The sequence below is a fragment of the Papaver somniferum genome, chromosome 7, assembly GCF_003573695.1.
Source record: "Papaver somniferum cultivar HN1 chromosome 7, ASM357369v1, whole genome shotgun sequence".
Classification (NCBI taxonomy): domain Eukaryota; kingdom Viridiplantae; phylum Streptophyta; class Magnoliopsida; order Ranunculales; family Papaveraceae; genus Papaver; species Papaver somniferum.
In genome coordinates this window covers 2520738-2664916 of record NC_039364.1, presented here as the reverse complement: position 1 = coordinate 2664916, position 144179 = coordinate 2520738, and the positions used below count along the sequence as shown (strand labels likewise).

At 37.5% G+C, this 144179-nt stretch overlaps 6 protein-coding genes and 1 long non-coding RNA gene across 16 annotated transcripts; 2 read left to right on the top strand and 5 right to left on the bottom strand.

Annotated features, from left to right (window-relative positions):
• The first annotated feature begins 57400 nt into the window (after positions 1-57400).
• On the top strand, positions 57401-64448 carry LOC113294485 (polyadenylate-binding protein-interacting protein 4-like). Of its 4 annotated transcripts, XM_026542880.1 has the most exons (16): positions 57401-57638; positions 59776-59959; positions 60063-60224; positions 60301-60462; positions 60556-60692; positions 61060-61250; positions 61847-62027; positions 62131-62361; positions 62550-62644; positions 62714-62786; positions 62898-62928; positions 63042-63229; positions 63330-63476; positions 63696-63794; positions 63874-63936; positions 64066-64448. In XM_026542880.1, exons 3-16 carry the CDS (start codon positions 60086-60088, stop codon positions 64093-64095), a joined length of 1767 nt encoding a protein of 588 aa, XP_026398665.1. In that variant the 5' UTR covers positions 57401-57638; positions 59776-59959; positions 60063-60085; the 3' UTR covers positions 64096-64448. The 4 variants fall into 4 exon arrangements, with proteins under 4 accessions (XP_026398665.1, XP_026398666.1, XP_026398662.1 ...); XM_026542881.1 differs by lacking the exon at positions 59776-59959 and having other exon boundaries at positions 61850-62027; XM_026542877.1 differs by lacking the exon at positions 59776-59959 and having other exon boundaries at positions 57402-57638.
• A 1867-nt stretch (positions 64449-66315) lies between these two features.
• Positions 66316-68002, bottom strand: LOC113293211. The gene is made up of 3 exons (XR_003332123.1): positions 67844-68002; positions 67279-67566; positions 66316-66837 (listed from the first exon to the last, which is right to left on the bottom strand). It is a non-coding gene; the product is annotated as an uncharacterized LOC113293211 (long non-coding RNA).
• A 17547-nt stretch (positions 68003-85549) lies between these two features.
• LOC113292850 (nuclear transcription factor Y subunit A-7-like) lies at positions 85550-88935 on the top strand. Of its 3 annotated transcripts, none has more exons than XM_026541686.1 (6): positions 85550-85866; positions 87045-87355; positions 87444-87556; positions 87636-87707; positions 87820-87984; positions 88245-88935. In XM_026541686.1, exons 2-6 carry the CDS (start codon positions 87091-87093, stop codon positions 88617-88619), a joined length of 990 nt encoding a protein of 329 aa, XP_026397471.1. In that variant the 5' UTR covers positions 85550-85866; positions 87045-87090; the 3' UTR covers positions 88620-88935. The 3 variants fall into 3 exon arrangements, with proteins under 3 accessions (XP_026397471.1, XP_026397469.1, XP_026397470.1); XM_026541684.1 differs by having other exon boundaries at positions 87441-87556; XM_026541685.1 differs by lacking the exon at positions 85550-85866 and adding an exon at positions 86879-86940 and having other exon boundaries at positions 87441-87556.
• A 6549-nt stretch (positions 88936-95484) lies between these two features.
• LOC113294472 (adenylate isopentenyltransferase-like) lies at positions 95485-96651 on the bottom strand. The gene is made up of 2 exons (XM_026542865.1): positions 95894-96651; positions 95485-95758 (listed from the first exon to the last, which is right to left on the bottom strand). The coding sequence occupies exons 1-2, from the start codon at positions 96619-96621 to the stop codon at positions 95485-95487; spliced, it is 1002 nt and encodes a 333-aa protein (XP_026398650.1). The 5' UTR covers positions 96622-96651.
• A 705-nt stretch (positions 96652-97356) lies between these two features.
• On the bottom strand, positions 97357-102700 carry LOC113294471 (putative disease resistance protein RGA4). 4 transcript variants are annotated; one of them, XM_026542861.1, is made up of 4 exons: positions 102417-102700; positions 102203-102305; positions 98009-101744; positions 97357-97772 (listed from the first exon to the last, which is right to left on the bottom strand). In XM_026542861.1, exon 3 carries the CDS (start codon positions 100940-100942, stop codon positions 99389-99391), a length of 1554 nt encoding a protein of 517 aa, XP_026398646.1. In that variant the 5' UTR covers positions 100943-101744; positions 102203-102305; positions 102417-102700; the 3' UTR covers positions 97357-97772; positions 98009-99388. The 4 variants fall into 3 exon arrangements, with proteins under 4 accessions (XP_026398646.1, XP_026398649.1, XP_026398647.1 ...); XM_026542862.1 differs by having other exon boundaries at positions 98009-101673; XM_026542863.1 differs by having other exon boundaries at positions 102421-102700.
• A 5400-nt stretch (positions 102701-108100) lies between these two features.
• LOC113294473 (putative disease resistance protein RGA3) lies at positions 108101-109945 on the bottom strand. Its single transcript, XM_026542866.1, has 2 exons — positions 109621-109945; positions 108101-109519 (listed from the first exon to the last, which is right to left on the bottom strand). Exon 2 carries the CDS (start codon positions 108870-108872, stop codon positions 108297-108299), a length of 576 nt encoding a protein of 191 aa, XP_026398651.1. The 5' UTR covers positions 108873-109519; positions 109621-109945; the 3' UTR covers positions 108101-108296.
• A 22656-nt stretch (positions 109946-132601) lies between these two features.
• Positions 132602-138062, bottom strand: LOC113294468 (putative disease resistance protein RGA3). Of its 2 annotated transcripts, XM_026542857.1 has the most exons (6): positions 137799-138062; positions 137624-137693; positions 136670-136894; positions 133287-134955; positions 133062-133164; positions 132602-132945 (listed from the first exon to the last, which is right to left on the bottom strand). In XM_026542857.1, exons 3-4 carry the CDS (start codon positions 136703-136705, stop codon positions 133891-133893), a joined length of 1101 nt encoding a protein of 366 aa, XP_026398642.1. In that variant the 5' UTR covers positions 136706-136894; positions 137624-137693; positions 137799-138062; the 3' UTR covers positions 132602-132945; positions 133062-133164; positions 133287-133890. The 2 variants fall into 2 exon arrangements, with proteins under 2 accessions (XP_026398642.1, XP_026398641.1); XM_026542856.1 differs by having other exon boundaries at positions 133287-136894.
• Between the last annotated feature and the right edge of the window lie 6117 nt (positions 138063-144179).

Sequence of the window (144179 nt, the reverse complement as noted above, 5' to 3'; positions counted from 1 at the left end):
TTCGAAAACTGACTACATCTTCGTTATGAAGCCTCCAAAAAAGATGCATAACACCATATGCATACACCACAAAAGATACATGACACGTTATGCAACTATATTTTTGTTCATGCATCTATTATTTTGGTTATAAAGCCACTAAAATGCTGCATATTAGAGCTGGCAAACGGGCGGACCGGGACGGCTTGTTACGGGTTACATGGGTTCGGGTTAACACATCCCAAAACCTGCGGGTTGATATTCTTCACGGGTGGTCATTTCTTAAACCTTCACCCGTAACGGGTAAAGCTTGCGAGTTCACGGGTTAGCCCGGCTTGTTTAATTAATTTTAAAATTAAAACTTAATTAAGTTGATTTGTGCTTGATTATTAAAAATAAATGTTAATTTGTGGTCTTGTTGAAGCTTTGACCATCATCTTCCAACCAATAACACCAATCCATGATAATAACCTGCAACACCACCATCTCTGCTTCTCAAATTCAACCACAAAATCACCAGAACCCCTTGGTAATCTCGGCTTCACACACCACCAGAATTCATAGCCATCTGAAGCTTCACCAATCATCCAAATCTCGACAGCATCTTTCATTCAAAACCCTTACAAGAACTCATCCACTTTATTCCCAAATCCCAATCTTAACCTTCATTTCCTCCATTTTTCGCTAGTAACACTGACATAAACCCATTCAAATCAAACCCCCATATCTGCTTATCTGAACTAATCTCTCTTCTATCTTCTTCAATTAAATCAAATCCTGAATTCATCACCTGAGTTCCAACACCAACAGGCAACAACATAACCGTCAACCATCATTGCAAACCACCACCAATAACTGAGTTCATATCATGTACATAGGCATCAATTTTCACTCATTCATGATGTAATTACAATTCATATCATTTTTATATCATTCAATTTCACTAAATCAAAATCTTAAATTTCAATTATAAACCCTAATTAATATAAAAATCAGAAAAACCCCTAATTCTTATGAACCCTAGAAATAAAATTGCATTTCGATATCAAAATTAACAAAATTAAACATGTAATTTAAGTTAAAAGAAGGTGTGGGTTTGATTTTACTTACTTGTTTCGAGTATAAATAGATCTGATTCTTCTAATCATTCTTCATTGGCTGCCTCCGCATCTTCATCGAACTGTGCTTTCAAAATCAAATTCAAAATCATATTGTTCAGCACATTCGGTTCAAGTCTCGGATCGTGAAAACAATAATAATAATAAAAACTCAGCTACTTCTGTTGCGGCTAGTATAATCATTGACTGTGACATCCGAGTTGCTCCTGAACCTTCATCTTCTGTGGCGATTCTTTAAGTGACCAGGTGAATCTTTCTTTAAGTGATTCTAAGGCTACTTCACATACTCTGTTATTGTCTGTTGTTTTAGATGAGCTTGAAAATCATCAACTTAAATTTGTTCGTTCAACTGCTTCTCTTCTTAAGACTCTTTCTTCTTTCTACTTTCATTAACTGGTGCTACACAGAAAGAAAAGAAGAGACGAAGATACAAGTGGGGGTATGGGGGGACACGTGTGAAGGGTTTACGGGTTTACAGGTTGAACCCGCGGGTTTACAGGCCGGACCGGATTAACCCGTTTTTCCACAAGCCAATATTTCTCCAATCCTAACCCGACTTGTTTACACAAACAGCCAAGCCGTGCGCGGGTTTTTACGGTACGGACCGGGCCAACCCGCGGATTTTCATCTTGTTTGCCAGCTCTACTGCATGTGCTTTATTCCAACAACAAAACAGACGCATAACGAATTATGCAACCATTTTCTCGACTGCATAACAAATTGTGCATCTGCATAACAAAGTCATGCATCTATAACAAGTTATTGTAGCCATTGTTTTAGTTGATTTTAGTGCATACAGAAAAATTGATGCATAATGCATTATGTAACCATATTTATGGATGCTATCAGGTTATGCATCCATTTTCTCGATTGCATAACAGGTTATGCAGACATTTTATTGACTGCATGACATGTAATGAAGTCATAACAACATCATCATCATCTTCTTATTCTTATTATTTGTTTTATTCTCCTTGAACTCCTCTTTGCCATAACAACATCCATTTTCCTAAATTTAGGGCACCACATAAACATCCATACACCTACTAGTACCATTACCTTTCTCTAATTTCTCATTTATTTCATAATCCTTTTCACAATCAGAGACCCCAAATTTGTATCATTCATTCTCAAATCATCATTACAACATCACCAAACTCGATTTGTTCATCATCCCATCTCAAATGAGCTTCATTATTATTCCCTGTATTTTCTAAATCTCATACCAACTCTTTTTCCCGTTCTACTTGATTAAAACAGCTTCAAACCGTATCTTCATCTTAGAACACATCTTAGATCCATCTTCTCAATCATAATACCTAATTCAAACAAAACCCATTCATACGTCTCTCGCAAATAACAACAACAAGATCCCGATTCATCTCAGAACACATCACCTCAAACCCTAATTTTCAATTTCATTAATCTGGTATTTCCAATCTTCCTGTGATTATACTATCTATCAATATTATTCATCGGAAGTCACAGTTAGGAGGAAGAAGAAAAATAATTTGAAGAAGAAGTTCAGCGCGTGAAAAAGAAGATGAAAAAAAATAAGGAAGACACCTAACTTTATAAACTATGGGTTTGGGAGAAATTTTCTTACATGAATTGGGGGCGCACGTGAAATTTTACACCCGCGGGGTTTATGGTGAAGAAAATCTGAAGAATGGGTTTAGTAGTAGTTTTCACATTTGCAGTATGTTGGTTGATAAGTTGTGCGTTGGAGTGGATACAAAACTTGGATGCAAATCCTATGACACAATGGTCATTCAAATTAAATTCAATTGGCCACATGGACGATTTATTGGTATGCTAGTTAATAACTTGTGCGTGAAAACGAAAACTAGCGAGTCTTGCATGCTGATCTCTGGTACCACCTACAAAAGTTAGTATACATATGCCAATTTTTTGAATTGAATCATTGTTGATAAATCACACAATAGTAAATACATATGCATTGCAAAATGATTCTCAAGGTTTACACGAAATATAATTTATTGACGGAAATGATGGAGGAAACTAAGATGTCGACAACTAGGGTCATCCACCTCATTTTTAATAAAATCGAAATAAGAGATTATGGGAATTATGGTAAGAGATTTAGTGAGTAAAGGCTAGGAGGTTTACATGAGTGATGGGAACATTAGTATTTCTATTGAATTATTATTTCAAGTAACACCGATCAGTCAATACTGATTTATTACTTTAGGTAAGACAGATTAGTCAATACTCTTCATCATAAGTGGGAAGAAAAATTTATCAATCGTTATAAATATACTTATACTTAGTATTAATTAGGTTATGTTGTACAATATATTTTTTTTTGGAACCAAGCTTAAATTTATCAAAAATTTGTCTAGACATCGGCTTGTTTGCACCCAATAACGATGACGAACCAAAATCCAGTATCTAAACCCGTTAAAAAATGCACTATAAACTAATAGAGAACTAATAATGAGATTAATTGAATAGAGAACCCAAAAAAACATAGAACTTGATTCACATTTGCGTTATCTCCACCTTTAAATATTGCCTAACAAGGGTTAATCCAGGCTATAACTCGTCCCTATTTTGACACAATAAATTTTTACTTTAGAAATTTTGATAAAAAATTTATCCCACCTGTGCTTATGATTAATGAATTTCTTAAAGCCCAAATAATTTGAACTACTGATTTTACTTAAAACATAAATTCTTCTTCGGCTCATCCATTAATTTTTTTTTATTTTTCTTTCATAAAAATCATAAATAATTTTTTAATAAAAGTTAGTGGATTTTAATCTCTATTTGTGGACAAATCCCTATTAACCACTAATTATACAACTCATTCCCAAATTTTTTTTTGCCACAATCTTCGGCGGGATTGACAACTAGTGATACTCTAGTCTACCCTAGAAAGACTTACGGGTCCGTCGCTAACACAGGTGAAGGTCGGTTTTCGGATTCTGCCTTCTTATCGACGGATCAGTACTTAGTTTGTGACACCTGCCGACATCCAGTTGTGTCGGGGTTTCTGCACATGGGGTAAACTGTGGCTCGGAAAAGGCAAACTTAGAATTAGTGGGATTGCACAGCACCGGGGTCCTCTAATGGGGTCTCCTGGTGTTGGATCATTTAGTAACTTTTAGATACCCAAACGAAAATTTCATGACACAACATCATTCAAAGTTTGTTTTGATGCAGATGTCCGTAATTTGTATGCTACTAATCAATAAATTGTGTGCCAGAGCGAATAACTAACAAGTCTTGCATTCTGATCTCTACTTACATATCAATCATAATACACATATTCTTAGAAAACGAATCTGTATGAAAGTTAATTTGACAATTGGAATGATGGAGGAAACCAGAAAGTAACATAAAATATATTTCTTGCACGAGACAAACATTGGATCACCGAGGTGTTTGGAAAAACAAATTCACGGGATATGCAGATTAATGGATTGGTGTCTGAATTGTTGAAACAATAAATGCAATTAAAGTATAATGATCTATTTTGTATGTTAAGTTATATTTAAAAGTCCAAAAGGAAATCATTTGAGAAAGAAAACTATGTTAAATTTTCTCTGCTAGCGTTGACTGCACCTAAACACCACCCTAATAAGGAACGGGGCTATCATCAACTCGAATTACAAGGTAAAATTAAACTTGGGGGGACAGCAGCCAGAGGCAATTTCCCTCTCTTGCGGTCACCTCATTATAAGCTGATGTTGGACCCTTTACTAAATTTTAGATCCCATTACATATTTTGGAATAATGGGTTCAAAGTGGCTAATTGTGGTCACATAGTAGGTTTTATCAATTTGTATGCCGGTAAGTAAAGTGTGCGAGGAAGCATGCCCCAGAGCAAAATCACTCTTGTACGTAAATCCCACCACAATTTGTCATTTAAAATTCATTTTGTTGCATGTATTTGCAATTTGTATGTGAGAGCGAAAAATTAAACAGGTGTTGCATGATGATTTACCTACAAATTGAAAAAGGGTTTTGCATAGAAGAGTTAGGTATTTGTTAAAGATTAAAAGGTGGTACATATTTATGCTCATGTTTAGGATTATAACATTAGTGATGAAAATAAGTCTCAATGTCATCATGAATGATCCGTTTCTAGACTCTAATATGATAGATAGAGAATAGCCACACAAATAGAATTAAAGTACTAGTAATTTACAATAGAACACGTTAATTATATTTTTTTTTTAGAGTAAGAACTTTACAACGTTTACCTTTTAGGTTTGTTTCTGACCTAGGTGTTGCTTCTTCTCTTGGTTTGTTTTCTGCTAGTATTTTTCTAATCTTTTGCATGTGTCCTCTACAAGAACTCTAGGTCCTTATTTATAGATGATATCTATGCTAAAACTAGTAATACACAGATTAGGTAATTCTATATATTTTTGTAACCTTTTCTGAATATAACTCCTACTTTTCCTTCTATGAATAGAAATTTTTTCTAGAATTTCTTGAAGAGTAATTCAGTTATAATTTGGACATAGGTTTAGAGTATTCTAATGGGCCTATACCTAAAAAAATGGATCAGACCTCCCCCATTTGGAGGCTTTTGGTCCCTCAAAAGTATTGAGTTAAGATGCGGGGAAGTTTAACTTGAAGCTGCACTCTTGAGTACCACTTCACATGCTTTAAACTTTTTCCGTTAAGACATTCTCGAAACAATTATTGTTCTCCAACTGTAGTTAATTGTGTCTTCTTGCTAAGATCCATGAAAAACAACAAATAAAAGATTGGAATACCTTCTTATCCTCATTTTAGTATTTGGAGTTTCAAATGGTTGAATTCAATTTCTGGTTCAATTATAGTTTTTACACCTTCATCTTCAATTGGTTCTTCTTCTTTAATTCATGGATTGGAAGAGGATTTAAAACACCTGACGTTTGCTTTTTTCTTTGTACGATCCGTTATATAGTTCAATTTAACTGATGATCGAATTTTTACGAATCGATAATTAATTACGACGGTGATAAAAAAAATCCGAGAGAAAAGGAAGGTGGTTTGGCTGGAGGAAGACGAAGAGATGTTTAGGATAGTTTATTTTTTGATTTTAGATTCAAGGGTATATTGGTAGTTGAACCACCCAATAGACACCCCTTATAAGGTCACTTAGGATGGGAAAACTATTTTGTATGCCTTGAAAGTTTTTGGTAACCCTAAAAACAGCCTTCATTTTCTATGCTAATATTTTTTACCACGAAATCAGGGACAGGCTATAATCTCTTTTAACCCCTTGCTAGACCCGTCCCTGCTTCGTATGGCTTTTCAGCTATCCCGTTAACGAGTTCTAATTAAATGACTAGATCCAAGTTGCAGCAATCTTTGGGTGAACTTGGTCTGGTTATTAATGGACGGAAAGACCAATGCAATGACAACAATCCCGACATTACTTGTCAACTATCCCTAGATCCAAGTTGCATCAGCCTTCATGGTGATGTGCCTGTACAAGTTGTACCGCTCTCCTTGGAAGTGGGTCAGCCTGGTTCATAAGATTCTAATTGGTTTGGAGCTAGGTTTAGCGTGACTAGTAGATGCGCCATGTCCATTTATTTCTATTGAGGTACATATAAGATTTGTATGGTGAGTCAAATGAGTGGTATGAACTTTATTTTATCTACACTGTCGTATTTCTGATTACCTCATCTTTTGTACTATTTGTGACGTAAAGTTAAGATGATATGGATGACATTTGAGTGGTGTTGTTCAGCCTCGTAGCGTTATTAATCAAATCCGCAAATAATATTATAGGATCACTTATTTGCACCCCTTGATAGTAGAAACGTGTATGGTCATGTTACGTGTAGGGATGTTCATGGTCGGTTTTGGTTCGGTTTCTAGCCAAACCAAAACCGAAACCAATACTATTGGTTTCTAAAAATCTAAACCAAACCAATCCATTAACCATTGGTTCGGTTTCCAAATGGTTCCAGTTGGTTTCGGTTTGTCCCAGTGGTTTTTGGTTAACCAATAATTATGTCAAACCAAAAAAAAAATACACAAATTTACAGATAAAAAATTCGTAGTTGCCGATAGTATTGGTTTACACAAATATACAGACAAAAAAAGAAAAATCAAGAATAGTTAAAGCTTACTCTAATTCTAGAGATCAAAAGAACATATATAATATATCTTAATTTAGTTATTGACAAATAAAAAAGAAGGAAGACGGGAAGAAAAAAGTCGAGTAGAAGCAGCCGTAGTTGGGGGTGGAGAAGGGAGGCGGCTGAGAGAAAGAGAAAGAGGGAGAGTATCATAATGAAATATTAGATTTAGGGTTTCTATTTATCCTCTAAATCAATGGGTAGAATCTAATACTTTTAAATCGACGGTAGAAACTAAGTTTAAAAATTAATTGGTTCCCCAATGGTTTTTGGTTCGGTTTTCAGGTCAAACCAAAACCAAACCAATAATGTCGGTTTTTCAACTTTTTTTACCAAACCAATCCAAAACTAAATGGTTTGGTTCGGTTTCTTTCTTATTGGTCTGGTTCGGTCGGTTTCCAACGATTAACCGACACCATGTTCATCCCTAGTTACGTGAGCCTAACATTGGTATTGTCAGATCTGGTGTCTTCGGCTGCGTATGTTAGTTTTTTTTTCCAGCTTTGCTACATACACCGGGTGTTTCACCGTAAAACACACCGCGTGAGAGAAAGCCCCGGTGACCCACAAGAGGATCATAGGGACTTGTTTTCTATTTACTGTAGCACCCACCCCAATAGTATCACGCGGTGTGATTCATAGGATTTCAATCCCGGTGAATATATACTTTTTTTTTTTCAAGTTGTTATTGGCAATTTAAGTTTTTTTGACGAATGATCGATTGATTTTCGGGAAACACATTAATAAGAACCCTTCATTTATCCACTACGGAATATGTTTTCAAACTGGACAATAGATGAAAATTCAATCTATTTTAATATTTGAAAAAGTTGGAGTAGATGATTATGCCATGCGTTAAGCCTATGAATAGTATTTCAAATCTAAGTCATTCTCCATATTCGTTCATGATTTTTTTTTTTTTTCAAACTCAATAAAGCTAAATTATTTTCAGCAAGCTATCCACGCCTTCATTCAATAAGGATAAAAAGGATCTCAACAATATCCGTAGATGGACCACCTCGCACATTAATTGGATAAGATCAACACTGATGGAGCGGACAGGGATGATTCGGGTTTCGCGGGTGCAGGTTTTATTTGTAGGGACTCCGACGCACGAACAGTAATAGCTCTAACTCAACCTTTGGGAATTATGACTGCCCTAACTGCAGAAACTTGGGCTCTGCTCTTGGCATCGAGAACAACAGCAGAAAGGCAGTGGCCAAAAGTTCTCTTCGAGACAGACTCATAGAACCTTTTGCGCTTCATCACATGCCCTACTCCCCCACCTTGGCGTATCGCAGGGATGATTAAAGAAATAAAGAATAAGATACGACAGATTCCACAGGCAGCTATACAACACAACTAAAAAGAAGGAAATCAAACAACGGATGGTTTGGCCAACCATGCAACAGATGGAAATCAAACGGAGAATTTGTCAACTAAAATTTGGGACCAGGCAATCCATGTTTTTATTAATCAAATTGTTTACCATGACTCCATGGATACCACGTACCCCGTCAAATTGTAACCTAATCTTATTTTCATAAATGCATGCTTCAAATAAATAAATAAAAATAATAATAATAGCTACGCAGCCTTACTTCATCTTCTTGACTACACTGGTGATGTCTCATTTACCCTTTACCACACCCACCTGAATTATAAGATAGTGCTTGTACCCAGAAATATATCCAGGTACTAAACACGATGATTTTGGTGATGATGATTAGATCTAGGGTTTTACACAAAACAAGCATAAATATGATAAACACGAATTTGTCGTGGTTAGACAAGTTTTGCCTACATCCACAGACAAATCCCAATAGAGAGAGATATTTTATTGATGTATGGGTTATAATTATTTTTTATCCCTTTTATGGTTTGTTGGTGTATTTTTCTATCAAAGCGTGTCCCTTTATGGTTGAGATTCCCCTCTATTTATATAATTGAATACATGGATTATATCTTATTCCCGGTTCCTTTTCGTCTACTTGATTTGAGGCCCGCAAAAAATAACTTCCTCCGTAAGTAACTTGGCTAGGAAGACATATGGAATGTCCCAGAACTTCCTCTGCATCTTGGTCATCAAGTCATCCAGAATCTTCTCCCAGGGTTTTTTTGCAATGGATCGGTGGAAACGGGAAAAATCTACATGTACTTGCGAGCTTGACCAACAACCTTGACTTTGACTGGCATGGTTTACTATCGCTATTGACTGCGACAATCGATCTTTGACTGGAAGACTTCCTTGACTTAAGACATGGCTGCAGACTGGAAGAAAGCTAGATAGCAGCCGGCTGAGTACTTTCCTGGAAACTGGTTGACAGTGTCGCTGACAACTTGGCCAGATGCTAGTTGGCAGCACTTCTGGAAACATGACTGGAAACTGGTTGGCAGCACCACTGACAACTTTTCTTCGACTGTTGACCAAAGGTTGATTGGCCGTTGACTTTGACCATTGACCGGTCATTGAACTTATGTAATATTGGGCAGGCTGGTGTGCTGCGTCGGTTAACTGGTTAGCAGGATTGGATGACATCTAAATAGTGTCTCGGGCAACATTCTGGCCCAATATGTGACAATTTTACTCATGATACAAACATTGTCCCCTCTTAAACTCCAACTTCTTGCGGGGTTTCGAAGTTCGTTTTACCTTTTGTATTGACAGTTAATGATAAAATTTGCCCCTAAGAGTGGATTATTGTTGGTGAGGAGAATAAGCAATTTACTTTGTTGTTTGTAGAAATCATAATCAAGACGCTCCCAGGTGAGGTTATTGTGATTGAAAGGTTAAATGCCAGCAGGTGAGCACGAACTATTCTTGTAGAAAAAAACTGGATTTGAAGGATAAACTGGTCTGCAACGGAAGCGTGTAATAGAACAACTGTAGGAAACTAGAGTGGAACGGTTACGGGCAAAAGATGACCCGAACAATCACTGGTGAAACTGGTTACAGTGATTGATGTGAAACAATTGTATTCTTGAAAGTGAGCTGCAGATGTTGATGCAAAACTGAGTTGTCGCTGTTGAATCAAAATTGGGCGGCAATGGTTGTTGCAAAACTGAACTGCAGCAGTGGTGTAGAACTTAGACCGGTAACAGTTGTTAGAAAAGACGAGCTATCTTTGCAATCACTGAGCTAGAACCTGTGTCGGCTGTTATGACAAGCAAAACTTGAATATGCATACTGACCGTAATTTCTGATCAAACTGGATAGCAGTAGCTGTCGGTATTAAAATGCTATCGAGTACGGAGTAAGCTGAGGTAATTGTGAACGAAAAGGTGAGACTTACATTGCGATGTACACGACAAATAAAGAAAGAAAAAATTGCACTCCACTGCTCTGCTTCTAAGTGGATGAGCATTATTCCAAAAATTCTAACTGGTTTGGAGCATAATGTCCATTTATCTGTGTCGCCATGAGATAAGTCTTGTGTGGTGAGTCAATGCCCGATATGGACTTGAATTTACTTAATTGTATTTTTATGCTTGCCTCTTTGTTGTATTATATTTATTAGAGCCCAAAGTTTAGATTTTCTTTGTTTTTATTTTCCTGAAGCGCGTGAAGTTTGGATATTTGCTGTGAATATGGATGAGATTTGAGTGGCATTGTTTAGAGAGTTGAATTTATCAAATTTGTGATTTCATTAAAAACCGACTAGATGGGAGAGAAAATCCCCACTTAGCATTACAAACTGATATAGGATCACTGACAGGAAGATTTAGGGGGATGGGAAAAAATTGAGGCCTGGGCTAGTACACTTGGTAAGCCCAATATTTAACTACAAAACATTAGGCCTGTTTGACGGGGTCCGTCGCTGAATCCTTGATAGGCGAAATTTGTCCAGTCTTGTTATATCAGGCCAACACATTATGTGCTGCTGTTATGTTGTATCACTGGCTGTGAATTTGAGTCTTTCATTCATGTTCTCGGCAAATAAATTTGTTGATGAACATGAACGCATCAATAATCAGAACCCTTGCATTGCATACTTTGATGGGAAATACCGAAATAGGGTAGTAATATCGGATTCAACATTGTAATCTTAGGGCGTACACAACAAAGAAAAAAGTATTGAAAAGAATGTAATGTCTTTGTAACCTAGTGACAGACTCAATGTAAAGGCCAGAGTAGGAATAGACTGAAACGAAGATTCTGATAAAGCTGTACGTTGTGAATTGTGTGGTACTCTTTCATCAACTATAGGATATAATTCCAATTTGAAGTGCTCAATTATCTAGTCTAGTGAATGGATGAAAATTAAATCGATTTTTAATAATTGATGAATGAGTTGGAGTTGTTAGGTGCAATGCTAGTGTTTTAAGCTTATAAATAGTAGTTGATTATAAGCCATTCTGCATATTCTCATCCATCTACACATTTGAAACTCGATAAAGTTAAATCATTTTCAGCTAGCTATCCACGCCTTCATTCAATAAGAATACCCAAGCCGCGTAATTTCATCTCCATTTTGAAACAAAACTTTAAGAAACTACAAGATAGATTAAACTCAAAGAGAAAGGAAATGGATTCCATTAATGATGTTACAGGGAGAGCTGATATTGATCCGCAACAAACAGAAGTTCCGCAACAAAGTACAAAATCAAAAGATGAGTGGCAGAAGGAGAGAATGAATACGATAATGGTCGTAGCAACAGTAATAGCCGCCATCGCTTTTCAAGCTGTTATCAATCCACCTGGGGGTGTTTTCCAGGAAGACTCAAAGATTAATGCTGTGGAGGAGCCTGTTAGGTTTATCTATTATCTAAGACGTGTTATCAGCAACCCTGCTATGACCGAAGGTTTCCGATCATATAATTATAATATCATCCCTCAGACGGCAGCTTACAGAATTAACTTTGTTAGGAGTCTATTAGCAGCTGCAAACCAAAGTGCATCATTCACTCTGGGCCAAAAGTACTTAGCACCTGGTATTGTTTTGTACGATGATTCGTTGAGGGATGTTATTTCCAACTACAACCAAACTGGAGCCCTTTCAAGTTTTTCCCCATATCTACTACGTTACGCTGGAACCGCTATTTTTGCGTATACATCACCAAAAGCTTACGAGGCATACATAATCCTCAATTCACTCTCACTTGCAGTATGTGGATTGACAATTCTTGCCTGTACATTTGATGTTGTTGAACAACGTCCATCCGCTACTTCAATAGTTGGATATCTTGAGGCATTGGTGGCTACTGCAGTGGCGTGTATCTTCGTAAGTTACACTATAGTAATCAAAACCATCGTTCCACCATTTTACGATGTTGGTACAATAAATAATGCGATTATAGTTGTGCTGATAGCGGCCATCGTTATGCTACTTTTCATTTTTGTATTCCATGACGATTTGTCTTCGGATCCGGAATCTGGTCTTCGTCGGTTTCTGCGTAAACCGCTTTGTCGGACAAAGCAGTTTCCTTGGCCTCCAATTAAAGTGATTCTATTTATTTTGGTTTTATTGAGTCTTTGGAGTTATTTCATCGGATGGGAAACTGTTATTAATTCATACTAGGGCAGTTAAGTTGTTTGGGTCTTTATTTCGCTAGTGTCTGTTTGTTCCGGTCTGAGTTTTATACCTTTGCTTGCTTATGTACTCTTTATGCGTATGATGAATAATTAAAAAGTTACTTGGGATTATCATTTTCTTTGCCATAACTAAATTAAAAGTTTGAGGGGCGTGATGGTAAAGTTATTGAGTGATATTATCAGTAACCTGAACTCGAAACTCGTCGGTATTATTTATTTACCGATCAAAAAAATTAAAAGTCTTGCCTATATGTTATGAATTAAGTGAAGGTTATCTTATTAATTTGTGGATATCACAAAATTCTCTAAAATGTTTTTTTTTTGTTTTCTTAAAAAAAAACAACTTAATTTATTAATCAAACGAGGAAATATTATAAGAAATAGATGAGTACAACAAGCTGAACCCCAATCCTATGAAAAAAACCCCATTATGACATTCACATCATGAGTAGCCATATAATTGCACAGTCTTTCCATAAACTCTATAACTCACCTGAGGTGGTAAACGCAAGCACCCCAAAACCAAAGCCATGAGTTGTACACTTTTCTAAATATTTGGTTCTTTTTCGATCAACAGCTTGACCAATTGCCTGGCTAGGAACAAAAGCACGCACTCCAACGCCGGTGAAAGAAGAAACACACGTGATATCCACACACACATCACGCCCATTATCCCAATCGTTTTTTAAAGATATCTGCAGGTCTCCAAGCCAGTCCGGTGTTTGAGAGAAACTCTAAATCCACTTCCTTCCTAGATGGGACTCCCGCACGATAACAAATATATGCAAAGGTATCTCGAACTAGATCATGTTTATACTTGAAAACCACCCCATGCGAGCAATGCAAGGCATGATCCCAAAAATATCCATCTCCCTACCACAACTGGAACAAGTGTCCCTTCTTCGGAAAGAGGGCTTCCAAACCTATAACACAAAACATCTCTGAAATGTCGAGGACCAATTTATTTGTTAAGCCCATCAATTGGAACGGCCAACAGATAGTCTTGTGCATGTTTTATCATATTACTCTGCCATAAGGCTGAATCACGCTCCATCACAACAAACTGCTCATAGAATATGGGAAAATATCGTCAACGCATAATGAAGAAATTTCAATACCACATACATGTCTATGTAGGGAAAGTGCATGCCTAAAACTGGGACTCAAACAAAAAAACTCCGGATTCTCTCAAATATTCTGCCGCAAATCTTTTGTCTTAAAACAAGATGCCAAATAATAATATTGCATGGTATCCCATATGGTATACCCACCAAGTCCACCATATTTGATGAGGCGTGTTGCAGGCCTCTGTCGTACGGGATCAAAGCCCGACTAAACCCGAGTAATTAATAAGATTCTGAGAAACTGTTTGAGATAATTATCGAAATCCATGTATTGTCCATTGGATGGGATGGCGAAGCTACTACATTCAAATATTGGTTGTTAGAGGGGAAGTTAAGGTGTGTTTCTTATTCATTCACGTATGACATATCATTTTATGATTTACATTATGAGGTTACAACTTTTGCACCATCACTCAAATCATGACAAAAGAAACTAAATTATCCCCTTAACGATCTATTTATGTGCTTACTGAATAGTGAGTTGCAGCACAAAAGGGGTTGGCTGCAACAACGAAGATCAATTAGCGTTTCATGCACTTGATGATGGTTTCCACTTTAGAAGTCGAAGGAGAAACGAGACCGACCGGAACGGTACCAAATTTTCATTTTACGCATTTTCTTGCATGAAACATAACAATCAGCACTTGCTATTGTATCTAGCAGTGTAAGTATGTTTTTCAGACCCTAAACACGATACTTATAAAACTCTTTAATTCAAAATAATTTTGATTATTTACAAATATTTTTATAGTGATTCTAGGGAAAATTTTAGGAAAAAAGAACAGGTAATTTAAAAAAAAAATCAATAATTATATATTACAATAGCATTTCTTATTAATTCAGGAACTTAGAACATCTCCAATGAAACGTCTTCAATTTCCTATTTAATACGCCACATAGGATCTATTAAGTTTTAGTAAAAATCCTTCTCCAACGGAAGTGTGAAGGTTGAATGTGAGTTGATCAGGTGTCTAACAACTATTTTAGACATCCTTTAAGTGATCCTCCTCATCAATATATGCGATTATTAAGATAAAGATTGAATATTCTGCTTTAAATCAATGGTCTTGAAAATTTCCAACCAATAAAAAATTTTAGATGGTTGGATATGTTTTAGTTTTACCTAAATAATTTAAGGAGAATTTATTTTCACATCTGTCAAAAAAGACTAACACATAGGACACCCATTGGAGATGATCTTAACATTGTACAGAAAGTTAAATGTGAGTAAACACGATGTCGTATTTTCGATATAACATGTCGTTTCTTACAATCTACTAAAGCATATTTTTACGGAATTATGAAATGTGATTTTCTAAATTCAAAGTATTTTTATAATATCCTATCACCAGGTAGTTTATTTTGAATTTTGTTGAAAAAGATATTAAGTCACATCAAATCTAAAAAAACCATGCTTTGATGTGAAGCTACATCATTGTATGTTTATTTCCCAATTATTAGCTTGCTTGATCCTACGGTTCATGGCATATTAACTTCATATATTTTCTTCTTAGTGCAATGTGTCTACCTCGGCCCAAGTCCTTCGGTTCTTGATTTATTTACTAGCGATAGTTTAATATGAACGATTTTTTGGGCACCACTGTTTTTGGGGACCATTGTTTTATATTGGGTAAGATATTAGAAGTAAATCTAGGTCACCACTTATCTACATATTTATCCTAATACCTAAACTACCCTCTTTATTAATTTTGTGTTATGATTAGTGAAATCATTAGTGAAATGATTAAGTTAAAAAAAATAATCAGTGAGATTAAATTTAAAGATGAGTTTTTTTTTTTAAATGAAGTAGAATTATTGATAAAGTAAAGTTGGAGAAGATGAAGGAAAAAACATGGAAAATAAAAAAAAATCCAATTCACTAAGTTTGGGTATTCAAGTGTTGAAAACTCATTTGATTCTTCATCTCCGTCCTCTCCTAGAGTATTTGTTAATCTTCACAATGATCTTGATATGAGTTATTTCTTAGATGGTGATGTTATTCTTCCCCAAACTCAATCTCAAGATGAAAATGAAGGATTTTATCAACCACAACTGGAGGAAGAGTATTTGGGTGTCCAGGTATGCTCCAAACTTAGATAATGTATGTTGAATTGGTCAAAACTTTCCTAAAAACGTAAATTATTCAACTGGATTTGGGTTGTTCGGTTATCATACGCGAAGAACAGGTAACCGAACTCCTCTGGAAGTTTAGTTCGATAAGTTTAGCTAAACACGCAGGTAACCGAACTAATCTGAAAGTGTTGTTCAGTTACTTTGTCCAAACACGCAGGTTACCGAACTCGCCTTTAATGGAAGTTTCTAGGATTAATGTGTATTGTTCGGTTGGTCTGCAGATGATAACTAACTGAACTTTACGAAAAATAAGATTTAACTAACTGTACCAATTTTCGTTGGTTTGCAACCAATAACTAACCGAACTCTACGTAAAATTAGATTTAACTTAGTATACTTAGTTCGGTTGGTTCACAAACTGCATATAAACAAACTATCTAACCGAATTATACATAATATAAGAGTAAACTAAGTTTATCAAGTTCGGTTGTTTCGCAAACTTGAACCCAATAAGTTTATAAACCGAACTTGTAGTTCGGTTATTGCGATGAAATTATTGGATTACCGAACTTTATTATAATTGCAATGGATGTTGTTCCATTTCTTTAGATTGAATGCCAACCTACACCAATGGATGATCAACCTTCTCCGATTGATATATTGTTCGAAGATATATCTCATCACTATGTCAATGATTTGGTATTTACACAACCTATTGATGCGAAGAATTGGGCTAGAGAGCATGTCAAGAAAGCCATGTGTGTATTAGTTTTGAATGGTAAAGAAAGCAAAAATCGTTTTGAAATGGTTTGTGAGAGAAGTAGAGATCCGTATATAAGTCACAAGAGGAAGGGTTATGTGTATAAAGGAAAGACGACAAGGAAGAACACAACGTGCTCAAAGAAAATTAAATGTCCGTTCAAGCTAGTATTTAGTAAGTGCAAAAAAATGAATGGATGGGTTCTATATATGAATAAAGTGCTAGTTCGTCATAACCACCCTCGTCCGGAAGATCTTGAAGGACATGCTTTGGCCGCAAGGCTCACTCCTCAAGAAATGGAAAAAATTGCTAAGTATAGGAAAATGAGTATTGCACCTTCCGTTATGCTTCGCTTATTAAAGGATGATAACTCGGATAATGTATCATCTTTGTCAACCATTTACAATGAAATTGAGACCATTAAAAGGAATGAATGGAAGGATAGACAAGTCATGCAACAATTGTTTCTTTTGGCTCAAGAGAAAGGCTACGCGGTTCAAAAGAAGGAGGTCTGGAAGAAGAAATAACTCATATCTTCATTGCTCATTCGAAGAGTGTTCAATTGGATCAATGCTTCCATGAAGTTCTTATAATGGATTGCACTTACAAGACAAACAAATACGAGATGCCATTGTTGAACATTGTTGGTCGTATATCGACGAAGTCACCATTTACCGTTTCTTTTTGTTTTCTAAAGGACGAGCGAGAACCAATTTACACTTGGGCGCTACAACAAGTGAAGACGATCTAGCGATATGATGATATCCCCGGGGTTATAGTGACGGATAATGATGTAGCATTGACGAACGCAATAAAGAAAGTCTTCCCATTGGCACATAATATGCTTTGTACATTTCATATATGGTGCAATGTGATGATAGGTGCAAGCCTCAACTTTTTCCACATAAGAGGAAAGCATTAGAATAGATTACTAAGCTACCGGAATATGAACACGCGGATGCAAAAGAGGCATTCGATAGATAATACACCATAAATCATGCTAAATCGGTTGCTTTTTCCGGGGAATGGGAGGCATTGACTTGGTCTCTCACCGAAGAAGAGTATTATATAAATCTTAACGAATTTTCCAACACTGTGTTTCCTCATCATGTCTGCAAACTTCAAAAGGCTCTTTATGGACTCAAACAAGCTCATAGAGATTGGTTTGAAAGGGTAAGCAAATTCTTGCTTCAGAGTGGTTTTCAATCCCAAAAACTGATACTTCATTATTTTACAGAGTTACTGCTTCAACCACAATATATATTCATATCTATGTGGATGATATCTTGATCACTGAGAATTGTTCTTCTACTATCAATTCTTTGATTACTGCAATGAACAATGAATTTTCCATCAAGGATTTAGGGAAGCTTCACTTTTTCTTGGGCATTCAAGATACTCATACTTCAGGAGGTATTCATCTTAGTTAAACCAAGTATATATCTAATTTACTCTCTAAAACTAATATGAGTATCTGCAAGCCTAGTGACACACCTTATTCAAAACCTCAGCCAGCTGAGCACTCTCCCTTATTTGAAGATGTTGTTTTGTATAGAAGCACTGTTGGAGCTCTTCAATATGCTACCATTACAAGACCTGACATAGCCTTTGCAGTTAACAAAGATTTTCAGTATATACATGGTGTGACAGGCAAAGACACACAGAAACTTGCAAGTATACAAGGCCAAGTTTATAGAATAGAAGGAAAGCAGGGGAAAGTCCACAGGGAGTGGGAGCACTATAAGAGAAACCTAAGCTAACAATGAAGACAGTGAGCAAGACAAAGCAATATGGCATACAAAGTGGCAGAAGTAAAGAACCAAAGCAGCAAGGTAAAGCAGCTAAGAACCAAGGCTTTGAAGCCAAGGGCAGAGGTGAGTTTGTGCACTGACTTCAGTGCACAATAGGCTTCAAAATGCAAGAAAAACAGGCAAGGAAATAAACTGAACTGAAAGCACACAGAACTGAATTTGAGTGACTAAAAAAAAGGAATTGTGGCTAAGCTAAGGCTTAGATTCCACCTGGTGTCCTAATCAAATAGCATATTCCTAGGTTGAGTTGAGTCCTATGCATACAATAGAAAGGAAAGAAAAACAGCTTGCTAACAGAAATACCCCTAGTATTGACTGTCTTTTGACAGCACAATCAATCACAAGCAATCATAGCACTGCTTTCTTCCCAATGCACAAGAAAAACAAGCATATGGCATCCTATCCTAGCAATTTACCATTTGACAGTGCACCAAGGCTTCATCAAAGCCTCAGCTTGTTGCTAATTAGCTCATACTACACATGTTAACAGCATCAACATTCATAATGTATGATAAATTAAACACAATAATCAACATTCAAGATAAAAATCAAAACATCACAACTTTCACTGTTAACTGCATAGATGAACTGAAATTTGGAATTGTGACATAAAACAGAACAAAGTATTTTTCTGGCTAGTCCAGAGATCATCCCCCTCTAACATCACTAGAAACATCAATTTATACCCAATTACACATTTAGGGTTTTCCCCCAATTTTCCAAATTACAGACAAAATTAGGGTCTGTGAAAAGTTAACCCTTACCCTGAAATTGTCTCCTCTGTCGAACCCATCTCCCCTCTGCTTCTGTCTCTTCGAGCAACCCCTTCTTTTGGTCTCCTCTGTCGACTGTGGTGAAACCCTAGTTTTATCTCTCTCTTGATTATAGCACCTAGTGTGTGGGGGTGCTAAGAACGAGAAAGAGAGGCAACTAGGGAATGGGTTTATGGTGTCTGTGGTGAGGGTGGCGCAGGCGGCGGTGGCAAAGACTGGTAGTGATGGTGGTGGCAGGGAGAGGTGGTTGCAGAGCTCTCTGCACACGGTCGGGGGACAAGGAAGAAAAAGAAAGAGAAGAAGAGAAATGTAATGCGTAGTTCTCGATGGTTTTTAGGGTATGGGATGTTCTGGTGTGAGGCGGGTGCATCAAGAGATGATGTTTCGCGAGCTGGGCCGTGGGATGTGTAGTTAATGGATGATCTAACGGCGAGATGGGGATAAATCTTGAGCGACCGTTAGATTACGAGATACAACGAAACTGACGGCTCCGGATGGAGTTAGGTGCTGTAGTGTTTGGCAGGAGCTTCAGACTTCGATGCACGATGATGGAGCGACCGTTGGATGGTGAGATGAATCCGATCTAACGGCTGAGAATGGAGGCGGGTATGGATATAGAAAATGGGTTTGGGTAAGGATTTTGGGCCTTGGGTATGCCAAGCCCATATCTTCTTTAAGAACAATTCTTCCTTCTTGAGCCCATTCCTAGCTTTTTGGACGTGCGCTCCATTCTTTGCGGCTTCCTTGTGTAATTCCTCCCGGCTTTTCACTACTTTTCTGCTCTTTTCGTTCCGCAATTCATCCAAACTTTATTTACAACCTAAAAATGCAAAATTAAGTAAGAAAAATATTTATTCTTGAAAACAATGAAAATACAGAATATGGGATAAAATGTAGAATTACTGCACAAAAGATGAGTTAAATGCCAAGAAAAAGGGATAAATATATACATTATTTGGCACTCATCAATACATGCTCCTACAGAAGCTCATTGGTGTGTTGTGAAATAACCTTTCACTATATACACGCACTTTGAAATAACCTTTCACTATGTCAAAGAACTAGTTGCAGCCAAGTCTTTGGAGGTCATATTATTATCCACCAGATAACAAATTGCAGATATTCTCACCAAGGGTCTCCCTACAAAGCGTTTTCTTCTTCTCAGGTTTAAGCTTAGAGTCTCTGCACCTTCATATACTCTGGTCTTGCACGGGGGGGGGGGGGGGGGGGGGAAATATAGTTCTTTGAAGATCATCCTCACTGAATTCTGTGAATAGTATGTTCACAGAGTGTTATAAGTCTTGAGTTGTGTAACCGTGTGAAGCACACACTCTATTGTAACTGATAGTAGCAGGTAATATGTACGTTGTAACTAACGGTAGCAGGTCGAGTTTAAATGTCTATAAGCACACATAAAATGTGTGTTGAGTCTGTAATGAAAATCAACAATTCAAAGAATAATGAAAAAAGTTTGAGAGAGTTTCAAACGACATGATCTATTAACCGCTGTTAGGCTATGTCAGTCCTAGGCTAAGTTAATGATCCACTGCTCAAACCTGAAGTTACGGATCTATTAACTGCTGTTACAAGCAGTGGATCATTAACTTCAGGTTTACCATACAATCCTAGAAATTAGCACCTGGTATTGTTTTCGAAGAGGATGGTTGGATGTTTATTATATCCAAATATAAAACAACTTATGGAGGTGATGGTTCTGGTTTTTCTCCAAATCTTATACATTATGCCGGGACAGCTATCCTGACGTATAGATCACCAAAAGCGTACGATTCATACATACTTCTTAATTACCTCTTAGTTGTAGTATGTGAATTGACGATTCTTTTAGTTACATTTGATACTATTCAACATCGTTCATCCGGATCCACGGCTTCAATAGTTGGATGTCTCGAGGTTTTGCTGGCTATTGCAGTTGCTTGTATCGGCTTAAGTTACACGATAGTTGTGAAAACCATCAGTTCACCTTTTTACGTGTACCTTTTACTATCTACTAAACTTTTGATTATGTCGATCGGGGTAACCATATTTCCAATTTCCAGTTTCACGCTCATTTTATTATCCCACATACTTCTTAGGAGAAGGCGTTTTAGTAGGCTTCTGAAGTATGTTGTTGATCAACCGTTCTTTAAACAGTATATCTTAAGCACTCTAAACGGAAAATATATTTCGCCAAGTGTTAAATTATTTATATTCTATGGGGAGGATTTTATCGTCCTATGTGCTTATTTTTTGGTATAAAAGTCGGAACCGGATTTTCAACACACCCTGATAATAAACTTCTGCTTCCGTTGATGGAGAACTATTGAATTCAGTTGGGTATTGGCATTATTTTCTTGGTTTTGATTATATATTTTCTATGTGTGCACATTCTTCATGCATATGAATCAAATTCATATTCACCCTACTTAATGATTTTTCATCTCAAACTGATGAATACGTCTTAGACTCAATATTCGCACATTACAAGACCTAGTTTGTATCATTGTTTAGTTGGTCATTGGCGTGTAAATATCCTCAATCTCGTAAAACGCAATTAGACTAGTCAAGAGACGATTTAGTCGATAATAATTAGATTAGTTTAACACGAACGTTACTTATTAGAAATTAATCCAACAAGGATTTAGATATGAAACTAGTAACACCGGTTAGATATTAAAAATTTATGCGAAATGGACTACTCGAACGTCTGAATCGGATATCGGACGAAGAAGAAAATAACAAGACAATATGAAGGGTAAAATCGTCATTTCCAGAAAAATGTTCTTGATGCAAGACAATGACACGTTGTGGCTGCCCATATCACTCGGGAGAGTGCCTATATCATTTTTGGTTGGTCTTATCCCTAACCGATCGAGAAGATAAGTCTTCTTATCTTTTCTTTTTTCTTCTTCTCGTTTCTTCATTTTTCTTCTACTTATGTTTCTTCTCCTTATGTAAAATTCGAGTGATAAAATTGAGAGCACGTTTGAGAGTTCATGGTTGATGAATCTATTCTGATGGTGTAGGAGGTATTGTTGATGTGATTTAAGAATGAAAAGAAGAAGAAAGAGTAGATGCCGCTGTAAGATTTAAATTTTGGTATTGAGATTATTTGGGAATCAATAAGTTAAACGAGGTGTTAACATATAAAGAAAGATTGGGTTGATATCTAATTGAAGTTCAGAAGTCGTTTTAGAGATGAATCAAAGAATTAGGGTTTTATGTCCTTCCCCAAATTGAAAATAGGGTTTCTGTAAATTGATTTAGAATTCGATTCAAGTAAGAATTAAGATGAGTTGGATGGATTTACAAGATGGGTTTGTTTAATTGGAGATTTTGATTGTTGAATTGGTTTCGGATTAGAGAAGTGTTGATTTGAGGATTACTTAGTGTTTTGCTGAAATCAGTGTTGAGGTTTATTAAGGATGGGTGTTTGAAGATCGGTTAATTTAAGGTTATAACAGCAGGAGCTGATGAAGCAACGGTTCAGGGGAGGCTAATATTTGAGTAAGTATTTATATTACATAATTACAATAATTGAAGTTGAATTGTGTTTAATATGATATAGTTGAAGAATAGGATGAGTAAGGAATGTGTTAATGCCATTGTTGTTATAATTTGGATGAGTGGTGATTTCAAGACATATGATTGAGTAACTTTGGTTATAGTTTAGTCTGTGTTGGTAATGTTATGTGTTTTTCCCTGTGATGATGTACTTGGTGGTGGTGAATATGAGAGTTTCAGATGGTAATGAGAGTTACTGAGATGTGGATGAAGATGTTGTTGAACTAGTAGAGAATTTGGTACTTGCTGTGAGAATGAATATTGCAGGTATAAGATGAAAGTATTGGTGAAGTGAAATGTTGGACTGAGTTGCAGGAGGCTTGAATGTGTTTTTTTGTTGGTGTTGAAATGTTGTTGTTGGTGGATGTATGAGTTGATAATTTGAATATAGGTGGGGTTGTGGTTATAGGTTATGCTAGATTGTTTGCATTTTATAGTTTGTGTAATTAAGGTCTGAACTGAAGTTAATGTGGGTATGGATTTGAAAGTAAACTAATGGTGATTCAGTTTTGGTGGTTATGTAGAATTGCAATTATAGGTAACGGTAGTTAAGTGGTGTAAACTGAATCTAGTGGATTGAATGGATGGTTTGATTGAAGCAAGAAGCATTGAGTGTTATGTGACTGAAGTTTTGGAAAGAGAGTTAAGTGAATGTCTTGAGATGATCTGAGTTGGCTTAAATCTACGATTGTAGGTAATTAAACTGTAATTGTGTTTTGTAATTCGAATATGAAGTTTGCTTACCTGAGTTATTTGAGATTGTAGGTAAATATGAGTTGAAGTTGTATTTGAGTTAGTATTTGTGCTTGAATCTTAACCTTAGTTATTTGAGATTGGCTGAATCGCCTGGTGCTTCTGAATCAGTCTATCAGTTTTATTGACTTAAATCAGTCTTAGTGACTGAGTTGATCCGGATCGATTCCTGTTTACTCAGCTGATCACTTTACCAGGGCATTGACCGTTTATTGGATGTTGACTATTAGTTGACCATTTCACTGTTAGTTGACCATTTGACTGTTATTGACCGTTAGTTGACTCAGGTAGACTGGGTCTTAAGTTAATGGACTTGTTTATTGGACTTGGACTTAGGTTCAGTTTTTCCTATTTTGGTATATTGGACCCTTATGGTCTGATTTATCCTTTGATTATTTCTATAAGTTGTAGATATTCATAAGACTTATTTAATGGATTATACAACCAACTTAATTGAATTAGTAAACCTTAGTTATGCTTAAGATAGAGAATGAAAATATATAAAACATAATTGGGCTTAGAACCATTAGATAGACTTGTATGATTTTTGTGTGAGCCATTTTGGCTAGATTCTTAGAATTCTTGTGTGATTAAAAGTTAGTTATTAACAATGATCGATTCAAAGGATGAACCAGTGGATTGTGGATCTCGAGGTAGGCAAGGCTTGTCATGAAAAGAAGTGGGAACACATTTAACTCTTTTGTAACCATTGTTGTTTCTTTTGGAAAAGTTTATGCTTAAAAAACCCATGCATTGTCTGTCTGTGCATTCTAAGCTTTGTTTAAATTGCATTATGATAATTCTGTTGATTCTGTGGATCTTTCCATGATTTGGAAAGGACTTGTAATGTTTTGTTTGTCATTATGAATTGTTATGACCAAGGATCCTAAAAAGAACTCTCCCTTCTACTCGAACCATCTATCCTTTATATAGGATATTACATAGTGGATGACAGCTAAGATATCCTTATTTTCAAAATTTATGTGTGTTGTTATCGCACATGTACATTAGTTATATTCGCAGACTCCCTAATCTTCCCGCAGATCTTCATACTTTACTTGTGACTAAGCTGACATCATTCAATTCATCACTCTATCTTGATTCATGCGATGTCTTTCGCACTCACCTGGCTGTCCTCTGCTCGCATATGATAATGTGCGATATTCTATCCCTACAAAAAATGTTCCTGCAAATTCATACAAACACCAAATTTCTGGATCAAATCTAGCTTCTTGCTTGGTCGGGGTCAACCCATTGATGTTTGCTTTTGGGGAAGAGTTTGCATTTCTGAATGTGAAATAACTCTCTCAGCTGGCTTTTTACAGTATTGTTTGTACCCGAAATTACTTTTGGGAACGAAACACGATTATTATTTGGTATGTATTTTGGGTTAGGAGGCGAATTGAAGAACAAATAATGAGACACAGGCTTAATGTGGTTCAGCATGGTTTGCCTACATCCACGGATGAATCCCCTTGGGGAGTGATATTTTTATTGACTATGGAATTACAATGCATTTTTTTTCTCTCCATTGGCTCTCCCAAAATGATTTATGCTCCTCCATATTTATTCAGTTCAATATCTAATTCCAATATACTCCCTCCGTCCTAGTTTACTTGCCAAAATAGGATTTTGCAAAAACTTGAAACAAATTCAAATTACTTCCACATACGCCATCAATCTTTTAAATCACTTGTTTAATATACAAGTTTTTGTATCCTAGTTTTTATTTCTTTGTTGATAATTAGATAATTTTAGTGAAAAATATAGTAATTTTTTGGTACACTTCTGTTAAAAAAAATCAATTTTGGCAAGCAAACTAGGACGGAGGGAGTATAACTTAAATGCATTTAACTTCTCATTCATGCCTCCATCTTCAATTCTGTATGAAACTGCTGGAATTAATGCCTCCATGATAAATTCTGCATGAAACTGCTGGAATTAATTCTACATGTTCAATTCTGCATGAAACTGCTTTTACATGCCTCTTGAATTAATTCACATGAAACTGCCTTTGCATGCTTCCTGAATTAATTCTGCATGCTGGCAGACTTGGATTGATGGTTGACAGTCATAATGGCTGGCAGCATGGATGGACGCTGGCTGACAGACTGGATTGACTGGCTTATATGCATAATGGCTGGCAGCATGGATGGAAGCTGGCTGGCAGACTGGATTGAGTGGCTGATATGCATAATGGCTGGCAGCATGGATGAATGCTGCGTGGCAGCACCATCAACATCACGGCCTTGACATTGACTGATGGTTGACTTTGGCCGTTGACCGACATTGACTTTTACCATTGACCTTGACCATTTTCCGGGCGTTGACTTTGAACACTGACTGGTCATTGAATTTATGTAATACCTTGGAGGCTGTTGGGCCGCTTTGGTTGACTGGTTAGCGGGGTTGGATGAGAGCCAAAATATGATTCAAGCACCAATTTGACTCATTATGTAGCATTTTTACTCATGGTACAAACAAATACAATTGATTCATTTATAAGATCCACGAAATTAAACAGTTCATCCTTAGAGGAGATCTCTTCATTCATTGTGGAAGAACATTACCCATCTTGACATCATGGAGTTTAATGTTGTCATGAATATTCTAACGTACAAGTTGTTAATTAGGAGGAGATGTGCGTGAAGTTTTTGGTACAATTAATAATTAATCAGAAAAATGTATTAGCATTCCGAAATCTAAACACACCAAATGAAACACAAAAACAGAAGGAAACACATCCGAAGAAATTAATAGAACTACAGATATCTAGATCATATATATATCTTGCATCTTTTTTATTTGGAATCAACTCAGCAACGCTGCAGCCACACTACGAGAACTGCTCCATTGGCGAAACGGCTGGTTGTGGTATCTTTAGCAAATTTCTATATGCTAATTACCTTTGAGATGTTCAAAGCTTTGATGTCAATTTAGATATTTTCTTCTCCCGATCCAATTGCTCTTGTAGATAAGATACTACAGCGGTCAACTTCTTTTCCTTATCTTTATAAATTGAAAGCATAGTTTCTGATTCCGAAACTATTTTCTCAAGAGCTTGTTTTTCAGCCATCAGTCGATCTTGTTCGACCACCCACGCAGGTAGAAAAGTATGCAAACTATAGAAAGGCTTGTCTAAATCTTCACGAGCCATGTAAAAGTTTCCTTCACCATCTGGGGTGGCCACAAGACCTTGAGAGTTTATCATCTCCATAGGTCTTTCCCATAGATCCAGAAAGAAAGACTCGTAATCACTTTCTTCGTTATAGCCCAAAGAGAGATGTTCTGAAAAACTGTAGCAATTCGAATTCGAGTCACTGAAATCATGTAATGTAAAAGTGGTACCAATAGGTACTATATCTTTAATCCTGAAAACAAGACAAAATATGCCTTTCTGGTATATAAACAAATGAGGATCTGTATACCACGACATGGTTAAGCTCTTTACTTCGACAAAGAGATGTTAACAGAAAACCTGTGAATGAATTGAAAGAAAAGAGTAACTGAGGATATGATGAATATGTTTTCTTATCTCCTCAACAATGATCGAACACAGCATGTGATGTATGTATGTATTTAGACAGATCGATTGATTTAGATTGATTAATCAAACAAGGCCACCAGCTCAATAATGAATCAATATAATGTACCATTACTATACAAATAATAATATGAAGTCAACTACATTAAACTGAGACATGATGTCTGTAAGACTGTAACGTGCTGATGAGTAAGCTACCTGCCAACCGGAAACCAAATTCTCATTTATCTAATACCAGTCGAAGTCTCAAGCGCTTAATATGATTCAAGATACAGATCTATAAACGTAGAAGACGGCAAGAGAACAAACATACTGTTAGAATATGGGCATCCAATTTAAAATTAATTGGCAATGAATGAAGAGGACCTAAGAGATTATACGTCGCGGGATCTTAAATTTCCCAACAATGTGGGACTAATAATCTCAACACGCCCCTCACGTGTAGCGTCGTTGGATCTAACACGTGAACAATAAATCGGATGACGCGGAATAAAGATGCGGTCAACTGAATCGACACAAATAGCATGCTCTGATACCATATTACTCCATCTCCTTAGACAAGTAATCTAGTTTTTGACTGATCTCACTGAACTGCGGATGTGTTTTGTCATTGGATGAAAAACTGTGTGTTGTTTGTTTAATGTCAACCCAACTCTTAGCTGGTACTTTTTTAACCCACCGATCTTTCATTGCCTTCTTCGCTTTGGCTACTTCCTCCCAGCTACCAGCTTCTCCGTACAAATTTGATAGAACAACATAAGCACCTCCATCTGTGACGTCCATTTTGAAAAGCCGGTTCGCGATTTTTATTCCCAGTTCTTTGTTTTTATGGATGTTAACATGATCTCGTCAGGCTCATATGGCATTTCTGCCATCATTTTTTCTACTTCTTCGAACAATCCATTTCGAGCCAAGATATCAACAATACACGTGTAGTGTTTCCTAAGGGGATCAAGTTTGTAGATTCTACTCATACAATCGAAGTACTGTAATCCTTCTGTCACAAGGCCACGGTGGCTGCAGGCGGATAAGATACTGAAGGTTACCTGGTCAGGTTGAAGACCTGATTCCTCCAATGCCTTGAAAGACTTAAATGTGGCTTCACCATCACCATTACGAGCATAACATCAAGTTTTATGGTGGAATCCAAACTATTCCAATTGTGAAAAATCATGGAATGTCAAGTTTAGTGGCTTTCAAGTTGGGGTCTTCCACAGAAAATCCAAGCAAGGTTCCACGGTTTCGTGGAATCCATCTGAACGCCAATAAGAATAACGTTAAACGCAATTAAGAATGGAGCTAAAAAAACGCAATTAAGAATTGCGTTTTTTTTTTTATCCGTAGATTTAAAATGAGTTGTTAAAATCTAATGACTGAAAAAAAGCTCCATTCTTAATTGCGTTTTTTTTTTATCCGTAGATTTAAAATGAGTTGTTGAAATCTAACGGCCGAAAAAAAAGCTCCATTCTTAATTACGTGTTTTTAGCTCCATTCTTAATTGCGTTTTTTTAGCTTCATTAAGAATAGCGTTTCTACTATTTCACCATTACACTTGCGCTTCCATCCACAGTTCCAAATACTGAGGTGGCGTGGAAGATGGAAGATGAATGGATTCCACCATAAGACTTACTCTAAGCTGCAATCATGGCATTCCAAGTGATTATATTCCGTTCTGTCATCTCATTGAAGGTTTAAGTAGCATCATTTGTTAGAATATGGGCATCCAACTCAAAACCAATTGGCAACGAGTGGAGAGGCCCTAAAAAATTATAAATCGCAGGATCTTAGATTGCTCAACAATGTGGGACTAATAATCTCAACACATACATTAAAATGAACCAAGCAAACCCAACCACAAATTTAAAGAAAATTAACCCAACTAGTTGACGTAACTAATTAATCAAGGCTTCCACCCGCTGATTTGAAGACATTGCTCGAAAAATATCATCTCCGACTCAGATGGCTTGCCGGCTGCATAAGAAGCTGTATGTTTTACCTGCACTTAACTTAAATCCATGTTCAATAAGGATCTTAATGCACGCATCAACATGTTCACCAAGTATGAACTACCTTGTAAGGTGTAGAGATTGTGGCGATGGAGCTAGACAATGAAATACCATCCGTCCAGGGCTGGGTTGGTGCAGAAGAACCTAACAACTCGCCGCATGTAATAGAAAATATTCGTTCCAATTTTTAATTTCTTATTTTTTTAGTTGTGATCTCAGATAACTCATTTGCATCTCAAGACTTTGCTTATCCATCTGCTTCCGCTCCAACCGCGTATTTGTTTTCTTCTCTTGATCTAATTGCTCTTGTGGATATGATACTCGTATGGAATTCAAAGTTTGTAATTCTGAAACTCTTTTCTCAAGAGCTTGTTTTTCAGCAATCAATCGATCTTGTTCGGCAACCCACGCAGGTAGAAAAGTAGGCAAGCTATAGAAAGGCTTGTTTAGATCCTCACGAGCCATGTAAAAGGATCCATCAGCAACGAGACAATCCGGGGAGACCAAGAAACCTTGAGAGTTTATCATGGTATCATCAGGCCTATTCATTAAATCGGAAAAGAAAACCTCATAATCACTTTCTTTGTTATTGCCTAAAGAGAGATGTTCGGAAAAATTGTAACCTTTCCAGTTACTGAAATTGCTTATTGTAAAAGAGGAACCAATTGGTAACATTTCATTCATCCTGCAAACAAGAAAATACGAGTCGGACCGGTATATAAACAAATGAGGATCTCTATACCACGACATGGTTACGCTCTTACGTACTTTGATCACAAAGGTGCTAACAGAAAAGTTGTGAATGAATTGAAAGAAAAGAGTAGGACATGAATGCTTTCTTATCTACTATTTAATAAGGATCAAACACTATGAGAATACATGTATAGAGATAGATTTAGAACAAATCAGCAAGGCCAGCTCAATAATGAATGGAAGGAATGTATGTCCAATAACGTGACTAAGCTTGCTCACCATGTAAACCAAATTCTCTACAAAGTCAAGAGTCTCACACGCTTATCTCCTCCTTAGAAATGATCGGACTATGAGAGAGATCTGCTTCCCCAGACATGGAAGTAAGCCCCAATTTTTATAAGCAAATGCAATTGGCTTCACGGTGTTGGACCATGAGACCTACTTAGATATTTTCTTTGATGCTAATTAATTACCTTTGAAATGTTCAAATCTTTGATGTCTAACTTAGATATTTTCTTCTCCCGATCCAGTTGCTCTTGTAGATAAGATACTACTGCGGTCAACTTCTTTTCCTTGTTTTTATTATAAGTGGAAATCATAGTTCTGATTCCGAAACTATTTTCTCAAGAGCTTGTTTTTCAGCAATCAGTCAATAAACAAAGACTGATAATCACTTTCTTCGTTACAGCCCAAAGAGATGTTCGGGAAACGGAAAATGGGTCATTTGTACAAATATTTTTAAAACATGATTTAAATGGACGACTAAAAATTATTATGGGTAAAATGGATACAAAAAAAGTAGCAAGGGTGAAACTGGATTCATCCTGACTTAAACTTAAAAAATAGTAAGGATGAAACTGGATGCATCCTGATGTAAATTAAAAATAAGAAAGAGTATTTAAAAATGGGTAGGATGAAACTGTTTACATCCTGGCTATTTTTACATTTTTGTCCATTTAAACAGTATCAAAATCTAATTGTTCTTTTAACCCAAGAATTATTGATTTCGATCTTCTTAACCAATTTTGTGTTCTCGAAAACTGTAGGAATTCGAATTCGAATCACCGAAATCACGTAATGTAAATCCTGAAAACACAATAAAATATGCTTTTCCGGTATATAAAGAAGTGAGGATCTGTATACCACGATATAGTTACGCTCTTACTTCGACAAAGAGATGAGATGTTAATCGAAAAGTGGTGATTGAATTGAAAGAAGAGTAGTAGAGGTTATTGTTGGTATGCATAAGATGTTATGCAGTATGTATAAGATGTTATGCAGTTAATATTGGGTCTGCATAAGATGTTATGCAGTAAACTAAAACAGATTAAAGAAGAAACACAGTTTAACGTGGTTCGGCTATAGCCTAGTCCACGGGAGAAGAATGATTAGGGTTTCTTATTATCAATGGAGGTTTTACAAGACGTGTATATATATATCCTATACATGCCACATATTCGTATAGATAGCAACATATCTAGAGAATATTTTCTTGCAGTGTAGGCCAATCATAAATAGAGAAACCAAATATTCTCCTTAGTTCCAACACTCCCCCTCAAGTTGGTGCGAAGATATCAATGGAGCCCAACTTGGATAGAATTCCATTGAATTGCTTGACAGGTAAACCCTTAGTAAAAAAATCTGCCAGTTGTTGATGACTACGAACGAAGGGAGTGCATATTACTTTGGCCAATACCTTCTCTCTAACAAAATGACAATCCACTTCTATGTGCTTTGTACGCTCATGAAATGTGGGATTTGACGCGATTTGTATCGCTGCTTGATTGTCACAAAACATCTTAGCTGGCTGAGGTGACAGAAAACCCAAATCTTTAAGTAATGCTCGCAGCCAAACAATCTCACAAGTTGTTGAAGCCATGGCTCTGTATTTTGCTTCAGCACTTGATCGAGAAACAACATTTTGTTTCTTGCTTCTCCATGTAACCAGATTACCACCAAAGAATATGCAGTACCCTGTTGTTGATTTACGATCAACCGGACATCTAGCATAATCAGCATCTGAATATGTTGTTATACAGTAGCTAGAAATTGAATAGGCTTCATTCTTTGTCATCAAAACTCCTCTTCCTGGTGATCCTTTTAAATACTGTAGAATCCTAGTTACTGCATTTAGATGTTTAACACGAGGTGTATGCATATAACGACTGACTAAGCTTACTTCATGTGCTATGTCAGGTCTGGTAACAGTGAGATAAATTAACTTGCCTACTAACCTTTGATATGACCCAATATCACTTAACACATCACCATCATTATCAAGTTTGTTGCCAATTTCTGTAGGAGTATCACAAGGCTTTACTCCCATTTTTCCTGTAGCCTTCAGCAGGTCCAACACATATTTTCTTTGATTCAGAAAAATACCCTTCTTTGAGTAAGCAACTTCTAATCCCAGGAAATACTTCAGTATTCCTAAATCCTTGATGTCAAATCTGGAATGAAGCATTTCTTTAAGATTTCTAATTTCTTGTTGATTGTCTCCTGTAATCACAAGGTCATCAACATACACTAGAACTATAGTTGTACCAAGATTACTTCTTTTAATAAACAAGGAAGAATCGGCAGAGCTCCTTTTGAACTTATTATGGATGAGCACTGAACTTAGCTTTGCATACCATGCACGTGGTGATTGCTTTAAACCATATATTGCCTTCTTAAGCTTGCAAACCATATTGCTCTCTCCTTCTCGAGGGTGTCCAGGTGGTATACTCATATACACTTCTTCTTCTAGATCACCTTGTAAGAATGCATTCTTCACATCCATTTGAAACAATTTCCAATCTTTATTAACTGCAAGAGACATAAGAACACGAAAAGTATTCATCTTTGCAACTGGTGCAAAAGTTTTTGTGTAGTCTTCTCCATATCTCTGAGTAAAACCTCTTGCCACTAATCTTGCCTTATAACGCTCAACAGTTCCATCACTTCTGTATTTAATTTTGTACACCCATCTACATCCAACAGTCTTCTTCCCGGGAGGCAACTTGACAATACTGTATGTATTATTTACATCTAAGGCACGTAACTCATTCTCCATTGGTGCCCTCCATTTTGGATTAGACTTTGCTTCATTATAGTTTTTAGGTTCTTGATGACTGGATATAGCACTTAGAAATGCAGAGTGTGAAGAACCTACATGATCATAAGTTAAATGTGCTTGTATAGGATACGCAGCGGAATGATATGTAAAAATCTTTGTATTTCTCTGGAGCCTTCTTCTCACGACTTGAGGTTCTGACAATTGGTACCACTGGTTGTGGAACCATAACCTCAGTTTCTGGAACTTGATGCGGCACATCTTGTAGTCCTGTATTATCATCAGTAACATTAACATTATTGTCTGAAGCTTCTTCATGAACTGCTTCATTATGCACATCCAACACTGCAGTAGGTAAGTCCACCAACTCTACCCCATCACCATTATCTCTGTGGGAATCTGTTGCAGTAGGTATCTCATTAATAACTGGAAGTGGGCCAAATCTGTATAACACTCCCCCTGAGACCGACTGCCAGAATCACACTGAAAATAAGCCACTGTTTCATCAAACACAACATCACGAGAAATCTGTAGCTTTCTAGTGGGTGGATGATAACAAATATTCCTTTCTTTGTAGAAGAGTAACCAAAGAACACACACTTAGTTGCCCGTGAATCCAGTTTATCACGATGCTTTGCCTGTAAATGTACATAACACACACAACCGAAAACTCTAAGATGAGAAATGTCAGGCTGATGATGTTTTAAAACCTCTAATGGAGATTTGAACTCAAGCACACGACTAGGCAGACGATTGATCAAGTAAGTGGCCGTCAGAGAACCATGAGACCAAATTTCTTTGGAACATGCATCTGAATCATAAGAGCACGGGTTTTCCAGAATATGACGAGAGTTTCCTTTCAGCAACACCATTTTGCTGTGAAGTACCAACACAGCTAGTTTTATGGATAATACCATGACTACGCAAATAACCTGGAAGAGGGCCTTTGACAAACTCAGTGCCATTATCGGATCTAAAATTTTTAACCTGTGCATCAAATTGGTTGCGGATCATACAATGAAAATCCACAAATACAGATGAAATTTCAGTTTTGGATTTGAGTAAATAGATCCATGTAGCATGTGACCAATCATCTATAAAGATAACGAAATATTTATACCCATCATAAGCATCAATTGGAGCAGGACCCCATAAATCAGAATGAATTAATTCAAAAGGCATTGTAGCTCGAGTCACAGAGTTAGGAAATGGAAAACGAGATTGTATAGGAAACTGGCAAACATCACAGACTTGAGACTGAAAAGAAAAAGTGGGAAAAATCCTAGACAATACACGACTAGAAGGATGTCCAATTTGTTGATGATAAAGAAACTGCGGAGTTGATCTGTGAGTGAGACATGCCATGTCACTAGAGCGTAACAGGTACAATCCATGAGAAAAATGCCTCTACCAATCGTCTTCTTCGTCTTTCGATCCTGAAAGATGACCGAGGTAGGGGTAAATGTAACATCACAATTCAAAGAATTAGTGATTTGACCAACAGATAACAATTGAGTAGGAAACGAGGGAACAACAAGTGCATTAGATGGCGGACAATCTGGAAAAAAATGCACTTTCCCACTGCCCAGCACAGGAGCAGTAGAGCCATTAGCAACAAACACATTTTTATGAGAGCTGCGAATAAATGCATGAACTGACGAAGGATCATTTGCCATATGATCTGTAGCTCCTGAATCAATAATCCAAATGTGACGGTTGGAAACAGGCGTAGTAAGAAAGGCTAGCAGGTTACCTGAAGTATGGTTGGCCTTGCGCTCATTCTTATTACTCAACTGGTGAAAGAAATCCTTCAACTGGTCTATGGTAAAGGATGAATTGTCAGCTACAGCATCTCGAGCAAGCTTATTTTTGTCAAAATTAGCTTTAAGATGAGGATAAATATCCCAACAACGATCCTTGGTGTGACCAGTTTTATTACAATAATCACAATGAAAAACTTCTCTCTTACCCTTAACACGAGAAGTCTTGTCCTTATCAAATGACATGGCTCTTCGTTTATCATCTCTGGAGCTCAGAAGAGCACTGGATTCAGCAACATCCAGGTCTACAATGCTTTTAGAAACAGGATTCATAACTTTCTTGCATGTCTCTTCACGTTGCACAGTCGCACAGACACTAGACAAACTTGGCAATTCAGCACGCATGAGAATAGTGCTTCTAAGAGATTCATACTCTGATGTGAGGCTACTGAGCACATCAAAAAATTTATCCTCCTCAACCCTCTTTAAGAGAATTTTGGCATCAGTTGTATGAGGACGATATGTATCCAGTTCATCCCACTTCCTTTTTAAATAACCAAAATGCTCAGTAAAACTTTTCGTACCTTGTGCAGCCTCAGCAATCTCACGCTTCAGCTCAAACACCCGAGCAACATTATTCCGTAAGCCATACAGACTAGCAACAGACTTCCACAAATCCTTTGCAGATTCTGAAAACGAGAAAATTTCCGAAATATGTGGTTCCATCGACTGGAGAAGCCACGTGCGAACCAGTTGATCATCAGCAATCCAATCTTCATACTTTGGATCTTTAGCATCTGAACAAGTACTATTCTCACCAATATACCCAGACTTTCTTTTACCCCCAAGAGCAAGAGCAGCAGCCCTAGACCAGCTGACATAATTGACATCATTCAGCAAGACAGAGGTTAAACGCAAACTAGTATTATGATCTGATTGTGCCATAGTAAACACACAGAGAAACGAAACTTGATTACAGAGAAACGGCCAGGATCGTTAACGATGCTCTGATACCATGTTGGTATGCATAAGATGTTATGCAGTCAATATTGGATCTGCATAAGATGTTATGCAGTAAACTAAAACAGATTAAAGAAGAAACACAGTTTAACGTGGTTCGGCTATAGCCTACGTCCACGGGAGAAGAATGATTAGGGTTTCTTATTATCAATGAAGGTTTTACAAGACGTGTATATATATATCCTATACATGCCACATATTCGTATAGATAGCAACATATCTAGAGAATATTTTATTGCAGTGTAGGCCAATCATAAATAGAGAAACCAAATATTCTCCTTAGTTCCAACAGTTATGAAAGACATGTTAATATGTATATAGAAAGACAGATTTCTTTTCATTTTTTTATTTGACCGAAAGGAAAAATTAGAATAAAAAATATATACGGATAGATTTAATGTATCAAAATATCATTTTTAAATAAATAATAGTATGAAGTCAACTACCAGTCAAAGTCTGTAAATAATATTTTTACAGACATGATGTCTGTAACGCGTTGATGTGTAAGTTAACTGCAGCTGCCAACCGGACACCTACCAGTCAAAGTCTCAAGAGCTTAATATGATTCAAGATACAGATCTATAAACTTAGAACAAGAAGAAGACGGCAAGCAAACAAACATGCAACAAGATGAACCAAGCCAAACCAACCACAAGCCCGGGGACGGAGGCATGTGAGCACAAATGGGTGCGCTTGCACCCACTGAAATTTCAAATTTAATAAGATTAGGCTTGGTTTTTCTGTAATAATAGAGTCTTGTGGATGCAAATATAAATCGCATAATTGAAGTCTTACCATTTCTAAGAGGTCAAAGTTAAACTGATAATTTTTATTATTAGCTTAGTTTTCTTTATCTTCCCGAGTTACCGACATTATCTCTTTGCAGACTACAACAAAAGAAAAAAGAGAACCTTCTCTTCTCTGTAACTCTGTGTATCTCTTCCGCATGAGATTATTAGCTGATGATACTGATCACAAATCAGTTAAAGGTGACGCTTAAGGTACATTCATCACCATGATTTATTTTTTATTCTAATTTTAATTCAGAAATATATACGATCGTTTAGTTCGATTTGGATAATTTCAAGCTAGGGTTTTTATTTTTTTCTTAATCAAAAGCAAAATTCGTCTTCTCTATAACTATAATAACAGTTCACATAACTAGAGTGAGATTCGTTAAAATACTCATTAATCCATAAGTAATCAGACCCTTGTCTTTTATTTGAATTTTTAGGGTTTTCTCAGTATTTTTTTTTTTAATTCATATTGTTTTTAATTGAAGCATCAATCTTTTGTTTTGTTTGCTTTTGAAGATTTTGTTTATTTACAATGTTCTAATTGAAGCATCAATGTAGGTTTATGCAACCAATTCCGTGATCTATGAAAACTCAATTGTCGATGGAGAGGTATTACAAAAGGAAGGCGACAGTTGATTTATCATGGCCTTCAAAACGAGGTGGTGGCAGTACAAATGAACTTGGTGAACTTGCTTCTTCTTTACAAACTGAAGTACAAGAAATGGGGGAGGCTGTAGGTTGGTACTTGCGTATACAATGTCAAATGGGGAAGATGATATAACATAGATTAATTAGCATCAGGTTGGGTTTACATGAATGATTTATTTTCTCCATCTTTTGGGCAGACTTATGGTTATGGATCTTTTGATTTTTGCAGTTGATGTAATTACAGATGTATATTGTCTATCAGACAAATCAACTACAAGATCCTTTTTTTGTTAATATATATAATACTTTTTGGAAAAGAGATGTTACGTCTAATTTACATTTTGCCTATTAGATTCATGTTGTGGTTGGTGGGATGAGTTCATCTATTTTGGCGAAAATGGTAAGCTTTACATTTCTGTATATAAGTATATTAGTTGGAATAAGTTTGCTTGCTAGCTCGTTGACAGTCATGCTTTTGAACTCCTTTTGTCTTTGTTGCAGGTATCTCAACCCTGGATCCAAAGGATAAAGTTCGCATATGCAAAGCATAGTCCAGTCCTGTAATTTGCTTTCTTAAGGAGGAAGCTGTGCTAAAAATGTTTTTGGAACTTCATATATATCTTGATGGTTGTGTCCAAATACTAAATTGCAGTGGAACTTGTACGAAGGTAAAAAAATTTAAACAGACGATTTTGATTCAGTTAAAAAAAAATTGTGAATATTAGAAATTTTTTTTCGACCCCACAACCTTCGAGTCCTGGCTCCGTCCCTGCACAAGCCTAAAGAAAATTAACCCAAGTAGTTGACGAGAGGCTTCCACCCGCTGATTTCAAGACATGACTCAAACGGCTTGCCGGCTGCATAAGAAGCTCCGTCAAATTACTAGGAACGTTAACCGCATAGCTTCAATAGATCCATCTTCAGCACGACGGCTTCAAGCTTTAATGTCAACTCAAAAACTTGTTTCTTCAGAGCTTCCTTATCGTATTTCTCCATATGCAATTGCTCTTGTAGGTCTGATACTTGTGCGGTCAACTTCTTTTCTGTGTTTTTAACGGCGTTTTCCAAATCTGAAACTCTTTTCTCATGATCTTGAACTTTTTCATCAGCTTTCTGTTGATTTTGTTCGTCGACTCGTACAGGTTGAATACCAGGCAAACTATAGAAGAGAGACTCTGGATTCCAACGAAACACGATATAGCCTGTCGAAAGAGTCCCTGAGGCCACCAAACCTTCAGAGTTTACCAACGTATATTTAGGCCTTCTCGATAAGTCAGATAAAAAATCGGCATAATCACTTTCTTTATTATTGCCCAAAGAGAGATGTTCTGAAAATTTATAATAGTGGTTATCATCACTGATATCACTTGCTAGAAAAGCGGTACCGATCAATAATTTTTTGTTAACCCTGCAAATACGATAGCCCGAGCCAATGGAATATATGAACAACTGAGGATCTCTGTACCATGACATAATTAAGCACGCTAGTTTCTACTTTGACGAAGATGATGGGGAGGTGGTAGGAAAGAAAGAAAGAAAGAAAGAGATCTTGATGGAAGTTGTGAATGAAATGAAAGAAGAAGAAAAAAAAAGTGATCGATCGAGGAGATAAATGCGTACGTATCTCCTTGACAAAGACCAAACACTATGATGAGATGTCAGTAACGTGGTGACAACTAAGCTTGTGGGTGTGGGCATTGCATCTGAACTTGCTACCATCTACGGGTTTTTTACACCATCGTTATACACCCCTATGTGTCATGGATGTGAGCCATAGATGGGAAATGGTGGGTCTGGGGGAGCTTTCCAGGAACCAATAGGGGAGTGCCACATAGGCGGGTGTTTTTTTTGTGTAGGAATCCGAAAGATAGAAAGCATTTTCCGCATTGCATCTCTTGGGTAGACAGTTTCCACCTACCAGTCTATTAGTCTCTGCCACGGCCTTAGAGCAACTGCAGTCGTACGATTATACCCAAAGATCAAAGATCAAAAAACGGGACCAAATTTGAGTTTATTCTGAACTGTGACGCTACGGGATGAAGACCAAATTTGATCGAGCGGATAATTTAGTTACGTTTGAAGACGGGCGGATAATTCAGTTACGTTTGATTTGTGGGCGGAGATTTAAATTACGTTTGAGACAGGCGTAGGTTAAATTAACGCCTGACGACGGGTGTAAATATAAATTACGTTTCACGTGGGACGGGTTTTTAAATTACGCCCGTTTGTCAGGCGGATGATCATCTCACCGTGCCAATGCACGTAAAATAAAATTATGCCCGGTGATAACACGTTTCTTTAGCACGTATACATACACACGGGCGGAAGCATTCTAGTACGCCTGAATGGGGCGGAAGCATTCTAGTACGCCTGCTAATGAGGCGTAAAATTTTTTTACGCCTATGTGGGACGTAAACGTAATTTAGATACGTATGATAAAACTAAAGATCAAATAGGCGTGATTTTAATGTCCGTTTCCATGATCATCTCAGCTGGGTGAAATATTTCCTCTCTAATGCGTCAATATGGTTGTGGCTAACTCTTTCCTATAATGTGTTCCACCCATTTTCCTCCATGTATAACTAAACGTTTGCATAGAACATTTGGTTCTTTCCCTGATACTATTTTTTTCTTGCCGAATACAAACGAATGATATGAAAATGTGAAAGGAATTCATCTGGTATATATAGGTATAAAATAAACCCGTTATTAACATTCAATTTCAAACGTTCGAAAGATATAAATATCTTACCAATGGTCAAAAATCTGCTACGCAATCTCCAACGCCAACGTTCGAAAAATTTATCATTCTAACGTTCGAAAATTTTCATTTCATGTTTCATAATTTTGCTGATAAGGCGTAAAAAAAAAGTCCGTTTGAGAGGGGCGGAATTTTGGTGTCCGCCCCAGAGAGGCGGAATTTTGGTGTCCGCCCCAGAGAGGCGGAATTTTGGTGTCCGCCTGGCAACGCGCGGAATTCTTTTGTCCGTCTCATCAGGCGTAAATTTATGTTACGCCCGCAACAAACGTAAATTTAAATTCCGCCCCACCAACATACGTAAATTTGGTTTACGCCCGTTAACAAGCATACTTTAAATTTACGCCCAGCATCAAGCGTACTTTAAATTTACGCCCGACTATATTAGAATTTGGGATTTGGTCGCGACCATATTTGGTCTGGAATTTGATCTTTGGTCCAAATTTGATCTTTACTCCGTCCCACTGTGTTAGGATCTCATCCCATAAATTTGGTTATACTCGCCCACTGTGGATGCTCTTAGAGATTAAAAGGAAAAACTGAAAAGCTGGGACAAACTTTATGTTACAGATGTGGGACAATGAATTCAGACCTTTAATCATTTCCCTCTACTTCTCGTTACAAATCCCAATATTAAAAGCATCCTTCTTCACTATTTAGATTGTGCCACTTGTTGTCCCAAAATTGGACCAGTCCTTGTAGTTCCAGCGGTCGAGATTAAAGTGCACATATAATGTCATTCAGACCTACTTAATTAGTAAGCGAAATGCCCGCTGAATCTAGAATCTCAGCATGTATCACTGTATTACAGTGATAAAAATTATAAGGTAATGATACCATTCACTTGAATTCGAAACTCACCGGCACCCAAATTCTCTTTACTGATTAAAAAGAAAAAAGTTCTTAGCTATCAATCAAAATGCTTATCCACTTTGCCCCAGCACATTGGCTTTTTCCTGCGCCACCAATCAGTTTCATGGTAAATGTTATTAGAAGAAAGTTGTTATAAGGGCCATGAAATCCATTAGAGGGGCTCCTATAATAGGAAAAAATTGGTCATTATATGGTAATTTTAAAAGCCTCTTATCTAGATATTTTTCATGATGGCTAAACTGTCCTCATTTAGTTCATTTAGTTAATATTGATTGAAATTAGCTAATGATGAAAAACTATATTTATGAAAAACTAAATCGGATTTCAGATTAATTGGTTTCTTTTAGAGGAAAAAAATAGAGAGGGAAAAGAGAAAAAGACTTTGGATTTCTTTGTAACCCTAGGTTTTGATTCACTCGATCAAAATGGGTGATTCCAGTGATAAATTTGAGACGGGTTCATCTTTATATGACCAGGCATACCTCTAATTTAGCTCCAATAGACTTTTTGTTGCTCTAAATTACCTATTATACGTAGAAAGATCAAAAAAATTAGATTTCCAGAGGGACTTATGATTGGAGTTTTTCACATAACCACCAACCGTAACCGGTTAAATTTGAGTTAAACTTAATCGTAAGATTAGTTATGGTTGGTATTAGTCTTCATGAGATGAACCATAATTTAGTTACGATTGATGGTGTTGTCTTCTTCACCACCAACACAAATCGTAACATCTGTACAATTCATAAAAATTTACAAAAACAAAAACCGTAATAAGATTACGATTGGTATATAGTAACCTGAATTATGAAGCGTATAAAGCATTTTGAGAGGGACTGTAAATTTTATGGATAATTACAGTTAATAATGGTGGTGATGGGACAAACCGTAACTTATACGGTCAATTTTCCCAACAATCATATTCGTGGGTTCCACTTATTTTTCTTTTCTAAAACTATTTTCTCAAAAGCATGTTTTTTACTCCGATTTGGATCTTAACATTTTCTCAAATGATACACTCCTGAACAGTATATTCTCAAGAGCTTCATTTTCAGCAATCAGTCGATCTTGTTCTTCAACCCATGCAGGTAGAAACGTTGGCAAACTATAGAGAGTCTTGTTTACATCCTCACGAGCCATGTTAAAAACTCCTTGATCACAATATGCCAAGGCTAGGAAGCCTCGAGAGTTTCCAAGGAGAATTAAAATTTGATTATTGGATCACAACTTTTATATTATTTATACTGTTATAATGCTGCGAATGCGCTACATTAAAAATGAACCACGATATGTATGATAGTAGCCCTTAATCCGTGCCGTAACGGCACGGAATATGATGTTGGTTCATTTTTAATATATCGTATAATTTGTGTTGCGAATACTTATCAACTCCTTATGATTTAATATGGGTTTGTCATAAAAATAGTTGGGATTTTCCTCTCTTTTTTTTTGTATTTTTCCTTTAATATTTTACTGCCGGAGATTTTCTCAAACGAAAGAAACATAATCTTATCTTCCAGACACTTTTTTATTTAGGGTCATTGCTATAATGAGATAATGCTCTACATGAACATGGAAGTTTAAATATTTTTTGGAAATATGTCGTCAGGAACGCTCATCTCAGTGAAATCAACTAATCAATATCGTTCATAAAAGTCTCCTCATGCTCCTATTTCGCTCCAGCTGACTCATCTATCATGGTCATGTTGTCGATTCTCCTAATAGGCAGAGAATAATATCTTTTTTTCATCGAACGGATGATACAAGCTCTCCAATGTGACATGATTTTCCTGTAATTTCTTAACACCCAATAGATGACAATGTTTAAAATGTTTACCCGTTACATTTCCGAAGGGATTGTATATATGCGAACCTCTTCCATTAAATCTTCAACAAAGTATTTTTCCCAGCAGTTCGTCTTAACGAAGGCTTTGGTAACTTCAAAAGTCTTGGACATTGTGTCACTTTTATATCTTCCTACCTTCACTTGGAATACAATCTGGCGACACATTACCTCATAAAGAACCTTGAACACATATTGTACTCCCTGATCCTATTTCAAATTAATAGGTTCTTAATAGATCTACCAAAAGTTGACATCTTCTATGTTGAATATTTATAAATAAAAAATTATGGTATTGTGGATCGTTGCTTTCTAAGATTGTAGTTTTCAATATTGGCCTCTTCAAGTCCCACGTCTTTCTAAGTTTATATATCCTGTTTGTTTTTAACATTTTAGTTAGCCATGTTATGTTTGTTAATAACTTTAAACTTGATGTCATCTTCTATTGTGAACTTTATGTGTTTTCATAACGAAATAGTTATACCTCTTTGATTCGTATCAATTAATCCGTCGTATATCCCAACAATTCTTATACAGCAATTCCTTTTATTTGCCGTTTCCGGACCATCGGTAGCCATTATTATCAAACAAAATCTGTCTAATTTTTGCTGATGTTATGTATTTGCAATGTTCATTTTTCTTAAATAAATAGATTGTGGAAAAACTAAAGAAAAAAAGAACATAATTATTACATCGGGTTTAAGTTACTATATTCAAAATACTCCGAACACTGCTTCTGGTCCCTTTTTTCTCAAATTCATCGTTGCATTCTAGACAGTACATGCAACACCAATCATTTGCGAAGTGAGCTATATGCGCAAGTGTGGTCAATGTGTCCCTTACCTGTAATAATAATAATAACACGTCAATTTTTTTCAAGGCGTCCAGTTGTAAATGGTATAAACCTAATATATTTGAATTGTACCTCAATCTTAGATATCACCTTCTTCTCACATAACATAGCAATTGAGAAAGAACAAATCTTGACCACTCTTTACATAGGCAGAGTTAGCCAAACTATGTTTTGAAATTGTCGTACGTGGAGTTAATCTTAAATTTTTGACCTTATTTCTTGACCAAATTATTGAAGTATTCTCAGTCATGTTCTGCTTTGTGTGATCTACCCATCTGTATCTACTCTACCTTCTAACCCAGTGAATGAAACCTATACATATTGATCCATAATATGATATTGTTGATTTGTAATCAAGAGGTCGCATGATTTGAGAATGTAAAATATAAAAAAGTATTCTATAAACATTGGAGGCGAAATTTAGATTTATAATTTAGAGTTTTTTATGATGATTTTGATGAACAAACATTATTTTCAAATAAATACTTTAGAATGAAAATACATTTTCCCGGTCAATAATGTTTTATATCGGGAACTGAGTGAAAGTTGTTGTCATTCTGGGTAGTTGTCGCAAAACAACTCGACATTGATTGTCTTTCAGGAAAAAAAATGTAATAGTACTTGGGAGAGCGATATTGTTCTCTTACGCGGGTACACAAATTGCCTTTATATAATACGGATACCGTTTCGGTGATCCAACAGTAATGATCATATTGTCTTATACGTTCCGGTATCATCCTCGAAATATTTGATCTTTGTCCTTATCAATGGTGCTAAAAACAACCAATTACATTTTTCACAATACAATGTTGCATGTTTTGTGAAGATTTTTTTTACTCGGTCAATAAAATTCACTAAAAAGCAAAAACTATTATTATTCACTACTATTACCAACACCCACCACCATAAAAACCATCCATCGCCACTATTTCTTCCACCAATAGTAATGTTACCGCCTCCACCATTCACAAACACCCGCCACCGTTTATACTAACCCTACTTCCACTACCACCATTAGAATTAATATAGCTTTTAGTACAATTATTTATTAATAAAATTATGCATTTATGTTAGACTATTAAAATGACATTTATAATAGAAATTTAATTAATCATTATGAACAATCAATGAGACACTAATTAATAAAATATTTAAAAATGGTTGGGTTAAACAAACCCCAGCGATAAATTTATTTTTGCCAAGGATAAATCCTGACCACTCTTTACATAAACAAATCGATAATAAATAACTTCATATGTTCTGATCTTGATTCGTGTCATTCATTTAGTTATTACATAACATGGCAATTTATTGCACCAATTTTTTAAAATGGACATGTGTTTTATCGAGTTTATTTTAACATTAGAATGATCAACCACGTTTTAAAATGGGCATGTGTTCTTGATAATATAACGTTACATATTTTGTGGCGTTACGAAATTAGCATAATATGTTTTTGTTCACCAATACCCGCCACCACCATAAAACCATATGAATCCATTTTTTTTATCCACCACCACCTAGTGGCAGAGCCAAGGGTTGACTAACCTGACTCTAACCCCTTAAAATTTTAATAACTACATAAATTTTTTAGTTTATTTTATAAATAGTACTTTGTCCATATATATTTATGATTTAGCCCACCAAAGTTTACATGTTTTTTTTTTTAAATTAGGCCTCCTCAATGTCAATTTTTGACTCCACCACTGTCACCATCACTGCCGCCCACCTCATGTAGGTTGTTAGACGCAATTCTAATTCTCAATCACAAATGCCATGTATGAGGTTTACGTTGAACAAAATGTCGTCGATTGATTAGTTTCATTTTTTTTCCGTGTATATATTCTTTTTTGTATTGCAATCAATTTTATTTTAACATTAAAAAATCATGATTTATACGATATAGTACCAAAGATAACAGGGGTACCATTTGGGTGATCCAACTACGATCATGAAAATATTATCTTGTATGATATCATCCCTGAAATATATGTTACCTTCCTTTATCAAAAGTGTTAAAAACAACCCACCACATCTTCCACACTACGATATTATCGATGTTGTAACGACAACCTAAAATTAATATTGTCCATCACTACTCACCAGCACTCACCGTCACTACTTCTTCCACCACAAACTAGGGGAGGATCCAGGATTTTGAGGAAAGAGGGAGAAAAAACTCTTGGCAAGTTGGATACATGTGAAAAATGGAATTTGTATCATATTTTATGATAAAAGAACAAAAATAAATATAATTGTGCTTGGCGCTGCCCTTAACCACCACTAATCTTTCGGCCTCCACCTCTTCTACTACTCATTGTCGTCAAAAATGTCTATTGATATTATTTATCAAAATTACTTATTAATAGAAATAAATATTATAATTAATTAAGAAAACATTTATAATTAAAAAATGATTAGTCATTTATTATGATCAATTAGTGAAACAATAATTAATAAAACACTTTATAATGAATAGATTATTTATTATGTGCAATTAGTGAAACACTAATTAATAAAAAAAATTATGATATTTAAGTTGAACAAACCACCACCGTTGATTTATCTTTTCTATTAATTACAACCAAGGTGAAACACTGGTTAGAGGCCACTCTTATGACACAATAAGTCATGAGTTCAAACCTTCCCTTGATTTATGTTTGTCTGAACAAATCCTGACCACCACTAACACAGACTAATTTAACCTAGCTTTGTTTTGTACTAATGACAAGTCCTAATAAACTTCGGACTGCATCAGAAAATGCAACATAAGCAAAGACACACCAAACGAAATATAGAAACAGAATCAAACACAAGTCTAAACAAGATTAACAGATCGTTGACATTAGTAAGCACGAGAGGCTTTCATAATATGTACGCAAATTTACTAAAAAAATTTGGATCAAATTCTTGGTTGTTCAGGGTCAACTCAACGACCTTTGCAGACACTACGGAGTACATTCCTCGATAGAAATTGTTTGGGTTAACGTTGATAGTATTACATTGACCAATATTTGACACCCACCACATTACCTTAGTTGTACAATGCGTATCATCCTTCACGACTGAACATGGTTACTAGGAACTGTACGACCAGTAATCAACCTTGGTTCTTTACTGGGCGATCTACGATGTGACGTGGTGGATCTTAACATTTGCTTCTGTAGAAGATTTTGCGTCCATATGTGTATGATTCATATTAAAAATAAATTGTTTGTAACTAAACACGATGATTTTGGTGATGATGAGAAAAACAGGGTTAAAAACATGAAACAAGCATAAAGATGAGAGACACGAATTTTATGTGGTTCGGCAAGTTTTGCCTACATCCACGGACGAATCTCCTTAAGGAGTGATGTTTTATTGATCTCAGAATTACAATGAATTTTTTTTGTATTAGCTAGCCTCCCCTTTACAGGATTACATTTCCCTCTATTTATACAATTGCGAATTAGGGTCTCCCCTTAATTGCCAGGTAGGAATAAATTGTATTAAGTTTCCCTGCATGCCTCCTGGCATTTAACTGTATTAACCTTCCTTGCATGCCCCCTGGCCATGCCCTGCATGCCTCCTGGCATTAAACTGTATTAACCTTCCCTGCATGCCTACTGTATTAACCTTCCCTGCATGCGTAAGCGAGCAAACTGTCCATGGTCGCGAGTTTTGGCGGGATGGATCAAAAGGTGGCCATGACTACGAAGATTGGCTGGCTGCGATCATGATCTTTGACATGGGGAGTGTGGTGGAACGACCCTTTGCAGGAAGGAGTGGTGTTGAAGCGGCTTCAGCTCTTGGAGAGGACGTTGAAACTTAAGGATACAAATGCTGCTTCGGATCCTGGAGCAGCTTATGGAGATAACGCTGAAGCGGAGCGGCTGCTGGAGCGAACGTTGAAGCGGAGCGGCTGCTGAAGCGAACGTTGAAGCGGAGCCGCTGCTGGAGAACGTTGAAGCGGAGCCACTTCTGGAGAGAACGTCGAAACGGCACCTTGAAACTCTCAGAGCCTTGACGGTTACAATGTTGAAGTCGGAGACTGCATCACTCAGCGTTCTGTCAAACTCGACATCCCTCAAGTGAACAGTGGTTAGGAGTCCCCAGTTTCATCTATCGATCGTGCTTTCCAGGAGAAGTTGGGGTTTGGGAACGGCTTCCCTGGCTGGAAACAACTGCTTTTCTGATGCAGTGCGGTTGAAGGATGCAAATATGTCTTGACGCTACGCCTTGGAGAAATATAGAATCTCACATAACTGTTTCATCATAGACTGCACGATTTTGTGGGCGAAGTCCCCAGAAATCATGCATCTCCTAACGGGAAGAGGATCTCTATGAATTCAGGAGGGTTGCTGATTTCCTTTGCCTCGATTTTGGAGAAGTCGTTCCTGATCTTTACGTGTGATGAAATTGGATTGCTGATTCCCTTTTACTGGCGTTCAATAGAAACGCAATCCCCTTCATCTATAAACACACGTCTTGCTGAAGTGCCTGCGCCGGATGTTAAAAGTATTCCTTGTCAGCTCCCTCTTGGGTTGACGTGACTCTTATGGTGGCCGCTTCGTCAGTGTCTTGAGGAAATAGGTATCTCTTTCCGAGATATAAACACGTCTGTCTGAGCCTTACGAGTACCTTTTGTCTTTCCATCAAATCAACAGTGGTAAAAGGAGGTCGGCTTATTCCGGCTCGTCCAGTATCTTTCCCTGATGATGGAGTAGCAGCGTCTCTGGTGACGGTTGGAGCTGTCATACTTGAAGAAACGTTGGGGTGGCGGAAGCGGCTCTGGTTCTGGTGATCGTAGGTGTATCATGCAGATATGGCGCGGTTTTGATCACGGAGTGCTGGAGCCATGGCGTTGTTTTGAAGGGTGAGGATGGCGCTGCTTTGGCTGGTTGTGGAGCGGAAAAGTGTTGTAGTATTAATTTTGCGGTAAATAAGAATTCGTTGCTCGGACTTGAAAAGATTTTTAAAACAAAAATATATACAAAATTTGTCACAGGAGCAAGAGACACTGGGACTCAGGATTCCACCATTAATCATTCACATGATTCATATATTTATTCCAAATAGTTATAGCTCAAATAATAAGGACTCTCATTATTGCCAAGGTAGATTTTTAGAAGATTAACTGTAAATCGAAAGCATGGCATATCAAAAGCACTATGACCAAGCATAAACCATCAAATGAAATGACAATCAATTAAGAAAAATCATAAAACGATTAATAAAAAGTGCAAGTAGTCAAAAAGAATTAAATGTAATTATCATATGCGTGAAATATGGCTTCCTCCATCATCCCAGTATTGGGGTTTAGCTACTCATATTAATCATGTTCTCAAAATACATTTTTATAGCTCAAAAAGTTGATTAAAAGATGAGAAAATGCTAAAACAAAGATTCGCAACAGTTATAAGCGTTACAATTGTGATGTATAAAACAAAACTGAAGTGTAGTAAAGAACGATACAACCTTAGTGCTGTAAACAGCGACACAACTGAACTGCTGCGGGTACTGTTGAAGAACGACGCTTCTGGAGCGTCAGTTCTTCATCTTCTTCCTCTTCGAGCGCAGCAGCAGCAGCAGGAGAGATTTCTCCCCTTCGCTTCTCTCGGCTCCAAAACTTCCCCAAACTCTTCATCCCCTTTCTAGGACACCCAGGGAACCTATTTATACCCAACAGCGACAAGAAATCACGCTCATTAACTCTCCATGATCCTCCATTACTCGGTGTTAAAAGAAAATATTTTCCGAATATTTTCTTCCCTGAAATGATTCTCCACGCGTAAACAACTTCTCATACTCCCTTATTTAGCTTCTACACGCATCTTCAATGACTAAGTGTCATTCAAACACGAGCAGCACACATCAAACTTGCTGAAAATCCGTGAATATCATTTTCAAACCCGTGTTTCCCTGATTTATTCCACGTGATTATCCAGCCAAATTCAGTCGAAACAATCACCCATACCAGCTCTGTTATGATATATTACATGTTTCCACAAAGTTTCAGCGATTGAATCGCACAAAATCACATCCAAATGCAATCGAGAAAATCTGCTAGTGAAGAGCAAATATTTTCCCGCCAAAATATTTTTTTGAATTTGTGAAGAAGGTCACCCCTTATCCAGTGGTCGCCCCCTTATCCGTTGCTGGAGTCCGAATAACACATGTCCCTTGGGGTGCCTTTAGTAATTTTTCTGGGTTCCTCCGGTGCATTTCTGGAGTGTCTTTAGTACTCTATCCTAGGGTGTAAAACACCACTTTTCGAGCCAATTTCGCCGCAAGAGCTTATTTTTCCAAAAACATCTACAAAAACATAAAATAACACAATAAGTATTTAATCGAGTCTAACAATACAGAACATTGAGAACAAGATAGACACATAAATGCGTCTATCAAATACCCCAAACTTATTATTTGCTAGTCCTCGAGCAAAACTAATAAAAAATAAATAAAACCGAGTTAATCTCGGGAGGGTTTACCAGAGGTGTGCCCACAAAAACATTACTACAGACCCTAGCTATCTATGCAGAACCTTGGAAGGCACTACAGAATCTCCTTGGTTGGCATACTTATTGACTACAGGAGGAATTACCCTGATGCGAAATTCCAATTGTTGTACACGAGTTTGCACTCAAGCATACTAAAATTCATATAAAGTGACAGAGCTCTACTCAGATAGTTTCTGGACATCATAAACCGGAGTCAACCAGTCACATGGATAGATTAAGAAGATGGATGTAGAGAAAAATGTGGATGATGTTGACTAAGGGAACCTATCCTAATGGACTGAGATACTGGTCTGGACTAATATCAACACACTGGAAAATACAAGGGAACCAGTGGTCGATAATCCTAACTCTAGGTCAACTCAGCTGGCATATACAAGGGTACCAGTGGTCGACTTTATTGTATTATTCCGGTTGGTCTCGTGGTCTGGTCTCAATTTTTTTTTTTCATCTCAGTCACTCTATTTCACCCTAGTAATGGTAAAAAGAAAAAAAAGAAGTGATCAGGATTCTTTCGATGTTTCCATCACGAGGATATGGTGAAACTACCATGTTTTCTTTTTCTAACACCTGAGCTCTGTGCTTTTATGAATAGACTCTTTAAATGTTTCCATCTAATCAGATTGGTTCCTCAAATCCTACAACCAAAATGCTTCCATCCACTTAGATTAGTTAGTTCCAACCTTAATAATCATAAATTTCTAGTCTCTAGAGATTATTTATTGCAACTAAGAACTTTCTCCCATACCCCCAAACTTAAATCTAACATTGTCCTCAATGTTCTAAAGATGAAATTAAAAGCATGAACAAGGATAAACTGTTACCAATGAAGCAAAAGAGATAAGGAAAGATATTACCGTGTCACATGAATATTGGGTTACCTCCCAAGAAGTGCTAAGTTTAAAGTCTTCAGCCAGACTAAGCAAGGATTAGTCACCACGTAGAATCATAAAGTAGTATCCGGAATAACTGTGGGTCGTCTGGATCAAAAAGTGTTACCCACAAGAAGAGGAAAGTGCAACAGACCCAGAAGATACCGAACATACCCTTGCTTAAGACAACTACATCTAGTTGTGGTTCAGGTTCAGGCTCTATAAAAGGGTCTAAATAAGAAGTTTTCCTGGAATGGATTTCCTCAAAGGATTTCTTAAGATCAGACTGAAGAGTCTGGAAGTACTCAAGTAAGAACTTAGAAGCGCATAATAAAAGCCTGAATAATTGGGGATCCTCTAAGTCAATCAGATTTGACTCACACAGCTGGCCACAATGAAAGAGATGGTCTTCCTTAAGAAAATGTGTCGACCCTAATATCCTAAAGTAATTAGGTTTAGTCTCAAAACTTAATAACCGACACATCTGAAAATCATATGTTCCCACAATTGGTTGAAAAGTTTTTGGTGGGAAAACAAAGTCAATCTTGGTATCATAGCCTGGGTTAACCACATCAACCATAGGATGGGTTTCTAACAACTGAGCTTCTCTATGGATATCATTAGGTTCGGAAAAATGTGTATGAAGATAATCTTGTAAGATGGTTCAGGCACAAATGTCAAGTCCTACAGGAGGGAACTTCCTAACAGTTAAAGCACACGAAGAATGATAATCACCTCCAAACTTAGAGTTTTCTGTGTCTCTAGAAAGACTAGTCACAACTTCCCTAATTTCTAGGTCATCAAATTCCTGGAAATGGTCAATTGATTCTTCTAAGTCAGGTTCATCCTCACTCATCTCTACGATTTCATCTTCTTCGTCTAAGACTATTGTTTCTAAATCGCTAGACTTTAAAAAATTATTCTCTGAATAAACTCGTTCCTCTAAATCATTATCGGCTTTGTAAACAGGAAATACGACATCGTCTAAAACGAGGGTATCTCTTGTCAAATCCTCGTCCTTTTGAATAGGTGAATAATTATTAAAATTATTTGGATTTGAACTAGAAATAATATTATCATTGTAAAGCTCAATTGGAGTAACCATTTCCTGATCACTATTCCTACATAAGTATGATTCTCCATCAACACTATCCTCATCATAATAACATGAAAAAGATCGAACCTCATCAAAACAAGTAGTGCTACCAATTCTAACCTTGTTATCTTGATTATGTAAATAACTATCTTCATTCTCAAGGGTATTATTGGATACACTATATTGGCAATTCAAGTAATTTCGAGCAATTCTTTCGTTCGTCTCAGCTATCCGCTTGAGGTTTTTTGGATCTCCTAACGGAACTGGATCTCCCGGGTGCAATTCCGAGTTTTGTGGGAAGCGTCGCCGTGATCGCGAGAAGTCCACAGTCACTCCTTGTCGTGTGATAGCTGATAATTGAGCCATTGATTCGCGAGGGGATTTTTTTTTTGCTTCTACCATCTTGAGATCGGCGTTTGAAAGATGAAATCAGGAATTGAAAGTTGATATTGTAACCGAGAGATTAATCTCCCACTATGGTCGCCAATTGTTTGAGGGTGAAAACAGTTTCTGCTGATTTTGGTAATTTCGAGTGTGTGGGTGAGAAACGAGTCTATACCCTAAACAATATACTGCAAGGGAGTACTTTGATTCGAGAGATCAATCTGTATAAATCCGGCCTAAACCAAGAAATGGTCGTTCCAGACTTGCTTCGGTCACAAAGTGAAGGAGAAGGGTTGGTCTAGGGAGGGAAGAGAAGAGAGTGTTGAGACCAGAATAGTTGATTCAGGAAGAGTAGTTGTTTGACGACTTGTATCAAAAAGTGGAAAGCTAACAGATGGGAAAGCTAACAAGTGATTTCTGAGTATTGTATTCTCCTGACCAAAACTTGTTGTTTGGTGGAAATAGGTGAGACCTATTTATACAAGTCGCAACGAAACCTACCCTGGTCTCGTAAGAATTTGGAACGGTTTGAGTAAATGGAAGGAAACGGTAACGGGTAACGCCTGGAATTGATGTTTCCATAATGAAGGAAACGTTTCACCATTACTCCTTGTATTTACTAACCGCCTCATTCTTATGACACTGTCTCGTAACGGGCGTAGTGTACGCCGCACGCTGTAAACCGCCAAACCAATACCCTAATGAGCATCTCCCAGTTTGTGACATGTGTTGATGTCTCGAGTGTTTTCGTGGAAAACATGTAGCATGTTAATGTTGTTTGGCAAGTTGAGCTAGGGAGACTTGCCGGCTCGGTGGTGACCCTCGACGGTCGAGATTTTGCATCTTGAGAGGAAGGGTAGACGTTGATTATTGCAACCCTTCGTTTGGCATCCAGCGGAATGAAAGCATGGACGACATGGCTTTGGCATAGTTTAGGCGTGGCCAAGCTAGGATTTTGGCATAGTTTAGGCGCGACCAAAAACTTGGGTTTGGCGTTGGGCAAAGGTTGCCGCGCGTTAGCTGGCAACCTTGGACGGCTAAGACCTGCACTTCAGATGGAAGGGTGGTCGTTGATAATTGCAACACTTCGTTTTGGCAGCCAGCGGCATGAAGGAATGGCCGGCATGGCTTTGGCACGGTTTAGGCATGGCCAAACCTGGATTTTGGCATAGTTTAGGCGCGGCCAAGCTAGGATTTTGGCGTAGTTTAGGCGCAGCCAAAAACTAGGGTTTGGCGTTGGGCCAGAGGTTGCCGCGCGTTAGATGGCGACCTTGGACGGCTAAGATCTGCATCTTATATGGAAGGGTGGCCGTTGATTGTTGCAACCCTTCGTTTTGGCAGCCAACGACATGAAGGAATGGCCGGCATGGCTTTGGCACGGTTTAGGCGTGGCCAAACCTGGATTTTGGCATAGTTTAGGCGCGGCCAAAAACTAGGGTTTTGGCATAGTTTGGGCGCGACCAAAATTAGGGCTTGGCGTTGAGCCAAAGGTTGCCGCGCATTAGCTGGCGACCTTGGACGGCCAAGATCTGCATCTCAGATGGAAGGGTGGCCGTTGATTGTTGCAATCCTTCGTTTTGGCAGCCAGCAACATGAAGGAATGGCCGGCATGGCTTTGGAACGGTTAAGGCGTGGCCAAACCTGGATTTTCGCATAGTTTAGGCGTGGCCAAAAACTAGGGTTTTGGCATAGTTTAGGCGCGGCCAAAATTAGGGCTTGGCGTTGGGCCAAAGGTTTCCGCGCGTTAGCTTGCGACCTTGGATGGCTAAGATCTGCATATCCGATGGAAGGGTGGCCGTTGATTGCGGAAACCCTTCGTTTTGGCAGCTAGCGTCATGAAGGAATGGCCGTCATGGCTTTGGCACGGTTTAGGCATGGCCAAACCTGGATTTTGACATAGTTTAGGCGCGACCAAAAGCTAGGTTTTGACATAGTTTGCACGCGACCAAAATTAGGGCTTGGTGTCGGGCCTAAGGTTGCCGCATGTTAGCTGGCGACCTTGTACGACCAAGATCTGCATCTCAGATGGAAGGGTGGCCGTTGATTGTTGCAATCCTTCGTTTTGGAAGCCAGCAACATGAAGGAATGGCCGGCATGGCTTTGGAACGGTTAAGGCGTGGCCAAACCTGGATTTTCGCATAGTTTAGGCGTGGCCAAAAACTAGGGTTTTGGCATAGTTTAGGCGCGGCCAAAATTAGGGCTTGGCGTTGGGCCAAAGGTTGCCGCGCGTTAGCTTGCGACCTTGGATGGCTAAGATCTGCATATCCGATGGAAGGGTGGCCGTTGATTGCGGAAACCCTTCGTTTTGGCAGCTAGCGTCATGAAGGAATGGCCGTCATGGCTTTGGCACGGTTTAGGCATGGCCAAACCTGGATTTTGACATAGTTTAGGCGCGGCCAAAAGCTAGGTTTCGACATAGTTTGCGCGCGACCAAAATTAGGGCTTGGTGTCGGGCCTAAGGTTGCCGCATGTTAGCTGGCGACCTTGGACGGCTAAGATCTGCATCTCAGATGGAAGGGTAGTCGTTGATTGTCGCAACCCTTCGTTTGGAAGCCAACGACATGTGGTAGGGCCGACATGGTTTTGGCACAGTGGTGCGGCTGACATGGTTAACGTGCCTTGGCGCGGAGATGTGGCTGGCGCGGCATGCCATTGGCACATGTGGCATGGTTGGCATGCGTTGGCGTGGAGATATGGCTAGCACAGCATGTCATTGGCACATGTGGTGCGGTTGGCATGGTTGGCATGCCGTGGCGCGGATATGTGGTTGGCACGACATGCCATTGGCACATGTGGTGCGCCTGGCATGCCTTGGCACGGGAGATGTGGCTGGCACGGCATGCCATTGGCACATGTGGTGAGGCTGGCACAGTTGGCATGCCTTGGCGCGGAGATGTGGCTGGCATGACTTTCCATTGGGACATGTGGTGCGGCTGACATGGTTGGCATGCCTTGGCGCGGAGATGTGGCTGGCACGGCATGCCATTGGCACATGTGGTGCGGCTGGCATGGTTGGCATGCCTTGGCGCGGAGATGTGGCTGGCATGACTTTCCATTGAGACATGTGGTGCGGCTGGCATGGTTGGCATGCCTTGGCGCGGAGATGTGGAATTAGAGTTTAGCGTGTTGAAACCCTATTTAAATATGCGGTATGTGTGATTGGCACGCTTGGCTAGCATGCGCGGCTGACATGTGCGGAGATGATGCCAGCCAGTACTAAGTGTTCTGTCGTGGAGTATAGCACACACATATATATATATATAAAGGTACCCCGGTAATTTTACGTAGGCGTGTTTGAATGGTTCAATAAATGTGTTAGTGGTGGTAGTGGCGTCATGTCAGATGCAAGGTTTTACGATTTTAACCCTAGACTAAAAACCACCATCAACAACGACATTGATCCATTTTGGAAGCATCTAAGTTTTATCCCCCCTCCAAAGGGAGAAGAATCCGGAGAAGAGTTGGGTGACAACGAAATGGGAAGAACCGTAATAGAGATTTATCGGGGATTTTCCGAAATTACATGACTTGACGAACTATTACAGGACTTTCCGAAATAATATTACATAACATTTAATATCCGAAACGCGTCATGAAAAAGTCTTTAAGGATGCGGAAATGATCTTCATATTTGAAATCCTTTCTATTCCATCTTCACCATTCAATTTTTGATGTTAAAATGATTTCGTCGCCGGTTTCACTCCTAAGTCGATACCGCCTTACAATACGAAATAAGTCCATAAATTTCATATGGGTCATTGCTTAACTATAATGTGGTGGTATGTCTTAGCTGGGCTTACAAGGGGAATAGATATGTTCTCCTCCAAAGAGGAATGTCTAACGGTCATCATAATATATTTTTCGTGTGACTTCCTTTTGCCGATATAGAGTTTCTCTATGATTCCCTTTTTAACTATTTTATTTATGATAATATATTTTTTCATGTTGTATCTCCAATTTTTTCTTTTACATATTCTTTTATCTTTAACAATATTTATTAAGAGGGAGGATCCCCTCACATTCTTATTTTCACAGTATCTCACATGTTGGGAGACATTTTATTAATCAAAATCAAATGGTAATGTATTTGAAGATAATATTTTAGCGATATGTTTGTCTTACAAAACTCCACATACCCATAAAAATGAGCCCATTCCAAAATACCAAACTTCACTCTCCACCAATCTTAATTTTAACGGTTTAAAATTAGTCGATTTTCAACTGTTAATTTTCAAAATAGTTGATGGTGGATTTATACGTTCCGGAATGAGCTCATTTTTTATATGTATGTAGATCATTTTAAGATTAACATATCCCAAAATATTAGCTCCAGTCTAACCAAATAAAGTTTGGATGAACAACAAAACTAGGTTTCCGCCTAGTAAACTAAGAAATACTATCCTCCCGTAGGGAAGATCTTTTTATTAGCTATTGGCTCAGGCCTTATCCAAGCCAAGTGGTCGACCACCAAATTCCATTTAGCTTGGTCAAATGTATGTTACTTAGCCAACCATCTAAATTCCATTTAGCTTGATCAAATGTATATTGCTTGGTCAAAGCAACATATATCTAAGATTGTGCTTGTTTTTTGCTGACTCGATTCTTGACTTGGTTCGACTCAAATGTCAGATTTTTTGTTTTCTATTCTGAATCAAATCTGACTCGCGATCTGACTTGGACTTAATCTCCTGACATGAATTCATTTGAGTCAGGCGATAAAATATCCCCGACTCATGGAACCAAGCCATTATTCACATATTGAGTCGGATCTAGATTAGTCAAGTGAATCAGTCGGATCCAGATGTAAATTCCATTTGAGTTGAACCCAAAACGGCCAAAGTTCATCAACTCAGTACCCAAAACGATCTGAGCAGGAACACAAGAAAGAATCGTCTAGTCAACTCGCTAGCTAGCTGGTTAGCCTGGTAGTACAGTAAACTTAGCTGTCAACTAAATAGGATACCGAAAAACTCCCCGTCACTTGGATAAATCTATCCATATTTCCAATATTACCCTTATCTTTAGCAAGAATCCAATTTGAATCCTTATATTGGTTTCTGTCACCGGAAACAGCCGGTAATAATAATAATCAAAGAAAACTTACTTCTTAAGGACTCCCCAGTCCCGATTTTCTTCCCTCTTTTCAAAACCCTAATATCATCTCTCCGAATCTCGATCAGTTTCGTTTCGCGCTTCCAAAACCCTGAAATCGATTCTGACTTCTGATCCTTCAGTTTCTTCATCACCAAATCCTAACCCTAGAAAAACAACTCGTAGGAGGAGCAGAAGAAGGAAGAGGAAGAGGAGGAAATTTGCTCCGAATTAGTTCGAGCTTGATAAGGTAGGTACGGATCGCTTTACTTTTGATTGTTTTTTTTTTGTTTAATTTTTGGTTTGATTTGAGTAATTTCTTGTTTTTGGCGTTATGATCGAGGTTTGGTTTGGTTTGATCTGCATTGGTTTTGAGTTAAGTTTTTGTATTAGGTTTTCATTATGATGGAATGATCTTTTGTTTAATTGGAGTTAGTGATTTGTGCAGGATATTACTTGATTATTAGGAAATTTACTTAATAGAGGTATGGAATGTTAGGGTTTTGTGTAATTTAGCTGGGGATGGGGATGAGATAGTTAGGGTTATGATTAGTTAGTGTGAAAATGAAGGATTGATTGCCTAATTGGGTTCAAAACAGATATGGTAATGTTTTTGATTAGGAATTCTGATCAGGAATTGGAGTTAGGAGATTATTAAAATCATTGAATTTGTTTGGAAGTTGGGAATTTCCTAGAGTTGCTTAATTGCTATGCATCGATGTCAATGCATTATTAGAAAAAGTTTGTACTCGTACTTAGTGTGAAGATGAAGGATTGATTGCCTGATTGGGTTCAAATAGATATGGGGATGTTTTTGATTAGGAGTTCTGGTTAGAGTTTCGGTTAGGAGATCATTGGAATAAGTGTTGTTTGGAAGTAGAGAATTTCCTAGAGTTACTTAGTACTTAGTAAAAGCTTGTATACTTGTACTTAGTATGTACTTAAGCTGGAGATGGGGTGGGGACCCCGATAGTTAGTGTGGAAATGAAGGATCAATTGCCTGATTGGGTTCAAACAGATATGGGGATGTTTTTGATTAGGAGATTATTGGAATAAGTGAATTTGTTTGGAATGTCGAGAATTTCCTTGAGTTACTTAATAGTTATGCATCCATGTCAATGTGCTATAAGATAAAATTTGTACTCTTACTTAGTGTGTCCATAAGCTGAGGATGGGGGTGGTGATCAAAAGTTAGGTTATGACTAATTTGAAAAGCATGGACTGCTTAACTGGGTTCAAACATATATGTAATGTTTTTCAATATTCCTGTCATAATAACTTTTGTAATGTATGTTGCTGTTGCCACTGATAGATTACTAGGAACATATTAATTGACTATGTCACATTTGATCAGTTAAACAGCTTTAAATGGTATCAACTATGTTAACTATTATTAGTTGAAACAGAATTAAGCTGGTTTAAGTATGGACTGTTGAGAATAGAGGAGGAAATTAGAATGTAGTTGAATTTGACCGAAGGTGACTTATAGAGGATACACTCATTGTTGACATGATCACATTGTACTGACAAGAGTGTCAATGAATGTGACCTCAACTAGTGATTTGCTCAATCTGGAAAGATGTGCTCAAATAATTTGTTGAGTCATTATAGATTCGTGAACATGAATACTCAGATGATCTTTTAAACCAATTTTTGTTCACCTTGGAGCTGATTTAAGTGCCTTGTGTTAAAGCAATAAGAATAACATGCTGTGATTTGTCGTGTACTTTTGTATGGCGCTATTTCATCTATGCATCACGATATATATAGTAATAGAACTCTGCTTAGGCGTTGAAAACTTTCTTGGTTTCTTGAATATGGAGCTCTAGTTTGGGCATTGGGATGTATTTGCACTTCAAAATTGATCTTCTCTAGATAGAAGAGATGGCCTAGATAAAATCAGAATATACGTTAGCTGCAAAAAAGGCAAAGAAATCATATACTTTATGTTTTACCTTACAGTTGCAAGTATATAACTATCAATACCGAGTTTCTTTTTAAGCCCTCCTAGCATGTGTCACCTTAAACAGCCTTGGCCAAATTGCCATCTTAGGTGGTGCTTAAGCATCATATAGGTCGTAAATATAGGCATCAGCCATTGATAATATATAGAAAAATAGTGAAATAGAGTCATAAATTTATACACAGCAGCACAAAAGACTGAAAGAGTCATAAGAACTGGGGACACATGGCGCAATCTTTATGGCGTTTAGTCGATTTTTTTCCTAGTCATACGAATTGAGAAACACGTGACATGATTTCTTGCGCCACATGTTCCTTAATCTGTATGACTCTATTGTGCTGATGTGTAGAAGAGCACGTTCGCTTATGATGTGCTATCTTTCTGGTGCATAACATTTCTTATTACTTGTTCTCACGCCCCCTAGATACAGTGCTTAAACTATATCTGGAGGTTTCTGTTTTGTTGGACTTGCCCATCAAGGAGGAAACAACAAGAAAAACTGTTGAACATATTGAATCTCAAAAGGGTTAAGCTGGATCGAGCAGTAATTATGAGGGATCTTGAGCATAATTAGCAGAGTTTCCTACTTTGGAGATGTTACTAATTGTGTATGTGTTTGAGTCTCTGAAAACCATCTACCTTTCATTGGCTAACCAGTGTGGTACTGTCTCTGTAAAATGGGTTGTTTTGAACATTTTAATTGGCTTACAGTGGGTGAGTAGCTGCTGTAGAGAATGAGTCTGCAACAAGCTGGACAGCCCAGGCCTACTGCGAATGGGACTGGTCGTCGAAGAGGGGAACGGGAAACAGGGTTTCGGTCAGGAAGTAATTTTCCTACCGAAAAGCCAAATCATGGAATGGCCATTGTTGGAGGTAAAGCCTACTGGTTTAATCATCTGTAAATGATTATCTCTTTACTTGTTTCTTATTAGAGCTTCGCCTAGTGCAGGTATACTGAATGGAAGCATAGAGGGAGGCCTTGAAGGTCCTTCACGTGATCGATTGATATATTTGGCAGCGTGTCTTATCGGACATCGCGTGGAGGTTCAAGTGAAAAATGGATCTATATTTTCTGGGATACTTCATGCAATGAATGCCGAAAATGATTTTGGTATATTTTTGCCGCGTTCGAGTGTTTATGTAGGTTATAATTCAGTAAGTTCTTTTCTGATTGTGTTGATATATCATTGCTCGTTACTTGCAGGAATTGTCCTGAAAATGGCTTCTCTAACCAAAGATGGTTTGTCCAAAGGACATAAGCCTGGTTCTGATTCTATTAGCAAGGCACCTTCAAAGACTTTGATAGTACCTGCTAAAGAACTTGTGCAAGTCATTGCAAAGGTATTGCTGTATTTCTGATTTGGATTTTGAATTCCAGTTTAGGTGATTTACTACTATACGTGTTTAATTTGTTCCCTTATGCATATAAATTTTGATGTATGAACTTTCTGATAAAGGATTTTATACAACAATAATCTTCATATCTATAGTTTATTAAATATTAATATATTATAGTAGGAAAACTCAAAACTCAAGTCTCAAGTTGAAGCAAAGTTATGGAAAACCATTGAATGTTATGTGTGGCATTTAGTGATTGTTAAGATCAACCAAATACGGAATTCTTCTGACATCCGTGTTATAGTGGAGCTGTTGGATGACACAGATCTTTTTATCGTATGGACCTCACCATGTCTTGAAATGGTTTCAGGATGTGTCGGTAACTGGCAGTGGAGTGAAAAATGATGGACACCATGAAGGACGTCAGGACCTTATGATAGACTCCTACATATCTAAATCTCAATTTGTTGATGCGGGGAGAGAACTGGCACCCTGGGCACCTGATGAAGATGATTTGCAGTGTCCTGAATTGGACAACATATTTGATGGCCCCTGGAATAGGTAATTTTACTATTGTGATTTAGTTAACCAAATGATGTATTGTATCACTGGATTGCTTTTTGATTTTACATCCTTTATCGTAATAATTGAATCATGAGATGTAGGATGCATAAGAAAATCAAAAACTAAAATATACTCATCATTATTCAGAAGAAGAAGTTTTTTAATTAGGATGTAGATCTATTCATATATTGATGGCAAGTAAATGTGGTAGATGTAATAAATAAAGTTTAGTCCAAAATTAAAGGATTATTATGATAGTTTACTGCAGTGTTATTAGTAGTGTGATTCGAAGTAGTTTTTGTATTGGATTAAAGTTAGTCCAATAAAACTATAGCGAATCACACTACTGAAGTAAACTAGACATAATAATGATTTGCTCAACATATCAACCCCTGAACTAAATTAACCAACTTGATTCCGAAATTGTTGAATTAGAGGATCTTTCATTCTGAATTGTCCAAAGTAAACTCTTTACTTTTTCTAGTTTTGATGTCCGCACACATTCTTCTGAGATGGTTGCTATGTCTTCTCTTTATTTATTTTTAATTTTTTTATATTTCGCTGAATATGTATTATTTATTTTGCTTCTGAAGTAGGAAATGGGATCAGTTTGAAACTAATGAGGCATTATTTGGAGTTAAGAGTACCTTCGACGAGGAACTATATACGACAAAACTTGACAGAGGCCCTCAAATGAGAGAGCGAGAAAGAGAAGCTTCCAGAATAGCTAGAGAGATTGAGGGGGAGGATACTAAAGATATGCACTTAGCTGAGGTATCTCCTTCAAATCGATTTTGGATATTCTTTATCATCTTTTATCTTTTCCCACCCTTTAGTATGTACTCTAACTTGAGTATTATTATATATATGTATATAGGAAAGAGGTCGTCACTTTGATTTTGATGTGGATGAGGAGACCAGATTCTCATCAGTCTTGAGGACAGTGGATGATAGTGGATACGATGATGATGAGGATATTGTATTAGATACTCACAATATGGAGACCTTTGGTGATTCTTCAGGTGCAGCATCTAAAAGATCCTTTTCTGATGTGGCTAGAGGGAAGACGGACAATCTTGGTCCATCACCGAGCTCTTCGTCAGTGGCGGTAATATCTTGACTTTTTATTTCCTTCTGGGGATTTTCGGTTCTGCAGAGTACATATAAGAAATGTATAAATCCTTGGATACCCTTGTTTAATATTTTTGCTGTTTTATAGTTGCACTACCTTGCTCATGCACTCCATCAGCAAAAGAGAACCTTACCATGTTCCTGTATCTATTCTGCGCTTTGCAGGATGAAGCACATTCTCGCTTCAATGCTGGTCGGGATCACTTCTCTGCTTCTGGTGATCGTGCAAGACAAATTGATAGTGAGAGCACTCAGAGCAGGTATCTGTCTGCATCTGTTTTCTTTGTTTTCACACTGAACTGCTAAACTAAACTGTCTGAAACATGTAGGGTGTATGAGAACAAATTCAAAGAACTGGATGGTCGGAAGAACGGCGCAAAAGAGTTAGTGGAAAGAAAACCTGTGAGATATTCCCGCCTTTATTGCCCTGTTATTTTTGTTTAACTGATCTTTTTTGCAACCTATGCTTTGCGTATCTTTCTGATATTCAAACTATTCTATGATTACCTATAGGTCAATGAAGCTCAAACACAAAACCTTGAAGGTATGTAGAAAGAAAAGCTCTTTTTCTTCTTAACATGATGCAAAATCTAATTTGTAGCCCCTCGAAGGGTCGCACATGCAGAGGTTGCTTCATTGATTCATCTGAGATTGCAGGGTCTAGAAAATCTCAGGTTACAACACAGCATGTACATCCTCGAGGACGTCCAGGGAGTTCAGCGTCTTCTACTGCAGAGTCTGCGCAGAGTGGGGTTGCCCCGACTTTGGGTCGTCCTGGTTTGTCACCTAGCTCCTCCATGGGGTCATTGTCTTCCGAGAAATCAACTTTAAATCCTTTTGCAAAGGTGGTACTGACGTACAATGTAGTTTCTTCGCTGCTATTACCTTCCATTTGGTTTTCGCCTTCTCATTTCAGCTCCTTCTGTTACTGTTGAATCTTGTCAGGAGTTTAAACTTAATCCAAATGCAAAGAGTTTCACTCCCTCACCAGCACCAATACGGCCTCCTTCTCCGGTATCTGATAGTTCATATTACTATCCAAACAATGTTTCTCCTGTCCAACATATGCACGGACTACCTGTTGGTGTCGGGGTAAGATCATAGCTCTAATTTTTTTGTTCATATCTCCGCCTTGGTTTTTGTTGTTGGTGACTTGTGTCTCTATTTTATCTGTATTTCGTCCTTTCTTGTTATTAGCTAATCTGAGTTGGGTTGTGCAAATGAAAGGGCACCCTGCGGTGCTAAGTTTGGTTACGAAATATGTTTCACATTTATAAAATGAGAGTGTCTACTTTAATTTTCTTTCTGTAGATGGGGACATCATATGGCGGACCCCAGCCTGTTATGTACACTCCACAAGTTGCACCTATACAACCAGCTCAGACATTTTTGCACCCTAATGGACAACTGGTAAGCGTCTGGATTACATTTTTTGCATATTCTTTTAAAAACTGAAGTTAATTTACTTGTGTTTATTCATCTATGGCAGTATGGACAGCAGATGATTGTTGGCCACCCTAGGCAAGTACTATACATGCCAAGCTATCCTCCGGTAAGACATACAAATATTCAATAATTACCTAATCTTCACTTCCTGCATTCTCAAAATTTACCTATTCTTCCTTTTTCCTGCTGAACTTCACTCCCTGCTGTCTCAAAACTTGTGTGTTATCACCGACAGGACATGCCATACAAGGGAAGAGATTTCTAACTACACTGAATAACTTAGCTCACCTGGGTTTCTTGGTCTCTGAGGCTGGTTGTTAGCAACTGCTGATATGACAGAAGAAGAATGAGGAGTCTTTACATAGACTTGGGGGAGAAAGTCAAGTCCCTTCCTTTGCGCCTGCGGCTGCGCCACTGTTCTTACAAGCAATCAACTAGTTCTTTTTAAGGTAACTATTTGGAGCCGTGGAAGGCAGAATTTAAATTTCAACACTTGGTGGCAAGTTTATTCCCATATCATCAGTCATCCAGCCTCGTCGTCTCCATCCTGTTTGTATCTTGTAAAATCTGTGTGTTGTACTTGGTTTGTTCTTTTTCAAGTTTTTTTTTACTTCTGGACCTAAACGCACAATCTTTTTTTTTTTTTTTTTTTTTTTTTGGGTCATCGGTAGTTTTAAAAAGTAGATTGAATCGGATCTCAAAATATATATAGGTTTTTGTTTTGTTTGTTTTTTCTGATTGTAATAAAAAAGTAAATCAGAAAAACTCGAGGGTATAATACCCAAAAACCAGGTGCCTTACTAACTCCACCATGAGCTTTGCATCCTGGCATGCCTTGCTCCACCTACTCCATTTATGGAGCTTACTCTACCTTCTGCACGGTTAACATCCATAACTACTCCATCTCCATGGTAATATTTAAGGAGACTCCGTGACTCATCTAGAACTGTCTGGGGAACTAACCCTGTTGCCTAGGTCTAGCCAATTCCAAAAGAAAGAGTTGTCCAATCCCCTGTTTAGCTAATTCTCTCCTTCAAATTGCTCATGAAATAACAAATTGGAACGGTTGAAGATCCAATTTGGTGACCCTTCTACTTTTCCCTGAAGCTGCTGAATTTTACAATTATAGGCTTTTCCTAATTTATGAATAATTGGAATGGTAGCTTAGTTCAGAATAAACAATCCCTCCTGAGTTGTTTCCTGGCTGGTGGAGATTCCCCCATTGAGCGCTGTTTCCACAAACATCACATATATTGTTTTGCAAACCTCTTTATCAAGGAATTCTCCAAGAAACACCCAAAGAAATTGGAGAAAAGGGAAATAAATTATCATTTCGGCCTTCCAAAGTCGTCTGATCCACCTTCTCTTCTTAACATACGTGACAAGCCACAAAAGATTCATCAGTATATAATACATTCCATCACTTGAGCACTGTCTTTATGTTAGGTGTTGTGAACTTTAGGTACATGTTATTCTGGTTTAATGTGTCTTTAAATTAGCTGTATTTTTAGATTTATATATATAAAAACTAGATTTTGTGCCCGTGCTACGCCCGGACGGCTCCGCAAAATTGCTTCGCACCGGTTTTTTTTTTCTTTTTAACCGTATTTTTGATTTGGTAAAGCACGGCTCCGTCTCGCCCCGCCCCGCCCCACCCGATTTTATCGGGCATTTCTTTTCCTTTTAATCATATTTTCTATTTAGAATGATGTGGTTCCGCCTCGCCCCGACGTGCATTTTTTATTAGGTGTTGTGGGGCTTCCCCCGTCGCGGTACATTTTTGATTAGTTGTGGCTCGGTTTCGGCTTCGCCTCACCCCGTCCCGATGCATTTTTTATTTAGTGTTGCACGGCTTCGCACCACCCCATCGCTGTCTTTTTTATTTGATGTGATGTGGCTTCGCCTCACCCTGTCATGCATTTTTTTATTCGGTGTCGCGAGGCTTTCCCCGCCCTGTCGTCTATTAGGTGTGGCCCAGCTTCGTCTTCGCCTCGCCGCGATGCATTTTTAATTTGTGCCCATGCATTTTAATATGAGGAATTCTAATAATTTCCCTGGGTCCTGTTGTTCATCTTTAATTTTCACCACGATATAAATCTAACTGTGCCGAATAGAGTTCTCCCACAAATAATTTTATTTTAGTTTTTCCACAGACTGGGATATTCGCATGTTTCTCAGGATTATCAGAATTTGATTGTGGATTTGAGTCTCCATGTCTTTATTGAGATTTTGCTCCTGTCTTCTATGTAATGAATTCCTCAGCTTGCGTAAGGTTGTAAGACCCACATGTGATAACTTCCAAGTAAGCTACAATGTACCTAAGTACTTTCTGCGTGATCACACACAATTCACAATCCTTGATTAACGAAAGACATCAATAGCTTTAGGTGTTGGAAAATATTATGTGTCCTTTTTTTTTTTTTTTCTGATTCAGGCCAACCCAACTTTTATTGTGGTGAAAAGAAACCATTAAACCATGTCCATGTCATATCATATTGCTTTTGTTTTGTTTTTTATTTTTGTTTTGCTTTTGTATGCATATACAACTTATATAATCAAAAAAATAAAAGTATTTCAAGTCTAAATATCACTAAATTGGTCAGTCATATAGTCCAAATATACAACCCAAATGTGACTGAATTCAGCTTTTGCATTAGCCTTGAGGCTGCTCATCATTCCAACTCCGTTGAAGAAGCTCCATTGAAGAAGCTAATCTAAACATGTACAAATTGATACGGCATCGAGTAGAGTACATGTAGATCCATGTATATATCTACACCAATCCGTTGGATATGGAGGTGTATATCCACAATATGTGTTTAAGATGATTAAACTACATATCATTCTTAAGATCTTATCCTACATCGCGTTTAGGACGGTTAAAGAAGTACATCATCATTCACATTTTAGAACAACATGCTCTGCTCATCATTTTAGCTCGCATTGGCTGAACTTCTCCATTTTTTATGGAAGATAGGTTCAACATATTCCGCTCGAAATCCTGAACCTGTCATTGATCAATGGAGAAATTAGCAGGAGAACTTCTTCCTGTATTTAACAACAAATTACAGATATGGGATACTGGAATTACACTGATATGGGATACTGGAATCACACTGAAAACTTCTTTTACACAATTAGGAAAGATTAATGTGGAGCGGATAAAACAAAAATGTAATTTCCATGCCCAGTAAATTGCAATCTCTATATCTTAGCTGTCAGTATACTATCATGCACATGCAGTATAAACTTTTGTCTTGGAATGGCTTTCCAGACTTTGTATCTCAGTGTTCCATTTAAAGAAAGCGCTACGATAGATTAGTAGGTCGAAATTTTGGATACGATTTATGGGTATAACAACATGTAGTTTCTGTTGGGCAAAAATTATGTGAGCAAGGAATATTACCTAAAACTGCATGAAGAGTGTAGAAATACTAACTAAGCATACCTCGAGCCACAACATTATGTAAGGCAGTACCATGTCCTCCATCATTATGTAAGCACTGGAGCGTCATTAATACCATTGCCAATAACACAACAACTTCACCAAATGTGAGAGGCTATTATGTGGATATTATGTAGTAAGTCCATATCGAACCACCAACATCCAGAAGAGAGTAAATACCTGAATAGGTTTTCCTAATTCATCCAAATTAACTCTAGACTCTCCCTAAATATTGGCTTTGCAATTGGCTTTGCGGTGGTTATGTTGTATCCTGTAATGATCCCAGCAGCCCTACAGATTGCAACAGATTCCGTGACACCGGAATGTCAGCAATTACATTAATTTAGAACAAAAAGGGAATAAATCTGCAAGCATTATTAATTCCGTGAATCAGATTAAGGATGCAGGGGTATGAGAGATTGGAGAGAAAATAAAAACATTACGGGGAAGAAGGAATATACGTGGAAGAAGAAACCTGCCCCCATAAGCTTATGGTTATTGTTCTATCAAATTGTATAAAGTGAGAGAAGGAAACCAAAAAAAGAATTGAAAATGTTGAAGAACAAACCTTTCTCTGCATACAACACGGCTGGTGGAGAGGAATAAAAATGGGGAAAGAATATTGTTTAGGGTTATGAAAGTTTGCGGCAGGTTATTTTTTCTTTTCTTTTAATGTTTGTGCCACCATTAACGATTTGGTTTTAAATTTATTTATTTTTTCCATTAATATTTGTTGCCATTTTTTTTAATTATTTTCTATAAATTTGTTAACTTAGAGCAACTGCAGTGGTGCGAGTATAACCAAAGACCAAAGAGGGAAAAAAAGACCAAATTTTGGGTTTAGTCTGGCGTGTGACGCTATGGTGGAAAGACTAAATTTGGTCAGACGTACATTATACGTTCGCCTGGTGTGGGGCGTGGACTATACCAACGCCTGGTGTGGGACGGGGACTATACGTTCGCCCGGTGCAGAGATTCAAAAAGAAAAAAAAATAAAAAAAAAATAAGAAAAATGGGGCGGAGGTATTAAGCCCGCCCCATGCCAATTTGAAAATTTTAAAGAGTGGGGCGGAGGTATAAACCACGCCCCACACAAAAGAAAAAAAAACAGGCGTTCACTATACGTCCGCCTGGGGTGGGGCGTGGACTATACGTCCGCCTGGTGGTGGGGCGTGGATTATATAAACGCCCGACTATATTTGGGTTTGGTCTTGATCGCCGACCAAATTTGGTCTGGATTTTAGTCTTTGATCAAATTTTGATCGATGGTCCGTCTCACTACGTCTATCCACTGGACCAAATATTTGGGTTTTAGTCGTCCATTGTGGACGCTCTTAGGGAGAAAAAAAGGGAGCAAAGAGAGAGAGTTTTTCTCAATTTTGGTGAGGAGAGAGAGAGAATTTTAGAGCAATTTGGTGGGGTGGGTGATGTTCACTTTTAATGTAAGGGAAGTTTCCATCACCATGCAACGTGGGGCCTCATATGACTTGGGATTTTTAAAGGAGTTAGATATTTATGCTTTTTTTTATTTTTTTATTTAAATAAGTTCAATTGTATTTAAAATACATCCTCTATTCCAATCTATAAATATGGCTTTGATCGATTTGATCAACAAAATACTGTGTTTCCGGTTCCAAAGTTAGTCATGGCGGAAACCAGAAGTTTGATAATTGCATGTGTATTTATTTGCACTCTTTTTGCATCGAATACCCTCATGTGCACTGCAGGTAAGTAATTACACTCACATTATGTAAACATATGCAGAAGTAAAACTTGGTGGCTGCGCTTGCACGTTCACCTCAGCTTCTTATGTTATGTATAGGTGCTGTACTTTAATAAATTGTTCTATGTACTCGCAGAAGTAGATTTTGAGTGCAACCTTTATACTCCCACTGCTGCATTGTGTGGAGAGGTAATCCTCGGTACAGTGAAACCTGCGATCGTTGGAAGCTGCTATTCTCCAGAAGCATGTGAGATCTTATGCTCTCGACTAGGAAGTAGAGCTAGAACCAAAGAACGGAAAAGTGGCAAGTGCGCCGTTGATGACGATAAGCCTGGCCAAGAAATGGCATGTGCCTGCTGCTTCTAAAGTGACCATGATGATAACATTTAAGTTAATTAGAACAAATCTTACTTGGTTGTATTGGTTCGTTGCCGGAGCTTTGCGTAGCTTATTTCCAGATTTGATACATCTTTATGTTCATTTTAACTGTTTAGTTTTCTGATCGTGTTTGTTAATGTTTTTTTTTCTATTGCGCAATAAAACATTAATGTTGGGATATGTCTCTGAACTCCACTATTCTCAACCTCTTTTATAATAATAGTAGGTAGGCAGAGGAAGGCTACGAGCTACAAGCCTGAGTAGTTAGGTATAAAGAAAGAAAATAAAAAATCCCGACCCCGACACAAATAGGATTACTTTAAACTAAGTAACAATGGCGGATTGAAGGGTTTCCTGTAATAATGTTGCAGCAGGAAGAAAAATGAGTTAAGTTAGATTATAATGGATTGCCAAACTATTGAATTCGTCCAAACTTAAATTTTGTCATGGTTTTTTCATTTCGAGTCAGATTTGGAGAACGAACATATCATACAATTCCAATAAAACAAAAACTTCCGAATCATTTTTCACCTTTTAGTGGACCAACACCATCACATAAAAGGGTTAATTGTCTAAAACTCATTGCTCACTATATTTTTTCGCAAGTCAGAGTTAGACAATTGAAAGAATATAAGCTGGCCACTCAAGAAAAAAATTGTCTCAGTTAAGTACAGAGCACGATAAATTAATGTGAGGCGATATCCCCGCAGCCCTAGTCCACAAAAGCACTAAAGATTTTGCTTCAGAGCTTCGTCAGTCTTAAACGCGTGCTTCTCTTCGAAAGTGCGCTAGTTTCGTTATTCCCGCAAGCGCCAAGTTACAGCAGCAGGAATATGCGAGATAAAAAAAAAGACCATATCTTTCTCCCATCTTGAGATAAACCTTTCACCAAGATCCAATTTGGTGAGCATGTTATGTTCTGGCCTGAAGCTACGGAGACTTGGAATCATTCTGCAGCCAACTGAATTTGAAGCAGGTCCATTCTGCATCCTCCCGCACATAAAGACACGTAAAAGTAATAGTTGGCTTCCACGACAATAGCGGTGGTAGAATGAAAATTGGGAGACAAATGTACCAAATCGATATCCAAAAATCTTTGGAATGGTACAATAGTTCAAAATAACCAATTCCTTCTTTCCAGGCTGGTGGAGATTCCTGCATTACGCTTTATTCAAGATTTTTCAAGAAACACCATATGGAATTTGTAGGATAAGAGAATAATTATTTTAGGCCTTCCCAAGTCGTGTGATCCACCTTGTGTTCTTAACATACGTGACAACTCAAAAGCTTCAAGAATAAGACATGCATTCCATCATTGAGCACGCCTTTGTACGAGGTCGCTAGGATGTCTGTTTTTACATCAGTTTTATTCAAACTAGTTTTTGCGCCCGTGCACGGGCCTAGATTTTCAGTGGTGAAAAAATATGTTTTGATGCTAGTGAATTTGTAGGGATTCAAAATTTGAAGCAAGAAACAGAAAAAATAGGCAATTGATAAAAGAATGTAGACCTAATTCTCTCGTTGAATCTATTCCTAATGTCAATTCCATATCATTCTCATTTTCGGTCGAGATCACCAGGTCCAAAAGAGATGTTACTACTATTTAAGAAATTCCAAGTATTTGTGCTATTTCATCGCGTCGTTTTTTGCAACTTATCTTCCTTCTTCAACCTAATAGAATCCTGACCAAGAATCACTTCCTTCTTATGTTCGAGTTTACTGTCCGATGTATTTTCTTTTTTTTTTCACTGTCCGATGTTGGTTATTCATTTCCCACAATATCACTTCCTCGATTACTAACTTTTCTTTTTTGAGTTATTGGTGAAAAAGGGAGGGTCTGACAACCAAAAGATTCATTCTATTTTTCATCACTATTTGCACAATGACATATAATAGACTTAATCTTTCTAAACAAAAGTTCATCCTATCTTCCATCAATATTTTCAAAAAACAATAATAGGCTTAACTTTTATTGTCAAAAGTTCATTCTATCTTTTATCAATACTTTCATACTGACATATAATAGAGATAACTTTTGAGCACATATGGGACAGTCAAGGTTGACGGACGTAAACAACATATCCCATAACAATTTACAATATATAAAACCATAAAGAATAATACTGCAAAAATCATCTTCCAAATAACTTAGAATTTAAATAAATAAATCTAAAAACATTGCAAGATGAAAACGTTGGCAATAGCTATGTGTACTCACAATAATTGCTATTCCAAACCCTAGTTATCCTTCTTAAAACACAAGTAAAAATTCCTATAAGAAGTTTCCTAGACATTGAGACCTCTGAAAAATTATTTATCGTCCCCGAACTCCTTGTCGTCAACAGCCATGGGAACATAAGGTTCATGAAGAAAGGATTCAATTCCAACAAACTTTGTTGGATGATGATGTCGAACCAGTGCCTTCTGAATTTCAAGAGTTCTCAAAACAATAGCCTTTATTTGCTGAATCTCCCTCCTTGTTTCCTTCAACTCTTCAAGAACACCAGCAAACTTCTGAGAATTCGAAGGAACAACTCTTGGTTTCCTCACATTCCTTCTTTTTCTTTTCAAAGTTGGAAGTAATGGAGATTTATCTTTTTTCCTTCATGATTGATGGCTTAACAATCATATTAACATATTTTCCGTCAGAAGACATGATGCTTGAAATATCCATATGCGTACGAGATTGTGAGAGGAAATCACAATTTAAACTCAACAAGCAGTCTTAAGATAAAAAGATTTTCAAAAGAAGGAAAAAGGAATGTAGGTTTACGGAACCTTTAAACACACTGGTTCGTGCATGCACAGCTCACAACCCTAAAGAGGGTAGAATTGTCGAGAATAACCCTCTTTTATTGATTAACAGGGAAGTCCCTTTCAATATCAATTAGATATGAAAAGATGAGCGAATTCCAATCTTGCAAAAAAAAAAAAAAAACTAAGAAGAGAGAAACAAAACTACTTAAAACAATTCTCTTTTCCTAAAGCATGAGGTGTGCACAACCTTGTCTGTTTTGATCAGGCATGTGAGACAAGATGCACCAAACAACACAATCAAGTTGTGCTGTGGTGAACAATAATCTGTCCGCCATAACCATAACCTTTTTGAAAGGAATTCATAGAACACTGTTTCACAGACATTTTAGACCGTACTCTTTTCTCTAGTGGTCTAGTCTTTTCCTTGGAAACTAACTTCTTCGAAGATGAGATGATTTTCCATACCTCGAGGGATTTCTGAACAAGTTTGAGCTTGTTGGCTATTCGGTTTGCTCTTCGTTGAAGTTTGTTGACATATCTTATCTAATGTTTGTACTTGAAACACTTTGAGAATTCATGACCTTTGAGAGAGAAATAAGAGCATGTCAACATGGAGGATGGTTCAGACGCCAAGGATGTGTGAGCAGCTAGATACATAATGGAACGTTGAAAAATCAGACAGAGAGTTTCCAACAGAAAGGTCAATTTATTCTTCCAGGCCGGTTGAGGTTTCTTCTGAAAGAATATCAAGATTGATATATGTATGGATACAATCATCAAAATCAATATTTTCACAAAGAAGTGCAACACTTGACTTTTCGTCTTCATTAGAATCATACTGATAGGACATTTCACCAAGAGTTGCAGCAAGACCTTTGTTCCCAATGTATTTTCTGCGATTCGGACAGTCATTTGCAAAATGAACAAATCCTTTACACTTAAAGCACTGAGGCATATCCTCGTCATCAGTTTCGTCAGCATCCCTGTTTTTAGAAGGAGTATGATGTGTGTGTAACCACAACAAATTAATTAATATTTTTCTCACTAATTAACAAGTAATATAGCGATAGTAAGGATCGTTCCCATGAGGAGCAAGAGGTTTTAGTTATCTTATAATGTCACAAAAAATGGAGGTTTTAGATTTTATAAAGTAAAAGAATAAACAAAGGAATTAAAAAGATAAAGTTGAAATCAATAAGAGCGATTAGATCAAGGAATCCTTCTTCGTTGCAAAACAATGATTCAAGTTATGTTCTTTTCCATGTTTTATTAGTCGCAGATTATCACCACCAATTCCATCTCCTTCAACTGCAATTAAGACCTGCAGTTTCCCTTCTTCAATCGAACCCATTTATTCATATCTCAGATCCAAATCCATCGCCTCCCAACACCTCCAATTTCTTTACAAATTCTCGATTTGAACCTTCAATCCAACAACAGAACCCGTCTCGTTCTTCACTTCATCTTCCATTGAAAACCCATTAACACCAAACAACTTCAGATCTTCATAACACCACCAGACCCTTATTTCTTCTCATCTGTTGATTTAAAGAAAACCCACAGATCCCCCATAATTTCTTCACTGTTCCTCGATCTAAACCAATTCCAGCAACAGGTATCGCTGATTCTTCCTCTCTACGAGCTATGAACATTCCTTTCCAATTTCTCACGATTTCTCTGTCTAACTCTCGATCTAGTCTCAATGTCTCATCAACAGCAGCAGCTGCTGCTTCTCTTATTTTCTCAATTTCAGGAAAATGGAAATGTGATGAATGAGAGAAAAGTCGTCTCTCATGTAGGGTTATGAGGTGGGTTGGATTTGGTACACCCCAGGGATAAGATCCACCCCAGACTGCATGTCTCATAGTCTTTTGCTGGGTGTTTTTAGCACTTCTGTGGGTTGCCCTTATCCTTAGATGGGCTGACAATATTTCTCGCAGTGAAATGACCTTCTTGTCCTTTCTTTTTCAACTTTGGATGATTTCTTTTTCTTTTCTTCCATGTGACTCCAGAGTACCTAATAACTCAAAAACACACGTAATATACATAATTCACACGAAAAGTAACAAAGAAAGCATAACCAATAGATAGTAAATAAGGTGTATTCTACACCCTATCAAATTCCCTCACACTTAGACTTTGCCAGTCCTCGAGCAAATTAAACTAAAACATACAACTTCAAAGCTTTCCAGCGCCGCAAGCATCCAAAGAGTTATGAGGACATAAAGTTTCTGCATGCTAGTAATAAGAAGTTAGAAATACCAAAGAACATGTTCTCATTCTTAAATGTTGTGTGAGAAATAACCACACCATAATAAGAGAACGCATGTTTGAGAGCGATCAATAAGCATTTCGCCTCGACTTCTGCCTCACCAAAAAGGGTTTTATGAAATTGCACTCAAAAGACGTACTTTTATGGGTCTCCCATGTGTGCAGGTAGAAATTAAGAAACAAATCCTGCAACACGTTGAATGGTGGGAAGGATAACTTCCGAAATATTTTAAAAACCCACATCTTTTAACATTTTGAAAAACCATTTTTATGACGATCTCTAAGAAAGGAAATCAACCACTATTATCAAGGATGAGATTACTTACTCACCTTCACATCCGATTGCAATGATGATATCACCACTCTCACAGCATCCAATAGAAACGTCTTGCGCTCCTTGTTTTTATCTTCTTGGTTTTCGTCTTTGGTTTCAACCATTGATGATAAAATCTCGAACTTCGTAATTCCTTGACAATTTGTAACTCTTTACCTTAAATCCTTGTCGCTTGAAACTTCTTTATAGATTTTTCTTCCCCATGGATTATTAAATAAAATATAAAAACAAAAATTTCTCTTGCCATCATTTTTTTTTCATTTTTTTTTTCTTTTCATTTTTTCATTTTTTTTTTAATTTACTTTTTTTTAGAGACAATAGAAATAAATACAAAACAATGTGAAAATAAAAACAAACCATGGCCGTGGGAAAAGTACTTTACCGCTTGATTCCTCACAACTTGTATCGTCTCGAAATCATAAACTTCAATAATTCTCACCTTTTGCTTTTCTTTGCTCTTGTAAATAAGTCATCAACATGTATATATAATTCCGCTCATTGTCTAGTTTCTTTACTTGGATATGAAATTTTCTCTTTTGTTGTTCCGTTGCTTATAAACGTTGAACTTTTTCAACTTTCCTTGTAGATTTTGATGTCGCTCACTTGTTAATGATGATGTTTCTATGGATCCGTTGTTGTCGAGAGAGAGAATGGTGCTAACTGCAAATAGAACTACAAGAAGGAGGCTTTCATATATAGATGTCACCCTCATGATTGACAAAATTAGCACTCAAGAGATCAAAGAATAGTGCTTCTATTGGTGGTAGGTTGGGTAGCTCACCATTCTACCCGGAATTAACGTACGGTGACACACACTCAAAAGAAAGATCTTTAGTTATTTATAAAGAATTTCTGGTCGGTGCCTCGCATGATATAAATATGGTAGTCTCCACTAATGATTGATCAGCAACTCTAATAATGCATGTCTCCCTGCTCCTAATCTGCATCACCGGCATGATTAAATCCATTATTTAACAGTCTAACAAGCAAGAAATCCGATCGTAGTTCCCTAACACTTCCAAGTTCAGTTATGTCGGTCAGAGTTCTCTATGTAAACATACCTAGAAATATGCTAGTGACTCTAAAATCTCTAAAAGTTGGAGGTTTTATGCAAAAAAAATTTAAATATGCTTAACCACTCCCCCACACTTAAACCTTACATTGTCCTCAATGTAATTGAATCGTCCAAGTAAAGTCAAGGTGGGAAATCCTAGTATGATATGGAACAAGAAAAAAATAAATAAACAAAACCAAAAGAAAATAGAAAGTAAAAGGATAAGAAATACAAAACATGTGGGTTGCCTCCCATTAAGCACTTGTTTTAAAGTCGACGGCCCGACTTGCCACTTGTAAGATTTACTCCCCATATACTAACAGCCGGAAAATTTGGGGATCCACCCATAGTACCTGTTTTGCAAACACTAGCTTCATACAAATATTAGCACACGAAAACAATAGTGAAATTATCGTCCGGTAGAAATTTCCTCCACACTTATTCTTGTCCACACTCGGAAGTGTATAAAGAACATAGAATTTGGGAACTTCCATGTATTTCTCTTTGCAAACCTGCATAGTGTTAGCATCAAGTGTTTCCAATGGTGGATATCTAGAAACAAAATCATCCAAAAATACTTTTGAAGCACATACATTCAAACCAATAAGAGGTAAAGGAGAAGAATCAATATGCAAAAATTTAGACAAACCTTGCAAAATCTCTTGTATTACAGAATTCTCTTCATCCTTAAAAAATTCAAGTGAATTACTTACCTCTTGTATATCATGGTCCTCTATCAAACCTTGCAACCATTCTTTGTCGTTTTCTTCCTTAACCAAAGTCTTGGCATCATTAAAATATTTGGAAAGTTCAATTGGGTCTTCCACAATATCATTCAATTCGGTTTCGTTCTCGAGCATCATCTCTTTAACATTTTCATCATCGGAATCGGGCCATTCCTCTCTCATAAAATCTTCTTCGGTGTAAATCTCAAAATCTTCTTGTGAGAGTGTTACACCGTTTATAACAATAGGTAAGTCACACCCAATATCCTCTTTTTGAATAGGTGAAGGATCGTTATTATGATCCGGAGTTGGAATAACTTTATCCTTGTTACAATAATTTTCATAAGGTTCAAAATCATCATCGTAACCCATATAATAACGTTTTTCACGCTCCATTCTTAAAGCTCTTTTAGATTCAAGAATTGGTTCATGCAATGCTAGGCCTTCATCAAGTTCCCTCAAACAAGGTTGCCTTCCACCAAGGAGATCACGCATAGATTTAGAAGCATAACTATCCTCCCCTCCTAGTGATTGTTCACTTACATACCCGTCATAAGGTTGTTGATATGTATAAGAATATCCATAAAGTATATATCCTAAGGATGGTTGGAAGTTGCCATAATGTTGAGGTTGAAAACCGTATGGATTGTTGTAATATAGTTGCTCTTGTCCACCATACATGGGAAACTGGTACCTGAAATAAGATTCTCAAAAAACTAAGTTAGATACGATATAGAATCCAACAAAGCAAGAATAAAGCAAAAAGAAAAATAAAAATAACTAAAATAGTCCGCTGCTCCCCGGCAGCGGCGCCAAAATTTGATGCGTGTCGTAACCACAACAAATTAATTAATACTTTTCTCACTAGTTAACAAGTAATATAGCGATGGTAAGGATCGTTCCCACGAGGAACAAGAGGTTCTAGTTGTCTTATAATGTCACAAAAAAGGGGGGTTTTAGATTTTATAAAGTAAAAGAATAACCAAGGAAATTAAAAAGATAAAGTTGAAATCAATAAGAGAGATTAGATCAAGGAATCTTTCTTCGTTGCAAAACAATGATTCAAGTTATGTTCTTTTCCAATTTTTATTAGTCACAGATTATCACCACCAATTCCATATCCTTCAACTGCAATTAAGACCTGCACTTTCCCTTCTTTGCTCGAACCCATTTATTCATATCTTAGATCCAAATCCATCGCCTCCCAACACCTCCAATTTCTTTACAAATTCTCGATTTGTACCTTAAATCCAACAGCAGAACCCATCTCGTTCTTCACTTCATCTTCCACCGAAAATCCATTAACACCAAACAGCTTCAGATCTTCATATCACCACCAGACCCTTATTTCTTCTCATCTGTTGATTTCAAGAAAACCCACAGACCCCCCTTAATTTCTTCACTGTTTCTCGATCTAAATCGATTCCAGCAACAGGTCTCGCTGATTCTTCCTCTCTACGAGCTATGAACATTCTTTTCCAATTTCTCACGATTTCTCTGTCTAACTCTCGATCTAGTCTCAATGTCTCATCAACAGCAGCAACTGCTGCTTCTCTTCTTTTCTCAATTTCAGGAAAATGGAAATGTGATGAATGAGAGGAAAGTCGTCTCTCATGTAGGGTTATGAGGTGGGTTGGATTTGGTACACCCCAAGGATAAGATCCACCCCAGACTGGATGTCTCATAGTCTTTTGCTGGGTGTTTTTAGCACTTCTGTGGGTTGCCCCTTATCCTTAGATGGGCTGCCAATATTGCTCGCAGTGAAATGACCTTTTTGTCCTTTCTTTTTCAATTTTGGATGATTTCTTCTTCTTTTCTTCCATGCGACTCCAGAGTACCTAATAACTCAAAAACACACATAATATACATAATTCACACGAAAAGTAACAAAGAAAGCATAACCAATAGATAATAAATAAGGTTTATTCTACACCGTATCAGAGTACGACTATGAGGTTTAACTGATGACCTAAGTTTATCTCTGGAAAACCGTTTACTTTTCTTCAAAAGAAGGTCTCTAAACTGTCTTTTGATCAAAGATACTGACTTGTCAAGATCTTCATCTGATGAATCAGCCTCTGAAAGATTATCTTCATAGATGCAAACACTTTTACATTTGTCAAGTAATTTAGTGTTCTTTTGTGCTTTCAAAGCAACATCTTTTCTGGATTTGGATGTATGTTCATGATCAAAGATCTATAACTTCCCAAACAGAGTATTTCTGTAACATACTAAACTTTTGAGTCTCTTGAGATATTAAAATTTCCTCATCATCATTTCCATTATAATCAATTGTGTTGTCCAACAAACCTGGCTTAGGACCACGCTTGCTCGTACGAACTGCCTTGAAAGAAAAAGTGTTTTAACAACTCAAAATAACCATAATTGTTTCATTTAACCACATGTTTCCCTATTTCAACTGAAAAGATATAAGAATTACATATAAGATGTCTGATTTGTAGATAAAATGACAACTACCATGCACATAATGCATTTGTTAGAGCATTGCTCGGTCGAACTCGCATGCGTTGCTATCTCAAGCATGTTTGTCAATGTTAGTGATCAAAACTATAAGTCTTGATTTCTAGTCTACTATAGCTAAGTCTCGGACTAGGATAGAAAGTGTAGTTGAGCTCAAGGACTTCATGGCGATTCATCATACAAGAAGAAGAACTACTCAAGGAACCGGTGGAACTTCTCGACAAAAAGGTATGTGAAGACTTGAACTTATCTGTCACTCAAAAGTCTATCTACTCTATCTCCTACTTCTTGAGACAAAAAGTCGTATGCTATATATATAGACTTAGATTATACACATTTGGTATTTCGAGCCGAGTATACCTCGCCTATCTATATCTCGAAATATGTGTTCGTAAGTGTTTCGCTTCGACCATGTTTATCTTTAGCTAGTGACGAAATTTATGATATGTTTCAATCACTTTGTAAATTGCTTTGACGAGAAGTGGTGTAACAACTGTATAACGTCCTCTAATAATGTTTCAATGGTTGGAATGAGAGTTCAGATTACGTAACCAATGATGGACATACGTATTGTTGTGGAAACACATATGTGCATAAGTCTTATTCCTTGACCAAAGTTTGCGAACTTTGTTGATCAAGAAAAACCGGAAGAATGGCTTGTTTCCAAGTCTGCGAACTCAATCCGCGAACTTCTGAACTTCTCATCACGAGAAATTCTGCTGGAGTTGACAAACTAGTTGCGTGAGTACCAGTCCGCGAACCGGCGGAAAGTCTTTGCTGAGATTTTCTGCTGGAGTTTGTAAACTCTGCCCGGTTGCTTAAGTCCGCGAACCTAGTGTGCGAACTTAAGGAGGTTATATATCTGAAGATGATTTCCGAACTTAAAATTATAAATACTAGGAATGCAATTTGCAAACCGTGGCTATAAAGTTCATGAACCGATTCGAGTGAATCAAATCATCTTTGCTTCAATTTTGTCTTGTGTAGTACATAAGATTTTCTTGCAATTGAACAACTCTCTAACTAGTTCATTTGAGTCATTTGAACTAGTTATGGTGAAGAAGAATATGGTTGGTATGAAATGCTCATACGACTAACCTTTTGGTTAACTATTGTTGAACCAAAAATGTACACGTTTGGGTACGGTTAACAAACCTAGAAGCGTGCATTTCATTTGTGTACAACAAGCTAAGTTTTCGATCTAAAGATTAAAAAATATTAGCTTGAATCTAAATCAGGTTTTCATGTAACAGTGGATATTTTTTGCTTTGTGACCAAGGCGAAACCCTGATTTGAAAGACTATATAAGGGGACATCTAGCAACTCTGCAAAACTAATCCCCACACTTCACGTGTGATACTAGTTCGCGTGCTAGAGTCGTTTCTCCTTTAACCTTTGGTTTTCTTCTTCTAAAACCAGGTTAACGACTTAAAGACTTCATTGGGATTGTGAATCCAGACCGATACTACTTTTATCGTAGTTGTGTGATCTGATCTTGCATCTTCTATCGTACGAGTACAATCATATTGATTGGCTTGAGATTGATATCTTCGATAGGCAAGATATAAAAAGTAGACACAAACATCTTCGTCTCATTGTTTGTGATTCCGCAATATCTTGTTTCGCTACCATACGATTAAGATTGTTGTGAGGTGATTGATTTATCTAGGCTGTTCTTCGGGAATATAAGACTGGATTATCAATTAGTTCATGTTCACCTTGATTATTATCAAAAGACGGAACAAAAACTTTAGGGTTTTTCTGTGGGAGACACATTGATCCTTTGATAGACTTGTCTGTGTGAGACAAATTTGTTTATTGTTAACGCCTGAGATTTTGGGTCGTAGCAACTCTTAGTTGTGGGTGAGATCAGATAAGGGAATCAAGTGCTCAGTATCCTGCTAGGATCAGAGGAGTAGGGAGTACAACTGTACCTTGGATCAGTGGGAGACTGATTGGGTTCAACTACAGTCCAGTCTGAAGTTAGCTTGGAGTAGGCTAGTGTCTGTAGCGGCTTAATACAGTGTGTGTTCAATCTGGACTAGGTCCCGGGGTTTTTCTGCATTTGCGGTTTCCTCGTTAACAAAATTTCTGGTGTATGTGTTATTTCAGTTTCCGCATTATATTGTTTTATCTTTATAATTGAAATAATACAGGTTGTGCGTTAGATCATCAATTGAAATAAATATTGAATGCTTCGTTACTAAGATATCTTAGCTTTGATTGTAAGCAACCCTGATTTGAAAGACTATATAAGGGATAACTCTAGCAACTGGAAAACCTAATCCCGACACTTTCATATGTCCTAGTTGCAAACTAGAGTCAATTCTCCTTTTACCTAGGTTTTTTCAAAACCATTATAGGTTAACGACTTGAAGACTTCATTTGGAATTCGTGAAGCCAGATCCAACTATTTTATTTGTAGTTGCGTATTCTGATCTTACTTGTTCTATCGTATTGATTTTTATCTTCTCTATGATTTACTCGAGATTTATCTTCGATAGGTAAAATATAAAAAGTAATCACAACAGTTCTTCGTCTCAGACTCTTGTGATTCCACAGTAACTTCTTATACCACCATAAAGTTAAGTTATTGTGAGGTGATTGATATTTCTAGGATGCTCTTCCGGAGTATAAGACCGTATTATCAATTGGTTCCGGTTCACCTTGATTTATCACAAGACGGAACAAAACTTCATACGTATTTTTGTGGGATACATATTTATCTATCAGATAGACTTATCTGTGGGAGACAAATTTGTTTATAAGTCTTCGACTTTGGGTTGTAGAAACTCTTAGTTATGGGTGAGAACATCTAAGGGAATCAAGTGCGTAGAATCTGACGTGGTTCTCGAGGCGTAAGGAACGCGACTGTACCTTAATGGGTGTGGGACTTGGTTAGGGCTCAACTACATTCCAGTCCGAAGTTAACTTGTAGTAGGCTAGTTTCTGTAGCGGCTTAATACATTAAGGTGTTCAAAACTGGACTAAGTCTCGGGGTTTTTCTGCATTTGGCCTCGTTAACAAAGTTTTTGGTGTCTATGTTATTTCTTTTCCGCATTATATTTTTTTATATAATTGAAATATCACAGGTTGTGCGTAGTTCAATCAGTTGATAAATCCGACCTTGATCGTTGGATAAAACTTGATTGACACTTGGACATTGGTTTTTGGTACCGTCCAAGTTATTTCTCATATCAATCAGGCTCACGGATATTTATCTGTTCGATTTGCTGATTGTGTTGAGAAATAAGGATAAATCTCTTTGATATCTTTCTTGGTTGAGCTCGCTTTTAAGTTAGAACTTTCGGAATTATATTGGAGTTTAGTCCATACAGATTGCGGAACGAATTATTGGGTGTGGTTGTTATACCACCGCTTTTTCAATTGGTGTCATAGCAGGCAAACACGCTAAGACCTTATAAGTCTGTGTTTGTAGCAATCTGATTTCTATTGATAGAAGTATCTCTCTTTTACGCACATAGAAATGTCTTCCAAAGTTTTTTATTATGCCAAATGTCTTGAGTTTACCTCAAAGGATAACTCCTTAGAATATTCTTCCGAATCCCGAGGTAGAAAACTTATGTTATCAGATTCTGGTATCATTCCCTCTAAAGTGACAATTGACACTATATCAGAATCTGAAATGGAACTCACACGAACCTTAAAAAAATCTTCTAAGATTATTGATGTTCAATCTTCTAAAATTTGATCTCTTGAAGAAAAATATGCTCAGCTCACTGGTGGACTTGAGAAGTCTCTTGATAGAGAACGTGAACTCTATAATATTGTTGAGTCTTTTTCTAAAAATATTGAAAACCTTGTTCAAGAAACTACTCTTCAGCGTGAAAAGATTAGTATGCTTGAAGATACTGTTAAGGAAGACTCAATTAGAGAAGAACGCTTAAAAAAAACTCACTCATCAGAATTGAACATCTGTCATGTTGAAAAACAGAAACTTTGTGCATCTCTCTTACTATCCCAAGAACAATGCAACTCCTTGAAAAGGGAAAAATCTGTTTTGGTGAGTAAGTCATCTTTAGTGCCTATCTCTAGTACTCATGTGGTGTAGCAGGCGTCTCAGTTTAGATGTAATCACCTTTTGAGGCATGACTCGATGCATCCTTCTTGTTATACTATCATGAGATCACTTCATATGATGCTTACACGTAGTGATTGGCTCACAAAAGATATACAAGTAAAAGACCATTTTGAAATTAAAATTCTGCCTATTTTGAAGTTTTGTTTTATAAAATCCACCTTTTAAAAAAAATAAAAAATAAAATAAGGGAACTGTTTTATTAATGGAAATTCAAGGTTATGTTGCCTTGCGTCATTAGGGGCGACTCGGTTAGAACGAGGGGTCACATATAAGACAAAATAGGGTCACCCAAACCTAAAATCAAGCCACCCCTTATTAATTTTTTTTCGATATGATAAAAATGCCCTTCATAATCGGTAGACAATACTACAATCGGTAGTTTATATTAATGTATGTTGGTTTGTGTTACGAAAATTATAATCGTTGGTTAAAATGGTAATCTCGAGATGTTAATTTTCTACGGATGACGGTAGTAGTCCCAAATTCAAATTTTTCAAAAACCAATGGAATTTTGAATTTATCTATTTGCACAATCGGTAGTCTCGTGATGTTAATTTTCTACCGATTATAAAATTGGTAGTCTAGTGATGTTTATTACCTACCGATTGTGCTAGTAGCCCCAAATTCAAAATTTTCAAAAACCAATGGAATTTTGAGTTTCTCTATTTTCACAATCGGTAGACTCGGGATGTGTATTATCTACCGATTGTACAATCGGTAGTCTCGTGATGCTCATTATCTACCGATTGTGGTAGTAGCCCCAAATTCAAAATTTTCAAAAACCAATGGAATTTTGAGTTTCTCTATTTGCACAATCGGTAGTTTCGTGATGTTTATTTCTATCGTGATGTTATTTATCTACCGATTGTGGTAGTAGCCCAAAATTCAAAATTTTCAAAATCAATGAAATTTTGGATTTCTCAAAGAAGAAAAGAACATAATCACAATCTGTAGATAAAAAGATAATACTAAACTACCGTTTATGAAGGGACATATAAGTATTTTCATCCTATTTTGTCTTATGTGTCGTCCCTAATTCTAACCGAGTCGCTTCTAATGATGCAAGGTTATGTTGGGTTTAAGAAAAAAATTAGTGAAAATAAAATAACTAGAACATGCAATATAAGTATAACACCAAAAAAATCCGGCAAAAAAGAAAGAAAGAAGGGTTAACGGAACATGAATAGAAACTGATCAAATCGGTCTACATTTCACCTATAGATTCTAAACACGCTTAAACTGAGTAAGTACAACGGCACACGTACATCAAATGATTCTCTGAAGTGGATGGAATCTGGGAAGCAAGACTTTGTCATGGTTTGACGATTCCTTTTGAATTGAAAATAGAAATGAAAATTGTGATTGGCTTTCTATCTTATTGGTGGTGGGGCAAACGATACCAAAGACTGGGCCTGGCATGGCATTCACATCACTCTTTGGTTGAAAATTAAGCCAAACAACTACGGCTAATTTTGATCGGAAAATGAGTCATTTTTACAAATATTTTTAAAACATGGTTCAAATGAACGAGTAAAAAATTAGTATGGGTGAAATAGACACCATAAAAATAACAAGGATGAGCAAACGATACCAAAGACTGGGCCTGGCATGGCATTCACATCACTCTTTGGTTGAAAATTAAGCCAAACAACTACGGCTAATTTTGATCGGAAAATGAGTCATTTTTACAAATATTTTTAAAACATGGTTCAAATGAACGAGTAAAAAATTAGTATGGGTGAAATAGACACCATAAAAATAACAAGGATGAAACTGGATTCATCCTGACTTAAACTTAAAAAATAGCAAGAATGAAATTGGATGCATCCTGATGTAAATTAAAAATAAAAAAAAAATATTTGAAAATGGATATGTTGAAACTGTTTACATCCTGTCTATTTTTAAATTTTTGTCCATTTAAACAGTATTAAAATTTAGATATTCTTTTCACCCAGAAATTATTGATTTTGGTCTTTTTAACCAATTTTGTGAATTTTGATTCCTTTATTTTGATGCCGGTGGAATGGTGAGGCCTTGAATTTTTTACGGGTCAAACTACATTGAAATTCTTCTCTTAATCACATTATAATTAAAGTAATTAATCTGAACTTATCCTTACACCTTTGACTAAGTTGACCACTTATTATATCCTTTGTATTTGATTGCTGCTTCAGTGACTTGGGAATATCACAGCACACATCTCGAGGCACTAAGTTTCCCCTTTTCCTAAAGGACAAAATAACACTGCAGGACAAAATGGATAAGGGATAGTCTGTGAGAGAAGTTTTCCGGAATTTCGACCAGTTGCGGGTGCCCTTAACCTTTAATAGGTGGTACATATCAGGATCCTGTTGTGAGGAAAACTAAAATTAGGTAGGTAGGGCGGCTAAAACCTGAGAAATAGTCGAAAACAAGAAATTTTAAACACAAGTTGGTGGGTGCAGAGAGAGAGAGAGTGGTGGTGGTGAATTTTGAGATAGTTAATGAATCCATCTTTTGAGTACATATTGCTTACTTAGTACTCATACAACCAGCAAGAAAAAGATTGAATTTTGAATTGGTGAGTCAAAGTAATAAACAACAAAAAAACAATAAGGAATTTTGGGTCCCTCCCTCTTTTTCAATTTGACAGAGACTAGAGGGATAGTTATTGGCTTTTGGGTTTGAGGGTTGGAAGTTGGGAGACATGCCCAGATCTATCCCAACAACAACAACAACATCACTTATCATCCTTGTATCCCCTCTCACTTTACCAATTCCCAGAAGGTATGTGTGCAAGTACTAGTCCTTCTTTCCCTTTCTTTATTCAGCTTTTCTGTACTTTTTTTTATCCTCCTAAATATTCTTTGTAGCTTGTACTGTTTCATTCATTAAATCAGAGCTGTATGTGTACTTGAATTGATTGTTTATGGCAGTTTGATTATGATTCTGTAAGGAATAAAAGCAGGGATTGCTTTTTGGGTGTTTTGTTTTCTTGTTCTATTGGTGTTTCCATATATGGGTATGTTTTTGTTGTTCTATAAGTAATTTAGTAATTGGAATAATGGGTTATTGAAAGTTTTTCTGATTGGATTGTTTTGTAATTAAAGATTCAATCTTTGTTGGTTTTGTTGATGCTAGGGATTGCTCTACTATTCGCTAGTTTCGTGTATTAATCTCGTTTGTCCGGGTTATCTCTTGTTGGATTTTGCAGTGTATTAGTATATTGATTGACCTAATTGGCTAATTCAAATTCAATCTCGTTTGTGCGGGTAATCTTTTGTTGGATTCTAGAGTGTTTCAATCTAATGAGTATCATCTGTTTGATTGTTTTATCAGGGTTCAATTTCATAGCTAGTTATTGGTTTTCTGGATTTGTTGTTCTTATCGATTTTTGTACAACCGTCGGTTTTGTCATACTGATTAATTCTGATTACTAATTGGTTTTTGAGTGGATGTCTTGATCAAGGATTAGAAGACAATTAGGTTTAGTCTAATTCACGAATGACAGTGCCATATTGATGCCCATATGCAATTTTTAGCTCCTGTTAGTCGCTTAAGTGGATATGGGTGGGATTGCGAAAGCCACTGTAGTTTGTGTTGATCTTAAAGTCCATGGTGCACAAAAGAGAGTTGCTAAGCCCCAGTTGACATTTTACTCAGATTCTAAATAACCAATCTAAAACTGCAGTCTTATATTGTGGGAAGATTTGGTGCGAATTTGGATGTTGTGTAATTGATCTGTTAATACTTTTTACATGAGAATATAACTAGCAATCGTGTTAGGACGGACTTGTCTCATGGTCATATAATTGAGTACATCGAATATGGTTGTTTTAAGGATTATGCCTATTGATATAGGTGAGTGTCATAGTTTTGATTCGAAATTGCACTATTATCTGGTAATTGGTAGAACGTATACTATCACAGCCTATTTAGGTGTTTGTTATGTTTTATTTGTGCAGACTCTTCAGCGGCCACCAAAACAGGTGAAACACACTGAAAATACGGATGCAGAACATTCAAGGGAATGACTCCCACCAATTTTCTAGCCACCCAGCATCCCCTTCCGTTGTTAATAGTTGTTCGCGATCTTGGTGGAATTCGTCTGTGTCACAAATTCCACCATCTTCTATGTCCAGGAGTACAAGTTTGAATGTTGACACTCCACCTCAACACTGTCAAAATGCAAATCAATTAGGTTCCCAACAGAAAGATCAGGATTCTTCCTCCAGTCAGTCGACTATTCAGTCTCATCATGAAATGGCAACTATAGGTAGAGGAAACGCTCATCCCAAATCTCTCAATTCAACTTGTATGGGTATCATTATATTGACGTGGTTGTTGTTCTTTGATTTAAGCAGGACACGCTGAAAATAATGGAAGACAAGAGGAAGCTCAAGCTAAATCCTTTGCAACTCAGGCAACTCCCTATTTCAGCTTACCTCCTTCACAGATCGATTTTAATCAATCTACGGTAGGTTTTTTTTCCTCGTGGTCTCGTGTTTAAGAGTGTGAAAGTAATGCTGACCGCTCCTCATCATTCTTGACCTCAGACTCACCTTCCTTACCCTTATGCTGATCCTTACTATGGTGCAATGGTGGCTGCTTATGGAGCACAGCCTGTTGTAAGTAGTATTATAATGAAATCTTAGTTCCCAGCGGGATGGTTTTTTTTTTTATTTTTCTGTAGTGTTGAACTTTCTTTTGTTGATATACTTCTTATTTGAACTTAAGCAGATGCTTCCAGATATGGTTGGTAATCCTACACGAGTCCCGCTGCCTGTTGAGGTTGCGGAAGCAGGACCCATCTTTGTGAATGCTAAACAATACCATGCAATCCTCAGACGCAGACAGACCCGTGCCAAACTTGAGGCTCAAAACAGACTTGTTAAACCTCGAAAGGTATGTCCATTACAATCCCATACGTAATTGTGGTTGATTGTGTATAGAAACAAACCCACAGACAGTGTCAAAAATGAGAGAAACGACATACACAACTGTGATTTACTATCCCTTTGAATTTCATTATATTGCTAATCTTAATCACGAAGTTAATGGGGATTGGCATAACCTCACCAGGCTCCATTGCCCTGAAAACCGATTTTTCGTTTCTGGTGGCTCAATATTTTTTCGAGGAGTCTCACACTCTCACTAATTTGCAGCCATATCTTCACGAATCTCGGCATCTCCACGCAGTAAAGAGAGTGAGAGGATCTGGTGGACGTTTTCTAAAGCAGCAAACTGATGCTTCTTCCCCTCCCAATGTTGAGAATACATCGGAGTTGGCTTCCCAACAAACAAGGGGAAATCTATTAGAATCTGAAATTCGTCAGTCAGAACCCGCCAATCCAGTTGCTCCTACCACGTTGTATTCTGACACAACTTGTGTATCCTACAGTGAGGCACCCGATCATAGGTTGTTTTCAGGGTACAATCATCTCCAACGTCTTGGTTCCACCTCCTCACAAGATAGTGGCAGTGGAGATGGCATGTCGTATAATGGGTACCAGCAGTTTGGCATCCCCGTAACCCGATGAGGAATGAGAATCACACACTGCTATGTCAGAAATTTTGGCTTCCGCTGCATATTTGATGATGAGTCATGATCAAGTACAACTATTCTCCATATGATTATATGCATCTCGGCTGTCCCGTTATGAAGACTTGTAGTGTGTTAAATTCCCCATTGGCAATTCATCCTTGGCTTTGTATCTTTAGTTCTGTTTCTTCTATATCTTACGCTGGTAATCTGAAAGAACCATGAATCGGTAAGTTGGCAAGTTCGGTGTGATTTTGAGGAAGGTTAAAATTTCAGGCAAGTAATTCATATACCGTGATTCATAATTTTTACCAGTTCCGGTCTATGTGAGTTTGTTTTTCTTTTTTCGGGCTTGTCAAGTATATTGTCAGTTTTAAGCACCATTTGGTTCTGTGTTTTGAGTTGTTATTCTAACACTAGATTTTGTCATATAAGTTCTTCTTAATAAGAAGCGGAAAAGCATACAATTGTCAACCATCTAAACTCTTAGAGGAACGGAGCCAGGCACCAGCCAACCAGCTCATAGAGCCAATTTAAGTATATTTTCTAAAACTTCCAAAAGATTATTGTTTGCCACCACTACCACCGCGGATACCGCCATCAACGCTGCATATTTCGCCTTACCTTGTTGCCCCATAACCAGAAACGGGGTCCTTAAAACCAGGCTTCCAATTTTCACTAGGCCTGTCAACGGCACTTAACGTAACAAATAATGGCTCTGCCGCTACCGTTGCCGTTTAAATTAGCGGTTAACCGTTATCCGTTAAATGCCGACGGAATTGTAAAATCCAAAACCATTGCCATTACGTCGGACTTATCGGCTAACGGTTAATTTTCCGGTATTAACCGGTATGATAATGAACTCACATTGTTGCAGGAGAAACAAGAACAGATTTACTAGCAGAATGCAAGAACCTGAGATTGAATTCCCTGTAGGTATCAAATTAACAAAACCCAACTAAGAATCCATGAAAGAAGAAGATTAGAAGAACCCAGAGATGAAGAATAGAAGAAGATGATGATCAAGTACTTACGTTTTTGCAGGAAAAGAAACAAGAAGAGGTGGTTTGTGTTGAATTCTTCTTCCATGGAAAGAAGAAGGGAAATGCAAGAACTCGGGTCGTGTTGTTTGATGATTCATTGACAGCAACATTTTGTTTTCTTCTTCTTCTTCAATGGAGTGATTGTTTTTGCTTTGGGTCTGTAAAACTGAATGCATGGGTTTTTGATTCGTTCATCTGGTTTTTATAAGTGAAGGGAAATCAAGAATCAAGAAAAACTGAAAATTTTGAGTTCTGGACCGACTCTATAATGACCATTGGATCATTCTACAGTCTGTTATGATCTAGAACACTGTGCTTATGACACGTTTAGCCCCTAGCTCTGACTAAGTGGAGAACCAAATTTACAGAAAATTAACAACGCAATTGGATGCTCCTCTTTAGCGGTTAACGGAACTAAGGCTAACGGAAATAGGTCTTTCGTTGCCGTCACCGTCGGATAAAATTAACCGCTACATTATCGGTAACGGATAACGGATAACGGATATAATGGAACTAAACGTAACGGCAACCGGGTAATCGGATTCGGCTAACGGTTAACGGATTTCCATTGACAGGCCTAATTTTCACACAATTTCGTGGTCATCTCATCTATTTGATCTTAGCCCCGCCCAGAAAGGATTCAAGCCCATGTTCAAGTTCTTTCAAATTCTTGCAAAAATGCTTGAAAACTTGCTTTGAGTTTTGGAAAGATCTTAGGAAATTAATTTGAGTTAGTGAATTTTTTTTTGTCTTATTCTACTACTACAAGTTGGTTTTTCTTACATCCGAAAGAGCAAATCTTGTTTCCGATACAAAAAATTGGTGTTTTGGCGATCTTAACTTGTATACGAATATACAAGTTCGCATAATCCTTAAAAAAAAATCTAACTTCAACCTCACTGCTGTTAGGTCTGGACCTTGTTGGGATCCCAAGTGCCACGATGTGCTATGCTGGTTGGAGATGCGAGATTAAAGCATAGGCCATAGGGAGCATTAGTATATGAGTGGCATCAGGTTTTAGTAAAATTAGTCGTTCAAGAACTTGGGATAGAGAGTTTGTTTAATATTAATGTATCCATGTTCAAAAAGCACGCCTCTGTCCTGTGCCTGTATTCATGCTGATCCAAATACACTCCTATCTAGCTTTCTACGCTTTCAGAATGTCTGCAGCATGAGTTGGATGAATCAAAAACTTATACAAATGGCAGTATGGTGGCACCATACAGAAACATTTATATTTCCATCTTGGAGCTCTCTCCCTGTCTTCTCACTGTCTACAGAGTTCAGGAGTTCAGTCTATAAGTCCTCTTAACTCCTCCCTAGCTGTCTTATATGATTCCTAGCTTGACTGCTTGACGTCTACCAACTAGGCAACTAGCTACGATGACAAGTATATGCGAGGTATCAAAGTACTCCAGGCACGCGTATATTACTGGTGTGATCAGCCGTATGACGACCACTAGGTTAGAAATTTTGGAGTCATTGCCTACTCATTCCTTCCTAGAATATAATAAGGGTTAATACCTTGGGATTACAATTATAAAGCACGCCAGTGTCATGCTGATCCAGATATTCTCCTATTCACCTCAGAAACTGGCTTATTTAATTTGTTCTCTCATGATGGGTAGTCTATGGATGGAATTTTAGAAACAGTTAAATAAACAAGACTTCCCGATTTTTCTTAGAGTCGTGCTATCATGCACTTGAACACACAATGATAAAACCATACGATGAACTTCAAGATCCCTTGATTTTATATCCATGGTCATCTCTAAAATGACAGATGCGGTTTGTGGGTGTGTGCACTGGAATCTGTGATAACAGTATACTTGTCATCACCTGCCAGACATGGCATACGGCCAGTATGGACTTTTAGAAAATGAGGCATCGAGACCTTGGGATGTTTTCTTTATACTGTAGCTTCTTCCTCAATACCTTGGGATTACAATTTCAAAAGCACGCCACTGTCCTGCATTCATGCCGATCCAAAATACTACACACCTATTCAGCAAACAACAATAAATAAACAAGACTTCAATCGTAAGGTATCCCCATGGTTCTCGTGGTCCAACTAGGTATCATCCATGCCTACAGCCCTATGCAACAAATGACGTGGGTCCCACAGAATAGACTCCATCATCCCATGTTTTTCTTTCTGTACACAGAAAACAAAAAGATTCATTCATTCATTGATTAAACTCAACATCACACCAACCTCCCAACTCCCATGCTTTCCCGCGTTCTTCTCTCTTGAAAAATACACACAACATTAAAAAAAACATCTTTTTTCCTTTGCTTCTTCCTACCTGGCTTGGTCTTGGTCATCATCACATTGAATTCTTATGGTTGTATTTTTCTCCCCACATAACAAGGACCTTGTAATCGGTTTTATATCAATTTTCTTGTTCAAAGAAATTGTTGACTGCAATCAAATGAAGCATTGAGTCCCATGCCTTCTATGTAAACTTAGAACGGAGTTTACTTATTTTGAGGATCAGGACATCTATCTAGAGTCCATGTGAAAAACCAACCATGTTATGTTGACATTTGTTTAAAAAAAGGTTGTACAATGGTCGTGCATTAATCAAAATTCAAGAGAATAATAAGTCTCATTGCCAGGTCAGATTGTAGATAAACTGTTATGTCAACAATTATTTAACAGTAATATTACTCTTAGCCGTACAAAGATAACAAATACCATGTAATCGATTTTATATAGAATCTATCAATTATTGTTCAAGGAACCGTTGACCGCAATCAAGTGAAGCATTTAGTCCCATGCCATGAACAATAAGAATAGGGTTTAATAATTTTGAGGATTAGAAGAACCCTATCTGGAGTCTTTATGAAAAATCAACAATGTTACATTGACATTTGTTTAACATAAGTTGTGTATATTCCTCGAAGTGGTACATCTAGGATAAAATCATTTTTCTTAGTGATGAATTGAGATATTTAAAAGTCAAGAGAATAATAGGTCTTACCGCCACGTCAGATTATAGATAAAGTGTTATGTCAACAATTATTTTAGCAGCAATATTATTCTTAGCCGTACAAAGATAATAATTAAGGACCTTGTAATTGATTTTTATAGAATCTATGAATTTCTTGTACACATAATCGTTGACTACAATCAAGTGAAACATTAAGTTCTATGCATTCGGAAAAAATTTTAAACTCGCAGCGTGAGTTCAAAAATGAATTCGCGGCTTCACATCCGTCGGATTATGGAGATTTGACATCAGCAAACTGGGTACTTAACCCCAGTCATATTGCTGAGTTTCAAAAATACTTATTTGCAATTCCGAATATATTTCATGTATCCACACGATACTTTTGGTTCCAAGAGAGGATCTTTATCTTTTATTCTTTTTGGAAAACCTAGAATCTTACTCCATAAATCCCACATTTGAACTCTTGCTTGCAGAAAGAAAATCACAGAAATAATTCTCAAGAATCTCGTAAACCTAGTAGTAGATTTCATTACAATTCTGTCATCGTAGTACAACGCCTTCAATCACGTTTTCTTTTCTGATAAATTAGTATACCAGGATAATAACAGTGGGTTAATGATTTTATATGAATGCATAAGCCTCTATCCAATCACTGGGATATATACACACACCACAGCTTTGTCTATTCCTATCAAGGATGCAACAATCAAAGACAAACAACAAAAATTAAAAGAATACCGTTTTATAATTTTAGATGATGATTTCTTGTTTTATTATCTTAGTTATTGATCTTTTGTTCTAACGAGCTGCTGTGAATTCTACAAAGAAGTGAACTATTCGTTTTATTTCATCTCTTCTTGAGACCAGTCACTGCTCGGACTACTTGTTGCAATTAGCACTGGAAGCATTATTAAACATGCTAGGTTTTTGCTAATTATTGATTGATATTTGATTATTTAATCATCATTTCTCAATCTTTCATGTGTAGATGCAAGATCGTTGTGTCTCTGTTAACACATCAATACAATTAAAATGAGCTTCACTTTCATCTATGAACGTCACACATAAAATATTCTATCAGTTGGAACTCCATCTTATATAGCTATGCTCGTGAAATACTCCCTACTTTTTCCTAAAAGAATAAGAGATAAAGATCCACCCAAACAATGAAGTTATATTGCGTGGGAAATTCTGGTACTAGTAGATACATGAAATATATTCTCTTAAGATACGACGTATTTTTCAAAATCCAGCAACTTAACTGTGGTCAAGTATTTAATTTGCTAATGTCAAATCTCCATAATCCGACGGATGTGAAGCCGCGAATGCACTGCGAGTTCAAAATCCTTTCCTATTCTGAGTTAATAATTTTGAGGATAGAACATCTATCTAAAATCCATATGAAAATCAACCATGGTATTTTGACATTTGTTTTAATAGTTGTTTATATTCCTCAGAGTCGTACGTCGAGGATAAAATTATTTTTTTAGTGCTGAATTGGGATTTTCAAAAATCAAGAAAATAGTAGGTCTTGCTGCCACGTCAGATTATGGATAAAATGCTTTATCAATAATTATTTAGCAGTAATATTACCCTTAGTCGTACAAAAATAACAAGGACCTTGTAATCAGTTTTATATAGAATCTATCAATTTCTTGTACAAAGAATCGTTGACTGCAATCAAGTGAAGCATCGAGTTCCAAGCCAGTGAGTTTAATAATATCGAGGACTAGAATATCTATCTAGAGTCCATATGAAAAATCAACCATGGTATGTTGACATTTGTATTAACAAAAGTTGTATATACTCCTCAGAGTTGTACGTCGAGGATAAAATTATTTTTCTTAGTGTTGAATGCGGATATTCAAATGTCCAGAAAGTAATAGGTCTCACTGCCACGTCAGATTGTAGATAAAGTGTTATTTCAATAATTGTTCAGCAATAATATTACTCTTAGCCGTACCAAGATAAAATCATTTTTTTTACTGAATGAGCTTATCCAAATGTGAAGAAAATATCATATCTCACCGTCGTGTCAGATTGTACATATAGTGCTAATGAATTGTATGCTTATTAATGTTAGGTTTACATTCAAGATAAATCATTTTTCTTGAACTGAGTGAAGATATCCATAATTGAAAAAATTAGTAAATATCACTGCCACGTCAGGTTGTGGATAAACTGCCAGTAAATTGTTGTTTGGATATTATTTTCATGTTGGAATATGTTGTAGGTTTCCAACGAGACGTACATCCAGGGATAAATCAGTTGAATGAAGTTATTTAATGGTGAAGAAGAAAATAACAGGTCTCACCACCACATCAAATTGTAGTAAAGTGCTAATAAATTGTTGTTTTCTACATCATTTTCGTGTTGGAATATGCGGTAGCATTCCTTTAAGTTATGCATCCAAGATAAAACCAATTTTTTTTTGGAGCCGTGAGTATTTAAAGATGAAGAAATTTATAAGCCTCGCACCCATGTCAGATTGCAGATAAATTACTGATAAACAAATTTGTGTTCTGTATATTATTTTCATGTTGGAATATACAGTGGCATTTGTAATCTAATTAGGTGATTCCCTTAAAAAGGTCACTCTGTACACTTATAAAAAGGTCACTCTGGTTATACTAATAATGGGGATTTGCTTTTTGACATCTATGATTGTTCGCAATCAAATCTAGCAAAATGCACAAAACAATAGATTTGCAATATCGCAATTTTATGGAATCCCTTTTTGACATTTTTATAAATTGTATACACAATGCCATGAATATTCACCATAAGTTGCATGTATGTACTCTAAAGAGCCAAAGAAAATCTCAAACATACGAGGAGAAAAACTGACCAAACACCACCACCACCTCTATTCATCTAAGAATTTCTTCACAATCTTCACACTCTTCTCAACAATCTCCTTATCCCAAATATCCGACGACTTACCGGAATCCGACTCCAACACAGCCCGAAAAACTTCAGTGGCATCCAACTTTTGTATATTCCATCCAATCAATCTCAACCGTTCAATTTTCTTAATCTGTCTTATAGCCAATTCATATGTATTGCATTTCACAGCCTCAACAGCTTCTTCAAACACCATCTTCATCTCCCTCCTCCTCTCTACACCACCACCACCACCACCACCACCACACTCGAAACACCCGTCGCGTATCGACTTCACCACGGACGACACAGCCGTACCACCATTGGTTCCAATACACCCATTAGTACATAATACATTCCCATTGGTATAATGCTGATTCCAATAATTATTCTCTCCCGGTGGAAACAACTTGAAAAACCGTTTAAATTCAGGTACACCAATTGATTTCCTGATCCCAGTCCGACACACCGGAGTTCTTTCTTCATCGTCTTCTTCTTCTTGGCATTCATAGAATTTCGATAGTTCTTCAAACATACCGGAATCAATCATTTGATCAACTCGTAGAGATAGATATTCTTTCAACACCGGCAATGCAACATCAATCCATAAGAAACAACAGTCATAACGTAACTCACCGGAAACTCCGTCTTCTTCAGCTGAAGAACAGAAGAAATCTAAAGAAGAAGACGATAACGATAACGAGTCGGAACTAGAAAGCTCTTTAGTTAAGAATCCGTAGATTAATGAGTTAGAACCACCAACTAAAACCGGCAAACAATTTCTTGAAAAGATCTCTGAAACTGTTTCATCAGCCAAAGAACGATAATCAAACGGAGTTAGCTCGTGTTCAGACGAGTCGAACTCATCGAGTAAATGGTGTGGAATGCCGGAACGTTCATGAACTGGGATCTTGTTAGTAGTAATACTTAAACCCTTATATATTTGCATTTTGTCTGAGTTGATTATCTCTGAAGGTGAGAAATTTGTTGCTAAATCAATAGATAAACGAGATTTACCAGTACCTGTAGCACCCATTACGACAACAATCTTTTCACGGTGGTGGTGGTGGTGGGGGAGGAGGTGGTTGGTGGTGTTGAGTTTCATTGTATCCATTTTCATTTACAGATGATGATTGAGGTGAAAAAGTGGGGCGGTTGTGACAGAGAGGAGATTTACAGAGAATGAAAGGGAAAAGGTAGGGTTCTGCAGGATGACTTTTAATACAGAGGGAGCAGAGTAAATAGTACGAGTACTGAGGTGATCAGCACGCCAACTGTTTGTCAGACTTTTCTGACAGAAATGGCATGGTGGAATTTTTTTTTTTTTTTGTTTCCAGGAATTCATATTTATGGCCATTCTTTTATTTTATTTCTAATCTTTAATTGATTTTAGTTGTAGTTTATTAGTATATTGCCACCGCGCGTTCTAAATAACAAAAATGAACTTGTCTGGCGATGTGTTTGAATTTCTTTGTTTGAATTTTAATCTAGTTTTTGGTGGATGGATGTTGCCGGGGTTTAGGATTCAGTGTTTTGTTTTTCTGAAGTTTTTTGGTTTCTTTGTTTTGTTGCTAGGAAGGATGGATTTCTTAGTTCTCACTTCTAGTATTTGCGAGAATCAGGGAAAATGCATGACTTTGACGGGTCTGACTAAGGGTAGTACTGGGATGAGCCGGCATTGTTAGTATGGCAGATGCAGGTTTAGCGAAGCTACTCAAGGTTGCATTTGAATGTTTTTAGCTTAATCGGATTGCATATCTTTCTGTTTTAGCTTTTTGTTTCCAGGTTAGCTTTCTATTTGTCAGTTCATATCTTTCTGTTTTAGCTCTCGAAATTTAATGACCTGCATCAGAACTGAAGCGCTCCAACTAAAACATGAAAATTTTCTTTTAGTTCAACAGCCAACAGCAATACAGTTCCTGAAGGGAACAACTTGGTTACCATTTCTTCTTGTAGTCCCAAAATAAAACAGGGAAACCCCCTAAGCAAAACACAGAAACCCCACGAGCATCACTATGGTGGCTGCCATCCCAACCACCACCAATCATTTGCAAAGCACAAGAAGCCGAAACAAAGACCAGAAAGTATCACAAAAGCATAATTATTGGAGGATTCTCGGATTGCATCGCATCTATTTACCGGTGAGACAAGAGAAAGTCAGACTGCACTGTTACTGCTCTGAAATGATTCAACATGCAGTACCACTCTAACTTGGGGTAATCTCCAAACCCTTATGGTACTGTTCTTATATACACCGATGCTTTCATTTTCCTGCAGATTCATGGATACAAATCCTATGTTCAGTTCCAAACCAACGGTAAATTTAATATAACAAGACATTAAGAAAGTAGTAAAACTCCAATTAGCAGTAAATGAAAACAAAAACTTTTGCAACCCAACTCTGCTGTAGGAAAATTGTTACAATTTTTTATACTGAGAATGACTTCTTTGAAAACAAAATTAAGGCAATGATATAAATGGGAGGAACAGAGAGTGTGAGATGGAACCTGTTCGTAGTAACTAGAACTGGATGGTGCTGAAATAGATGAATTGCAGAAAACAGATCTACTTCTTCTTCTGATCCATCAAATTAACTATATAATCTTCTTAAGTTGGGTCTCTAGATGCTGTCATCTTCACTTCCAGAAAAATCAACGTCCAACACTTCAAGAAAGGCAAGAGATAGCTTGAGATGGTAGGTTATTGACTCCTTCAATTTGTAGCAATCAGAGATGGTTAAATCCCGCAGAGAAGTAAATGTTAAAACAGGACAATCATCCAAATATAATGAGCGAAGGGAATTGCTTCTATTGTTGGAGTTGGAGTTGATCTCAGGACATGAAAAGGAGTTGGAGTTGATTTCAGAAGCATAGAGAAATGCTTCCTCATCACCATCCTTCCTGTTGTTGTAGTTGTTTAGATCATCATCTTCAAGAAAACCTTGAAACTTGGAGCAATATTGGATGGATAGTTTTTGAAGATTCGGAGTAATGCTTCGGAGTAGTGCGCCCAGTGGGATGTATATTAGCTCTGGAGAATATGATATATCAATGGATGTGAGAGAAGTAAGCCCTCCAGTAGCAAACATGGAAGTCACTGCCTTGGTGTTGGTGTCTTTCAAAATCAATTCCTTCAGAAAAGGAAATGAGATTGCTATGCTTCTCAGTTTTGGGCAATACTCGATTTCTAGCTTCTCCATAGAAGGAAATGAATTATAAATTAGAAGACGAGCAACCCATTCTTCTAAATTTTCCATCTGCCAGATCTCCAACACAATTAACGAAGGAAATAATGACACTGTATTAGCATTTACAGCACTACCACTACCATTACTGCTGCTGATGACGCGTCCTTCTTCTTTTTCTTCTTGCTGGTAATAAAATCCTTCACCCAGACACTTCACTGACTTCATTTGCTGAATATGAAGAACCCTAAGACATGGGAACATCCCCATCGCTGGTAGCTTCTCACATCTATTGCCGCAGGAAAGGCTAATTTCCACTAAATTCGAAAGGCAGTTGGAACCCATCCATTTTGGAAGCTTTATACCAGGGAAATTATATATTTCCAAGTTTCTCAAAAAAGGGTTAGGTTCGAGACCCTCCAAAACCTCATCAAACGTCATTTCATCGTCATCAACGAAAATGAACCCCCAATTAAGATGCAAACGATGGAGGTTTAACTTATCTTTTAACTTCGCTCTCTCCGCGTCAATACCACCTCTCACAAATTCCAGATTGAAAATCTTCAACACCTGAAGAGAATTAAGATTGGCTAATTCTATAATCCCACTATCACCACCACTGCGAGAGAAGGTTCCTCTGTTTCTTACCACATAAGATTCTAACACTTCAAGGCAAGTTAGAGTCTCTATACCTCTGGGCATTTCATCTTCTTTCTCTTTTATGTTTAAGAACTCTCAATTTTGCCCAATTTTTAATCTCTTTGGGAAGCCTACACTTTCCAAATACCATTAACTCCAAATTCCGAAGGTTGTTGATGCAGGACTTGGGTAATACTTTGATCTTAGTAACTGACAAATCCAGGCACCTTAATCGTGTCAATGTTCCCACATCTGTATGTAAGACTCTTAAAGTTATACAGTTTTTTACTTTCAACACTCTTAGAGCTTCCAAAGACCCAATATTTACAGGTAAGGCTACCAATCTCTTGCACATATTTAGATCTAATGTCTGCAAATTAGCAAGCTTTAGATCTAATGTCTGCAAATTAGCAAGCTGAACAACACAATCAGGTAGTGTTTCAACATCCGAATACGAAAGATCAAGGTGCCTTAATGTCTTCAGAGAGCCAATGCCTAGCAGAATCGTTTTAACATCATGGCATCTATGAAGCACTAGTGTCTGCAAATTGTAAAGTTGATTGATGGACACATCATGTCCTCCATAAAAATTACAACGTGACAGGTCAAGGTACCTCATATGCTTAAGCTTAGATATTGGAGATTGAACTTTAAAAAAATGACGACCAAGCAAACAAACTACGTGCAGATTCTTGGTGTAAAGTAAACGTTCTACCAAATGATCATTTTCAAGGGAAAAAACAGATCTAAGTCTTTTGGCTTTTTTCAAGACTTTTGAAATTGTTTCTGATGTTTGTTCATTAAAAACAAACTGTAAACGGCGAAATTCAGAAATAGATTCTATTTCACCTGAATTCAAAATCTTGATATCATGAACACCGTTGACACTCTGGGCAAGATCATGTACTAAGTCATGCATCTTGCATGTCTTGACGTCACCTAACTTATTCTTTCTGACATCTTGAAAAAACGAATTGACTAGCAAACAATGAAAATGATCATTACCAACATCTTCTGGTGATATTTGATTTCCACCATGAGATGGATGAAGGAACCCTTCAGTCATCCATAGTCGAATCAAAGTTTTTCTCTTAATCTCCCAATCCTTTGGGAATAAAGAACAATAGGAAAAACAAAGTTTCAAATGTGAGGGTAATTTATCATAACTCAATTTTAATATTGATATGATTTTGGTTCTTGCATCTATTGTCTTCAAACTATCATGGTTTAGGATTAATAGCCAATTAGTCTCGGTTTTATGCAAGCGCATAAGATTTCCGAGAACATTAGCAGCAAGTGGTAAACCACCACAGTGTTTTGCAATTTCCTCTCCTATTTTTGTCATGTTTGGAGTCTCCAATGCGCCGCCGGGAGAAAATGCTTTGTTCTTCATAATGGACCAGCATTCGTTTACGGACAAGCATTTTAGATTGTAAGGTGGAATCAAACCCCTAACAACGGATGCAACCGTGTCACTACGTGTTGTGACTAAGATTTTGCTCCCATGAGCACCCACACCTAGCAGGTCCTTAAATTTCCCCCAGTCTTCTGCATTCTCGTTCCATAGATCGTCCAGGACTAACAGATATCTTTTCCCCCGTAGATTTTTCCGAACCATATCAGCCAAGACACTTACATTTGATAGATCAGGACACTTATCATTAGTGACTGACTCAATGATTTTTTCTATGATTTTGAAGATGTCAAAATCATCAGATATACAGACCCAAGCTCTAAGTTCAAAGTGTCGGTTTATAGATTCATCTTGGTAGACCAGCTGAGCAAGCGTGGTTTCCCAAGTCCCCCCATACCCAGAATAGATATGACAGAAACATTTTCTTGTCGACTAGAACTTACAGCTGATGTGTCGAGGGTTAGTAGCATCTTTACTATGGCTGACTTATCATCGTATCTTCCTACAATTTTCAATTCATCTACGAAGTGAAATGTTTCCCGGTCTTGTTTCTCAGTCCTTCTTAGATCATCATCAGGATCAGATGTTTGCAACTCAAACTTGACCATGGTACTAGTAATTTCATCTAGTTTTTTGTTAATAGCCTTAATTTTATTAACCATCTTAATAGGGAAGGAAAGAGCGCTGGAGGATGAAAAGAATTCTAGTACCTGATCTCTTTTCCGGTGGATTTCGGATCGACGCATAGCCTCATAAGAGAACTCATCCAAAACGTCATCAGCATCGTACGCAACATCTCTGAGCCATCTTAACCAAAGTCGAACAGAAGCGCTGTTGACTTGCTTGTTCTCAGCATCAGAAGTTACAGTCGCAATCATCTCCAAGGTGTTTTTAAGCTTCTTCAGCTCATCTTCAACACCCCAAGCCACATCAATCTGGCGACCAACAATGGAACCCAAATTTTTCAATAAACAGGTTGCGCCAGTAACAATAATTTCTTCCAATGCTGTCATAATTAACGATTAAGGTTATATAAGAAAAAGTAAAGTAACAAACTGATGAATGAGGAAATTCAGTAATCAGAGAAAAGAGCAAATTTCAGAGTTGTTAGAGCTATGGAGATATTCATTTACAGAATATAGAAATAAAGTAAAATGAGGAGTAGTTTGATTAAGCCTAATTAATAAGTGGCTATTCGATTAAGCACTCAAATCTAATTGAATCTAATCATGTACACAAAAGTCTAATTACAGCTGTAGAGATAGGTTTAAGATATTTCATTATACCAATGGCATCAGAACATAAAAAACATTTTATTAGCTACAGAGTGATCCAGTTGACAATTAATGCCACATGATCAAATTGAATTCACACTACTATTAGGCGGGCTGAGGATGTTGACATGAGTGCATTTCGGGTTTGGGTTGTTTGATAGTACTATTAGCAAAAATGTCAAAGTGTTACCTGGGACCAATTCCTAGCAACAGGCGCTCACCACTTAACTTTGAAATGGCCAAGGGCGGGATTTCTGTCGATTGATGCATTGCCCAAATGTTTGTTGTCAATCCTGAATGTGAAGACAAATGACAAAAAAAAAAGGGTTAGAAATTTTGCTTTATATTTATGGAAACAAACAATTTCCACCAGTAACTTTTTAAAGACAAGAATCATGACTCACCTACGTTCTAACTCTCCTTAAGTAGCATGGAATTAGGTAAGTAAAGGAAAAGTTCTGTTGGGAATTTCGTCGAACAAATTCTAGGCAGCTTTAGAAAGAAGGTAGATATACACTAAGGATTCAATGGGGTACTTTCTGGAATTACAATTCAAATGGGTTTAATTTGATTCTAACACAGATGATTAAAGAGGGAGAGAGAGGTTAGAGATCGTTCGGATTCAGGCAGGCTTTATTCACGAAAGGTTCCGAGAAGCAAACATTTGTACGTATTCTTTTCTAGGAGTGCCGATTTGTTGCGGGTCTTCAAAAATTCTTCACAGACCGTACTCTCATCTTTCTTACTGATGGGCCCAAAAGCCCACATTTTTTATGTGACAGAGTTGTTGCTGCATTGCTTCTTTTGGCGCTCCAAGAAGAACCACGGTACATTTAATAACTTTTTTTTTTTAATAGGAAAAGAATTTCATTCAATCAATTACTGAGTAATACAGACTGGACAATTGACTATATCTTTTGTAACAAGGACATAATGTCTTGCCATAAAGTATCTCGTTGTCATTGTGCACAATTGACTATATCTTTTGTAACAAGAACATAATTCCTGGAAATGAATTCATCTTCAGCTAAGCTAAATTTACAAGGTCGAACTAACATATTGGATTTGTGGAGTGAAAGAATGAAGATTGAAGTTATGGTACGAGTTGAATGAAATTGGATATTCTATTTAAAGGGTGATGAATTGGTGATCGTTTGATGAGAAGCACTGGACGGTCGAGTTTACACCGCTGGCGGTTCAGAATCGACCGATCGGTTTGTATTACATCGAGCGATCGAGATTAAACCGCTCGGTAGTGACTCGACCTGGACTTTGTCAGCTCCATAGTAGGTGCAAAAATGGCAAACTAAGTTTTCCATGCCCATAGGAACCAGCCTAAGCAGAACTCATAAGCAAACTGTTTTTGCATTTCGATAAGTTAATTTTTTTTCTTCTAAAAACTATTAGTTTACGACTTTTTTGCTCCAGAAATCAATAGTTGCGCTAAATATTATTTTAAAGTTGTGTCCCAAAACAAATTCTTACTTTTTAATACTCCCCCGTTCTTTTTTAATAGACTGGTTTCTATAAATAAATGTTTCAAAAAAATAGGCTGGTTTCCTAATTGGGAAAGTCAAATATTACTTTAGTTTTTCTGGGACCACTTTCTCTTAACTTCTTTATGAATTTGCTATCATGACCAAAGTTTTACTGTATCATGACCAAAGTTTTACTGTATGAATTTGCACCCACTTGATTGAAGAGGTCTGGCTCCGTCACTGGGTAAATGTGTATCCAGGTTGATAAATACTATCGACCAACAGTGGATAAATAGGTACATCAAAAACGCTTGTTTTCCATCATTTTATGTATCTTCCTCAAGACTTTCTAATTTACCTTAGTAGCCCGGCTATAATCCGGTTAATGGGTTATAGCAACGATTATTAATGGGTTCACGCATATTAACTTGTGTGCATCTTCACGGCATGTAAAATGCATTATTAAAGTGAACATCTAAGTAGTTCTAGATTGGAGTTTTAAAGTTTCATTTTGCACATTTTTTTTATTGTCTGTCGGTCTATACAGTTAAAAGATGAATTCAGCATCACATTTGATTTGGGACATGATTTTCCTATATTTATTCCTGTTTCTTTTAATGGTACGATGATGAAAAAGTTTGAAATATTTGGGAAAACTACTGATAAGGTTAGGAAGTCATATTGAAACCCCTGTCTTAAGAACTATGATTTTGGGCATACCTAAATCTTATTAGGCATATTGAATAAAGATAAAAAAGAATGTGAAATAACAAAATCAGAAATCTCCTTAACTAATTTTTTTTATAATGGCAAATCTACCCTTTACGTGTCAGTGTTAGTAATCTGGATTAGTGATTAAAACTTTTGTTTAGTGATTAAGATAATTTTCAGAATTATAAAGGTTTGTTTAGATGAAAAAATTTGGGGAAAAAAAATCAAAGTTTTTATTGAGAAGGAGAGAAGGAGAAGGAGAAAGTGAGAAAAATTTTCTTCTTGATTCAATGGAGGATGAGGAGACACTATTCATCTAAAAAACCTAGGAAAATACATATCAACTACAACAATGATCCAGAAATGGCTGATTTCTTAGATTATGAGAATGATTTTACACAAACTCAAGATGATGATTTTTATGAGCCAAATCCAGATGATGAATACATAGATGAGGAATCCAATGCTTCTAACACACATGTACACTTCTATCTTATGTTTAATCTCACTTTTGTAGCTTGAAATCATCAAAAGATTGTATTTTTCATCATGGTTCGGTGAACCAGGACTATGTTCGGCTTAAAAATATAAGCCGAACCCACTAAATTGATGAACAGTTCGGCTAGCTGAATTTGTTAACATTATACGCTGAACCTTCATTTTCCAACTTCCAACCTATTTGCAAGATCCTACTTCGGCTTATATTAAAGTCTAACAACAAGCCGAACTTATTCCTGAGAGTTAGGTTCGGTTATCGCTCTAAATATCGTATCAGCCGAACTATATATTTTTCCAAGTTCGGCTCATATTCAAAAAATCACATCAGCGGAACATGATACTGATTTTCCATGAACACTTAAATTCATACACATTTAGGGGTTAGGCTTTTTATTACATATGTTTTCTATTGTGCAGCTTTTTCATAGGATGTACCAAACAAAAAAAGTGGAAATTACTAAAAGTATTAAGAAAATGAAGTCAAATGATGGAGAATACCAAGGTCCATATTAAACTCATTAAAATCAATTAGATCTTATCTTCAACTTCAAGAGAATGAAAACACAAACACAATGCAAAAAGAATGAGGTCATTCCGACATCGAACAAAAAAGTTATGGCCAAAACAAGATCGAAAATCTTGAGTGTGCAAAGAGACGGTTCGGCCGATAACTCAACAACACGAGCTAGCCGAACCTAGAGCCTGCAAATTAATATTTTCGAAGTGTTTACAGAGAGAGGTTCGGCTTGAAAGTGATCTAATCGAGTCAGCCGAACGTGACAACCACCTGGGGTAAATTTCACTTCTCAGGTTCGGCCGGGAAGGTTTGCAAGGTATTAGCCGAACCTGACACTGTTCTGGGACGTATTCAATACACATTTTGGGGTTCGGCTAAAAATTGACATTTACGGTTTAGCCGAACAGTTCATAGACACTTTCAGAGTGAAATTTCAAGAACAGTTCGGCTCAAAACTCAACTCAATTATCAGCCGAACCCGCTACTGTAACCGTCAAAAACCCTAAGTTTTTAGCAATTTAACCCATTCAATCCATGAAAAACAACAAATAAAAGATTGAGTTTGTAGGGAATACCTTCTTATCCTCATTTCAGTATTTGGAGCTTCAAATGGTTGAATTTCCGATTCAATTTCTGGTTCAATTATAGTTTTTACACCTTCATCTTCAATTGGTTCTTCTCCTTTAATTCATGTATTGGAAGAGGATTTAGAACACCTGACGTTTGCTTTTTTCTTTGCACGATCCATTATATAGTTCAATTTAACCGATGATCGAATTTTCAGGAATCGATAATTAATTACAGTGATGAAAAAAAAATCCGAGAGAAAAGGAAGGTGGTTTAGCTGGAGGAAGAAGAAGAGATGTTTAGGATAGTTTATTTTTTGATTTTAGGTTCAAAGGTATATAGGTAATTGAACTACTCAATAGACACCCCTTATAAGGTCACCTAGGATGGAAAAACTATTTTGTATGCCTTGAAAGTTTTTGGTATACCTAAAATCATAGTATGTCAGCCTATGGTAGGCGATAACCCGAAAAAGAGAAAATTCTCGTTGCTTGTGAAAAATACTGGCTAGGATTAGTAAAGGGAACCATTTTTTGCTGGTGCCTAGAATGGCAAAATGCAGTTATGGAGGAGCTTGAGAAAACGTGTTTTCACAGGAAATGTAATGCAAGGAACCAAAATTTTGGTTTAGATTCAATGTTAATGTTCGAAGTTTTGTTTTTTTGTGAAGGAATGTTTTCGAGAATTTGGGAAATATGACTTGACATTGTTGGTTTACTTTGACGGGTCTGACCAAGTGTAGAGATTCAGAACTAAAAGGCTGTACTTGAAACATCAGATTTTTCAATTAGTTCGGTAAATGTACAGCCAACAGCAATACAATGATGGTATTTGGCACAACTAAATTTCTCAGAAAATAAGCATCAAAATTCAATTGTTTTTGGTAAAAAAATTAAAACAATGAAATAAAGACGAGGAACAGAGAAAGAGAAGGGACCTGTTCGTTATACGTAATGATTTATCAGCTGGATCTTCTAGATGCTCGTATTCGCTTTGGATAAAATCAAACACCAAATCTTCAACAAAGATAAAGAATCTTGAGGTCGTAGGGTATTGACTCCAACTTGGTGCGGCAGGAGATATATAGTTGCCGGAGAGAAGTAAAGAAACGTAAATCCGGGAGTAATGTTAAAACATGACAGTCGCTCAACCGAGAGAATTGCTGGTATTGTTGGAATTGGTGTTGATTTTTGGATATGAGAAAGATAATATTGTTTCGAAGCCATCATCAGTATCATCATCACCATCTTTGACGCCGTTGTTTAGATCATTATCTTCAACAAAACCTTGAAACTGATTGCATTCACTGATTTGCATTTTTTGAAGGTTGGGTGTAGTTTTCTGTAGTAGAATGCCAAGAGGGAGAAATCTTAGCTTTGAACAATAATGTATTTCAGTGTATGCGAGAGAGGTAAGTCTTCCAGTTGCAAACATTAAGTTTACTGCCTTGCCGGTGGTGAATTGTAATCTCAATTCCTTGAGAAAAGAAAATAAATCCGGTGTGCTTTTCAGTTTCCGGCATCCCTGGATATTTAACTTGTCAATAGAAGGAAATGAATTATAAATTAGAAGAGGAGCAACCCATTCTGTGAGATTTTTCATATTTCTGATCTCCAAATGAACTAACGAAGGAAACAATGACAAATTTGTCTGCGAATTAGTAAGTTGAGAGACAGAACCAGGTAGCTTTGCAACATCCGAATATGAGAGATCCAGATGCCTTAATAAAGTCAGAGGCCCAATGCCTACAAGAGTCATTCTAAGATTTTTGCATCCTTGTAAAGTTGATTGATGGACACATCTTGTGCTTCATCAAAACTACAATAAGACAAGTCAAGGTACCTCAAAGGAATGTCTAGATTATGCCGAAGAAGCAAACAAACTACTCGCAGATTCTTGGTATGAAGTAAATGCTCTCCCAAATGATCATTTTCAAGGGAAAAAATGGACCTCAGGCTTTTTGTTTTTTTCAGAACTTCTGAAAATGTTTTTGATGTGGGCTCGTCTAAATCTAACTGCAAACGTCGATAATTAGAAACAGATTCTATTTCACCGGAACTGACAATCTTGATATCATGAACACCATTGACACTCTGAGCAAGATCATGTACCAAATCATGCATCTTGGATGTTACGACGTCGCCTAACCCATCTAATGTCACATCTTGAAAGAACGAATTGGCCAGTAAACTATAGAAATATTCATTGCCAACATCTTCCAATGATATCTGATTTCTTACATGAGATGGACCAAGGAACCCTTCAGCCATCCACAACCGAACTAAAACTTCCCTCTGAATGACCCAATCCTTTGGGAATAAAGAGCAACATAAAAGACAGAGTTTCAAATGCAAAGGTAATTTATCATAACTTAATTTTAATACAGATATGATTTTAGTTTTTGCATCTATGGTCTTTAAACTATCATGGTCTAGGATTGACAGCCAATCACTCTTGGTTGCATGCAAGCGCATGAGATTTCCTAGAACATTTGCAGCAAGTGGTAAACCACCTCATCTACTCGCTATTGACTCTCCTATTTTTATCATATTTGGGGTCTCAAATGCGCCACCAGGAGAAAATGCCTTGTCTCTTATAATAGACCAGCAATCGCTCACGGATAAGCATTTTAGACTGTAAGGTGGAATTATACCTCTAACAACGGATGCAACTGTGTCGTTACGCGTAGTGATTAAGATTTTGCTTCCAGGATCACCCACTCTTAGCAGATCCTTCAGCTTTTCCCAGTCTTCTGCATTCTCGTTCCACAGGTCGTCCAGGACTAACAAATATCTCTTCCCCTTCAGATTCTTTTGAAGCATACCAGCCAAGACACTTTTTTTTGACATATCAGGACACTTTTTATCTGTGACAGACTCGATAATTTCTTTTACGATTTTGAAGACATCAAAATCATCAGAAACACAAACCCAAGCTCTGGGTTCGAAGTGTCTCTTGATAGAGTCATCTTGGTAGACCAGCTGAGCAAGCGCGGTCTTCCCAACTCCCCTCATACCCAGAACAGGTATGACAGAAACATTTTCTTGTCGACTAGAATTCACAGATGATATGTCGAGGGTCATTAGCATCTGTAATATAGCTGACCTATCGTTCTCTCTTCCTACTATTTTTTTGTCTACAAAGTGAAAAGTTTGCCGGTACTGTTGCTGAGTTCATAGATCATCATCAGGACTACTTGTTTGCAACTGAAAGTTCATCATGGTACTGGAAATCTCGTCTAGTATTTTGTTAATAGCTTTAATTTTTTTAACCATCTTAATAGGGAAGGCAAGAGTGCTGGAGGACGAAAAGAAGTCTAGTACCTTATCTCTCTTGCGGTGAATTTCAGATCTACGCATAGCCTCATAAGAGAACTCATCCAGAACGTCATCAGCATCATACGCAACATCTCTAAGCCATCGTAACCAAAGTCAGACGGAAGCGTCTTTCACTGCTATGCTCGCTGAGGATGTGTTTTTTCTGGGTTGCAGAGCCATATCCAATTAACAGTAGTAAAGACCGTTGGAGGGTTGGATCGAGTAGTAGTCACCTATCTACTATTGCGAACTTCTTAGAAGAGTGCAGTGCTGTGACTCCAATGTTCATCCATTCAATAATTTACCAAATTAAGGATACGAGTACATTTTGTGTTGCTTGAGAGTATTACCTGAGACCAATTCTTTGCTATAGGCGCTCTGTATTCATTGCTGCATTGCCCAAATTTTCGTTGTGAACCCTGAATGTGTAGGGAAATGACAAAAAAGAAAAAGGTTAGTGATTTTTTGTGAAAACAAACAATTTCCACCATAACTTTTTGAGACAAAAATAATGACCCACCTCCGTTGTAACCCTTACCAATCGAACGATTAAGCTCTTTAAACAGCACGGAGTAAGGTAAGAAAAGGAAAAGCTCTGTTAGGAATTTCATCGAACAAATCCCAGGCAGCTGTAGAATTAAATTGGGGAAATTTTTGGCAGGTATTCAAGAGCTCTCGGTATTCAATAGGTAGTTCCTTGATTTACATTCAAATGGGTTTCATTCGAAAAATTATTATAAACCCATTAGGTGAAGATAAAATAAAGATTCCCAGACAGAAGAAGGAGAAGAAAGAGACGTGAGGGATACATCGGAGTCAGGCTCTCTCAGGCAGGCATTAATCAAAGAAAGGTTCAGATAAGGGGGGTCCATGACAAATGAAATTATTAAAAATGGCACTACTTTCTAGTTTATTCTCCTGTGTAGGGCAAGTCTTAAAAGTCTTGGGGCAGCTTCAATGGACTCAAAACGAGAATTTGTTGATTTAGATCCCACTATGGATTCAACGAACATGAAAAATGGATGGACAAACCAACAAATTTGTTGGTTTGTTGAGTTGAGATGGAAGAATAAGTGCGCACGCGATGAAAGACCGGGCGAGCGTGGCAAAATCGCTCGTTGGTATTTCACACGCCAATGTCTGTATTAAAATCTACAGCGTTTGACACAAAAATGCCAATGGCTACATCTGGAGGGTTGTAAATCCTTGTCATCCAACGGCTAGGATTTTGAGTTATATAAATACTCTCCATTTAAACTCCAAATTCACACATCTAGTCTTCTTTATTCTTCTTCTCTGAGCTTAAAAAAATTCTTCAATTCTTGAAAATGTCTCGGTTCTTGTTAGTTCGGCGAGTTTCGTATACTAAAGAAGAAGATGAATCTATTTGCAGAAACTATGTTTTTCTTATTGACTAAGCTTATTTCAGCAAACTATCCATGGGTGAATTAGTGGGCGGTTATTCATGACGGGTTCTGCATTGACACCCGTCATCCGAGTCGTCGTGCTATATACGATATAGAAAATCGTTTTCATACAATTAAGGAAAAAGTAAGTGAGTTTGTATTTATAAATGTACAAGCCAATATATATAGACTGAGAGGTGAAACTGATGCTGAGATGATAACAATATCTTTGGCTGAATGGCGAAGATGGAAAATTGTGGCTTTTCCTTTTGAAAAATGTTTCGAAACCCTTAAAGTGTTGAACATTTTCAACCCCTTCTTTGTAGTTGTTTTTCCACCTAATACTTCTCATTGGTGAAGCTAATATAGTCCGCCGTAATTCAGTGAAGCTAATATAAAACACTTAAATTTTAAATATTACAGAACAGGGAAGGTGGGATGAACCTGTTACTCGGTATATAAGTTCATTTAATTCATACTGTCATACTTTTAAAACTAGAATTACAAATGTAGAAGAATTAAAAATTACAATCTCTCTAACGTCGCTTATTGGTAGCTTTCCCATTTTTATCTTCTGGAGTCAGGAATTCTCCAAGACCTAGGATATCCACCACTTTCCAACATATTAAATAAATTTCTATAAAGGGATAAAACTGGTTGAACAACATTAGGTTGGAAAGCACTAGGCGATTGAAAAGAACTATGTTGTTGGAAAGCACTAGATGCACTCGGTCCTCCAAGCACATAAGATGTTTTTTGTTGTGGTGGCGATGGTGTAACATTGTAGCAATCATTTGGGTTGTAAGGCGAGAATGATGATGAAATGCGCCTAGGATCTAACTGAAATACTTGAGGTTGAGATACAAGCACATTTTGTGGTGAAGTACTTTGTCGTACATGTGGTGAAGAACTTTGTATGTACTTATGTTTATCCCACAACTGTATTATCACTATCGTGCAATGATATGTTGCTCCTTGTGGAATCGGTAGACGGTGAACGCAAATCATCATTTACAGTTGGACTAAATCTAAACATTGTGTCGTCGTACCATTTCCGACACACAACCAAGTGTATAACCTCCATTTGCCGATTCATCCAATAAAAATCGTTCAGTCGGCTCTACAACTCTTTGTAACTGGCAGTCACATTGTAATAAGGATAATCATGTTTCGGAGCTTGAGAAACAATGGTGATCATGGTTGGATCACCTTGTGAAGTAATACTTGGAATCTCCCAACGAATTTCAGGAATATTTGATGAAGATGATGAAGAAATTGCACCCGTGGTGGGGTAAATCATAAAGCATGGCTCTTTTGGAGGTGGCTGGTTAGGAACGATATTTGCATCATGGGACATGCTTGATAACTATGGGAAATAAAACCCATAGATGTGCATGTTGTGTGTCCCAATTACAGGCTTCGCAATCGATTTGTACCATGTGAGATACTCATCTTCATCAATATCCCTCTTTGAATTTAGTTCAGACCTCTCCCAATTGGTTATTCTCAGCCGATCAAAATCTGATCCAGAGGTTTACATCTGTTATCGAGGGTTAATTGCAATTGCATATATACCTTGTATTTGGTACTGCAATCATTCTCCCAGGTACCAAGCCTCTTTATCCAAATCCGGAGTGTAAAAAACAACTCTACCGAGAGAATAATCAAGTATATGTTGGCCATCATTTTCAAAATACTGAGGAAAATCAATGTAAGGTGAACAACAACATTCTGGTGGCTTCGAATCATCTGTTGAAACCTCGGAACAGAACTGGAACCCGAGACGTCTCTTCCAGTGTCCTTCGCCTAGTTGGTCGAGACGTACATGTCCAAGATTGGTAATCTATGGGTATCGTCTTTAAGGATTGGTATACCACCAATACCTCAAATTACTCCATAAGTTTAATTAGTATCTTGACTTAACCTACTTGTTCATAAAATTTATTCAAAATTTAAAAATAATAATTTTGATATGTACCTCTATGATGTCCTAGAAACCAGTGAAATCAGGCATACCCATGGACGCTTGATCCAGCCCACAGTAAAATTCTGCTAAAATTGCAGATCCTCATTCATAATATGGTGCTTTGTCAAGGTCTTCTAACGATTGAATCCAACCAACACGAGCAACAGAAGTTGAGTTTGTAAAGAATGTCTGACCCAGTACCCATAAGATAAACACTTCGAGTTCAGGATAGTCATCTACATCTTCTGGGTTTCTGCTTTGGATAAGTAAAGACTTCAACGCTGAACATTTAATCCAACCTCCTTTCAATTCTTTATAATCTTCACGTATTTCTGATTCTATAAACGAGAGAAAAAGAGTCTCTCATTTACTATTTAATATTCATTCGTCTTGATAGAATGGTACCGGTTCTCTCAGTCCACTTGGGATCCCACAAATGAAATAAAAATCAAGGGACGTAGTTCCTATTACAAGAATAATATCAACTATGATTAATTCTTTTGATTATTTAATAATTATTTAAAAAATATAATTTAAGTTAAGTTAAACAAGCTTACCAATTTCAAAATCCATAAAATGGAATGTGTGCGTCGTCAGCCACCACCTTTCTATCACTGTTGTCGTAGTTCTATTGTTCTGTCTTCTAGGCTTCACACTATAAAGTGCATGTCAGGGATATCTGTCAACCCTTTCTCGGACTTAAGGGGGTAGACCTTCATAACCCTCATACCGTTCTTGATGCCCCGACCCATGACCTTGAACTAATGATGGAGCAGCAACGATACTCGGCGAAGCAAACGCTGCTTTCCGATTTTAAGAATAATTTACATCAGTTTGAGGCCGCAGTAGAGGTTCATTTCTTCGATCTTTTCTCTTCTTTAGAGTATTCACCGCTTTTCTTATTAAGTTGCTCATATTGTATTAGAAATTTTTGGTTTATAAGAGTTTTATAGATTTGAAATCGTAGGGATGTGTCTGAAAATGAATTTAGTTGAAAGAGTTTATAGATTTGAAAATAATGTCATTGAAATATGGGCGTTAGAGAATTGACCGTTGACGATTTTGTTTCTAACGCCCACGTTGTTGTCTCCAACGCCAGCGTTTGTGCCTTCAACGCCCGCGTTTGTGCTGCCAACGCCGAGTTTAAACCCCACATGCCAGCAGGTTTCCCAAGTTCCGGCGCTTGATTATCAACCTCCCACTGCTTTACCATAGTGGAGAAACCTGTTTGACTATCCACCAGGCTAAACCAAAAAATGAATTTGTACATTACCATAGGAATTGCCCTTATGGTGGAAGAAATCTATCCTTCATCTTCCACGCCACCTCAGCATTTGGAATCTTTTATGGAAGCTCAAGTCTTATGGTGGAATCATAAAAACATTAAAAAAAATAGCGTTCAACGCTAAAAGAATAGCATTTGACTAGAATATATTACATTGTTAAAATTAAAAGTGTTTTTTTTTTTGTGTTTGACTTATGCTAAAAGACAAAAAAAAATTATTCTGATTAGCGTTTTTTAATAATATTAAGAACATTGTTTTTCGTCTTTTAACACACTATTCAGAATAGCGTTTACTTGGATTCCACGCCCCATTCCACAAAACCATGGAACATGGCTTGGAAAAAATGTGGATGGCACAACTTGGAGTAAATTAGACTTGACATTCCACACCTTCCCAAACTTAGAATAGATTGGATTCCATCAGATGACTTGCTCTTGGTGTCCGGATACCAGAAGGGTAGTTGGTTAATAAATAAATAAAAATCTGTGGAAATACTAAGCCTAATTTGAACTTTTTAACCCCATTTTTAGCCTTTTTAAGCCATTTACACCCCGATAGACCATCCCAAAACCGTACAGAGATAACCAGAATCTAAAATAGGACCCTTTTTTTCCACATGTCTTGTTTTTAAGAGGTTCAATTTTGGCGGTTCATCTAGAACTACAGCTAAAATATACATTCACATTGATAACGTGCCGACCCATTTCGTGTCAATGCATTCACGTGTAATTAACTTAACTCTACGCTTTCTATTGTTCCTCTTCGTGCATGAAAAATGCATTATCAAAGCTAACATCAACGTTGTTGTGAATTGGAGTCAGTAAGCTAAATCTTCATTTTCGAGATTCTTTTCTTATATGCCGGTATAAATAGTTCAAATTCAATATCAAATTTGATTTTTAGGGTGTCTAACGTTGATGATAGAAAGCTTTGATATGTTGGAGAAAACTATAGATAGGAAGTCGTACTGAAATCTCTGTTGTAGTTAGAATTGACCAAAACCGGGGTAAGCTTTTTGCAGCAGAAGGCCCATTAAAAGAAACATCACTCAATATTGGGTCTTTAACAATTTCACCTTTGAAAGAAGATTTGTTACAATTTGGTAAAACATGAAAATGTGAAGAAGGAAAAACACAACAATTTGTTGGTGGATCACCCATAATCCATGTGACAAGAAAGGTAACGAGAATAAGACTGATTATAAGAGATTTTGCAAGTGCTTGTCTTGGAGCAAAAGATGAGTACTTTAATGGAAGAATGATTCGTGGAGCAGCTGGAATGTAGCAATAAGGAAAGTTCTTTAATATGCCATCTCAAACAGATATGATATGATATAGTTGTTTTTGAGTCAAACAATGAAGCCTTAATAAAGACTATTAATGATTTAATGAACACGATAGTTTTTTTTTTCTTTCCTGATAGGCTAAAGCCGGACCTAGACCCCTACCCAAATCTAGCCAGCTGGATTAGCCACACTGCTAGACCCAACACCGCCAAATCCCTCTATACAACTAATTTAAATTACAAACCTCTATGGTGGGGATCGAACCTATGACTTCCTCCTTATTGGAGTTGATGGGACACCACTGAACCATGCTCTTGGACCCAAACACGTTAGTTATTCATCGGAAAATCAAGAGATTATTATTTCGGGAAAAAAAATCAAGAGATTTTTCTCGATATTAAATTTTTGTTAGGGAGTTTGTGGATATGTGTTAACAGGTTTCGAAATAAATTTTGTTATAGGGGCGGCAAGTGTGATAGCAATGTCTTATTGATTAGGCGGTGTCCTATAGGGGTTGTAAATTGACTAGATTACCCTTTTCACCTTGAATGGACTAATTTACCCTTGTTTTTTTGGTTGAAAATACTGAATTGTCCTCCCCTATTTTTAACCTAATAGAAAAATCAAAACAGTTTTTTTTTCAACTTCAACTTCATCTTCTCTTCTCCACCTCTCCACCATTAAAAATGATTTTTCATCGTCCTCTTGATTAATCGCCAATTTGAAAAATTGATAATCGTTGATTGAAAACTATATTAGAGATGCAGAAGAAGAAGGTTGACGAAGATTGTAGCCGTTCTAATGAACCAAATCCTCCATCAGGTCAAGAAAATCAATTTGAAACTCCTCAACCGTCAAAATCAAGCACAATGACTTATTTGAGGTATGTTTCGAAAAACCCAGTTAGGGTTTAGTCTATTGTGTCTGATTTAAGTTAGTTTTGCATCAAAAATTAAGGTTTTGGATCGAAATTGAAACTGAAATTTGTGTGTTGCATGTGAGAGACGGTTGGTAATAACCCAGACACCAACCATAACTGTATATTTTGATGAACTTACGGTTGATAACTATCCAAATACGAACCGTAACTTCTAAGTTTTGAGAATTAGGTTCAGCTACGGTTGGTATCAAAACCTTAGTTAGGAACCGTAATTCCTTCTGTATGTTTCAAAGTTTTTTTATGGTTTATATTTGCATCTCACTTACGAACCGTAATTGTGTTACGGTTTGTAACTCAATTAAAGTTACCAACCGTATATCATCCTGTATGTTTTGTTTTTTCTATATTATTTGTTCTACGCTTAGTAAATCAATCAATTGTAATGCTTGTGTAGGAAACCTAATAGGGTGAAGAAAAAGAGAGGAAATGACTTAACCCCGATTGATCATAAGCCCACTCCTCGCGGTGACAAGCATTTCGGAGTAGATAATAGAGGTATATATCCACAAGAATGAGAAGAAGAAGAATAAGTTTGAAATCAAGTTGAGAGAACAACCTGTGGATGAATCTGGAGTTGAGTTAGAAGGAGTGGAACATAATGATCAAGAAGAGGTCGGAGTCGAAACTAACCGTGAAGGCAACGAAAATGAAATTTTTGCAGAGGAAGAAACTAATTATGATGAAGATGAAGAAGAAGAAGAATCTAAAGAAACCGATGATGATGGAGAGGAGGAAGAGGAATCAAATGAAGAAGAGGAGGAAGAGGAAGCAAATGATGAAGATGAGGAAGATGAAGAAAATGATGAAGAAAAGGAAGAGGAAGAAAATGATGAAGAGGGAGAAAATAACAAGAGAAAAGAGGTAGTTGTAGCTGCACCTCCAAGGCAAAAGAAAGAAAAGAAGCCGAGAAAGGTGCCCGCACCGAATGAGATGCATATTCCTAAAGGCAAAGAATTGTTGTTGCCACCGAAGAAGAATAAAAGACCTTGGGCGAGGACCCAGATAAGTCTTCAATCTTATTTGGTTATACCGGTTCCTGTTCCGCAAAAGTCTGTCAGACAAGGGTATGATTTTTGTTACTTTTCTTAAAACATTCATTACTTTGATACATTTTGTTTGTTTATTTCAGTTCACCGTAATATGCTTATATATTTTTGTATATTTGTTTTCTTAAGACAACGCAAGATGCATAAAGTTTCCGAAGCGTCAAAGGGCTAAACATTGGTCATTAAGTCAAGAATTGCTTCGGTTCGCAATCTAGTGGCTAGTACAAGACTAGGGCCTGAAATTCTTCATTTACAATCGGAGTATGATAGTTGATGAGTGCCAAATAATGTATATACTTATCCCTTTTTGTTGGCATTTAACTCATCTTTTGTGCAGTAATTCTACATTTTATCCCATATTCTGTATTTTCATTGTTTTCAAGAATAAATATTTTTCTTACTTAATTTTGCATTTTTAGGTAATAAATAAAGTTTGGATGAATAGCAGAGCGGAAAAGAGCAGAAAAGTAGTGAAAATCCGGGAGGAATTACACAAGGAAGCCGCGAAGAATGTTGTGCACAAGACCAAAAGGGTAGAAATGGGCTCAAGAAGGAAGAATTGTTCTTAAAGAAGATATGGGCTTGGCATACCCAAGGCCCAAAACCCTTACCCAAACCCATTTTCTATATCCATACCCGCCTCCATCCTCAGCCGTTAGATCGGATTCATTTCATCATCCAATGGTCGCTTCTTCATCGTTCATCAAAATCTGAAGTCCCTGCAAAACACCATAGTACCTAAATTCCAAGCCTTCAGATTAGATCACATTTAGATCCTACGGTCGCTTCTTTGCCTGCGCATCAAACCTCGATACTTCCGCTTAACACTACAACACCTAACTCCATCTAGTGTCGTCAATTTTGTTGTATCTCATAATCCAACGGTCGCCACATACCTCTCCATCGTAGCCGTTCGATTCAATCTATATGGGATCATCCAACGCTCTTTACTTGCTGTTCATCAAAACTCGCTACACCCGCTCAACACCCTAGCAATCGAACCCTATTACCCCAAAACAAACAGCCCCTAAACCATTCTTCTCTCGAGCTCTTCTTCCCCTTCTTCCCAAAAATTTGCAGAGCTCTGCAACTCCATCACCTCCACCATCTACACCTTCTTCTCGAACCACACCACCACCACAACCACCCGACAACACCTCAAACCCATCTCCCTAGCCTAGTTATTTTCCCCATCTCACAACCACTGAAACCCTAGGTTTTGGGGTGAGTAAAATAACTCGAGCTAGGGTTGCAGAGGCGTCAATTGAAGCATGAGAGAGGAGCAGGAAGGTCAGAAAAAGCATGGGTCGAGCACAGGGGAGACAAATTCAGAAATCAGTGAGTTTAATTTGGAATTTAAAAATTAGGGTTTGCAAAATTGGGGATTTTCAATTTAGGGTTTTGTTGTAAACTATAAAGAGGAACTGATGTAGGATGTTAAAAGTGTGCTTGGGTTAGCCGAGTCTCCCCCAATTTGGGATAATTTTTAGTTTTCAATTTCAATTTATGCTTGTTACTGTTTTAATTTAATGTTAATTTCTTGTTTGCATGTTGTTTTAATCCCACCGATAATTCCATGTTAATGTCTAATTTCAATTTCTTTTGATTTTCAACTTCAATTTCTTTATCAATTTCACTGTCTTATATACACTGTCCATGTTTAGTCTAATTTCTAGTTTCATGTTTAATTTGATGTTAATGCACTGCCCATGCTAGGTTGTTTTGTATCTGTTAATCCTCATTGTTTTGTCATTGTTATTGTTAATATAATCCCCTGTTTTGTTCACTGTTAGTGGTAGAAGTTTAGTTTAGAATCCATGGAAGTTGAGCTTATTGAGAAATGGGGGGAATTTAGTGTCCACTGTTGCTTGTGATTGACTGTGCTGTTAAAAGACAGTCAATTCTAGGAGCAAAACAGTGGACAAGCTTCTTCTCCTCCCATACCATTTGTATGTCTAGGATCTTTCCTTTTTATTTTTGTATCTTGTTCTTTCTTCACTCTTGGCCTTTCATAACTGTTTTGTGCCCTGTTCTTCCTTTGCCTTTGGCCCTTGGCCATTGCCTTTCTTTTGTCACTGTCACTGCCACACCATCACTGCCTTTGGCCATTGGCCACTGTTTTTCTTCATTTTCCACTGTCCATTTTTCCTATATCAATTTTCACTGTTCTTGGCTTAGTGCCACCATTACTTCACTGCCATCTCTTCTTTTCTCCTTGCCTTGCTATTCAGCTGCCTTGGCCACTCCCCTGCAACCTTGCTGCTGCTGCTACTTTCCTTCCTCTTGCTACTGCTGCTGCTACTTCTTCTCCTGTTGCTGCTCCCAGCTCCTGTTGCCTTCACTTCTCCAGCCTTGCTGTGCTCCTGCCAGGCCCAGCCTTGTTTGCTGCTACTGCTCCAAACCCAGTTCAATAAAGCCCAGTTCATTCTTAGGGAATAAGGTCAAAACCCAACCTCAATTAAAAGCCCAGTGCACTTCAAGGGCCAAGCCTAGTGCACTTCAAGACCAACTGAGCCCAAGCTCAGTTCACTTCATTATCAAACAAGCCTATAATCCAAAGGTACCCTAAGCCCAAAGCCCAAAAGGCTTCATAGTTAACCAACAACAAATTAGAGCCCAAAATAGCTAGAGAACTCCAAACACACCCAGTCTCTGTGGATCGACCCGTACTTGCACGAGCTACAACTGACGACCGTGAACTTGCGGTATTACTGTAGGCCCGTTTCATTTCGCTTCAATTTTATATGCTTTCCCGGGCCCACCAAGTTTTTGGCGCCGCTGCCGGGGACTCGGGTTGTTTTCTCTAGTAGTTTTATTAGCTATTTTGCATTTCACTTCATCGCACTTGCATCTGCATCTGCTTCACTTCATTTGCTGTTGGACCTGCTGTTCTGAACCTGTTTTCCTCTGTTGGGACGCCACCAAGGAAAAGAACCAAAGCCCAACTGGGTTTTTGCAACAATATCAGATCAGCTGGGCTGTGCTAAAAAGGTAACCCATTTAAGAGAACCCGAATTGTGGACTTCCAATTTTTAATTGTGGGCTTGTAATATTAAAGCCAATTTTTGGGCTTTTTATTTTCTGTTGGGTTTGTAATTAATTTTTGTGGGCTTGTTTGTTTAATTTGTGGGCTTGTATTTAATTTTTGTGAGCTTGTTTAATTTGGACTTGTATTTTATATTCTGGGTTTTTAAACCCAGCTGAGCTTGTAACCGATCACGCTAGGTTAACTCGTTAGTGGGCCGAGTACCCAAATTCTAGGCCGAGATTTTGGACTCAGTTTCACCAAACGTTTTCAAACCAGCTGAGCCAAAGCAAACACAAAACCAACAGTGGGCTTGCTCCCATTCAAAAACCAAATTTTATTTTCTTTTTTAAAAAAAAAAAAAAAAATTTACTTTTCTCCCATTCAAAAACCAAATTTTACTTTCTCCCATTTTTACAACCAAATTTTTTCTTCTTTATCCCATTAAAACCAAACTTGCTCCCAAAATTTTAAAAAACCAAAAAAATGTCTCCCACCAAAACCAAATTTTTCCCAAAAATCCAAACCCTTTAAAAACCAAATTTTGGGCTTTTTAACATAGTTACTTAGCTTTTGAGCCAATCATGTCTAAATTTTGGCCTGCTTCGGGGAGTGGAAACAAAACACTTAGAGAACTTGCTTACGGGCCAAATTCACATTGTGATCCTCCCCCATTCCATGATGTCAATAGTTATAGGAATTATAATGGACATTTTCAAAGTCCCGAGCCTCAATACATGAACCCTAATGACTATTCATACATGCATCATTCATCGCAACGTGAAAATGAACATTCTGCTAGAGCCTCACTCACACAATCATCACTTATGGATCAAATAGAAGCTCGAATCACAGCTTTAGAAATGCAATCACATGAGGAATCTGTCACATCTAATTTTCTTAGGCAACCTGAAATCTATGCATGTTCCGCATGTGGTAGTTTAGACCACCCTGTTGAGAATTGTCATATTTTGCATAATTTTAGGCAATCTAGAGAAAATCCAAGGTATGAAATGCCCATAAATTGTGAGAATGGTAGTCATTGGGACCATAATCAATCCTTTGAGGGTTGCGATCAATCTTTTATAAACCCTAATGACCATGCACACATGTACCAATCACCACAATTTGAACATGAAGAATTTTGTACTCCCATGAATTTAGACTCCACCACAGAAGCTTTCAGACTCAGTGAGCAAAACTTCGATAGATCTACATCACGAATTCATGCATATTTAGATCAGATTTTGCTTCACCTACAAAAGGAGGAAATTCATGAGGAAATGTATGTTGTCCCTAATGAAGTGTCTAGTCCCATTCATGTAAATAATGTTGAATATGAACCTAATTTAGAGGAACATGAATCGACTAATGACACCACCACTGTTAATGAGGACCAATATGCATGCTACCATGATGATGATTATGATGATATGTTAGAAGAACATGAAAATATTGTGGAACCTGTTGGTTCAAAAACATATGGCTTCTCGCCCTCGACCTTCATGCATGTTGTTCTTTCTAATACTCATTGTAATTCATATGATTTTGACATTGACATGGGATTCGTTCAATTATTCTGTGAAGATGAGCATGACTTAGGAATAGTTGAATCTTCTGTAGACACTAATATGCATGAAAATATATTTGATGTGTCTGATTCTCTACCTAGGTCACATTGTGATATTTCTCCTGATTTGCCGATGCATGAGAATGAATCTGTTGATGATGTTGATGACTCTGATTGTGATCTTGCCAATTTGTTTGATGATTGTGAGCATATTGTGACCCTTTTAGAAGACTTAGGAGATGTTGATGTGATTAATAATGATGTGCCTATCTTCCTACATAAGTCACAATCTGATGACCTTCCACCCAACCTAGATTTGGTTTGTACCCATATTGTCAAACCGACTTTTCTGAGAGTCCCTAATCTAGGTTTGGAACTGTGTGCTTCCCAAGTCCTCTTGGACTATTTTGCTTCTAAGTATAATACATCTGAGGAACCACAGTTGGAATTAGCATGTTTGCCCGTCCCTAGCACAGTTCATTTCGAGCTAGACCTTGTGCATGATGAACCCCCCAAACTGCGCGATTTTGTTTTCAAAATTATATCTTCTGTAAAATCCAGGTTTGGGGGTAGCTCATTTTGTTTCACAGCTTCACTTGCATGCCTACCATATTATTATTGTGTGAAGCTGTTGAAACCTCTACACTTTGTCTTTTGGGTTGATCCTCAACTCTTTAGATTGTTAGTGTATGGTGAATTTTTGTATATAATCCAGTAGATAAAATTTCTTAAAAACCCTTTTGTTCCTTTTGTATATATTTTGCTAATCCAATATGATCTCGGCTGACATATGTTGGATTCTTGCCTTGAATAACGGAGTTCTAATATTGCTTTCGCCGAAATCGGGTATTCTCTTTCCTTTTTCTCTACTCAACATGATCCTCTTCATATGTTGTATTATAATTTTGTTCATATTTTGAAACATTGAGGACAATGTTTAGTTTAGGTTTGGGGGTATAGAGTAGATACCACGATAATATGCCATAATTGAAAATAAAACTCAATCTTTTTGAAAAAATTGAAAAATTCCAAAAAAAAATTGAAAAATCAAAATAAAAAATTAAAAAATTAAAAAATCATAAAAATGGAGCTCATTTACCTTGAAATGTTGACTCTTGTGCAAATATGTAATTATTAGGAGTCTTAGTCTAGATATTTAGGCACCCTGATTCTAGCACAATTCACATAGTGATAAGAAATTTGCACGCGCACGATCTACCAATACATGTATGGCCTCGATCTTCAAGGTGTTTGATAGGAAGTCACGATTGCCAATCACTTTAGAATACTGAACGAAACTTGACTAGCTTGTTCTTTGGTTGGTTGGGATAGAAGGTGGAGGTTACATTAAGAAAGACAACCATCGAATTTAACTGGGTGCATCAAAAAGGGCTACCTCTTGCAAAGTGTCATGTAATTTTTTGTTTTTTGTTTTGTATCAAAAGAGCTACCATATGTAAAAATCAATTTCAAGTTCTTCAAAAAAAAAAAAAAAAACGATGTATATTCAGAAAAAAAAATAAAAAATAAAAAAAAAATCAAGTATTTATCAATTCCATCCTCTCTTGTTCCAAAAATAAAAGAGAGTAGTCAATGTAAATAAGAGTCATGTAAAGAGTCATCTTTTGTTTTATTGTAATAAGCAAGGAAGGGTGTATGCCATTGATGTACAACGCGAGTAATTGTGAAATACCTCCAACTCATTCACAATTCTCGTAAAGTCCGGACAGCTAGCTAGATTTCGACCTTGGTTCTTAGCCTGAGAAACTATCTCTTGGTGATTAGTAGTCATAACATCCGATCTTTCTTTACACATGTGTAGATACACTTTACACTCTTATCACATGTCTTTATTTGTTATCAGTGCTAGGATTGTGCCTTCGATAGCTAGATTGACATCTCCATTTTTGCTGTGAGCTTAACTGACTTGCACATGTCACATTTGATGGAATCTGAGCTTATATTTTGACCTAGAACTTTGTAGGTACGTTCTAAGCAAACCTTCACGAGACTTCAACTCGTCCACTAGGGACACTTAGTGGTTTAAAAGGCTTAGTGCATACGCTAAATGCATTCGAGAGACCAGCGACAGTGGTATAGGTAGGATTTCCTTAGTTTTGTTTTACTTGAGGACAAGTAAAATTCAGGTTTGGGGGTATTTGATGAGTGCCAAATAATGTATATATTTATCCCTTTTTGTTGGCATTTAACTCATCTTTTGTGCAGTAATTCTACATTTTATCCTATATTCTGTATTTTCATTGTTTTCAAGAATAAATATTTTTCTTACTTAATTTTGCATTTTTAGGTAATAAATAAAGTTTGGATGAATAGCAGAGCGGAAAAGAGCAGAAAAGTAGTGAAAAGCCGGGAGGAATTACACAAGGAAGCCGCGAAGAATGTTGTGCACAAGACCAAAAGGGTAGAAATGGGCTCAAGAAGGAAGAATTGTTCTTAAAGAAGATATGGGCTTGGCATACCCAAGGCCCAAAACCCTTACCCAAACCCATTTTCTATATCCATACCCGCCTCCATCCTCAGCCGTTAGATCAGATCCATTTCATCATCCAATGGTCGCTTCTTCATCGTTCATCAAAATCTGAAGTCCCTGCAAAACACCATAGTACCTAAATTCCAAGCCTTCAGATTAGATCACATTTAGATCCTACGGTCGCTTCTTTGCCTGCGCATCAAACCTCGATACTTCCGCTTAACACTACAACACCTAACTCCATCTGGTGTCGTCAATTTTGTTGTATCTCATAATCCAACGGTCGCCACATACCTCTCCATCGTAGCCGTTCGATTCAATCTATATGGGATCATCCAACGCTCTTTACTTGCTGTTCATCAAAACTCGCTACACCCGCTCAACACCCTAGCAACCGAACCCTATTACCCCAAAACAAACAGCCCCTAAACCATTCTTCTCTCGAGCTCTTCTTCCCCTTCTTCCCAAAAATTTGCAGAGCTCTGCAACTCCATCACCTCCACCAGCTACACCTTCTTCTCGAACCACACCACCACCACAACCACCCGACAACACCTCAAACCCATCTCCCTAGCCTAGTTATTTTCCCCATCTCACAACCACTGAAACCCTAGGTTTTGGAGTGAGTAAAATAACTCGAGATAGGGTTGCAGAGGCGTCAATTGAAGCATGAGAGAGGAGCAGGAAGGTCAGAAAAAGCATGGGTCGAGCACAGGGGAGACAAATTCAGAAATCAGTGAGTTTAATTTGGAATTTAAAAATTAGGGTTTGCAAAATTGGGGATTTTCAATTTAGGGTTTTGTTGTAAACTATAAATAGGAACTGATGTAGGATGTTAAAAGTGTGCTTGGGTTAGCCGAGTCTCCCCCAATTTGGGATAATTTTTAGTTTAATTTTAATTTTAGTTTTCAATTTTAATTTCAATTTCAATTTATGCTTGTTACTGTTTTAATTTAATGTTAATTTCTTGTTTGCATGTTGTTTTAATCCCACTGATAATTCCATGCTAATGTCTAATTTCAATTTCTTTTGATTTTCAACTTCAATTTCTTCATCAATTTCACTGTCTTATATACACTGTCCATGTTTAGTCTAATTTCTAGTTTCATGTTTAATTTGATGTTAATGCACTGCCCATGCTAGGTTGTTTTGTATCTGTTAATCCTCATTGTTTTGTCATTGTTAGTGTTAATATAATCCCCTGTTTTGTTCACTGTTAGTGGTAGAAGTTTAGTTTAGAATCCATGGAAGTTGAGCTCATTGAGAAATGGGGGGAATTTAGTATCCACTGTTGCTTGTGATTGACTGTGCTGTTAAAAGACAGTCAATTCTAGGAGCAAAACAGTGGACAAGCTTCTTCTCCTCCCATTCCATTTGTATGTCTAGGATCTTGCCTTTTTATTTTTGTATCTTGTTCTTTCTTCACTCTTGGCCTTTCATAACTGTTTTGTGCCCTGTTCTTCCTTTGCCTTTGGCCCTTGGCCATTGCCTTTCTTTTGTCACCATCACTGCCTTTGGCCATTGGCCACTGTTTTTATTCATTTTCCACTGTCCATTTTTCCTATATCAATTTTCACTGTTCTTGGCTTAGTGCCACCATTACTTCACTGCCATCTCTTCTTTTCTCCTTGCCTTGCTACTCAGCTGCCTTGGCTACTGCCCTGCAACCCTGCTGCTGCTGCTGCTTTCCTTCCTCTTGCTACTGCTGCTGCTACTTCTTTTCCTGTTGCTGCTCCCAGCTCCTGTTGCCTTCACTTCTCCAGCCTTGCTGTGCTCCTGCCAGGCCCAGCCTTGTTTGCTGCTACTGCTCCAAACCCAGTTCAATGAAGCCCAGTTCATTCTTAGGGAATAAGGTCAAAACCCAAACTCAATTAAAAGCCCAGTGCACTTCAAGGGCCAAGCCTAGTGCACTTCAAGACCAACTGAGCCCAAGCTCAGTTCACTTCATTATCAAGCAAGCCTATAATCCAAAGGTACCCTAAGCCCAAAGCCCAAAAGGCTTCATAGTTAACCAACAACAAATTAGAGCCCAAAATAGCTAGAGAACTCCAAACACACCCAGTCTCTGTGGATCGACCCGTACTTGCACGAGCTACAACTGACGACCGTGCACTTGCGGTACTACTGTAGGCCCGTTTCATTTCGCTTCAATTTTATACGCTTTCCCGGGCCCACCAATAGTGTTGTGGTATCTGCCTTCAGGGAACGATAGTGTCTTGAAACCGACACGTTTCATCTTCCATTTGGAGAGATGATAATAACACCGTACGATGTGAAGCAAATTACTGACCTTGAAGTTGAAGGACAATCTGTGTTTGAAGGTTTCGACAAAAACATGTCTTGGAATGACCTTTACATCCTTGTTCAAGAAACACTTGGGTGGGAGAAAAATGAAACTGAGATGGAGTTTTATTTGGCTGGTGGTTATGACCCTTCTGAACCACATAAACCAAAAATCATAAAAAAGCTATTGTTGAAGAATTTGAGGACCAAGTTTGAAGGAACATCAGCAAAGGAAAGGGCAGGTGAGGTGATGGATGAAACAAGTGTTAGGCGTACAGCCACAGCGTATTTGTTGTATTCTCTTGGGACCGTATTCTTTCCCGATAAATTGGAAAATAGGATGAATGTTCATTACCTACAACTGTTGAAGAATTTGGACAACATCAAAAAGTATTCGTGGGCCACTGCAACCCCTGCGTATTTACTTGACAGCCTAAGAAAGGCCTCCAGGGTTGGAGCTACTGAAATTGCCGGGAATGTTGCGCTTCTAATGGTAAGTTTGGTTACATTTTTCTTAGTTTGTTATATTTTTAGTCATGTGCCAATTGTTTATACTTAATTTATTTTTTAGGCATGGGTTTATGACCACTTTCCGAGCCTGAGACCTCCTACTGAATGGGAAGAACATGATTATGGCCCTACGGGAAAGAAGTTCAAGTTCACTGGCAGACAACTAAGGAACAAAGAGGAGAATCTCATTAACATGAGGGATCAAATAGATGCTTTCACTGATGAAGATGTTATCTTTGAGCCTTATTTGAGGATTGAAAATGGAGTTGATGTTCGTAGGTTCACATAGACCGCAGGCTACAACGAACCATTGTATCATCCCACAGGTTACGTTATGACCAATCCTCGTCGAACTCTATGCCAAATTGGTCATATTCAACAAAGGGTTATCAAAGAAAACTTCAAATTATCCAAGCAAGGATCCGAGACAAAAGGACACACCATTGTAATCAACTATAGCCCAACTCCAACGGTTGAAATTTGGAACAACCGCCATCAAGAAACATACCAACTCGCATCGGGAGAGGAAATTCCTTGTAACAACACGAAAGAAGCCGCTGATGATTACATGTCTTGATATTCTCATTTTGGTAATTCATACGTGATCAATAATGATCCGGAGGCCCAGCCATATATTCAAGAGGTTATTGCTCAAAGGACGGCGGTCGGCGAGACTAAAGAGAAAAAAGGTCTATTTGGTTTGACTTGGAAGAAGCTATATTTCATGTCGGTACGTAATTTTGTTATCCTCATGACTTTGGATTTGAAGATTAATGATTATTATGAAATAATCTCTTAACACTGTTTTTGATATGTGAACAGAAAGAGCGAGGACAAGCTTTGGAAAATAGCATGACTTCATGCATCCGTCGTAATTGTGTGATTAAACCTACTCAACAAAAGATCTTGCAAGAGCAAATAAGGAACATGCATAATCCAAACATGGCAGAATTATACGAGGAGTCGGTCAAGGAAGAAAGAGGCTTAAAGAGGAGCGGAAACTCTCTTGGAGGTGCGAGTAGTAGCCGTCGTTAACCTTCACCTAGCAGCGAAGAGACAAATGATGAAGAGGAGGTGCACGGTGTGGGCACTAGCCAAAGAGGTGTCGCGGTCGCGGTAGTCGTGGTGGTCGTCGTGATGGTCCTAAAACTCGTGGTGGTGGTAGCACCAACAAAAGGGGTCGTGGTGGCCGCCATGCTTAGTTATGGATTTATCTTAGTTGTGTGTGGTTAGTTATGAATTTCGACTTATGGATATTATGACAAACTAATAATTGTGTGTTAGTTATAGATATTAGCTTATGGAATTTAACTTATGAACTTATTTGTTTTAGTTATGGATTTGAACTTATGGATATTATCTATGAATTTGAAGTTATTTGTTTGTGACAGTTTTTGTTTGACAATTTTAAGTTACAGAGCCAATTCCGGTTAGTAACTAATTTTTGTTACGAACCGTAAATAACACTGAAACCAATATTTTTCACAAACTTTAGTTACGGCTCGTAACTAATTATCGAGATCAACCGTATCTTAAGTTACGGTTCGTAACTCTTTCACCTTAACCAACCGTAAAAAACTCCGGAACTTATAGTTTTGGGATCTCACCAATTACGGTTCGTAAGTATTTATGTAACCAACCGTAACTCTGTATTTTTTCTTTTTGGCAGAGTTACGGTTTGTAACCTACGCGGGTAATCAACCGTAACTCTGGAATACAGTTTTCTTCAGAGTTACAGTTTGTAACTTCTAAACAGTTTTCAACCGTAACTATGGAATTCAAATTTCTTCAAAGTTACGGTTCATTTGTTGATTATAGTTACCAGCCGTAACTCAACTTTTCCCACAAAAAAATAACTGTTTGCACTGACATGTCATTGTGCAATTTGAAAATATAGCCGTTGAAACCTTCAACAACTTCATTTTCAAAAAATAGATCCGTTATTTAAGAATTTATATATATATATATATATGCTTATCCTCCTTGCTAGAAGTTACACCTCCACATGAATCGTCTCTTACATTAAACTAGATTATGGCTCCAAACTCTGAATTCACTTTGGAAGAAGATTTATGTATTTGCCGCAACTTTGTTCTATGCTATCCAAAAAGAGGAGAAAAACGACGTCGATGTGGTTTTGTGAGTACAAGTTATTTGAGAACTCTTTCTGAAAACTTTTGTTCCGAAACAGGTAACCCTAATCACCGCGATGGAATTATGTTGTATGTTCGATATGGAACTATTCGGGATAACGTTCAAGAATTTATGGCATTGGTTCGTATTATGGGTCAAATAAGATTTAGGGGTGAAACTGACACTGAAGTTTTAGAGAGCTATATTCAAGAATGGAGACGATGGAAAAGGTCGAATTTTCAATACTTACCTCATTTCAACATCCTTAAAGACTTCTATCGCACTCCTAGACCCGGTTATTAGTATCCTTTTAAGTCGCATGAATGAATGAGTTGTAATGTCATTTATATTTGTAATGGTTTAATGGTTGTAGTGTTGGTTTAGTAATAAACATGGTTTAATGGTTTTAAATTACTTATAATTGCTTTGTATTTGGTGTCAGGATCATTTACGGTTGGTAACGGTATTATCGAGACCAACAGTAAATGACAATGACAGTTAAAATTTGTTTCTGAAGCTAGTTACGGTTGGTAATTGAATCTAGTTACCAGCCGTACATAATCCTGAAACCTTGCCTCATATGGATACTAGCTCAACATACTTGGATTTGATATATATTAATTGAACAAAATACTTCATTCATAACGTGAATCAACTAGATATGAAATTGTCACTTTTAATCATATCACATTTAGTAAAAATACCAAAATACAAAATATAAAATGTATTTCTCCAAGACTTTAAAACATTTAAGCATCCTCTTCATCATCGGTCATAACTATGAATTGCTTCGGCATAGATAACATTATGGCCTTCCATAATTCAATCCTTTTCTCAAATCGATTGCACCAAGTCTTGGGGAGTTCACCGTCACAACCAAATTTCCTCCACAATGAAGGTAATGGGATTCCTTCATGCAATCAGAGGCCGATGTAATGATTTAATTCCACGTACCCCATGACAACTGTTTTTGTTATTGACAAATCTTCGTCAAAAGGTATTCTTGTTGGTGCAAATGTATGGCTCATGCCTCTGGAGATTAAATGAATGACGCAATTGAATGCGTTGGCGAGTAGTTGGCCACATATAGGCATGTGCATCCAATATTGTCTCGTCAAACATATATTGCCGGTTAACCGCCTTTCCGTTTCCACGAAGCTCTCATTTAACACCTCACTGGTTTCGTTTCTTTAAACTCTCATCATCGGCTTATAGAAATCGCGGTAACAACGTAGTTCCATTAAGCATTTTTTCCTTATGTAAGTAACTTGGTCACAACCCCACCCTTTCGCGTCTTCAAAGGGTCCAAGTTGATCCACGAAGACGTGGTAACCACATTTCCCATCACCATGAACATCCTCCGTGGCCTTGATATAACCACGAATATAGTCGGGGAAAAAACGAAGATAATATTCATAGAGAATGTAATCGTTCTGGCTATATCAACCATTCTCGTCTCCAGGTGGTGGTTTAGGCACTCCTTTTAGATGAATCGTCTCCTTCTCACCACTTGACGGATTTTTTTCAACCATCGGACTCTTTCCATTGTTCCTTGCTAATTGTTTAACACCAACTTTACCAAAAAGCCTTTTTATTGAACTATCTTGGGAGGAAACCTCGGGACCGACATTGGAACCTTTACCTTTAAATCCATCATCTTTTTTTCCACTTTATTTGCAACCATTTCCTTTAACTATAACTTTGTTTCTTTGTAGTTCTTTGGAGCGAAATACCGGACCATTTCCTTTAACATCAATTTTGCTTGTTGCACTTTCTTGAGTAGGAAGCTCGATACATTTTTGTTGTACATTTCGACGGCTTGATTCTCCTTTATCCGCTTGACCTCTTTTTCGTTTCTTTCTACCTTGAACATCATCGTCGTCCATCTCATCCTCCGCTTCATATTCCTTTCTCAACCATTCATAACCAGAAGGATCTCTTTTCTTTGATTCTTCCGCCAATTCCCTTGCTTTTTTTATTTCGTACGTACCTCTTTGTTTTGGTAGGAGGCCTCCCCTTACTCTTCCCCTTTGGTGATTCCTTGATATCATACCTAAATTGTGGATATACGAAATCTCTCAAGTTACTCAACCATATTTGCCTTTGCCCTTGGCTTAGTGTAGCATATTTCTCGGCTAGAGCTTTTCCAATCTCGGTATCGGCAAACGTTCCTCCAAATTGTTGATCAAAAATTGTTTCACGGAATGTTAATTGTTGCCAAAAGGGACCAACATCTTGAATCGGGATCACTTTTTTTTTCTTCTCCTCTAAACTTTTTTTTTATTATAAATCTAAAAATCTGATTTTAGAGTTATTATAAGTGAAAATTAATTATCAACACTAATCTTGATTATCAACACTAAGCTTGATTATGAACACTAATCTTGATTATCAACAATAAGGGTTAATTAGTCATTTCCAGATCTTTTTTTATAAGGGGCACTTGAATTACTCATGTAATGACCCTTTTTTGTCTTATTAGCTTGCCGTCACTTTAATGGAACTTGACGCCCCTATAACAAGATTGATTTATTAGCTAAAAGAAACTAAGAGCAATGAAGTCTCTTTTGAATACAAAAACAAAAATGATTGGTGCATCGTGTGAGAGGAGATTGGGGCCCACTCATGCCCCATTTCCTATCCCGATGTTGAGAAGGATTGGACTGTCCGATTCCCTCTCGGTGTACAAGCTCGGTAAGTCTATCACGGCCGATGCGGAAATGCTAGATTGATTTCGGCTTTCCCACCGAAGAATGCACCGATTGAAACAAACAACAGGGACCCACTTCTACCGCACACATCCAAATGTTCCGAGCAGCTCCTAAAGTCCGTCTGATCCTCCTTTGAAGATATTTCGGGACAAAAATCCTCTAGCACTAAAAGAAACACATCGGTATGCTGAGAGGCAGCTCCTATATGCCGTCCGATTTTCCTCAGGAGAATTTCGGGACAAAAACTTTATCTCCCCCACATTTTTATTTGTACTTCCTCAAACGTTAAAATCTGCTTACTGTATTTTCATCATGTCAATTCTATGTTTGGGTTCTGAAATTCAGGGCTAGCACTACATGTTCTCCATTCTGGAAAATTCTATGTTGGATTAGACCGGAACGAAAGAAACTGTGAAATGGTAAGTTCACAATCAGCTGAACTCTCCATTCCTCTTGGCAGTTGCTAGATTTTGAATTGTCCGGGCATTTTGAATACGGGATTAGAAGAAGCAATACAGCATACTGCTGCTATTTCAAAGGTAACAGGGTCTTTGACGATGTTGGTTCGGTCAGGGAGTTGAGAAGAAATTGACTGATAAGGTAAACCATGACAGAGACCAAGCTAAAGTTTAATTCTGAGCACAACATACACTTCAACAAAGCAAAGGCAAGCAAACCAAATAAGTCCAGCACATGTGATCCCATTGATCAATTCAAACTCCAAGTTTAATTAGCTAGCTGCATCAGAAGATTCTTAACGACAGAGCTGTAACTAACACATGAGAATTTTCATTTTGTACAACAAATGCACAACGAAAAAAGTTATGATTATGGTATTTGGCAGAAGAAAATTCCCACAAGTTTTATCTGCACATCAAAGTTCTTGCAGTAATTAAAGAAGTTATTGGCCATTTCTGACAAAAAGAATAACAAAAAAAAAAAACGAATAAGACTTCAGCCCCATGAGCATCACTATGGTGACTGCCATCCAAGCTATGTTGGCACCAATCATTTGCAAAGGCAAAAAGAAGACGGAAAAATGTCCCAGAAAAAATTACCCAAGTGATCACTGAACTCTTGGATGCCATCTGCAAACAGACGGCTGAGAATCCCAAATAAGGCATCACCACTGATCTGTGTAAAGTTTCAAAAACCTTCTTGGTTCTCTTCTTCCAGCCCCTTCCATTTTCCTTCTGGTTCATCAATAAAACTCTATGTTCAGTTCCAGACGAAGAGTAACTCTAGTCTATTACGAGAATAAGTTAGACATATATTAATATCGTAAAAAATCCTTGTATAAACTAATCACCCATCTATTGCCGCCATCCAGTTTCTTAGTCTCCATTTGAATGTATATGTGATGATCAACCGATACTCGAAACTTAGAGGCTATTCAGAAATCCACATTATACCTACAATTGCAGTGTCATCGAAAGATAAATTTCCAAACCAAGAAGCTGTTTAGAAAGCAGTAAAACTCCAATTAATCTTGGTAACAAAATCAAGACAATGATATAAAGAAGAGAGAAGGGACCTGTTTTCGATACGTAATGATTCATCAGCTGGATTTTCTGGATGCTCATATTTGCTTTGAATAAAATCAAACCACAACTCTTCAAGCAAGATAAGAGTCTTCAGATCGTAGTTTATTGACTCTTCCAGTTTGTGGCACCTCAATATCATCAACTCACGGAGATTTTTCAGTGATCGTAAATCCGGGAGTAATGTTAAAATAGGACAACTCATCAAAGTTAATGAGCAGAGAGAATCGCTTCTATTGTTGGAGTTGGAGTTGATATAAGGAGCGGGGAGAAATGCTTCCTCCTCCTCCTCCTCCTCCTCCTCATCATCATCATCATCATCATCATCACCACCATTCCTGTTGTAGTTGTTGTAATCAACATCTTCAAGAAAACCTCTAAACTTATAGCAATGCTTGATACATAGTTCTTGAAGATTTGGAGTAATGCTTCGGAGTAGTACCCCCAAAGGGATATATATTAGCTCTTGATTTTTCCGTATAGAAATGGATATGAGAGATGTCAGCCTTCCAGCAGCAAAGATTGAAGTTACCGCCTTGTTATTGGTGTCATCTAATATCAATTCCTTGAGAAAAGGAAATGATTTTGGTGTGGTTCTCAGATTTGGGCAATACTCGATTTGTAGCTTTTCAAGGGAAGGGAATGAACTATAAATTGGAAGAGAGCAACCCACTCTTCTAGTCTTGGCATATGTTGGATCTTCAAATGAATCAACGAAGGGAATAATGATATTTCAGGAGCATTTTTAGTACTAGAATTACTACTGCTGCTGCCGATTCTTTCTTCTTTTTCTTCATGCTCGTAGTAAAACTCTTCACCCAAAGACTTCACTGAATTCATAGAATCAATCAGAAGAACCTTAAGACATGGGAGAATTCCCAGCGCTGGTAGTTTCTCACATCTATAACAAACCGAAAGTTCTAGTTTCACTAAATTAGGAAGGCAATTGTATAAACCCATCCATTTCGGAAGCTTTAATCCCGGAAAATCATGTATTTTAAACTCTCTTAGATTAATGTGAGGTTCGAGACCCTCCAACACCTCATCAAGCGTCATTTCATCGTCACTGTCATCATCATACACCATTTCACCGTCATCATCTTTGTAAGTGGATTGCCAATCTAAACACAAACCATGAAGATTCATCTTATCTTTTAACTTAGCTTTCTTCGCGTCAATGCCATCTCTCACAAACTCCAGATTGAGAATCTTTAATACTTGTAGAGAATTCAAGTTGGCTAATTTTTCAATCCCACTACCACCACCGCTAGAAGAGATGGTGTCTCTGTTTTTCTCCACATAGAAAATTAATGATTCAAGGCATGTTAGAGTTTCTATACCTCTAGGCATTTCATTCCTTTTCCTACCAAAATATTTGAGAAATCTCAATTTTGGCCAACTTTTTATTTCTTTGGGAATGGCACACTTATTTCCGAAATCTATTATCTCCAAACTGCAAAGGTTGCTGATGCATGACTCAGGTAATACTTTGATCATAGTGTCTGACAAATCCAGGCACCTTAGTCGTGTCAATGCTCCAACTTCTTTAGGTAGAACTTCTAAATTTTCACAGCATTTGAGATTCAACTCTCTAAAATCTTTCAAAGACCCAATATTTCCAGGTAAGGCTACTAATCTACCGCAACAATGTAGATTTACTGTCTGCAAATCAGTAAGCTTGACAATAGAATCAGGTAGCTTTTCAACATCCGAATACGAGAGATTTAGTTGTCTTAATAGCTTCAGAGACCCGATGTCTACAAGAATCATTCTAACATTTTTGCATCCTTGAAGCACTAATGTTTGCAAATTGTAAAGTTTATTGATAGACACATCATGTCCTTCATCAAAACTACAATAAGCCAGGTCAAAGTACCTCAAATGCTTATGCTTAAAAATTGAAGAAATGTCTAGTTTATGCCGACCGAGAAAATAAACTACCCGCAGATTCTTGCAACAAAGTAAATGTTCTCTCAAATGATCATTTTGAAGCGAAAAAACAGACCTAAATTTTTTGTTTGTTTTCCAGACTTTTGAAAATGTTTTTGATGTTTGTTCTTCTAAAACTAACTGCAAACGGCGATATTCAGAGATAGATTCCATTTCATTGGAATTCACAATCTTGATATCATGAACGCCATTGACACTCTGGGCAAGATCATGTGATATCATGCATCTTGCATGTTTTGATGTCGCCCAACTGATTCTTTCTGACATTTTGGAAAAACGAATTGGCCAGTAAACAATGGAAATAATTGTTGCCAACATCTTCTAGTGATATTCGATTTTCACCATGAGTTGGATGAAGGAACCCTTCAGCCATCCATAGGCGAATCAAAGTTTTCCTCTTAATCCTCAAATCCTTGGGGAATAAAGAGCAATAGGAAAAACAAAGTTTCAAATGCAAGGGCAATTTATCATAACTTAATTTTAGTATAGACATGATTTTAGTTCTCGCATCTATTGTCTTCAAACTATCGTTGTCTAGGAGTAACATCCAGTCATTCCTGGTTTTATGCAAGCGCATAAGACTGCCAAGAATATTCGCAGCAAGTGGTAACCCACCACATCTACTAGCTATTGCCTCTCCTATTTTTGTCATACTTGGAGTCTCGAATGCGCCACCGGGAGAATATGCTCTGTTTTTTATAATAGACCAGCATTCGTTCACGGATAAGCACTTTAGACTGTAAGGTGGAATTATACCCCTAACAATGGACCCAACTATGTTGTTACGCGTTGTTACTAAGATTTTGCTCCCATGAGCACCCACACCGAGCAGATCCTTAAGCTTTTCCCAGTCTTCTGCATTCTCGTTCCACAGATCATCTAGGACTAGCATATATCTTTTTCCCTTCAGATTTTCTTGAAGCATACCAGCCAAAACACTCACATTTGATATATCAGGACACTTTTTATCTGTGATAGACTCAATGATATTTTTTACGATTTTGAAGATATCAAAATCGTCAGATACACAAACCCAAGCCCTAACTTCAAAGTGTTTCTTTAAGGAGTCATCTTGGTAGACCAGCTGAGCAAGCGCGGTCTTCCCAAGTCCCCCCATACCCAGAATAGATATGGCAGAAACATTTTCTTCTCGACTAGAATTTACACGTGATTTGTCGAAGTTCATTAGCATCTTTAGTATGGCTGTTTTATCACTCTCTCTTCCTACAATTTTTTCATCTACAAAGTGAAAAGTTTGACGGTATAGCTGCTCATTCATTAGATCAGCATCAAGATCAGATGTTTGCAACTGAAACTTGACCATGGTACTTGAAATTTCATCTAATTTTTTGTTAATAGATTTAATTTCATTAACCATCTTAATAGGGAAGGCAAGAGTGCTGGAGGATGAAAAGAAGTTTAGTACCTGATCTCTTTTGCGGTGTATCTCAGATCGACGCATAGCTTCATAGTTGAACTCGTCCAGAATGTCATCAGCATCATATGCAACATCTCTGAGCCATCTTAACCAAAGTCGAACGGAGGCGTCATTTGCTTGTTTGTTCTCAGCATCAGAAGTTACAGCCGCAATCGTCTCCAAGGTGCTTTTAAGCTTCTTCAGCTCATCTTGAACACCCCACGCCTCATCAATCTGGCCACGAACAATAGAACCCAAATTTTTCAATAAACTTGTTGCGCCAGTAACAATAATTTCTTCCAATGCTGCCATAACTTTTTATTTTTTGATTAAGGTAATATGAGAAAAAGTTAAGTAACAAACTGATAATTGAGGAAATTCAGTAATCAGAGAAAAGAGCAAAGAACCAGAATGTTATAAAATCTCAGATTTGTGTTGAATTAAAGACTAGGTTGTTTGAGCCACGAAGATATCCGTTTATTAAAACTTGAAATAAAATAAAAATGCAGTTGTTTGCTTAAGCGCAATAAAATCTGATTGAATCTAACCAAGCACAGAAAAGTCTTACTACAGCTGTAGAGATAAGTTTAAAGATATAATTCATTATACCTATTGGAATCAGAACATAAAAAACATTTTATTAGGTACAGAGTGTCGCAGTTGACAATTAATGCCACATACATTGCTGAGGATGTGTTTTTTCTGTGTCACAGAGCCATGTGCAATTAATAGTAGTTTCGACATCGGAGGGTGGAATCCAGTAGTTTCTCCTAAGCAATCACCTATCTACTATTGCAAACTTCTTTGATAAATGCAGTGTTGTGAGTCCAACTTTCGACCAACTAATTCATATTTTTGTGACCAAATTAAGGAGATACACACAAAGAGTTAACTTGAATTGACATGAATGCATTTCGGGTTCGTGTTGTTTGAGAGTATTAGCAAATATGTCAAGAGGATTACCCGGGACCAAATCCCCTGCGATAGGCGCCTTCAGTCCATTGATGCATTGCCCAAATTTTTGTTATCAACCCTGAATGTGTACACAGATTACAGAAAAAGGTCAGGGATTCTGCTGCGTATTTATGAAAACAAACAAATCCCACCATAAAAAATTCTGCTCCGTTCTAACTCTTACCCGTTGAAGGATTAAATTCTGTAAGCAGCATGAAATTAGGTAAGAGAAGGAAACGCTCGATTAGGAGTTTCATCGAACAACTCGCAGGCAGCTGTAGAAGATATTTTTTAGAGAGAAAGTAAATACATATTTTGGGGATTCAATCGGGCACTTTCTGGAATTACAATTCAAATGGGTTTAATTTGAGTGTAAGTAAAATCATTAGGTAAAGTATAAATACCCAGCAACGATCCCCATACAGAAGATTAAAGAGGGAGAAGAAAGAGTAAGAGAGACGTTAGAGACCGTTCGGAGTCGGGCCTTCTCAGCCAGGCTTTATTGAAGAAAGGTTCCGAGAAGCAGACATTTCTCCTTTTAGGTGGCCCTACAAATTCTAGTGGGTCCGTGAGTCAGACAGTAGGCATATTTGGGTTGAGAAGGGGCAGAAGTCAAAACAAATGGCTTTAGGGTGTTTGAATACCGGAATAGAAGTGGTTTAGGGAAAAAATATTTTGCGTCACAAAAGGTTGACTTTATGTTTTAGTAATCCCATTTAAGTCGAAAAGCTATCTTGGGACGTGTATCAGAATCTGGCGAGATTGGGGTATACCCAGATTTATATGGACATAGTGTCTTATTAAGGGGAGATCAAATATGGGTGTAATTACGATACTACCCTTACCCTATATAATTCTAATTAGCCTAAATCAGTTTTATTCTTTTCATTCCATCTTCTTCTTCTTTTCTTCTTCTCCTCCACAACCATACCGGCTCTCCATCCTCCCACCATCAAAACTCGTCGATTAATTCGTCGTAATCGTCGATTCAAAGACTCCGATTAATCTTCAAGAGCCACCACGGCCGAAACCTAGTCGTATGAAAGACGCTAATAGAAAACCCAATGAGTATAACCCTAGAATTGCAAGTTTGGTTCAAAAGAAAGTGAAGAAAAAAAAACGGTTGAAGAAGAAGAAGAAATTGAAATCGCTCAAACAGAAGAGATGGTGCGATTAAGAAAGTAAGGGCCTACTTAAACTCACTCCAGTACTTCAATTTCATGTTTGCATGTCAAATTAGGTCAGAAAAATCGAATCTTTGAATTTGCAGTTATTTAGCCGGCAAGATGTTTGTTTCACGACCTTGCCGACTTTTCATATTTAGGGTTGGCCGGCATGCTATTAGGTTGAAGATCTTGCCGGCTGTTTAGTAACTGTAACTGCTACTTGCAGGGTCGGAAAGGTATTCAACCTAGGACCCTGTCGGCGGCATTTTTTTTTGTTAGCCGGGTTGGTTATAAATTTTTACCTTGCCGGATGTATTTCAAGTTTTTTGCGCCTCCTGATGCCTTGAATTTTAAAATTCGGAATGGTATTTGGATAAAACCATGCAGGCTGTTTATTAGCCGGCAATGTGTGGGTAATTGACCATGCCGGCTGTTTATTAGCTGGCAATGTGTGGGTAATGGACCTTGCCGACTGGTTTTGTGGAAAATCCTTGTATCTACTGTGTTCATATTTGTTATAAACCGACAGGTTATGTGAATAATACCCTGCCGGCTGCTTTTTAGCCGACATGCATTATTTAGTATACCCTTCCGACTATTGTGTAGCCGGCGAGGTTATATTTGTCGACCCTGCCGACTTATAATTTTTTTTCTTAATTGTTCTTGTTCAGGTTGCAAAAGGCAAAGAACAAAGCTATGAAAGTTCCTAGTCCTCCTTCAAGACCTCCTCGTGTTGGTGAAAAACTCTTGACTTCAACAAATCGAGGGGCATACGTTGTGCCGGGAACGCTCAAGATCCGTGTACCGAATGATTCTGAACCACCATCGGAACCCAGTGATTCAAACGATACTCCAGATGAAGACCAATCAATTCCATCTGGTAGAAGAGGTGATGATGATGATGTTGATGAAAGAACTCCGGCTACTGGAGGAGATAAAAATGATGATGATGATGGTGATCAGGACATGCCTAATGTTGGAGGAGGTAATAATGATGATGATGACGATGATGATGATGATGGTAATGGAGATAAAGATAAGGATATCGAAAAAGAAATTGTTGAAGAGGCAGTGAAACAAGAAGAAGAAGACGGAGAACAAACTCTAGCTATTATTCAACAAACCCAAGCTTCAACTTCAACTGGACAGGAAGACCGAAGAGGGTTATCACTAAACCAGCTGATTCCCACATGCCTCCCCGTCACTTGATGGTTAAACTGAAACCAGGTGAGACTCCAAAGGGCACCCCAAAAGATGGTGGAAATGTTCTTTTTGGATACAAAGACTCATGGGCATGTGCGATCCATAATACTATCCTAAGTAATCTCAATACGTCTTTGTTTTATATTCAAGTGTGTATCTATCTTAAATTTGCGTCGAGTGTTTGTATTTCTTTTCATTTTGTTTTTTTGGTATTTAAGATCACAAGCATGCCATCCGTTTCATGAGGCGCAAAGCTTCATATTCAGTGACTAAGAATTGGGATCTTGAGGATGAATGTGAGGAGGTGAAAGTGATTGTCAAGAACTCCGGGTTATGGCCTGCGGTGGAGAGTTCGAATATTGAGCATGATAGAGTTACCGTATCGGCATTCTGTGAGAGGTTCTACGGAGAAACTGATACAATGTTATTCCCATTCGGTGAGATGGCGGTAACCCCCGATGATGCTCATCAAATTCTAGGCCTCGAGGTTGAGGGAAAAGCAGTCAATGAGGGCTTCGATAGTAAGATTTCTTGGGAGAAGATTTACAAGTTGAGTAAGAAATTGTTTGGTTGGGATCAGACTGTGACGCAGTCTATGCTTGTGAAGAAGGATGGTCGTCTAAGTAAGAAGTTTAATCTGAGGCAGTTGAAGGACACATTATCTGGGACCAAGAAAATCTTTGATGAGGAAGGAAGGGTGAACTCGGTGCGAGTCAATGCTACCGCGTCAGCTTATTTGCTATACGTCCTGGGCAAATGTATCTTCCTCGACAGTTCCGGAAGCTTGGTCGACGCAAGTTATATGCAACTATTGGATCCCTTAGATAAGATGCATGAGTATTCTTGGGGTACTGCGGTGGTTGACTTCTTGAAAAATGAGTTGACAAAGGGTTCTAGTCACTCTCTGAGCAAGTTAACGGGAATATATATCTCTTCCAAGTAATTTTATTATCTAAATCATTTATATTTTCAAAATTCTAGTAAGATAATATTCTTACTAAACTTTGTGTTTACATAGGTTTGGATATATGAGCACTTCCCTAACTTGTTCAAAGGAAACTCCTATATCAAAGTGGATGAGAATGTTGCGGTTGATAAGCCAAGAGCGCAAAGATACAGTTTTAAGGGTGGTCAAGATAAGGAAATGCAGCAACAACTTACCAAACTTCGAATCACCATTGAAAATTTGACTGCGGATGAGGTAACATTTGATCCGTATCGAGATGCTAGAAATAAAAATTTGATCCAAAGGAGAGATGATGTTGCATTATACTACGGATCACCCATGGATATTCTATGTACGATCCACATCGGGTAATGCGACAGTTGGGTTACGTCCAAGAAGAACCTCATTTCGATGAAGATTGGACGTTCTTTAATGTGTTAAGGAATGACTGAAGCACGTCCCAAAAAATTATTTCCGTCGCTTACGTTCCAGCGCTAGCTCTAGAACATTGGGACAATAGACGTGGCCGTAAAATCGATATGAGTCTTTTGGACGAGGTGACCGAAGGTCATGAAGATAGTGAGAGATACATGTCGTGGTACTTGGGTTGGGCTCGTCCTACCGTGATTAGGGAAATTACTGCTGAAGATTTGGCTCGTAAGAGGAAGCTGGCAGCGACAGACCCATCAACAAGTCTTAAGTTCTTTGTAACTATTTTAGAGTTGATCTTTACTGTTTTAAGATTACATTATCGAATCATTTTATTAATTGTTTGTTGTTTAATTGAAAATAGAAGGAGCATTTGTAGACCTTTGTGAATGTGTTGTGTTGCGCGAAAGACAGAGGAGAGCCTTTGTCGATTGAGGAGCAAAGCAAACACATTGACTATGCTTGCAATATTGACAATGAGAATGCCCATGAATAGTTCAAGCAAGATGATGCTGAAGTAAAGAGCGAAGAAAAATCCAAGAGGGAAGCACAAGCCAAGATGAATGCTGACAAAAAGAGGGCTCGTAGTGGTCGTGGTGGTAAAGGTAGTAGTAGTGGTGGTGTTCCTAAACGGGGTCGTGGTCGTGAATGAATGCAGTCTCTAGTTTATTTCTTTATGTTGTGTTGGACAAATATTAAGGGTAACGGTTGAACAAATGTTTTCTTTTTAAGATTTATGGGACATGTTTTCGTATTTTGGACAACAAGTGTTGGATTTCTAGTTGTTGAATGAATGGTTTGTTTAGATATGTAAAGTTTCAATACTTATATATGCCGGCATGCTTTTTTTAAGTTACAGTGCCGACTACACCCGGGCCGGAAAGGTTTTGAGCTGTCAGACTGCCGGCCCTGACACCGGAAATTATTTGCATACCGGGGTCGACATGGTAGTCAGATCAATACCTATCCGGTTGTTACAAAGCCGGCATGGTATTATATTATTGACCCTCCCGGATATGTGTTGCAGAAAAGACCTTCTCATGATGCCTAAAATCATCATAAGGTCGGCATGGTTATAAATTATGTTCCTTGCCGACCAAATAACAGCCGGCACGTTAGTGACCAAATACCGTTCCGACGGATACACAGAAGAAAATGTTCTCCGGATGCCTAAAATCATCATAAGGTCGGCATGGTAACAAATTTTCTACCTTGCCGGCTATGATGTAGCCGGCATGCTAATGACCAAATACATTTCCGGCGGTTACACTGAAGAAAATGTTCTCCTAATGCCTAAAATCATCATAAGGTCGGCATGGTTATAAAATATGACCTTGACGACTACACCATAGCCGGAACGCTAGTAACAAAATACCTCTCCGACGGTTATTCAGAAGAAAATCAACTCCTGATGCCTAAAATCATCATAAGGTCGGCATGGTAACAAATTTCGACCTTGCCGGCCAGACTTAGTCGGCATACTAGGGAAACGAAAACCTCGCCGACGAATTCAAAATTCAAATTTTTGCAAGTATGATTGCATTGATTGACTTGTACTTAGGAACTATAACGGTCAAATTTGGGAACAATCCTATAGATACACTACTTATCTCTACAAAACAACACACAACGATTTGCATATACTCTCCTAAACTCATATCATCATACACTCCATCTAACTCACCCAATAGCTCTCTACATACAACAATGGCATCATTTGATTCAAATGAAATTTTGGCAATCACCAAGGCGTGGTACGCGGAAACGTGGGTTAGATACGAGTCCTCCACAAGGGTGGATGCCGTAACCTTTTGGGATAGGGTTCACAACAAATTTAGGCAAGAGTTTGGGAATCCTAATGGAAGAAGTGTTCAACAAGTCCATGATAGGCACCTAGTCATCGAAAATGCGATACTCGCATTTTTAGCTCTCCAACCCCGGATATTCAACGCTACCAACTTCAACTTGTCCATTGAACAATTTGTAAGTATTTTTGTGGTTTATTTTACGTGATCCATGTTGTTTGGCCTTCCTAATAAACACCACTAACAAAGTAAGTTTTTATTTTGCTTTTGTAGCATGAAGTCGTCAAAGCGCGCTGCTTAGAGGAAAAGGGGGAAGCATTCGCATTCGATGCAAGCTATCACTTCATGATATCCAAAATCCCAGAGTATGCAACGGACTTCATGGAGGCCAGAGATGAATGGGATTCCTCCAACAAAGATTGATGGTTTTAGTGTAGGTTTTGTGGGAATATCTCTATGTAAACCCTCACGAGACTATAACTCGTCCACTAAGTTTTGTGGGTAGATCTCTATGTAAACGAAGATTTATGGTTTTAGTGTAGGTTTTGTGGGTCGCCTAGGGGTTCAAAGGCTTGATGCACATGCTAAGTGCATTCGTTTTTCCGTCGACAAGGAGTTGTATTTTATGTTTCAATCAATGTAGTAACCAAAATTGCATGAATAAAGTGAATTGCATCTATTAGAATTCAGTTTTTTTTTTGGAATAACCAAAGTCGGCAAGCTTGTAAGATTAATACAGTGCCGACTAAATGCTATCCGTCAAGGTAACAAAGTTAATAAATGCCGACTACATAAAGCCGGCAAGGTAATCAATCAATACCATGCCGACTTCCTACGCATGTACAACAGTCTCCTGTGTGTCAAAAAATAATAAAGCCGGCATGTTCTTCATTCGTAGACCTTGCCTGAAATATTAAGTCGGCACTTACTTCATTCGTAGACCCTGCCGGCCAGATATAGTCGGCATGTTCTTCATTCGTCGACCCTGCCGAAATTTCATAGTTTCAGAACTGAAA

Excerpts from the sequence above, each read along its gene's own strand:
- LOC113294485 (XM_026542880.1), top strand. The coding sequence starts at position 60,086 with ATGAGTCTGCAACAAGCTGGACAGCCCAGGCCTACTGCGAATGGGACT. Across the intron at positions 60,225-60,300 it reads TGGAATGGCCATTGTTGGAG|GTATACTGAATGGAAGCATA; the intron begins GTAAAGCCTACT and ends CGCCTAGTGCAG. Across the intron at positions 60,693-61,059 it reads TTGTGCAAGTCATTGCAAAG|GATGTGTCGGTAACTGGCAG; the intron begins GTATTGCTGTAT and ends AAATGGTTTCAG.
- LOC113292850 (XM_026541684.1), top strand. The coding sequence starts at position 87,091 with ATGCAGAACATTCAAGGGAATGACTCCCACCAATTTTCTAGCCACCCA. Across the intron at positions 87,557-87,635 it reads TCGATTTTAATCAATCTACG|ACTCACCTTCCTTACCCTTA; the intron begins GTAGGTTTTTTT and ends TCTTGACCTCAG. Across the intron at positions 87,985-88,244 it reads GACTTGTTAAACCTCGAAAG|CCATATCTTCACGAATCTCG; the intron begins GTATGTCCATTA and ends ACTAATTTGCAG.
- LOC113294472 (XM_026542865.1), bottom strand. The coding sequence starts at position 96,621 with ATGAAAATGGATACAATGAAACTCAACACCACCAACCACCTCCTCCCC. Across the intron at positions 95,759-95,893 it reads AAGTTGTTTCCACCGGGAGA|TGGTGGTGGTGGTGGTGTAG; the intron begins GAATAATTATTG and ends GTGTGGTGGTGG.
- LOC113294471 (XM_026542861.1), bottom strand. The coding sequence starts at position 100,942 with ATGGTTCGGAAAAATCTACGGGGGAAAAGATATCTGTTAGTCCTGGAC.
- LOC113294473 (XM_026542866.1), bottom strand. The coding sequence starts at position 108,872 with ATGCTAATGACCCTCGACATATCATCTGTGAATTCTAGTCGACAAGAA.
- LOC113294468 (XM_026542856.1), bottom strand. The coding sequence starts at position 136,705 with ATGCGTCGATCTGAGATACACCGCAAAAGAGATCAGGTACTAAACTTC.